The 125,420-nt window shown below is 37.8% G+C and overlaps 3 protein-coding genes across 5 annotated transcripts; 1 reads left to right on the forward strand and 2 right to left on the reverse strand.

The window, feature by feature from the left end:
- The first annotated feature begins 5,117 nt into the window (after nt 1-5,117).
- On the forward strand, nt 5,118-80,636 carry USP53 (ubiquitin specific peptidase 53). Of its 3 annotated transcripts, XM_057547268.1 has the most exons (17): nt 5,118-5,380; nt 23,415-23,536; nt 25,204-25,890; nt 32,116-32,208; nt 35,479-35,613; nt 44,274-44,387; nt 44,468-44,550; nt 47,121-47,226; nt 47,824-47,970; nt 48,769-48,918; nt 55,856-56,018; nt 56,514-56,666; nt 58,010-58,156; nt 59,115-59,853; nt 60,940-61,016; nt 75,618-75,714; nt 76,998-80,636. In XM_057547268.1, exons 3-17 carry the CDS (start codon nt 25,747-25,749, stop codon nt 77,986-77,988), a joined length of 3,339 nt encoding a protein of 1,112 aa, XP_057403251.1. In that variant the 5' UTR covers nt 5,118-5,380; nt 23,415-23,536; nt 25,204-25,746; the 3' UTR covers nt 77,989-80,636. The 3 variants fall into 3 exon arrangements, with proteins under 3 accessions (XP_057403251.1, XP_057403250.1, XP_057403252.1); XM_057547267.1 differs by lacking the exon at nt 23,415-23,536; XM_057547269.1 differs by lacking the exons at nt 5,118-5,380; nt 23,415-23,536; nt 25,204-25,890; ... (1 more) ...; nt 35,479-35,613; nt 44,274-44,387 and having other exon boundaries at nt 44,470-44,550; nt 47,082-47,226.
- Nucleotides 52,510-53,926, reverse strand: LOC103000059 (ornithine decarboxylase-like). The gene is given in 3 exon segments (XM_057547270.1): nt 52,510-52,740; nt 52,743-53,766; nt 53,768-53,926. Coding segments are annotated over 3 exon segments (1,383 nt in total). The 3' UTR covers nt 52,510-52,540.
- Nucleotides 80,637-107,731: 27,095 nt separating the features above from the next.
- Nucleotides 107,732-110,839, reverse strand: FABP2 (fatty acid binding protein 2). Its single transcript, XM_007172414.3, has 4 exons — nt 110,773-110,839; nt 109,618-109,790; nt 108,489-108,596; nt 107,732-107,810 (listed from the first exon to the last, which is right to left on the reverse strand). Exons 1-4 carry the CDS (start codon nt 110,837-110,839, stop codon nt 107,760-107,762), a joined length of 399 nt encoding a protein of 132 aa, XP_007172476.1. The 3' UTR covers nt 107,732-107,759.
- Between the last annotated feature and the right edge of the window lie 14,581 nt (nt 110,840-125,420).

Raw genomic sequence — 125,420 nt, forward strand, 5'->3', positions numbered from 1 at the left:
AATTGAAATAACTGAAATGTATAATAACCAGGCACTTCTAAATACATCTTTGAAAGGGCTTTTTAAAGATGTGCATATATTAAAAAATTAAGTCTTCTAAACTTAGAGATTACTTGATCAAAAATACTATAATTTTACCTCATTTTTGGTTCTATTCTCCCTTATTTTTTTCCTTCCAGATTTTTATCATCTCACAGACATTAGTTAATTTGGCCATAATATGACTCTACTTCTGGTTCTGATTGTGAGAAGCTACTTAGGAAGGAAGGGTATTCATGGAACACATCTGAATACTGACCGCAGACCAGCAGCCTTCCAGAAGACACTCTTAGTGACGACAACTTCTTTCCAGGTGTCTTCACTCTTGGTAACTGTATATTTTAATTTTACAGAAAAAAAGAAAAAGAAGAAAAGAAAGCCTTATTGTTAAGTTTCCATTCAGTGACTTATTGTAGATACAGATTCAGGTGTCGAACAACTCTTTACTGATGCCTACTCTGTGCCACTGTATTAGACTTTACAGAAAGAATGATGATCAAGAGAGAGGTCTTTCATGGCATCTTCTTCCTAGATAGTGAGGAAGACAATAAACAAATAAGCAAATAAATAAGCTAAATAATCACAGGTTGTGAAAAATGGTATGAGATGAATAAACAGAACACTGTGATAGAGATAAGCAGGGAGTTCTAGGTCAAGGATGACTTTTCCAAGAAGATGAAGTTAAAACTAAAGTATAGAGGATGAAAAGGAGTCAGCCACTTGGAGACTTAGGGGAAGGTGCTGTAGGTCAGGGTTTCTCAACCTTGGCACTATTGACATTTTGGACCATACAATTCTGTGTTGTGGAGGACTGTCTTGTCCATTGTGTGATGTTTAGCAGCATCACTGGCCTCAACCAACTGGATACCAGTAGTGGCACCCCTTCCCCATCCTAACTGTGACCGCCAGAAATGTATTGGCCTTTGCCGAATGTCCCCTGGGAGAAAAAAATCATCCCCAGTTGAGAACCACTGTTCTAGGCAAAGGGAATAAAGAATGTAAAATCCTTGAATAGCATGAGATGCTGTTAGGGAAGTAAGGATAGATCATTAGATCATTCAAGGGTCTGCAGGCCTTGGCAAGAATTTGGATTTTATTTTATGTAAATAGTAAGCCAATGAACAATTTTAAGTTGGGGAGTAACACATTGACATTTACAATAGGCTACTTTGGCTCCTGTGTGGGAAACAGATTTAAAACCATGAGGATAAATGAGATCTCAGGACCAGGCACTGTGGAACATTATTTATCTTCATTTAGAAGATAAAAGTAGACTGGAAAGTGTAAGAGAAAAACAGTATGAAAAGGAGCAACCAAACAGGTTGGAGGAAAGCCATGAAAGAGGATGGTGTTCCAAAAACTGGGAGGTGAGTCAAGGACGAAGTGGTCGACTGTAACTAGATTTTTCTGGTTGGCCTCATCATCAAGTCACAGACTGAAGATTTCTCTGGAATTGCACTGGCTTAGCTCATCTTCTTGCCTAACTACAATTTCCTCTACAAATCTTCTGTATCTAATTCCAAACTAAACAATCTGTTCAAGAACTTATAAAAGGCTTCCTATTATAGCCCTGCATTGGCCTTGTCCATTCCTGTTTCTAAAACTTTGCTCTTGAAGTAGTCATGTTTCCTCCTCAGTGCCTTCAAATATGCCTACCTATGAACCTTCCAAGCTGAAGCTCATAGCTCCCACAGAAGCTTTCCCCAACAATTTTCGTCCACATAGATGTCTCTATTCTCTAAAAAATCAACAAAACTTCCAGTTTTTCACTCTATCCGCTGAACACATTTGTTAAGCATCATTGCCTGGAAATACAACAATGAAAAAATATGGTCCCTGCTCTCTAGAAGCTTACTAAGAAAATAACACTTGTCAATATTTCCTTGATGCATTTAGGAAAAAAGGAGTCTGCCTCGTATCCAATCCTGAGGGAGCCATTCAGCTATTTCTCTATACTGTATTTCACTTTACCTCACCCAGCTGATTCATGCTTTGCCACGCCTTTAGATGTTGATTACCTCCTGGAACTACTGGATCACAGCTCCTCAGGATAGAATATTGCTATCTTACCACTTATCAGTGATAGGGTGAATATATCCTCAAGATGGTACATCTCCCAAAGTCTGAGTTATAATCACTCCAGAATAATAGTTAAGAGGCGTGTAAGTATGGTGGTGCTGATGATGTAATCTTTGGGTAGGCCTCATTCAAACAGTGTAAGATGATCTTCGGCATTCCAACTCTACTCCCTTTCATGATCTCAAGCCAGTGTGAGGTGCAGACATCTTTCTTTATTAATTTGGTTCCACCCAATAAATAACTATTGAATCAAACATACACACATATCCCCCAAGGACAAACAGTAATTCTCAGAGGCAATACATTTAAAACCTATGTTGTAACATTTCTAACTACAAAGTCTTCTAGGAGCAACTCCTGCCCTAAAATGCGGAGCACTGTCAATTTTCCTTTTTTCCATCTGTTTGCTTCAGGCTGCCCTCTTAATGCTTAACTTGTGACCTATTATAAGTCTATCATTTAAAACTCAGTCCTTAGAAATGCCAAGAACTGGTAGAAAGTTTGAAATTACACGATTAAAAAAGTGTACAGTCAGGGTTTAGTCAAAAAAATTTTTTAATTAATTAATTTTTGGCTGTGTTGGGTCTTCGTTACTGTGTGCGGGCTTTCTCTAGTTGCGGGGAGCGGGGGCTACTCTTTGTTGCGGTGCACAGGCTTCCCACCGTGGCGGCTTCTCTTGCTGCGGAGCACGGGCTCTAGGTGCGCAGGCTTCAGTAGCTGCAGCACGTGGGCTCAGTAGTTGTGGCTCACGGGCTTAGTTGCTCTGCGGCATGTGGGATCTTCCTGGACCAGGGATCGAACCTGTGTCCCCTGCATTGGCAGGTGGATTTTTAACCACTGTGCCACCAGGGAAGCCTTTAGTCAAATTCTTGAGCAAGGTGAACTGAAGGGCATTCTTCTATAATCTCGAAATGAGGAACGGAGATAGTATGAGTCTTCATTATCCACAGCCCAAATTATTTTTCAAGAGTGCTCTGTCAGTTACATTTGCAAAGAAATACAGTACAATTGTTATAATATGAATAAGTCCAGAAATGGTGAAAGAAGGGCAAGTCTGCCTCAGGAAGTTATGAAAGGTTCCAGGGAAGAAATAAGTACTCAACTGAGACCTAAAGGATCTTGAGAGAACCTAGTAGAATCAAAGAAGTGCAAGGAGTTCAGTATAGCTAGTGTGGAGTAAACGGGCAAGAATGGTAGATGAGATTAACAGTCTGGGGCCAGATCATGAAGAGGATGGGGGCACCTGAAAAAATCTTGGTGAGGAATATCACGATTATATTTTCATGTTAGAAAAACTATTAATAGGCTGGAGGTTGGACTGGAGTGGGAAATAACTAGACGCTATTGCAATAGTCAAGGGAGATGAGTTAGGAGAGATGATTACTTGATGGATTAAGACAGTGAGAATGGAGATTAAAAAGAGAGGTGGATTTGAGAGATCCTTAAGGAGATGAGTCAATAGAATTTGATATTAGGATAGAGGAAATGAAGGAAATGTAATATAGGGGTACCCATGGATTCTTGACTTGGGCAACTGGGTGCTATTATCTGAAATAGGGAATGAAAGCAGGCTGGTTCCAGATGGGTGGGAAGAGATATGGCACTAAGAATAGGGAATGGTAAAGATGCCCACGTCAATCTGGGACATAGTTAAGTACCTATATGAAATCCAAACGAAGATGGTGTTGCTTAAAAGTGTCTAACCTGAAGATATACATTTGGGAGTCCATGGTTCCCAGGATACTTAGTAGGCAAGTCCATCATGGGGAAGAGATTGCTCAAGGAGACAAGAGGACTAACAACAACAGAAAATGGATAGTTTGGAAACACAGAGGGCACACATAAGAAGAAAAATATTTAAAGTGCATCAAAGAGGTAGTTGCAGAACCAGGAGAAAGTGGCACTAAAGAAACCATGGGTAGAATTAATGGTGTTATTTTTTAAATGTAGAGTATTTTTTCCCTCATTCTCCAAACGTTTTAAATTTCCTGAAGGCAAGAACCATGTCTGAAATTTCATTGTATTTTCTTCAGTGCTCAATTCAGTGAAGGGAACATTAAATGTTCAATAAATTCTCATTGATTCAGTCCCAGGTACTCTTTGCTTATACCGACCTAAAACGTTTCTTCGTTCTGTTTCTTCAAATAAACGTTTAGAGTTACCTACGAGTTTAATCAGTATTTATAATCTCTATGTTGTACCTGCAACAGCTTTGAAATGAGTTCCAAAACCTTACTACTTATTGAGGGATCTGTAGACAGTGGGTTTTTCATTTGCTACTGTTCCTAAGAAACAAGTTATTCCAAAACAAAGTTTAGCCCATTTCCCAAGCATTAGCTTGCAACTTAAAACCTGTTGAAAGCACAGTTAAGGAGGCAGCCACATTTTTCTCACCACAATTAACCATTTAACCGGGTCGACGTGTTTATTAAGGCTTTCATTTTATTAATAGTCACGAAACAACCAGCTGGGGGATATACATTCATACCAATGGAAGTCATTTAACTGCAAACAGATGCTAAAGAGAACCGCGTATTCGCAAGGGTTTCGAAGCCAGGCAGTACAGGTTGTTTTCTCTGAGGCAACAACTCCTAACTTAAAGCCCAGTCCTTGGTGGATTCGCGTCCCTGAACTTAGAAAATACTGAATAAACAAACGACCAAGAGTATCAATAACCACCTCCACCTGAGGAACTATCCCTTCCTTCCCTCTACACCACACAGACCAACCTGCAGCCACCTTTCTCCAACAGCTAAGCCACAGCGCTCTGCTCCCGCCTTAAGAAAAATGGTCAAGCTCCTGCTCTCGCGGGATCTTGCGCCTCCGAGTAAGTCAACTGGATCGCGCGCCCCAACGAACCCCCGCGGGAACACAGTTCGGCAGGTCCGGAAAGCCGGGAAATCGCGTGCGGGGGCGGAGCCAGCTCGTTGAGTAAGAAGGCGGGGCCCGCTCCGAGGAGGCGGGGCGGGGGCGAGGCGGGGATTGGGGCGGGGCTGGCTCCCAGGACCTGTTGATCGCAGGTGTCGCTGCCCTGACTGGCGGTGTTGAGGCGTGTGCGCATGCTCCGTGCGCAGGATCGCGCTTTGGGCGGCGGAGACCGGTTGCCTCTGCTCTAGTTCTTGGTGAGCCCCGGTTACGGTGGCAGCTGTTGGTGTGTCAGCCTGTTGTCAGCTTGAGGCGGAGCTGGGCCAGCGGGAGGTAGAAGGCCCGTATTTCTCTACCTGAGCCACACGCTCCCCTCACTAAAAGGGCAGAGCTCAAGGTAAGTCTCCAAAACTAGTCCCTGGATGGAGGTCCAACGACCTGCTACCCCCATGGGCCTGACTCGGAGACCCTCATTCCAGTCCCAGGCCTCGTCTCTCCCCTCGCAGCCCCGCGACCTCCTCCCCCGCCCCACCCTCCTCGGGGCAGACTCAGGGTTCTTTGCCCGGGTTCTAGCGCCCGAGGTCACGCAGCTTCCCCGCCTCCTTCCCGCCGCGTCCGGGATCTGGCGGAGATGCCTTTGGCCAGGCTGGGGGCGCGCGCGGAGGGAGGAGGTGCTGTACTTACTGGGTCGTGGTTGTTAGTTGCTGCTGTGTTTGAGGGCTGGCCAGGGGCAGAACCTGGGATCCTGCTGGGTCACTTAGTGCATTGGGATTATGAATATTACGCTTACCTGGCGCCTGCCCCTCACTTTTCAAGCCACTGCCTCTCCCGAGCAGCAGCTTTTGAAAGGGGTCCAGGTAGTTATGTTTCCCTCTTTGGAGAAGAGATGATTCGTGAGAATCTTTGGGCTGGTGGTTTCTGGGTGGTAGTAGTAATTTAGAAAGTTAATGTTTAGCTTCTAAATGGCGACTTATGGGACGTTAACCAAACTACTTTTAAACATCGTTGGAGAACAGGAAGTACTTGCACAGGTGTAATACGAAGGGTTTCTAAAGCCTGCAATCTGAGCGTGCTCTGAGGTTTTGTTATCCTGCTACAAGGTTTTCTTTATCAATGCGAAGCCTGATTAATGCTTGCAAAGTGTACTGCAAGGCTTTATTTGTTAGATAGAAGAGTTTGCCAAATGTTTTCTCATCTGGAAAAAAATATGTATTTTTTTGCAAGGAGTTTTCAAGGCTGTTTCTGAGGGATGTTTAAATTTAGCAGGGTCTTTGTGATTAAGGTCTGATTCACTTTTAGTTCTGTTCTTTAAAGAAAAGCGTTGCTAATTCTCAATATTTAAAAGGAGGAGAAATTACTAACAAAATTCTGATTGAAATGAACTTTTGGCTAAGTTAGTACTTCTTGTTAGTTTAATTTTCTATGTCTTTTCAGTTCCATGATGATGATCTAGGTATAAATCCTTAATCTTGTAAAGAGAAACTAAAACAAACGAAACTTATTTTGCAAAATCAGAATATATGATTTATCTACCATTGTCATAATTCCAAATAGACAAACTCACTGTAGGTAGGAGTTAATTATGTTCTGAAAAAACAAGGTTTTTTTGTTTTTATTTTACATTTTAGACGTTTTTAAAACGAGCTCTTTGGACAATTTGTTTAGGTTCATGATTACTGGTGATAAATCATGATGGTGATTTATTCAACTCAACTCACTGGTAGTTAGTGTATTTTTTACTAGAGTGTGAAAAATAAGCAACCAAGAACAGATCTTTCCGTTTCCCTATTAACTAAAAAAACCTTTTTATAAATGTATGTAGATTGCATATAGTTCATGGAACTTGACACCAGTAGTCATTCATTAATATTATTTTCTTTAGAAGATACGAAAAAATAGTTTTTACAAAGAAAGCAATTTTAATGGTGGAAGGGCACCATTTTTCACCTAGTTTTCTTTTTCTTAAAAAAAAAGAAAAAAATCACAAAACTTATAGTTTTAGTATGTTCTGTGGTTCCAGATCTTTTCTATTATTTAGTGTCAAATGTTTATTTTAAACTGTGTAGTATCAAATACAATTTTGGGATCATGGTTTAGGAGCTTGTTTTAGCAAGACAGAGTTTAAAGATGAAAATTCTGTTTTAAGGTAGTGTGCACATTCAAAAGTCAAAATCACAGTTATTTTCCCTGCTGGAACTGTTTGGAACTCACCTATCATGCTAGAAAGGACATTTTTTACCCTACAATTTTGCAAAAATATGTTTGAAATCTATAAAGTGGTAGATTGAGCTATCCTACAGGGATGTTTAGTTACTAAAATATTTAGCAGATCTTGGTATTTGACAGCTTTAACTCTAAGGTTTTTCTTAATTATAGTCCCTACAGTAAGGTAACTTAGATATTTCACCTGGAAGTATTTTGAACACAGGGTGTGCTAGATATGTTTGGGCTCAAAAGATTGTCAGTATAGCCTACTCTTGCTCATGAGCTCTTGGATTAAAGGAGGAAGTGTGCTAATTTATGTCATATTTGGAGAGATAGCTACTAATTAGTGATGATACATATGTAACATTAGTGTATTATTAATTTTGTACAGATGTAACGATTTTAGAAAATTTTGCATTACAGTATATGCACACAATAGGAACAAGAAATGTTCTACCACAGATAAAATCGTCAGAGGTTATTTAAACTTTAAATAACTATTTAATATCCTAATCTTGGCTAGTTATTTTCTTTAAATAATAGGAATACTACATATATAGAATATTTAGGCTGAAGTATTTGTTCTTTGCTTTTCCAAGTTAATCCATATCCTCTATCAGCAGTTCTTTTATAAACTAAGGGTACATGATTAGAACTGTGGTCTGTGGTTAGGACTGAATTTTAATGTAATTGTTTTTCTTTGGAATCATATACATTCTTTTTTTTTTCTTCCTTTTTAATTTTAGTCCCATGAATTTTATTTTGTGCTTTACAAACATTATTCTAAGGCGTCCATAGGCTTCATTAGGCCATCAGAGGTGTCCATGACATACCCCAGAGTGCCACAAACCATTGCATATAGTTGAAGAAATTTTGTTTTAGATGAGTCACTTCAGAAAAGTTGCTTCATATATTTGTAATTCATCAGAAAATAAAATGTTATACAACATAAATCATATTTCAATATCTTAGCTGTTTTAATGAATAAAGTCAGTTACCTGTTGTGGTATTTTTGAATTAACTTGGAAATAATTACATTAGTCTTCTATTTTTACAAATATTGACCTGCAAAAAGCAGTTTGAAGAAATACTTTTCCTTTGGAATTTGGAAGGTTTTTTTTTTACTTACTTTTTGTGCTTTTCCAAGCTAGCAAATTTATTCAGTAAATATTTATTCACCTATTGTTGTATGCTAGGCACTAGAGATTGGAAAATTAATAAGATAATGTTGAAGTAGTCAGAAATAAGAGTTCTACCTTTCCTAAGCCTTGTCTCTGGCTATTCCCAATCCTCCCCCAACTGCATTGAGTTTCCAAAGATAAAATAGTCTTTTTCTTACACCCTTGCTTTTGCAAGGTGCTGCTTCCCTTCTCTTCCAGCTTCCCAGTTATCCATACCACACCTGTGAATTATCTTCATTTTTGGTTACCACTGTATTTTTTACATCTCATTGTTAAAGATTTATATTGTGTCGCTATAGAGGGAAGAGGGAAAAACTAAGGGAATGAAGATGATATGTGTATTGCATCTTAAGTGTAAGGAGGATACTGGATGGACAGCACAAGGGTTGGTAATGCAGGTGCGGGGAGCATTCTTACGACCCAGAGACATGATGTGAGCAATGTCAAGGTGCATTTTGGGTGCGCTAGTTATTGTTTATGGCTGGATGGATTGTCCTGTTATTTATGAATTAAAATCGTCATTAAGGAAGTTTTGAATTTTTCTGAAAAATTGTACGTAGGTTGAATTTTTCTAAATTAAGTCTTCTCTGTTGCTTACATTGTTATTTCAGAGTTGCTTTCCCTTTCTTTCTGATGCATTGCCTTCTAATATTGTAACTCATTTCTCTTTCTCTAGCCCAAACAGCTTGTAAATGAATGTTTAAAATAATACTATGGTGAATCCACTTGTAAAGTGAAGCATTCCCAAACATTTTTTTGTAAATTAGAATTTTTCATATTTTTTTTTTTTTTACTTTACTTATTTATTTATTTATTTTTGGCTGTGTTGGGTCTTCGTTTCTGTGCGAGGGCTTTCTCTAGTTGTGGCGAGCGGGGGCCACTCTTCATCACGGTGCGCGGGCCTCTCACTATCGCAGCCTCTCTTGTTGCGGAGCACAGGCTCCAGACGTGCAGGCTCAGTAGTTGTGGCTCAGTCGCTGTGGGCCTAGTCGCTCCGCGGCATGTGGGATCCTCCCAGACCAGGGCTCGAACCCGTGTGCCCTGCATTGGCAGGCAGATTCTCAACCGCTGCGCCACCAGGGAAGCCCCAAATTTTTCATATTTTAAGTTTTCTTAAAGTAGGATAGCTCTATAAATGAAACTGCTTTTTTTCTACTAAGAATGACTTATTAATAGATTTTAAAATTTAGAAATTAATACTTTATTGTACAGTTTATCTGATGCCACTAATCTGGATTAAGGCTTTAGTCAAGATTGATATGTCAGTTTAAGGAAATGGAGAAATAATAAAATGAGGTATAAAATATCATAATACAGCTTTTACTTTTTCTTCAAATGTGTATTTATATTGTTAAAAAATCATTTTATATCGAAGATTGTATTTTTGCTGTCATTATAATTAGCTTGCCTTTACCGAGTGCCTGCTATGTTTTGGGCATTTATTAGGTATTTTATACATGGTTGACGATTCTTATAATAATTCTATGTACTTTTTTATATAGATTATGATTACAGATTATGGACCTCATCTGCTTTTAATGATTGAGTAGTTGAGTAATGTGCTTTGTTGGCGGAAGCTTTACAGAGGTAGAATAATTGGGAATCATGAGGTCCGTATCAAAACATGGATTCCATCCTTGTCAAGAACACATCAGGGCATTCTTTGTTTACCAGGTACTTTGTGCTTTGGCTTCTTCTAAACTTCTCAGCCTGCACAATAAGCTCCTGCCCCTTTAATGACGGCCCTCCCTGTTTTTAGGTGAGCAGGCTGTTTGAACCCTGGAAGATTTTTCCTCCTATAAGGTACTGCTGTATAGGCCTGAGATAATCTTACCTCCTTGTCAGTATAGTACTGACACTAACCTAGCTGCAAGGTGATGGGAAATTGTCCTGTACCCTTAGTGCCTAGGTCATCTTTGTTGATTTCAGAGGGTTTGTTGATTGAGGTTTCACTTTATTTCCTGAGCTTCATTCAATAAGTATTTAATAACTACCTACCATGTACTATGCATTGTTCTAGATGCTTGGAATTCACTTTATATTCTAAGAGGATTGGGAGGAGAAACAATAATAAACAATAATAAAAATAATGAATCAATCGTATACTATATTAGTTGGTGAAGAATGCCAAGGAGAAAAGAAAAAATAGATCAGGGAAAGGGGAATTGGGAACGTGGAGTGGGTTGCAATTTTAAATAAGTACAGGCCTCATATAGAAGGTGATTTTTGAGCACAGCAATCATGCAGTGAGCCAAGGAGAAGCCCTGTGGGTATCAAGGGGAAGTGTATTCCAGGCAGAGGAATAGATAGTGTAAAGGCTTTAGAGCAGGAGTTTTCATGGTGGCCCATGAAGCTGAAAGGGAGAATGTAAAGGGAAAGTAGTTAGAGTTGAAGTTAGAGGTGAGAAGATGGGCGGGTGTTACATAATAAGAAATATATATTTGGTATCTGGCTGTTTCCTGGCACACAACTCCTAAAACTCTTGGAATCTACAAAGTGATAAAAGTTTTCTGTGTGCTAATGAGATGACTGGTGGCTGGAGGTTAGCCTCAGGGTGGGAACTTATTGCCAGGAAACCAACCATGTGATTAGAGGATTGGAACTTTCAGCCCCCCGCCTCCCCCCGCCCCCCCCCCACCCCTTCAGGGAGGCGAGAGGTGGAGATTGAGCTACTCACTAATGGCCAGATATTTAATCAAGCATGCCTACGTAATGAAGCCTCCATAAAAAGTCCTAACTTAAGGGGTTCAGAGAGCTTTTGGGTTGGGGAAGTTGTGGAGGTGCTGGGAGGGTGGCGTTTGTTGAGAGGGCATGGAAGCTCCCCTTCCCACATACTTTGCCCTATGCAGGTCTTCCATCTGGCTGTCCCTGAGTTGTATCCTTTTAAAATAAACTTGAAATCTACTCAAGTAAGCTATTTTCCAGAGCCGTGCTAGCAAGTGAATTGAATCCATGGAAGAGGTCGGTGGGAACCCCTAACTTATTGGTTATTGATCAGAAGTACAGATGACAACTTGGGACTTGTGGTTGGTGTCTGAAGTGGGGGGGTCAGTCTGGTGGGACTGAGCCCTTGACTTGTGGAATCTTACCCTAACTCCGGTAATGTCAAATTGAGTTAAATTATAATTTCTGCTGAGCATTAGAGAATTGCTTGTTGTGTAAAAACCCACACATCTGGGCTCAGAAGTGGTGTGAGAGTATAGAATAAAGTGTTTTTTACTCTTAGCAGGTTGTATGGGCTTTGCAGGCCATTATAGAGACTTTTTGGTTTTTAATCTGAATTAATAAGGACCCATTACAAGGTTTTGAGCAGAGGGATGACTTTATGATTTAATTTTAGAAGGATTTCTTGGTCTAATCTTGGGGATAGACTGTAAGGGGTAAGGGTAGAAGCTAGGAGATAGTTAGGAGTCTGTTCTGGCAATCCTGGGAAGAGCTGATGATGGCTAAGACCAGAATAGTAGAAGTGGAGGTGGTGAGAATTGGTCACATTCTGACTGAGATATGCAAGAAAGAGGAGTCAAAGATGATACCAAGATATTTCTTCTGAGCAACTGGGATGATGAAGTTACCATCAGCTAAGATGGGGAAGAAGATGTAGGTAAAACAAGAGTTCAGTTTGGGACTTTGTCAAGGCAAAGGAATGTTAGGTTATGCCTGCTTTGGCATGCTTTTCTTCTGAAGATGATGTCTTAAAGCAGATTGCCGTAAGCCATTGCCTTTAATGTTCATACTCTGTGTCCTGGATACACATGCACTCTTGTTTTTCTCTAATTAGTTACCAGTGAAAACTTGTGATTAGTAAAAGCCAGAAGAAATAAAGCACAGTTCTTTATTGTATGCAAAGAAACTGAGCAAAAAAAGTACAAAACATTGAAAATTACTTAAAATTTGCTGTTTTTGGTGGTGGTGGTATAGATTGTCCTTATTGCTTTAGTTTTATTTTCTGTGTTTGTTTTATAAATTTTCTAGTATAGTCTTCTCCAGTTCCTCTATTTGTAGAGTGACAGTGGTTTTCTCTATCAAAGGACATCTATTCTTCAATTATCTTTCTTACTGTAATCCTTCAACTTTATAAAAATGAGATAGCTCTATAACGAATGAGTTTTTTTTATTGCTTTAACTTGCTACATATTTATATATAGGTGTATGTATCTGTATACCTATAGATAGCTTGCAATCTAGTTATCTAAAATAAAGCCTTAAATACTTTTACTAGTAAGATGAATAGTTGTAATATATCAGTGAAAAGTCTTAAGTGTGTCCTTGAGTAGCTGTATTGCTTATTTGTGAAAAGATATTAAAATGAAATTTCACTTTACAGTTTGATGGCTGGGCCAGGGTACTATTAAGAATAACTTCAATTGCTTTATTAACAGTGATTCTGTACGACTATACTACTGCTATTCTATCCTACTATACCTAGACTGTAGTTATTTCTAATTTCCTTTATGCAGTATTTATATGTATTTTAGATATCTATATAAAAAACAAATACTATTTTATAATCAAAACCCAATATACTTAAAAGAACAGATAAAGGAGTCTCATGGCTTTATCAGCTATTGTGTTAGTTTCCTAGGGTTGCTGTCACAAAGTACCACAAACCAGATAGCTTAAAACAATAGAAATTTATTCTCTCACAGTTCTGGAGGCTGGAAGTGCAAAATCAAGGTGTTGGCAGGATTGGTTCCTTCTCAGGGCTCTGCATAGAATCCTTCCTTGCTGTTTTCTAGCTTCCAGTGGTGGCTATCAATTCTTGGTTTTCCTTGACTTGTAGCTGTATCATTCTAACCTCTGCCTGTCATCTTCACATGGTATTCTCTCTGTGTGTGTGTGTGTGTGTGTGTGTGTGTGTCTTCTTCTAATGACTTCTGCTAGTCTTTTGGATTAGGCCTCATCCTAATGACCTCTTCATAATCTAATTACATCTGCAAAAACCCTGTTTCCAAATGAGGTCATGTCCAGAGGTTCTAGAGGTTAGGTCTTCAAAATATCTTTTTTTTTTTCTCTTGGTGTTGGGGGGGGGGACACACAATTTAACCATAAAATGAGTCCAATTTAAGCTATTATTACCATTTACCTAGACTGTTCTAGTAGCCTAATCAAATCACTGTTTGTTAGAATTTGAATAAATTCTATGTAGCCTAGTCTTCTCCGTTTTAAAAATAGGGAAAGAAATTTACCCCAACTAAAGACTTTTGTGTGCTGTAGATTTCCTAATTATTTAAGGTACTGGGCTTAAAATTTGGGGGAAGAAAATGGAGTTAGTATCTAGAGTAACGAAGGAAAGAAGCCCTGGAATCTTGCTTTTTGGGGTTAACTTATTACTGGTAAAGCACTGATTCATAAGAAAGCAGCAGTGATTTTCTTTCTCTCCTTTCCCCCCCTCCCCCTTTCAAACTCCTGGCACATTTTCAAGTTCAAATTCAAAATTTTAAATCATAAGTTTGAAATACTTGCGTAAGATAAAATTGTCAATCCTTCTCAGACTTTTCCAATTAATTGAAGAGGAGAGAATACTTCCAAACTCATATACAAGGCCAGCTTTACACTGATTCCAAAGGTAAATAAGGACGCTATAAGAGAAGAAAACAATAGGCCAATATTGCTGATGAATATAGATGCAGAAATTCTCAATAAAACATTAGCAAACCAAATTCAATAGCACATTAAAAGGATCCATCACCATGATCAAGTGGAATTGATCCCTGGGATGCAAGGGTGGCTCAACATTTGCACAATAAGTGTGATATACCACATTAATAGAAGGAAAGTTAAAAATCATGTGAGTATCTCAATAGATGCAGAAACAGCATTTAGCAAAGTTCAACTTACTTTCAATATAAAAGTTCTCAACAAAGCGGGCGTAGAGGGAACATACTTCAACATAATAAAAGCCATATTTTTAAGCCCACAGCTAACATCAGACTCAACTCCAAAGCTTTTCCTCTAAGATCAGGAAGATGAGGGTGCCCACTCTCACCACTCCTATTCCACATAATACTGGAAGTTATAGACAGGGCAGTTAGGCGAGAAAAAGCAATAAAAGGCATCTACATCAGAGAGAAAGAAGTAGAGTTTCTCTGTTTACAGATGGCACGATATTGTATATAGGAAATTCTAAAAGCCACCAAAAATCTTTTGGAACTAAAAAATAAATTCAGTAAAGTTGCAGGATACAAAATCAACATACAGAAATTTGTTACATTTCTATGCACTAACAATGAATTGTCCGAAAAAGAAAGAACTAAAACAGTCCCATTTATAATAGCATTAAAGACAATAAAATACTTAAGAATAAATTTAACCAAGGAAGTAAAAGATCTGTACACTAAAAACTATAAGATGTTGATGAAAGAAATTGAAGCCAAACAAAGAAATGGAGATACCCCACGTTCATGGATTGGCAGAATTAATATTGTTAAAATGTCTATACTACCAAAAGCCATCTATAAATACAGTGCATTTCCTATAAAATTCCCATGATATTTTTCACAGAAAGAGAAAAACCACTTCTAAAATTTGTAGGGAACCACAAAAGACCCAAAGCTATCCTAAGAAAGAAAAACAAAACTAGAGGCATCACACTTCCTGATTTCAAACTGTAGTACAAAGCTATAGTAATCAAAACAGTATGATTGGGGCTTCCCTGGTGGCACAGTGGTTAAGAATCTGCCTGCCAATGCAGGGGACACGGGTTCGAGCCCTGGCCTGGGAAGATCCCACATGCCGCGGAGCGGCTGGGCCCGTGAGCCACAACTGCTGAGCCTGCGCGTCTGGAGCCTGTGCTCCGCAACGAGAGAGGCCGCGACGGTGAGAGGCCCGCGCATCGCGATGAAGAGTGGCCCCCACTTGCCACAACTGGAGAAAGCCCTCGCACAGAAACGAAGACCCAACACAGCCAAAATCAATCAATCAATCAATCAAACATACGCATCTGATTCAAGATCCTCATTAAAAAAAAAAAAAAAAAAAAATCTAAAACAGTATGATACTGGTGGGGTGGCCAAGGGTTGCAGAGTAAGAAGACCTTGAGCTCGCCTCTTCCCATGAATACACCAAAATTACAAATATTTACAGAGAAACTATTAGTGAGTAAAACCAGAAGACTAGCAGAAAATACGTTCTACAACTAAAGATATACACGAGACAGGTAAGAGGGCAGAGATGCAGTATAGTAAAGACCCATAACCCCCAGGTTAGACACCCACAAATGGGAGGATAACTACAACTGCAGAGGTTCTCCCCAAGGAGTGAGTGGTCCATACCCCACATCGAGCTCCACAGCCTGGGAGTCCTGCACTGGGAAGATGAGACCCCAGAACATTTGACTTTGAAGGCCAGTGGTGCTTACTTTCTAGAGAGCCAGAGGGCTGTGGAAAATAGAGCCTCCCTTCCTAAAGGGTACATACAAAATCTTACATGCTCTAGGACCCAGGGTAAGCAGTAATTTAAAAAGGACCCTGGATCAGTCTGAGTTGCTGATCTTGGAGGTGTTCCTGGAGAGACGGAAGGCAGCTGGGGCTCATCCTGGCCATAGACAGTGGTGGCACCATTTTTGGGAGCTCATTCTACCACATGGACATTGGTGCTGGCAAGCATCATTTGGGACTCTTCTCTCTAGCTTATTAGTGCTGGGACCCGGCCAGGCCCACTGGCCTGTCAGCACAAATACTAGGATGCCTCAGGCCAAGAAACTAGCTGGCCTGAGGCTCAGCCCTACCCACCAGCAGGACTGCTGCTGTAAGATCTTATGAGCCCACAGCCACTGTAGGACCCAGCTCCACACACTGGTGTGCTGGCACTAGCACCAGGACCCCACAGCCAGGGACCTTAGAACTCCACCCAAGAGTGGGCCAGCACTAACCCTGGGATCCCCTGGGCCTCAGTCTCACCCACCAGCAGGCCAAAGCACCAGCTCCAGGAACCTGCAGCCAGGCCCCAGGACCTGGCTCCACTCACCAGTGGGGCAGCACTAGCTCCAGGATCTGCCCTTACCTGCTAGTCACTGGGCAGGAACCAGGCCTGGGAACCCCTGGGCCCTGGCCCCACCCATCTGTGGACAGACACCAGCCCCAAGACCAACACAGCCCCTCAGCCAGCCACCTTGGGATCTGGCCCCACCCACCGGTAGGCTAACATTAGCTTTGGGATACACCAGACCCCACAGCCAGCTGTGTCAGAATGGGCTCTGCTCACCAGCATGCCCACACCAGTTCCAAGATCCCCTAGGGCCCTGCAGCCAGAGAACTGGGAACCCAGCTCTGTCCTCCAGTGAGCTTGCACTAGCCTGGGATCTCCTAGGCCTGGCCCCATCCACCAGCAGCTCGCCACCAGATTGGAGACATGTTGGACCCCTCAGCCAGCTGCCCCAGGATCCAGCTCCACTCACCAGTGGGCTAGCAACAGCTTTGGGACACCATGGACCCTGCAGACAGCTGTGTCAGGAATTAGCCCCATCCACCAGCAGGCTGACTCTAGAATGAAGACCCCCACTCCTGCAGCCACCTACTCCAAAACCTGGTTCCACCCACCAGTGGGGTAGCAGTAGTTCCAGGACCGCCTCTACCCCGGGCCCCACAGCCAGCAGCCTTGTGAACTGGCCCCACCCACCAGCAGCTGGCAGTCTCCACGCAAAACAGTGCCTGGCAGTCAACCAGAATGGCAGCCAGCCATGCCTACTAGACTGCCCACAGTAGTCAGCCCACCACAACAGCACACTCCCTTCTGGTTGTTAGAGCTATTTCAAGAGCACACGGAACATTCTCTGGGATAGATCACATGCTAGGCCATAAAACAAGCTGTGGTGGATTTAAGAAAATTGAAATCATATCAACCATCTTTTCTGACCACAACTCTTTGAGACTAGAAATCAACTACAAGAAAAAAACTACAAAAAAACCCACAAACATGTGGAGGCTAAACAACCAATGGATCACTAAAGAAATCAAAGAGGAAATTTAAAAATACCTAGACACAAATGAAAATGAAAACACAACAATCCAAAACCTGTGGGACACAGGAAAAACAGTTCTCAGAAGGGTTTATTGTGATACAAGCTTACCTCAGGGAAGAAGAAAAATCTCAAACAACCTAACCCTACACCTCAAGGAACTAAAGAAAGAAGAACAAACAAAACCCAAAGTTAGTAGAAGGAAACAAGTCATAAAGGTCAGAGCAGAAATAAGTGAAATAGAGACTAAAAAAAAAGCACTAGAAAAGATTAATAAAATTAAGAGCTGGTACTTTGAAAGGATAAACAAAACTAATAAACTAATAGCCAGAATCATCAAGAAAAAAGAGGAGAGGACCCAAATCAATAAAATCAGAAATGAAAAAGGAGAAGTTACGATCGATACCACAGAAATAAAAAGGATCCTAAGAGATTACTATGAACAATTATACACCAATAAAATGGGCAGCCTAAAAGAAATGGACAAATTTCTACAAATGTACACCCTTCCAAGACTGAACCAGGAAAAAATAGAAAATATTAGCAGACCAATTACTGGTAAAGAAATTGGATCAGTAATTAAACAACTCCCAAAAAATGGAAGTCTGGGACCAAATGGCCTCACAGCTGAATTCTACCAAACACTTAAAGAAGAGTTAACACCTATTCTTTTCAAACTATTCAAAATATTGAAGAGAGGGGAACACTTCCAAACTCATTTTACGAGGCCAGGATCACCCTGATAACAAAACCAGGCAAAGATATCACAAAAAAAAGATTACTGACCAATATCACTGATGAACATAGACACAAAAATCCTTAACAAAATATAAGGAAATTGATTTCAACAATACATTAAAAAGGTCATATGTCATTGTCAATTTATCCCAGGGATGCAAGGATGGTTCAATATCTGCAAATCAGTGTGATTTCCCCGTTAGCAAATTGAACAATAAAAATCATATGTTCGTCTCAGTGGATGCAGGTAAAGCTTTTGACAAAATTCAATATCCATTCATTATAAAATTTCTCAACAATTTGGGTATAGAGGAACCTACCTCAACATAATAAATGCTATGTATGAGAAGTCCACAGCAAACATTTCACATAACAGTGAAAAGCTGAAAGCATTTCCTCTAAGATCAGGAACAAGATAAGGATGCCTACTCCCGCCACTTTGATTCAACAAAGTATTGGAAGTCCTAGCCACAGCAATCAGATGAGAAAAAAAATAAAAGGAATGCACATTGGAAAGGAAGAAGTAAAACTGTCACTGTTTGCAGATGAAATGATACTATACATAGAAAATCCTCAAGATGGCACCAAAAACTACTAGAGCACATCAAAGAATTCATTAAAGTTTCAGGATACAAAATTAATATGGAGAAATTTGTTGCATTTCTATACATTAACAATGAACTATCAGAAAGAGAAATTAAGAAAACAGTCCCATTTACAATTGCATCCAAAAGAATAAAATACCTAGGAATAGATCTAACTATGGAGGTAAAAGACCTGTACTTGGAAAATTGTAAGTCACTGATGAAATAAATTGAAGACAATAGAAACAGATGGATGTGTTCATGGATTGGAATAATTAATATTTTTAAAATGATCCTACTATCCAAGGCAGTCTACATATTCAGTGCAATCCCTATCAAAATACCAATGGCATTTTTCACAGAACTAGAACAAATAGTTCTAAAATTTGTATAGAAGCACAAAGACCTTGAATAGCTGAAACATTCTTGAGAAAGAAGAACAAAGCTCGACGTATCACGTTCCCTTACCTCAAACTATACTGCACAGCTACAGTCATCAAAACAGTATGATACTGGCGGAAAAACAGACACATAGATCAGTGGAACAAAATAGCCCATAAGTGAACCCACACTCATATGGGCAATTGATCTACCACAAAGGAAGCAAGAATATACAGGGGAAAAGACAACATCTTCAATAAATGGTCCTGGGAAAACTGGACAGCTACATGCAAAAGAATCAAACTGGATTAATCTGTCACACCATGCACAAGTATAAATGCAAAGTGGATTAAAGATTTAAATATAAGACCTGAAACCATAAATTCTGGAGGGATACATAGGCAATACTCTCTTTGACATCAGTCTTAATAATATTTTTGGGGATATGTCTCCACAGGTAAGGCAAACAAAAGTAAAAATAAACAAATGGGACTACATCAAACTAAAAAGCTTTTGTACAGTGAAGGAAACTATCAACAAAAGGAAAAGGCTACCTCCTGAATGGGAGAAGATATTTGCAAATGATATATCTGATAAAGGGTTAATATCCAAAGTATACAAAGAGCTCATACAACACAACATCCAAAAAACAACCTGATTAAAAAATGAGCAGAGGATCTGGATAGACATTTTTTCAGAGAAGACAGACAGATTGCCAACAGGCACATGAAAAGATGCTTAACATCACTAATCATCAGAGAAATGCAAATCAGAAGCACAATTAGATATCACCTCACACCTGTCAGAATAGCTGTCAATAAAAAAGACAACAGATAACAAGTGTTGGTGAGGGTGTGGAGAGAAGGGAACCCTCATGCACTATTGGTAAGGATGTAAATTGGTCAGCCACTGTGGAAAGTAATATGGAGATTCCTCAAGAAATTAAAAATAGAGCTGCCAAAAAAAAAAAGAAAAAGGAAAAAAGAACTGCCATATGATCCAGCAATTCCACTCCTGAAAAAAACAAAAACACTATTTTGAAAAGATGTATGCACCCCTATGTTTATTGCAGCATTCTTTACAATAGCCAAGATATGGAAGCAACCCAAGTGCCCATTGTAGATGAATGGATAAAGAGGTGTTACATATATATATATGTATACATGTATATATAAATATATACATACAATGGAATATTATTCAGCCATAAAAAATGAAATCTTGTCATTTGTGACAACTTGGATGGACCTAGAGAGAATTATGCTAAGTGAAATAAATCAGACATAGAAAAACAAATACTGTATGATTTCACTTATATGTGGACTCTGAAAAACAAAACAAATGAACATACATAGCAAAACAGAAACAGTTGTGGATATAGAGAACAAACAGGTAGTTGCCAGAGGGCAGAGGGTCGGAGGAAGGAAAGAAGTAAGTGAGGGAGCTTAAGAGGTACCAACTTCCACTTGCAAAATAAATGAGTCATGGGTATGAAATGTACAGTGTCGGAAATATAGTCAATAGCTATGTAATATCTTTGTAAGGTGACATATTGTAACTTTTTTTTTGAAATGTATAGAAATACCAAATAACTTTGTTGTGTAACAGGAACTAACATAATGTTGTAGGTCAGTTATACTTCAAAAATGAACAAACATAAAATAAACTCAATAGACAAAGAGCAGATTTGTGGTTACCAGAGGTAGGGGGTGGGGGGAGTGGGGAAACTGGATGAAGGTTGTCAAAAGGTACAAACTCCTAGTTATAAGATAACTAAGAACTAGCGATGTAATGCACAACACGACAAATAGAATTAACGCTGCTGTTTGTTATATATGAAAGTTGTTAGGAGAGTAAATCCTAAGAGTTCTCATCACAAGGAAAATATTTTTTCCTACTTCTTTAATTGCGTATCTATGTTTGATGATGGATGTTCACTAAACTTATTGTGATAATCATTTCATAATGTATGTAAGTCAAATCTTTATGCTGTACATGTTAAACTTACACAGTGCATGTGACAGTTGTATCTCAATAAAACTGGAAGGAAAAAAAAAGAATCTGAGTACCCTTTACCTATCACTTTCCATGCCGGTCCCCACTCGTTCTCCATAGCCCCCCCTTCTCCAGTCTAAGCAACCACTTATCTACTATCTGTCTCTAGGTTTCTCTCTTTTGGACATTTTGTATGAATGGAATCTTATAGTGTGTGGTCTTTTGTGACTGACTTTCAATTATCAAAATGTTTTCAGTGTTTATGTTGTAGCATGTTTAAGTACTTCGTTTCTTTTTATGGCTGAATAATATTCCATTGTGTGTGTGTATATACACACACACACACACACACAGTATTTTATTCATTCTTTAGTTGAACATTTGGGTTGTTTTTCCACCTTTCAGCTGTTATAAATATTGCTGTGTTAGCTCTTTTCTGCACAGCTTCCCAAATATTTATTGAAAGAATAAATATAGAATCACATTTAAATTCCTAGAATAAACCTTATTATTTTTTTCAATGGTACATTATTCTTTTGACACATTGATAGATTACGTTTGTTAGTGTTTTATTTATAAGTTTTACATCTTTAATCACATGTCACACTGGTCTGAGGTTTATCATGGTTTGATATTAAGGTTATGTTAGCTTCATGACATGATTTGGGGTTCTTTGTATTTTATTTTCATGTGGCCTGCAGTATTTTAACATTAGAATTAACAGTTCTTTAAAGTTTAGGTAAAATTTAACTTTGAATCCATCTGATCCAGATGCCATTTTCAATGGAAGAACTTTTGTCTCCTTTCCATTTTCTTGTAGTCTTTAAAAAAATTTTCTACTTCATTTGAGTTAATTTTGGTAATTTGAATTTTGCTATGAAATTACCTGCTCCTTTAGATATTCAAAGTTATTGTCATAAGATTTAAGTGGTATTCTTTTATATTTCTTTTGGTTGCTCATCTATATGTGGTCATTTCTCCTTTATCAATCCTATTCATATTATATTTCTCTTTTTCTTTTTTCTTTAATCATGCTTGTGAAGATTTTGTTTATTAGCTTTTCAAAAGTTTGGTTTTAGATTTATTTTTTCTTTCTGTTGTTTGCCTATTAATGGGCTTGAAAAATCAGTCTCTCTCTCTCTCTCTCTCTCTCTAAAGGTTTCACAGTTTTCATCCTACTTCCTTTCTTCCTCACATCATGTTTGGATTTTTGTGTTATCTATTGTTTTTCTTTCTGGGTTTTTCAGCCTTTGATTCTGGGAAAATCTTAATCTTTCTAAAAGTGTCTACTCTGTTTACTTTCTCCCCTTTCTTTCTGGGAATCCTTTTAGATAGTTATTGACACTTTTAGATTTCATCTGTGTATCTTAGCTCTTTGAAAATGTTTATATTTTCGACTCTGTTTTTTTAATACTTTTAGGAGAATTTCTAGACCTGAACTTACTGCTCATTAGTATGATGTTTCCTTCTATTCATTTTGCTAGTTAACTCATCCTTTGAGTTTTTTCTTTCAGCAGTTTCAAAAATGTACTCATTCAATTGGTGGATGTTTATTAAGTTTATTTTAAATTTGTGTTCCCTTTGGTCTGTTCATTCTGTTTCCTGTGGTGTAGATTGTTCAGTTTGTTGCCTTTCTCTCATAATGCTCATACTCTGCAAGTATCTGGTTATCTTTTTCCTGGGAGTACCAAGTTATAAGCTAGTAATATTTACATGAGGAGAAGAATGAAAGCATTAGGCTCTGATTTGTGTTTCTTTGGATGATTTCAGAGAGCAGAGGTGGGGACGTAAGGGCTTGATTTGGGGTGATATGGCTTAAGAGTTGATTCCAAAAAGAACTTCCTGTTTACTTGGTTAGAGGCGTGATCTTCTCCAGGTCCTACCATCCTCTGTTCTCTTTGTGGAGTAGGGTGAGGATAGAACACGCAGGGGCCTTGCAGGTGTCTGTACTTGTTACCACTTCCCAAACCAGCTGTTCTCTGATGCCTACCTGATTTTTCTTTTTTAACATTTTTATTGGAGTATAATTGCTTTACAATAGTGTGTTCATTTCTGCTGTATAACAAAGTGAATCAACTATACATATACATATATCCCCATATCTCCTCCCTCTGGCGTCTCCCTCCCATGCTTACCTGATGTTATAATTTCCTTTACTCTCCAGATGGCCCTGGGGTGGTAACAGAGCTTTCCTGTTTCATTGCATTGTGTGGGGTGGGAATTCTCTGCCCAGAGCAATATGAAGAATGGAAAAGGTCACAACTAAGAAGACTTTCCCAGTCTGTAACACTTGGCCCTCTCTATCTCTTGACTGCTGTTTCCCTCCCATTCTGGAAGCCAGTTACTTAATGTTTCTTCTTATACTATCTGTTGCTTTTGTATAATCTCCAGAGTTGGGTTGGAGGAAGAGAACCAGGAGGACATATAGTTTGACATCTTGCACAGGAACAGAAGCTACAATATTTTAAAATTATCTATTTGTGTCTGTGCCCATCACAAAACAACTCATTATGGTAAGGATTGTTTCATGTATCTTATCACAGTTCAGGGTAAGACCTGGTTCCTAGTTAAATGATTGTTGAAAGAGTATCATTTCAAAGGATTCTTCCATTAAAAACACAAGTTAACTACCGATACAGAGCTTTCTTAATGTTGTAAAATAATAACTACATTTATTAAAAATTTGTATGAAAGTTTTTAGGATCATTTAGATCACTTTAGAGGAAGTTACAATCCACAGAGTTAAAACAAAAAGAAGAAAACTAACATAATGTAGTGTTTTATAATTCTTGAAACATTTAACCTATGTTAAGCAGGGCTGTTATTCTTGTCCCCATTTTATAGATGAAATTATGAATCAGAGATGACAAGAACTTATCTGAGACCAAACAGCTAATAAGTGATGAGCTAATATGTGGGGCTGCAAACAAGTCTCCTGACTTGAATTCTGTAAAGACTAATGCTTTTCTTCTTTATTCCTCAGTGCTTTGCTATCTTAGTGGCTATTTGATCAATGGAATTGAACTGACCTATAATGTTCTGTCCTCTCATGTTTTTGTTCTGTGAAGTGAAACTCAATGGCTTTCATGGAGAATTTAAATTTAAAGCCAAAGTCCTTACAAAGGGCTTTTGAGGCCCTTCATGATCTCTCTCTGTTTCCCATCCACCCTTTTCATCTATTCTCCTCTGTGTTCATATTTATTCTGCCACACTGGACTTCTTACTACCTTCCAGTATGCCAGGCATGCTGTTCACTCTGCTAGAAATGCCTTCTCCAGAGTGGCATCTTCACCTCCTTCAAATCTTTGTACAAAGGTAACGTTCTCAATTACACTTTCCAATACTATCCTATTTAAAAGTGCAAACCATCTCCCATTATATACACTTCTCATCCCCTTTGCTTGAATTGTTTTTCCGTTAGCACTCAGAGCATAACTCTTCTAGTACACTCTACAATTTATTATTCACTGAATTATGGTCTGTCTTTCCTCATTAAAATGTCAGTTCTAGTGCCTGGCATAGTACATGGCTCAATAAACATTTGTTGAAAGAATGAATGCAGGAAGGAAATTCAATTGATTAAAGTAAACTTTGCTAGTAATACTTGATTGTTTTTAATTTAGAAGTTGAACATTTTGAAGTCCCTTTAGCCAGGAGTATGTGTTCATGAATAGTGTGGAAATTTACTCTAATTCACTAAGATTTGTTTATCAATTTAATGTTTCTTCTGAGTTTTAATGCATGTCAATTTACATAAAGTCTATTGACTTTCTTGCAGAAATGATATGATTCTCGGTAACATAGGTAACAATATAGAGTCTCTGTAGAGTCTCTGTTTAGTAAACAGCAATATAGTATTGGCAGCAAAGTTAGTATTATTCGAAACACTACTTGAGATCTAAGTTGATTCTGGTTTTCTTTAGAATATGAAACCATCATATGACCATTGAAATCTTGAAGTAGGTAGCGATTGATGTCACCTTGATATGTTTTGAAAATTTAAATGATGAACTGTGTTTTCATTTTCATATTTTAAGAAGAACATTGTTAGTTCCAATCATTTTATGATTATATATATAATATTTTAATTATGTACTCAATATTTGTGTTCATATGGTAAAGTAGGAATTTTCTTTATTAGCCTTTACTTTTATTTCAACATTTCTTTTTTTTCTTATAGGTTTGCTTTGAGGTCACATTGATATGAAATATGGAGTCACCTTTAATAACTTCACCTGGGAAAGAGAAAGACTTCTTTCTTATTGAAGAAACGCGAGGAAAACAAATGACCAAATGAATCGTACCAAATGCTAACTCTACATCTTTTTGTATCATCTGTTTTTAAAACCATCAAGACAAATGACTTGTGCTTTAAAGAATATGATTTGTTCATCGATGTTACTTTAGCAGTTTTAAAAAAATCTTTTTCACCTTAAACTGTACTCTTGTAAAATTTAACACAGAGATTTTTAAATCTTTAAGGCCTTGTTTAAAATAGCTTTCTTTTTTAGTTTTCAGAACTTCAATGCTTATGTATCCTTTTTTTACTTGACAAAGTCCTCAAAACTACAACATCAGGAAAGATATGGACTTGGAAACTTATGTTATGGTAATAGACTGCAGCGAATTTAAGTGGACCATTCAAGAAACCATCCATTTTATCATCAGAAGTATCACATAAGTATATAATTCTTAGCTTTAATGCAAACAAAGTTGCTTGAAAATGGCATGGGTAAAATTCTTACGGAAACCTGGTGGCAATCTTGGAAAAACTTATCAACCTGGGAGTATGCTATCCCTAGCCCCTACCAAAGGCTTGTTGAATGAACCAGGACAAAACAGCTGCTTTCTTAATAGTGCTGTACAGGTGAGACCATAATTTCTTGTTAAATTTTAAAAAGCGCCTTTCAGGAAATTCTTTGCTTAATCCTTCTTTAACTTGTAAATTAAGAATAAAGTTATTGACTAGAATGACTTTTTAATATCACTTTCAATAGTAGCAAAATATTTTGACTGGGCATTTTGGTTTTTATAATAAATGGAAATGTTTTTTTCAACAGAATGATACATTGCTAGGGTATAAAAATATCTTGTGGCTTAAAATGTTTACTTAGTAAATTAAGAATGTTTCTAAAATACATAAAATTATTTTCTTGAATTAGCTAGTCAACCCCTCTCTCCCCCCTTTTTTTTTGTTTAAGAAATCCAGTAGGATCCCCATAGACAGCATAAAAAGAAACAAGCTGCATGGATTGAAATGAGAATGCAGAGTTTTTAATCTCAGTACTCAAATTCCTTTCACCCCCCCACCATGGCCTTAAATCCCCTCTGTAGAATCATAATTTGGACACCACTGTTGTAGTTAAATTAACAGTTAATTCATTTTGCTTCAGTCCTTGTTGAAATTCTTTTAATTAGCAAATATGTATTAATCCAACTTTCTGCCTTGCATAAATATCTTTCTTATGTATGATAGTTTTTATTCAACATTTTCAGATTTTGTAGGGGCCTGTATCCTTCTGACCGTTGATTGTATAGTACTAAGGATGAGGAAGATTTAGAATATTGGAATGTTACTCTATTGACGCTAGAATATACCTTAAAATATTTTATTGAAAATAAATAGCTTTTTACATGTTTTCTTTCTATTGCTTTTTTTTCCTCCTGAAAACTGAGAGTAGAAAGAGAAATATTGCTTAATTAACTCATTTGATAAATGAACACATCTAGAATGTGTCAAGTGCTCAGACATCTGACTCAGACTTGTGTTCTTAATTGTCCTCTGTCCGGGACATATGTCAAACTTGAAAGTTTTATAACTCACTCAGGGAAACAGAAGCAATTGGTATTAGAAAAGCATTAATTCTAATTTATGTTGGGACCTTTAAATGACAGTCACTGTTCTGCCCTGGCTGAAGGATCCCTTTGGCATTAAGTGCTGTGAGAAGGGCAGGAAAATATTTAGTGAATGACACCCAATATAGAGAAATACCAGACTCCAAAAGACATGGAATTATATGCTTTTATTGAATCAGGCTCTGAGAAAGAGCTTCTGTCATTTCAAATCTTCTCCTGTTACCCCTTTTCCAGTTCTTTTTTTACATTTATGTATTTCCCTCTGTGTCTGTCCCTTTTTTTGGCTCCCAAAACACCGTGTATAGTTCAGAGAGATGAAAAGCTTATTATAACAAAAGAAAATTCTGAGCAAGGACACTTACGTGGTAAAGAAAATGGAGAGGTATTCCTATGTTGATATATTTTTTTTTAAAAAAATGAACAGTCCACTGACCTTTGCCATGAAGGTTATTTCTACTTATCTACATAGCTACCAGTTATGGTGCTCATCACTCCTTTGTGTGGATCCAGCTTGCCACCTGGTATCATTTCTTCTGCTTGAAGGATGACTTTTGTTATTGAAAGATATTTTCATTCATTAAAGAAGTTTAAGTTGACAGTTTTTCTTTTAGTATTTTAAAGATTTTGCTCATCTGTCTTCTGGCTTGCATTACTTCTCCTGGAAAACTATTGTCATTCTTATCTTTGTTCTTGTGTTTGTAATGTGCCCCTTTTTTTCTGGCTGCTTTTAAGATTTTCTTTTTTTAACTGGTTTAAAGCAATTTGGTTATGATGTGCCTTGATATAGTTTTCTACATGCTTCTTGTGTTTGGGTCCATTGAGCATCTTAGACCCATGGCTTTATAATTTTAATCAAATGTGGATGGGCTTCCCTGGTGACGCAGTGGTTAAGAATCCGCCTGCTAATGCAGGGGACACGGGTTCAAGCCCTGGTCCGGGAAGATCCCACATGCTGCAGAGCAACTAGGCCCATGCGGCACAACTACTGAGCCTGCGCTCTAGAGCCCATGAGCCACAACTACGGAGCCTGTGTGCCACAAGTACTGAAGCCCGTGCACTTGGAGCCCGTGCTCTGCAACAAGAGAAGCCACCACAACGAGAAGCCCGCGCACTACAACAAAGAGTGGCCCTCACTCGCTGCAACTGGGGAAAGCCCGCGCGCAGCAATGAAGACCCAACACAGCCAAAAATAAAATAAATAAAATAAAAATAAATTTTAAAAAAATGTGGAAACTCTTTGACCATTATTTCTTCAAATTTTTCTATCCCTCCCCTCCTTTGGAGGATTCCAGTTATTGATACATATGCAGTTGGTTGCTTTAAGTCCCACAGTTCACTGATGTGCTCTTCATTTTCTTTCTCATTCTTTTTTTTTTCTCTCTTTCATTTTGTATGGTTTCTTTTTATTTATTTATTTATTTATTTATTTATTTATTTATTTATGGCTGTGTTGGGTCTTCGTTTCTGTGCGAGGGCTTTCTCTAGTTGCGGCAAGCGGGGGCCACTCTTCATCGCGGTGCACGGGCCTCTCACTATCATGGCCTCTCTTGTTGCGGAGCACAGGCTCCAGATGCGCAGGCTCAGTAATTGTGGCTCACGGGCCTAGTTGCTCCACGGTATGTGGTATCTTCCCAGACCAGGGCTCGAACCCGTGTCCTCTGCATTGGCAGACAGATTCTCAACCACTGCGCCACCAGGGAAGCCCTTGTATGGTTTCTATTGCTGTGTCTTCAAGTTCATTAATTTTTTCTTTTGCAGTGTTTATTTAATCTGCTATTAATCTCACCAGTGTATTTTTAAATCTCAGACATTGTAATTTTCACCTTTAGAAGTTTGCTCTGGGTCTTTTAAAAATCACTTGTGTCTATACTTAACATGTCCAATCTTTTCTCTGTCCTCTTGAATATATGAATACAGTTATAATAATTGTTTTAATGTACTTGTCTACTAATTCTGTCTGTGCAAATTCTGTTCTTTTTTTTTTTCTTTCTAGGTTTGGAATATATTTTCTTGTTTCTTGTAATGCCTGGTAATTTTTAAAATTTTATTGATTTATTTATTTTTGGCTGCATTGGGTCTTCGTCACTGCGTGTGGGCTTTCTTTAGTTGAGGTGAGCAGGGGCTCCTCTTCATTGTGATGCACAGGCTTCTCATTGTGGTGGCTTCTCGTTGCGGAGCTGGGCTCTAGGCGCTCGGGCTTCAGTAGTTGTGGCATGCGGGTGTCAGTAGTTGTGCTTATGGGCTCTAGAGTGCAGGCTCAGTAGTTGTGGTGCACGGGCTTAGTTGCTTCGTGGTATGTGGGATCTTCCTGGACCAGGGCTCAAACCCGTGTCCCCTGTGTTGGCAGACAGATTCTTAACCATGGTGCCACCAGGGAAGCCCATGCCTGGTAATTTTTGATTGGATGTCAGACGACATTTTAAGTTTTACTTTGTTGGGTGATGAGTATTTTTATATTCCTAAAAATATTCTTGAATGTTGTTCTGGGATAGGATTAGTTTATTTAGAAACAGTTTGATCATTTTACGTTTAAGCTTTGAAGGCAGTACCAGAACTGCGTTTATTCTGGGGTTAATTTCTCTGCTAGTGGGGAGGGACCCTTCTTTCTTTAACTGATGCTCTGTGAATTATGATGTTTTCCACTTTGGCTGTTGGGAACAGGCACTGCCCTGAACTGATACGTGCTTTGGGCATTCCATCTAATCTTTTGGGATTTTCTTTCCTGGTCTCAGGTAGTTTCCTCACAGTGCTCACCTGAATACTCGAGAGGCCCCCTCACGAGCTCTGGTGTTAACTGTGTGCAGCTCTCCCCACTGCAGCACTCTGTCCCGCCAACTCTAGCTGCTTTGGCTTCCCTGAACTCCCAGCTCCATCCCTTCAACCCAGGGAATCTGTTGGCCCCTGGTGTTAAAATGTCTACTATATAAACTAATTTACAAAGCCAGTCCTCACTGACAAAACAGCTATTCAAGTAGACTTCTGTCAGAAAAAGCCTGACTTCATTTTTAAAAATTCAGAATATAAATGCTAATATGCAGTTTGATGAGTACTTTTTAAAACTGCTGAGAAATAAATTGTGAAATACTTTTTGTAAGAAATTACTAAAAATGGACATTATTAAAATGTTTTGGATGTAATATAAGTAAGAAAAATGAATTTATATGCCATTTCCCCTTAATTTTTATTTTTTTTATATTATTTTGAGGTCAGGAATATGATGAAAGGTTTATATTCCTTTATTAAATGCATATGCATATATGTATTAATCTTTGGGGAATAACTAAGTAAGAAACATGCATAAACATTCAAAATAACTACATTAATTTTGTTAGGTACCATGTTAAAATGAAAAATGCAAATAATGCAAAAGAAAAATGTTTATATTATAAAATTGCTAAAAACTAATTAGTCCAACAACTAGCTTAGGCTTTAACTTAAAACAGGTGGTACAATATAATCAACATTTTTAAATGAAATAGGATGAAGATTAACTATAATGAAGATAATTTTTGGTATGGATTTGTGAAAATCATTTTTATATTGAGTAGTATACAGAGAAGTCACATAAAATATTTTTTCTGTAGTTTAGATCCAGTGTAAGTTAAACATTTTGCTAACCCTAGAAAACATTACATTTGAAAGACTTAATTCGTAAGCCTTATAAGCAGATTATAGAGTTTTCTCTTTTGGCTGAATATTTTGAACTTTTATTTGATGAGAATGTGATACAATTAAGTAGGTATGCCATATTGGTGTGGTTTTGAGTTCTGTAAGTTAAAAGCAAAGTTAAAATATTTAATAGCTAACATTTATTGTGCTCTTGCTGTGCATTGGTACACTGTGTTTTATCTAATCTAGTTCTTACAGTGATCCTAAGAGATAGGTACTACTTTTATCTTCCTTTCAGTGATGAGAAAACTAAGTTTCAGGAAATATTTTGCTCAAGTCAGCCCAAGAGCTGTAAACAGTAAAGCCAGAATTAGAACCCAGGCAGCCTGTCTTCAGAGGGTGTATCACTAACCACAGTGCTGTGCACTTCCCACAACTGTGCTGTCGTGACCTTCATCTTGACGAATGAATTTTAATGTATATTTTATGGTATGATAGAATATGATATGCAAGAAAGTTATTAAACATTTTCAAGTGCTTTGCAAAACACTGAGTTATTTGTGATAACTAAATGAATCCTATTAGTTATGGTTTAAGGAAAAGCAACTATTAAAGAGAAATTCTGAAATGGCTTTTAGTTACTGAGTTATTAAAAAATAGGAAACTTTTAAAATTATTTGTTTTTATTAACTTTTTTTTTTTGGTTGGGAGAAATGTGAGATGGTGAATGGATTTTCTTGGTTTTATTATTTGAGGAAATGACTGAAAGGTATAGAGAAACTTGAAGATCTTAATTGTTTGTTGTAATAGTATTTACAACAACAAATAGCAGGTTGCATTCAATGCATGCCACTTGTGTACTGGGCACTGCTCTAAACACTTCACATATTACATACATATATTTAATCCTTACAAGCAGTCTATGAGGCTGACACAGTTATCCCCATTGTATAAATTTCAGATTTTTCTAGAATGATTTTAAGTATTACACTGATTTATTTAAACAACTACAGTCTTTCTTATTTTGTTTTTGTTTTTTTAGTAGTAAATGATTGGATAATTACAGCAAATATATTCAGGTTATTTTTTAACTGCTGCTTCATATTATTCTGTACCCCCATGACTACACAGATGCCCCGTTTTTCACTCAGTGTACAATGACCACACAGGTCTCTGCCGTTTTTTCTTGCCACTACATACTGACCCTTATTTGGTACACCCTGACTTTTAACTGCAATTATATTTCCTTCCTAAATTTCAGTTCATTCCAAGTATTATAATCACTTCCTCTCTCAAGTCTCTGCCAAGTCCTGCATTCAGTATCCCTTGTTTCCTGTTCATATAAATTCCTTAACTGAGGAGTTATATTTTTCTTGTTCTGTGCCTGTCATGGTTTTTACATGTGAATCCATAGTAATATTTTCTAAATCCATCTTTTATATATGAACTACATGTATATAGCAGTTTTGTACTTATTATTTTTAGTAGTATATATCTGATTATGTACAAGAGATTAAAAGAAGTTACTAGCCTTCCGCAATTTAAAAAATATTTAAATCCGTCTTTCATCCCAGTGAGAAAAATATTACTGTGTTTCTTTCTTTCTTCACATCTCACTATTTTTTAGGTTTTATGGCACTTAGATATATTCCGAAGAAGCTTGCGGGTTCTGAATGGACATGTTTGTCCGAGAGATGCCTGCATATTTTGTGCATTGAAGGTAACCTTTTAATAGTTCTGAAAAATTACTATTGTTTCTCAAAAGTTTTAATTTTATTTGATAGTTTGGTGTGTTTGACATATTTGGTTAGTTTATTTGTAATTAAAGTTATTGTCAAGTGACTTACAGTTTTGAAGAGGAATTCTTAAAGTATGACTTATTCAGGTTTACGGATCCATTTTCCTGTGTTAGGAACATTATATTTTTCATTATTTTGAAATAATCATTTAACAGATGTTTTTTGAGTTACTACTGAATTCTGGGCACTGCTGTAGTTACTAAGGATACAGCAGTGAACGGAACTAATAAAAATCCCTGTTCTCATGTAGCTTATCTTCATGTAAGGGAGAAGAAAATAAATAAACAAAATATAAAGTATGTTAGGTAATAGAAGGAAATATAAATCAGGGGTAGGTACTAGAGAGTGTTGAGTAGCAAGGAAAGCCTCACTGAGAAAATGACATTTAAATCACAACTTGGAAAAGGTGATGGAGTGGACTAGAGCCTTCCAGGCAAGCAGGGACACAGCAGCTGCAAAGGCCCTGAGGTGGGAGTGTGTGTGACATATTCAAGGAAACCTGACTGGTGGCAGAAGCTTTGTGAGCAAGGGGGACAGTGATAGGAGATGAGCTCAAGAGGTAAGGTGAGTTGTGGTGACTTCAAAAATGTCTGCAGATTCTTTTGCACTCTTCTATTGAAAGGTAGAGTCTAATTCCTTGAATATGGGTTGCCCCTAATGTTTCATTTCCATCATATAGAATGTGGCAGAAATGAGATTAGGGTAGATTAGAAAAAGTGATAAAGCTTCCACCTGGCTCTGTCTGTTGGGGTGCCCATTCTTGCAAGTGAGTTGCCATGCTATGAGGAAGCCAAGCTGGTCATAGCTACAGCCAAGTTCCCGGCCAACAGGCAGCACCAACAACCAGCATCAACCTCTAGACACTAGTGAGCGACCTTCAGATGACTCCCAAGTTCCAGCATTCAGACTATTACAGATGACTGCAAGTGGGGCAGAGTTGAGCTGTCCTCACCCAAACTGCAAACTTGTGATCAAAATAAATGTTAGTTTTAGTACCTAAGATTTGGGGTGGTTTTGTTATGCAGCACTAAATAACTGGAACAGGAGTCCAGATTGTGTAGGGCCTTCTAGACCTTTGTGAGGACCTTGACTTTTACTCCTGAGTGATTTAGGAAGTCGTGGGATTGTTTTGAGTGGAGGAGTGATATAACCTGTGTTAAGTAGGTATAATATTTGGACTAGATCTCTTTGGCTCCTTGGATGAGAATATATAGAATAGGGACAAAGGCAGAGATGGGGAGTCCAGTATATATTAGCAAGTCATTTATGTCATTGAAATTTTTGCCCAAGAATTTAAGATTTGATTAATATGTTTTCAGAAATAAGTATTTCAGTCTTTTACATTCTTGAGTATTCTTAGTACACACACATATACATAATACAGGAAAATAAAAGGTAGTTTTCATGCTTTATTTTGACTTACATTCCTAAAAAGGCTGTTTGAATAAGTCACCAAAGGAGGCAATTTTATTTTATTTTATTAAAAAAAAATTTTTAAATTTAATTTTATTTATTTTTTTATACAGCAGGTTCTTATTAGTCATCAATTTTATACACATCAGTGTATACATGTCAATCCCAATCAGGAGGCGATTTTATATTCTCTTTTCTATATGGCAAAAATAGGGTTGATGAATGAACTTACATCAGATTACAGTATCGCATTTTATTTACTCTGCAGTAAATTTTGAATGTTTTGTCCAGGTGTAAAAACTAGTTAAATTTTCTAGCTCAGGTCTTCCCATAGCCTTACACATCACCTGCCTCTTTCCCCTGCTTGTGTCCCCTGCCTCAAAACACCTGTTCGCGTGCGCGCGCACACACACACACACACACATACACTGCACTGTCCTCCTTGCAGTTTCTCAGAGCTGGCTTTCATCTCTGAGTGTTTTCATTATTATTCCTTTTGTCTAGAATGATTTTATTCCAGATGTCCCTGGCTAACCCCCTTATTTCCTTTATGCCTCTCCTTAAATGTTATTTTTCCATCAGTGAGACCTTCCTTGACTACCCTTGGTAATAGGTAAGCTCCCTCCCTTTCTCCTACCCCCAGCATCCCTATCCCTATTACACTACTTTATCTTTCTCTCTTGTATTGTATTTCTTTGTTTTTCTCTATTGTACTTATTACATTCTGACATATAATTACTTATTTGCCCTCTCCTTATTACTACAACTAGAACGTATGCTCCATGAGGGCAGGGTCTTTGTTTTCTGGTGTAGAACAATGCCTCACTTATACTGGACAATCAAAAAAATAGATGTTAAAGGAACATCAGTCTTGTGTAGGATTAATATCTTAAACATTACCTGGAAAAGTTGACTACCTAAATAAGAAATGACTTGTGAAAATATTTTTCATTTTTTATCATTTGTAATTGTAGCTAAAAATTTTGGTTCTGGATATCTAATATCACTTGGCATCTTTCTTTTTAAATTTCTTATTTGTAAATTAAATTTTCTTGTATCAGTGGAACAGATTCTTGAAATATTTTCTAGCCTACCATATGTTGATCTTAAAAGCAATTTTTTTTTGAGATGACATACCCCTTGAGCTAATTAATATAGCACTTAATATGATCAATCCTTATTTGGTGGTTTATCACAGCAAACTTTATTTTTTCCCCACTTGCACTCACCTAAGATGATTGTCATAACACTGGAACTTATTAAAAAGTTTTTCTTGCTTAAATTCAATAAAGAAAATAGAAGACCAGATTAACACCTATAATTTAATGTTCTTGAATGATGTTCCCACTGTTTCAAGTCTAGTGAGTTCCTACTGTTTTATTTGATTATATGTTTATTTTTGTATAACATAATTTTAATTCCTACCGTACACTTTAAGATTTAAAGCAACTCATCTCAAAACTCTTTCTAAACAACTTAGATCATAGTCAGCTAGGGAACAGTTTAAAAATGGGCCTCATCTCAATCAGAATCTCTGAGGATGGGATCTGAGAACTTTACGTGTTTAATTCTTATGCACTAACATTTGATTTAGAGGCTGGGGCAAGCATTTCTACATATTACTCATAGAAATAATTAATTTTTTGTATGGAATTTTAAAGCAAAAGACTGTTAGTTTGAGTATAGAGTTTCGAGTTTTGCTGTTGAAATGAAATTGCTCAAGTGTTTTTTAGTTGTTGGTGTTAAACTTACTGGTTGATGTATTTGTTGATTCCCAGACAATATTTCAACAGTTTCAACACAGTCGAGAAAAAGCACTTCCTTCGGATAACATAAGGCATGCACTTGCAGAAAGTTTCAAAGATGAGCAGCGATTTCAGCTTGGCCTTATGGATGATGCTGCAGAGTGCTTTGTAAGTATTTCTGATAATCCTTAAGTCAGAATGGCAGTTGGCATTCCTTAAATTATGCACCTTTTGAGACAAATGAAACATAAGTTTATAGCAGTGGAAAAGTATTGGAACTGCTCAGTAGATCCTTGTCTTACCTACCCCTTCAAAGCTCAGTTTAAGTCCACATGTGTTTTGTGTACTTTTGCTTTTGATTATTTGTGCTGCTCTAATTTTTCAGAGTTAGGCTACTAGAATACTTTAAAATTTATTTATTGGAGCAAAAAGGCTTATTATGTATAAATCATAGCACTGAGGTCGTTCTGTTCCACGGGGTTTACATATGCAACACACTCTCCCAGTAACATTTCTCATTACATGCAATGTAATGCATTGCATGCTTCTCTTCGGAAGAGCAGAGGATCTTGATGGGCAGCTGTCAGGGGCAGCAATTCTGATATACACCTTACTCCAGGTTGAGAATCATTGACTGAGGTTGATGTTCTGAGACTGTGTTACCACCATATTGATAAGTAGAGCATTCCTTTGATCAGGGATGTACCTATATACCTTCTTAAATATGCATGTTGATGATTAATCGTTTCAATAACATAGATGTCACCTATATTTAAGACAGCTATTTCTCCTCTTAGTCTTATATCTCTTCAGCAAATTATGTAAATTCTTTCATCAGAAACCCTTTTAAGTTTTGCCTCTCCATGTTATTTCCCTGTCACCATTTCTGTTTAGCTCGGGCCTCTACTCTCAGCATTATTTAAGCCTCCTTACTAGTGTCCTTTTAACCTTATCCTAAGAGTCTTTTTTAACAGCCACCGTATTAATATGATTTTTTTCAGATAAATGCTTGCGCTTCAGATATTTCTGTGATTCACATCTGACTCTCTTCTGACATTTAAGGCTCTTTAAATTTAAACTCCAGTTTATCTCTTTGCTTCCTTCCTGAATTTTCCCTTCTGGTGAGATAGTTTCAGTCCATTCCTCACACATGTCTTTTAAATTCCTGTTTTATAGCCTTTGCTCAAGTTCCTGAAATATTCAAAACTTTCCTAATCTATTATTTGTTAAAGTTCAACGTAAGTCACATCTACTAGATAATGCATCATCAAAGCACCCCAATCCGTTCTCCAAATTTTTGAAGAATTTATTACTCTCTATAGAATTCATTTGGCATTTATGTTTTCTTTTTTTTTTTTTTAACATCTTTATTGAAGTATAATTGCTTTACAATGGTGTGTTAGTTTCTGCTTTATAACAAAGTGAATCAGTTATACATATACATATGTTCCCATATCTCTTCCCTCTTGCATCTCCCTCCCTCCCACCCTCCCTATCCCACCCCTCTAGGTGGTCACAAAGCACCGAGCTGATCTCCCTGTGCTATGCGGCTGCTTCCCACTAGCTATCTATTTTACATTTGGTAGTGTATATATATCCATGACACTCTCTCACCCTGTCACATCTCACCCCTCCCCCTCCCCATATCCTCAAGTCCATTCTCTAGTAGGTCTGTGTCTTTATTCCCGTCTTGCCACTAGGTTCTTCATGACCTTTTTCTTTTTTTTCCTTAGATTCCATATATATGTGTTAGCATACTGTATTTGTTTTTCTCTTTCTGACTTACTTCACTCTGTATGACAGACTCTAACTCCATCCACCTCATTACAAATGCCTCCATTTCATTTCTTTTTATGGATGAGTAATATTCCATTGTATATATGTACCACATCTTCTTCATCCATTCATCCGATGATGGACATTTAGGTTGCGTCCATGTCCTGGCTATTGTAAATAGAGCTGCAATGAACATTTTGGTACATGACTCTTTTTGAATTATGGTTTTCTCAGGGTATATGCCCAGTAGTGGGATTGCTGGGTCGTATGGTAGTTCTATTTTTAGTTTTTTAAGGAACCTCGGTACTGTTCTCCATAGTGGCTGTATCAATTTACATTCCCACCAACAGTGCAAGGGGGTTCCCTTTTCTCCACACCCTCTCCAGCATTTATTGTTTGTAGATTTTTTGATGATGGCCATTCTGACCGGTGTGAGATGATACCTCATTGTAGTTTTTTTTTTTTTTTTTAAGGATTTTCTTTTTAATTAATTAATTTATTTATTTTTGTCTGTATTGGGTCTTCGGTTCGTGCGAGGGCTTTCTCCAGTTGCGGCAAGCGGGGGCCACTCCTCATCGCGGTGCGGGGACCGCTCTTCATCGCGGTGCGCGGGCCTTTCTCCATCGCGGCCCCTCCCGTTGCGGGGCACAGGCTCCAGACGCGCAGGCTCAGCAATTGTGGCTCACGGGCCCAGCTGCTCCGTGGCATGTGGGATCTTCCCAGACCAGGGCTCGAACCCGTGTCCCCTGCATTAGCAGGCAGATTCTCAACCACTGCGCCACCAGGGAAGCCCCTCATTGTAGTTTTGATTTCCATTTCTCTAATGATTAATGATGTTGAGCATTCTGTCATGTGTCTGTTGGCAAGCTGTGTATCTTCTTTGGAGAAATGTCTATTTAGGTCTTCTGCCCATTTTTGGATTGGGTTGTTTGTTTTTTTGTTATTGAGCTGCATGAGCTGCTTGTAAATCTTGGAGATTAATCGTTTGTCAGTTGCTTCATTTGCAAATATTTTCTCCCATTCTGAGGGTTGTCTTTTCGTCTTGTTTATGGTTTTCTTTGCTGTGCAAAAGCTTTTAAATTTCATTAGGTCCCATTTGTTTATTTGTGTTTTTATTTCCATTTCTCTAGGAGCTGGGTCAAAAAGGATCTTGCTGTGATTTATGTCATAGAGTGTTCTGCCTATGTTTTCCTCTAAGAGTTTGATAGTGTCTGGCCTTTCACTTAGGTCTTTAATCCATTTTGAGTTTATTTTTGTGTATGGTGTCAGGGAGTGTTCTAATTTCATACTTTTACATGTACCTGTCCAATTTTCCCAGCACCACTTATTGAATAGGCTGTCTTTTCTCCACTGTATATGCTTGCCTCCTTTATCAAAGATAAGGTGACCATCTGTGCGTGGGTTTATCTCTGGGCTTTCTATCCTGTTCCATTGATCTATATTTCTGTTTTTGTGCCAGTACCAAACTGTCTTGATTACTGTAGCTTTGTAGTATAGTCTGAAGTCAGGGAGCCTGATTCCTCCAGCTCCATTTTTCGTTCTCAAGATTGCTTTGGCTATTCAGGGTCTTTTGTGTTTCCATAAAAATTGTGAAACTTTTTGTTCTAGTTCTGTGAAAAATGCCAGTGGTAGTTTGATACGGATTGCATTGAATCTGTAGATTGCTTTGGGTAGTATAGTCATTTTCACAATGTTGATTCTTCCAATCCAAGAACATGGTATATCTCTCCATCTGTTTGTATCATCTTTAATTTCTTTCATCAGTGTCCTATAATTTTCTGCATACAGGTCTTTTGTCTCCTTAGGTAGGCTTATTCCTAGATATTTTATTCTTTTTGTTGCAGTGGTAAACGGGAGTGTTTTCTTAATTTCACTTTCAGATTTTTCATCATTAGTATATAGGAATGCAAGAGATTTCTGTGCGTTAATTTTGTATCCTGCTACTTTACCAAATTCATTGATTAGCTCTAGTAGTTTTCTGGTAGCATCTTTAGCAGTCTCTATGTATAGTATCATGTCATCTGCAAACAGTGACAGCTTTACTTCTTCTTTTCCGATTTGGATTCCTTTTATTTCTTTTTCTTCTCTGATTGCTGTGGCTAACACTTCCAAAACTATGTTGAATAATAGTGGTGAGAGTGGGCAACCTTGTCTCGTTCCTGATCTTAGTGGAAATGGTTTCAGTGTTTCACCATTGAGGACAATGTTGGCTGTGGGTTTGTCATATATGGCCTTCATTATGTTGAGGAAAGTTCCCTGTATGCCTACTTTCTGCAGGGCTTTTATCATAAATGGGTGTTGAATTTTGTTGAAAGCTTTCTCTGCATCTATTGAGATGATCATATGGTTTTTCTCATTCAGTTTGTTAATATGATGTACCACGTTGATTGATTTGCGTATATTGAAGAATCCTTGCATTCCTGGAATAAACCCCACTTGATCATGGTGTATGATCCTTTTAATGTGCTGTTGGATTCTGTTTGCTAGTATTTTGTTGAGGATTTTTGCATCTATGTTCATCAGTGATATTGGCCTGTAGTTTTCTTTCTTTGTGACATCTTTGTCTGGTTTTGGTATCAGGGTGATGGTGGCCTCGTAGAATGAGTTTGGGAGTGTTCCTCCCTCTGCAATATTTTGGAAGAGTTTGAGAAGGATAGGTGTTAGCTCTTCTCTAAATGTTTGATAGAATTCGCCTGTGAAGCCATCTGGTCCTGGGCTTTTGGTTGTTGGAAGATTTTTAATCACAGTTTCAATTTCAGTGCTTGTGATTGGTCTGTTCATATTTTCTATTTCTTCCTGGTTCAGTCTCGGCAGTTTGTGCATTTCTAAGAATCTGTCCATTTCTTCCAGGTTGTCCGTTTTATTGGCATAGAGTTGCTTGTAGTAATCTCTCATGATCTTTTGTATTTCTGCAGTGTCAGTGGTTACTTCTCCTTTTTCATTTCTAATTCTATTGATTTGAGTCCTCTCCCTTTTTCTCTTGATGAGTATGGCTAATGGTTTATCAATTTTGTTTATCTTCTCAAAGAACCAGCTTTTAGTTTCATTGATTTTTGCTATTGTCTCCTTCATTTCTTTTTCATTTATTTCTGGTCTGATCTTTATGATTTCTTTCCTTCTGCTAGCTTTGGGGTTTTTTTGTTCTTCTTTCTCTAATTGCTTCAGGTGCAAGTTTAGGTTGTTTATTCGAGATGTTTCCTGTTTCTTGAGGTAGGCTTGTATTGCTATAAACTTCCCTCTTAGCACTGCTTTTGCTGTGTCCCATAGGTTTCGGGTCGTCGTGTCTCCATTGTCATTTGTTTCTAGGTATTTTTTGATTTCCCCTTTGATTTCTTCAGTGATCACTTCGTTATTAAGTAGTGTATTGTGTAGCTTCCATATGTTTGTATTTTTTACAGATCTTTTCCTGTAATTGATATCTAGTCTCATAGCATTGTGGTTGGAAAAGATACTTGATACGATTTCAATTTTCTTAAATTTACCAAGGCTTGATTTGTGACCCAAAATATGATCTATCCTGGAGAATGTTCCATGAGCACTTGAGAAAAATGTGTATTCTGTTGTTTTTGGGTGGAATGTCCTATAAATATCAATTAAGTCCATCTTGTTTAAAGTATCATTTAAAGCTTGTGTTTCCTTATTTATTTTCATTTTGGATGATCTGTCCATTGGTGAAAGTGGGGTGTTAAAGTCTCCTACTATGATTGTGTTACTGTCGATTTCCCCTTTTATGGCTGTTAGGATTTGCCTTATGTATTGAGGTGCTCCTATGTTGGGTGCATAAATATTTACAATTGCTGTATCTTCTTCTTGGATCGATCCCTTGATCATTATATAGTGTCCTTCTTTGTCTCTTGTAATAGTCTTTATTTTAAAGTCTATTTTGTCTGATATGAGAATTGCTACTCCAGCTTTCTTTTGATTTCCATTTGCATGGAATATCTTTTTCCATCCCCTCACTTTCAGTCTGTATGTGTCTCTAGGTCTAAAGTGTTTGGGGTCTCCTTTTCGCAGGCTGCAGGTTCGTAGTTCCCGTTGTTTTTGGTATCTGTCCCCAGTGGTTAAGGTTGGTTCAGTGGGTTGTGTAGGCTTCCTGGTGGAGGGGACTAGTGCCTATGTTCTGGTGGATGAGGCTGGATCTTGTCTTTCTGGTGGGCACGTCCACGTCTGGTGGTGTGTTTTGGGGTGTCTGTGGCCTTATTATGATTTTAGGCAGCCTCTCTGCTAATGGATGGGGCTGTGTTCCTGTCTTGCTAGTTGTTTGGCATAGGGTGTCCAGTACTGTAGCTTGCTGGTCGTTGAGTGAAGCTGGGTCTTGATGTTGAGATGGAGATCTCTGAGAGATTTTTGCTGTTTGGTATTACGTGGAGCTGGGAGGTGTCTTGTGGACCAGTGTCCTGAAGTTGGCTCTCCCACCTCAGAGGCACAGCCCTGATGCCTGGCTGGAGCACCAAGAGCCTTTCATCCACACGACTCAGAATAAAAGGGAGAAAAAATAGAAAGAAAGAAAGAGGATAAAATAAAATAAAATAAAGCTATTATAATAAAAAAATAAGGAAAAAATTATTAATAAATTTATTAAGAAAAAATCTTTTTAATTTTTAAAAATAGATTTATTAATTTTTTATAATAAAAATAAGAAAAAAATTATTAAGAAAAAAATTTATTAAGAAAAAAAATTTTAATTTTTTAAAATAAAAAATATGAAAAAACTTATTAAAAAATTTTTTTAATTTTTATAAATAGAAAATAAGGAAAAAATTTTTAAGAAAACATTTATTGGGAAAAAAAATTTTTTTAAGTTTAAAAAAAAAAAAAAACCCAAAACGGACGGACCTAATGCTAGGACTAATGGTGTAAGCAAAGCTATACAGACAAAATCTCACCCAGAAGCATACACATATACACTCAGAAAAAAACGAAAAGGGGAAAAATTAATATATCCTGCTCCCAAAGTCCACCTCCTGAATTTGGGATGATTCGTTGTCTATTCAGGTATTCAACAGATGGTAGGCACATCAAGTTGATTGTGGAGCTTTAATCCGCTGCTTCTGAGGCTGCTAGGAGAGGTTTCCCTTTCTCTTCTTTGTTCGTACAGCTCCCGGGGTTCAGCTTTGGATTTGGACCCGCCTCTGCATGTAGGTCACCTGAGGGCGTCTGTTCCCTGCCCAGACAGAACGGGGTTAAAGGAGCAGCTGCTTCGGGGGCTCTGGCTCACTCGGGTGTGGGGGAGGGAGGGGTACGGATGCGGGGCGAGCCTGCAGCGGCAGAGGCCAGCGTGACGTTTCAGCAGCCTGAGGCGCGCAGTGTGTTCTCCCGGGGAAGTTGTCCCCGGATCACGGGAGCCTGGCCGTGGCAGGCTGCACCGGCTCCCGTGAGGGGCGGTGTGGAGAGTGACCTGTGCTCGCGCACAGGCTTCTTGGTGGCGGCAGCAGCAGCCTTAGCATCTCATGCCCGTCTCTGGGGTCCGCGCTGATAACCGTGGCTCGCGCCCGTCTCTCGAGTTCGTTTAGGTGGTGCTGTGAATCCCCTCTCCTCGTGCACTGGGAAACAAAGAGGCAAGAAAAAGTCTCTTGCCTCTTCGGCAGCTGCAGACTTTTTCCCCGGACTCCCTCCCGGGTAGCTGTGGTGCGCTAACCCCTTCAGGCTGTGTTCACGCCGCCAACCCCAGTCCTCTCCCTGGGATCTGACCGAAGCCCGAGCCTGAGCTCCCAGCCCCCACCCGCCCCGGCGGGTGAGCAGACAAGCCTCTCGGGTTGGTGAGTGCTGGTCGGTACCGCTCCTCTGTGCGGGAATCTCTCCGCTTTGCCCTCCGCACCCCTGTGGCTGCGCTCTCCTCCGTGGTTCCGAAGCTTCCCCCCTCTGCCACCCGCAGTCTCCGCCCGCGAAGGGGCTTCCTAGTGTGTGGAAACCTTTCCTCCTTCACCGCTCCCTCCCACTGGTGCAGGTCCCGTCCCTATTCTTTTGTCTCTGTTATTTCTTTTTTCTTTTACCCTACCCAAGTACGTGGGGATTTTCTTGCCTTTTGGGAGGTCTGATGTCTTCTGCCAGCGTTCAGTGGGTGTTCTGTAGGAGTAGTTCCACGTGTAGATGTATTTCTGCTGTATCTGTGGGAAGGAAGGTGATCTCCGCGTCTTACTCTTCCGCCATCTTGCCCAGACCCCTATGTTTTCTTTTTAAATGAACATCTCGAATGCTTAGCACACTTGCCATGTTGACTAAAATATAACAAAAACAACACACACAGTCATGAAATATGCTTTTCATACTTCTCATGTTTATAATTGCTCCATTGCTTAATATATAAATGGATATATTTTGTACAATACTGAACTTTATAGTCTTACTTTCACTTAAGTGAAGTATACTAATCCATGATATGATTATTCATGGGATATCTAGAAATCCAGGCTTAAATAATTGAATAGTTATAAATGTCCTGGGGCAGAGGAGGGAGAAGTTAACTAATTAAAATAATCCATTGGTTAAGCTTTGGTAAAAAGGATAATTTGTTAAAGAAATTAATACCCCTTATTGATCTATATTACAAATCCACACTTTCATAAGAAGTTTGTTGAAGAGCAGATTACTTGCATTTGGGTTGTTAGTGCAGGTATTATAAGCCTTTATCATTGATGTTTTGATTTAAGTTATATAGACTATCGAAATGATCCAAGTAGGATTTTTTTTAATTAATTGCTTTTTCTCAATGTGAGAATGCTGGGAACATAGGAAATCTTGTTTTCTAATATTAAATTCTAGATGTCAGCCACCATGAATTGATTTTTTAAATCTTTATTAAAATCATGTTACATTATAATGCTTTGCTAATTTTTTTTTAAAATCGAATGCTGCAAAAGGTGACTAATTGAGCAGCATTTGAAGGCTTGGTTAAAGAGGGAAGCTGAAAAGCTGACAACGTACATGGCACTTCTGAGGTTAACACTTTGGAAAATACTCAGGTTTTTCAATTTGTAAAGTTAAAAAGAGTTGTGTTTTGAAGTGTCCTATGCAAGATTTGCAACTCATTTGTCTTTTAATGTTTAAATTAGGAAAATATATTGGAGAGGATTCATTTTCACATAGTGCCAAGCAGAGATGCAGACATGTGTACCTCTAAATCTTGTATCACTCACCAGAAGTTTGCTATGACTCTGTATGAACAGGTGAGATGGCTTGACTATTTTATTAGAGACTGTATTTATGTCTTACGATTGATAAATTAGACATGTATTTTTACCTGCAGTGTGTGTGTCGTACCTGTGGAGCATCATCAGATCCTCTACCCTTCACAGAATTTGTGCGGTACATTTCTACAACAGCCCTATGGTAAGAACCTCTTAAAGCATATTTACCAAAGATGTTAGTCACGTATGTGATCACATTGAGCCTTTATTTTATGAAACTGTAACATCTATGAATATCTACTCTCTGAGATTAACAAATGTGCTACCATCAGGGGTACTAAGGGATGTCTATCTCAGTTGTTTCTGACTTACCAAATATAGATGTCACTCAGTGAAATGTACAAAATATTAGTCAAAATGTATATCTATTTATATTTATAGCACGTTTTTGAAACCGTGAAGGAGAGCTTAAAATGACAAGTTCAAGGGTAAATGGAATTGTAGATGATTTCTTCATTTTTGCTAAGGTGTTACCTTTGTAGTGGCCATGTCTCCTGTCGGCTCCACCATGTCCCTGCGTAGTGATGGAAGCTAGGGTAAGCAGACAAGAAAGAAAAAAGTGAAAATAATCCTCTGTTAGGTTTATTGCATTTAAGGCCATAACATTCACCTGAAATAAAAATTTGCCATGCTTGTCTGTCCCCTCCCTCCCTAGCCATGAAACATCAGCTTAGGGATCCAAAAATGATCTCTAGACTTTACATAATAAGAGTTGTTTGAACACGGCAACAGGTATTTGAGAGTGTAAATATTTGATGTATGATAAACATTGAATGAGATCATAAATGTTTGCAGATACTTTAATACAAAAGACGAAACATGGATCAATAATTATCAATCAGAATACATCAGTACAGCAGTTAGTTGCTAAATGCTACCAATATTTTTATCATTGCACAAAGTGAATATTAGGTGCTCATCCATTTCATTGTATTATTAAACTTCCTTGATTTATTTTGGATATAGCACATTGTTTCTTAAAAGTCATTGAATATAGCAAGTTGGTAATTTGGATATATACGAGTTGGGAAACATCGATTTAGAGGAACGTTCTTTAAACTTCAGTCGGTTGTAGTCAGTTTCATTCACTTTGTATGAAAAATAGGGTGGTGTTCAAATAAGGATAGACCACAAATTAAAAGCTGTAAAACTTTAAGTCTACTTTGAAACTCTTGTGTAAAATGACAGTGCTCTGAGACAGTATCTTAGGTAATAAGAATTAGAGTTCCGTCAGTCTCTCCCTGGTCCACACCACGAATTGCGAAAGCCCAGAATTTGAATTCTAATTATAATCTCTCTCTTTTTATTGGTGATAAGTATTGAATACCAGTTGTTCAATGCTTACTATGTTCCAGGCTTTACATAAATTGTTGCTTTTAGTCTTAACAAAAACTTTTGTTGATCAAGAAATAGGCTTAATATGATTAACCTGTTAAATGAATGAATTAAGATTGAAACCCAGGTCTGGGTTCATTTCAGATTCAAAATGTATCTGGTTAACCACTACTCTGATGCTGTCAATTTTGTAAAAAACCATTATGTGCCTTTTGAATGAGCCTGTCAGATTTAGTGCTTTCTAGTCTACTTGTGAAGTGCTTTAGAAGAATTGGTACTTTTAGTTATTGAATATTGTATATTATTTACCATTGAACTGTAAAATATATCCAGCACTAGGACAGTTAAAATTACTATTAAGTAAAACCAGAGCACCACGAATGGAAACTAGTAGGCATATTGAGCTTACATTATATATCTTTTTGGAAATGTTTAAATAGTTGTTTAAAGATACTTAATACCTTGATATGTAAAAATTTGACTCTAGGAGAAGCTGGATACAAAATGGCACTGATACCCTGCCTAGACTCTAACGAAATGGTTAGTAGTCATAATAGGAACAAAAGGCACAAGCCTCGTTTAAGTAGCTTTGGTTGTGACTTCTGCATTAATCAGCAAATGGCCCTTCTCTTAGCTGAAAATAACCTTGTTTATGGGAACTTTAGGCCAGAGAGGGAGCCTTTCCTAAAGTTTCTTGTTCTTGTTAGGCAAAAGTTTAAACTCAAGTCCCTGTTTGTTAAGTAATAATGTAAAAGAAACTGTTAACTTAGAATTACCTTCAGATGGAACATCTTACCTCATTCATCTAATTCCAAACAGTAGTATGATTTCATGTTATTTTATTCTGTTCTTTTTTTTTTTTTTTAATATTTATTTATTTATATTTATTTTTGGCTGTGTTGGGTCTTTGTTTCTGTGCGAGGGCTTTCTCCAGTTGTGGCAAGCAGGGGCCACTCTTCATCGCGGTGCACAGGCCTCTCACTATCGCGACCTCCCCTATTGCGGAGCACAGGCTCCAGACGTGCAGGCTCAGCAGTTGTGGCTCACGGGCCCAGTCGCTCCGCGGCATGCGGGATCTTCCGAGACCAGGGCTCGAACCCGTATCCCCTGCATTGGCAGGCAGATTCTCAACCACTGCACCACCGGGGAAGCCCTTTATTCTGTTCTTGACCTAACTTTTTTCATCATAACCTGCCAAATATCATAATTTTTCATTTCATGGAAATTTACTTCATGGTTAATTTTTCAAACAAAATTGTGTTTTAAGACAGAAAAAATGATCATACCTATATTGATAACTTAGTATTTTTGATGCAAATTTACTGGATATTTTTTAAGTTCATAGGCCAGATTTGGGACTGCTGCTTTCTTTTGTAGCAATGAAGTTGAAAGAATGATGGAAAGGCATGAACGCTCTAAGCCTGAAATGTTTGCAGAATTGCTGCAAGCAGCGAATACAACTGATGACTATAGGAAATGTCCTGTAAGTATAATTTGGAGAACATTAGTGTGCTTCTGTATTTGTAAATTTGAAAATAGACATTCAGAAATTACCATGCAAATATTAATTATATCTGGAATTAATTTGAAGAATTTATTTTTTCAGTGTTTTTTTAGGTAACTCTTTATACCATGTGAGCTCTTATTTCTTTAAAAACTTGTTACACTGTGAAGGATTTAAGGTAGCATATGTTGATTAAGTTCTGAAGTCTATCATTTGACTAAAGAGAGAATTTCTTTTTTGTTTTTCTTTAAATAAACATTACAGATGGTATTAGTCTTCCCTCATGTAACATTATTAATGGCTTCAAGGGCTTTATATCTGCTTTTTTTAAGGTTGAATTCTTGTTTTAACAGATTTATGAAAATACCAAAGAAAAGTACTTTGATTTAAAATAAACTTTATGTTTAATCAATAATTAAGACAAATACTTTGCTAGAAGTCTATTTTAATATGCTGAAGAAATAAATTTCTGATGCATGTTAAGATTGTTATTGCATAATACAAACTGTATAAGGCATTACCTGTGGTATATCTGTTTTGATAATTTCAAAAGTTGTCTTTTGTGTTTTTCTTTAGAGTAACTGTGGCCAAAAAATAAAAATTCGGCGTGTTTTAATGAATTGCCCAGAGATTGTTACAATTGGTTTAGTCTGGGACTCTGAGCATTCTGACTTGACCGAAGATGTTGTTCGGAATCTCGCAACACATCTTTATCTTCCCGGGGTATATCAACTCTTTTCTTTCTCTTCCTTTTTATTTTTAAATTCCTCTAAAACATCTTCATATATTATAAGGCACTTTGTTTTCAGAACTAAATTTTCTTTCTAAAGGAAATAATTTGCATATGTAACTCTGATAAAGTTAATCAAATCAGGCTAACTGGAATGCCTTTCTTGCTTAGACTAGGAATGGCTTTCAGTTACAAACTAAACCATCACGTGCTCTATCCCTGTATCACTAGAGTGATGATGATATGATACTATATGCGTGTGTGTATGTGTTTGTGTGTGTATGATAATGATTATAAATATAAATATTAAGCTAGAAAAATTTAAGATTTAAAATTCATCTACAGCTCTGATCTCTTAATATGCTTTTTACTATCTTAATATATTTTGAATTGGTTTATATTACAATTAAACTTTTAAATAGTTATCTTGAGGTAGTATGTTTGATGTATGTTAAAATATGTGATTCAATCATGAATTATCAGGAAATGTGTAATTTACCTCACATTTTGAGTTTATGTATGTAAAGTGTCAATTCTGTGTTAGAGATACTGTGCTACTAAACTAAGTTGTAGTAAATACATTTTATTGGACTTAATGTTTCTTGTGGACTAATTGAAAGTAGTAATTCTGTTAACAGTGCAATGTGGTGTCTTTAGTACTAATATAATATCAGTTTGGGGCAGTATGCATGAGAAATATTTTTCATAGAGAATCAAATGCATGACTCTTCAAATAATTGTTCCTTATTTTAAAAAAGATACAATATTAAATATACATTATTTTTAAACAGCTTTTTTATAGGGTTACTGATGAAAATGCCAAAAATAGTGAACTTCACCTTGTTGGCATGATTTGCTACACTAGCCGACATTATTGTGCCTTTGCTTTTCATACCAAGAGTTCCAAATGGGTATTTTTTGACGATGCAAATGTGAAAGAGGTAAGTGACGCTTTGCTAACTGGAATATTTATTGTGATTTTTACTTTTTAGGAATAAATGATATAATAATGAAATAATTATATAAAATTATTATATGTAAGTATTTATATAAAATAGTAATAAGTGAATTTAATTATAGTAGCATCATTAAAGCCCTCCAGTATTAAAAATTAGAAAGCCAAATAGATGAAGCAACTACTTTAGACACCGGACGATAGGCAGTTGAACAGAAAAAAGGGAAACCAACAAGATGAACCCTACAATGATCCCTGCCTACTGCCTAGAGGTAGTTTCTGGATTGCAGTGCAGCGAGGGAGAACCCAAACAAAGCCTAGTAGTCTCACTGAGTTGAGGAAACTGAAATTAGAGTTCAAGGAGGCCAAGATGGCTAAAATTTGCTGGACAGATTACCAGAAAGAAAGCTGCACAGAGGGAAAGTTCTGGAGATTGGCAGAGGGATTCCCTTTAATCTTTGGCTGGATAGTGATCCACCATGTGTAGGGTAAACAAGCACAAGGTGGTAGAAGGGACCACTGGAAAACAATTCCCTAAACTCATACAGGGCTAGAATAGTTTGCATCCGTACTAGCAAGAGTGGGTACACAGGACATCAAGTTGAATCCTGTGGTAGAAGGGACCACTGGAAAACAATTCCCTAAACTCATACAGGGCTAGAATAGTTTGCATCCGTACTAGCAAGAGTGGGTACACAGGACATCAAGTTGAATCCTCAGAAAAATATCACCTTAATAGTGGGGCTGAATTATTCCTAGACTGAAGATTGCTCTGCACCTGACATAAAAAGCTTAAAATGATGCCTTCAAAGGACCAAGCTGATACTATATAACATAATATAACACATAACTACATGTCAACAATTTAAAAGGAAAACAAAATAGTTCAATAGCCAAAAATGTAGAATGCAGTGAAATTTCAATATGCCATTTCAAAATAGCATTCAGTAAAAAAATTACCAAATATACAAAGAAGTAGGAAGACATGACCCATGCCCTGAAGGAATATCAGTAACAACAGACCTTCCCTGCCATTTCGTTTCTTCAAATCACATGATATGGGGTGAGCAGGCAGAGTAGGGAAATGGAGCACACGTTCCTTTCTCTCAGAAACTTCATCATCAGCACCTCAAAAACGAGGGTTCATACTAACTGATCTCGGAGGTCAGTTCCAGGCCAGATCTGATATTAAATTGCCTTAGGAAAAAAAAAAGACCAAAAATGACAGAAGTAGAAATATCAGATAAGAAGGTTAAAACTGCTGTTTGGCTATAGAGAGATTTATTAGATAACAGTCAGTAAACATGGACCATAAAACTAGCTGATAAACTGGACTTTATCAAAACTTTTGCTCTTCAGTAAGGTACTGTTAGGAGAATGAAAAGACAAACCATAGACTGGGAGAAAATATTTGTCAAGCATATATCTAATAAAGGCTATATTCAGAATATATAAAGAACTCTTTTTTTCTTTTTTAATTTATGTATTTATTTATTTTTGGCTGCGTTGGGTCTTTGTTACTGCGCGTGGGCTTTCTCTAGTTGTGGTGAGCGGGGGCCACTCCTCGTTGCGGTGCGCAGGTTTCTCATTGTGGTGGCTTCTCTTGTTGCAGAGCACGGGCTCTAGGCACACGGGGTTTAGTAGTTGTGGCACATGGGCTCAGTAGATGTGGCTCACGGGCTCTAGAGTGCAGGCTCAGTATTTGTGGCGCATGGGCTTAGTTGCTCCGCGGCATGTGGGATCTTCCCGGACCTGGGCTTGAACCTGTGTCCCCTGCATTGGCAGGTGGATTCCCAACCACTGCGCCACCAGGGAAGCCCAAGAACTCTTAAACTCAATAATAAAAAGACAAATCAATTAAAAAGTGGGCAAAAGATTTGGACAGTTCACCAAAGAAGATATGTGAATGGCCTTTGAAATGATATTCAGTACATCATTAGGCACAAAGGAAGTACCAATTTGATTCACAATGAGATTGCATTACTCACCTATTAGAATGCCTAAAATTAAAAAGACTGACCATACCAAAAGCTGGCAAGGAGTCTTGTGAGGCTGATGGAAACACAAAATTGAACAATCACTTTAGAAAACAGTTTGTCAGTTTCTTATAAATTTAAACATATACTTACCATACAACCCAGCAATTCCACTCCTGTGAAGGCATGTATCCATACATAATTTGTACTTCAGTGTTCATAGTAGTTTTACTCATAGTAACCAAAACTGGAAACAACTCAAACGTCTATCATCAGGTGAATAGATAAAGAAGTTGTACAACCATACAATGGAATATAATAATCAGCAATAAAAAGGAATGAACTAGTGATAGATGCAACAATGTAGAAAAATATCAAAAGCATTGTGCTAAATGAAAGAAGTGAGACACAAACAGCTAAATAGCATGATTCCGCTTATATGAAATTCTAGAAAAGGAAAAAACAAAGTGACAGAGTAGACCATTGGTTGCCAGGCATTGCAAAGGGGTACAGGGAAAGTTTTGGAAGTGAGGATTACATGATTGTAGACATTTATCAGAACTCACTGACTTGTACAATGTAATTGGATGGTTTTATTTTATTAAATTATACTCAATAAAGCCAGTGAAAAAATTTGGAAATTCGTATTCTAAAGTCCACACTTTTCTTGAATTACTTAGTACTTTGATATGGCAGTTTATTAAGAAGTTCCATCTTGAGTAAGTATGCAGCAACATTTTGGCACTCCTATTTTGCATCCTCATAGTTTAAATTGTCAAAATTTGAAGGAAGAACTGGGTAGTCACTCTCTGAGTTTCAGGTTTGTTTTGTTTTCAAACTACTTTAGTTCTTCAGGTATCTCAGAATCCCAGGTAAAGAGGGTAAACAGCTAAAAATGTGTAATTTGAACAAACTCCTCAGAAATTTTTTTAAAGACCTATTCCTTCTCTAATAAAAAGCTAATATTCTAGAATGCTTTGTTTTTTGTTTCATTGGTTTTGTTTTGTTTTTAAATGAACTTTATAGAGGTATAATTTACAAACATTAAAATACACCCATTCTAAGTGTATAGTTTGGATTTTGACAACTGTATACATGCCTGTGTAACCTCCACAATCATTGTATAGAACATTTTCATCACTCCAGAAAATCCTGTCACGTCCCTTTACTGTCCCCAACCCTGGGTCCCAGGAAATCATTGATCTCATTCTACAGTTTATGTGAATGGTCTCTTACAATAGACATTCTCTGTGTTTGGCTTCCTTTGCTAGGCATCATATCTTTTTTTTTTTTTTATTTCAAGATACTTTATTTATTTTAAAACAGGTCACAACACTAAGCTTCTGGCCCATTCTGCCAATGCACAAGCTACAAATGCTTGCTCAGCAGTTGAGGGGCACACTTTAGTAGCATGTTTGAAAAGTCAGTAAAAATCCATGTAAAACAAATATTCAAATAGTTTCTGTAGGAACACAGATAAGTGTGACCCAGTCACTTAGTCTTACACATCGTTGCATCTGTGCCAACCCTATTCACATAGACATCTCAAAACTGGCAGAAATTAAGTTAAATGGTCCCCCCCAAGCCCTTAAATCAAACTAAACTCACAGTTAACAGCTACAAGAATGGTATCTACACATTAATACAAGCTGAAGCACAGGCTTCTGGGTGCTGTTTCATTCCACTCTCCCAAGCACAGGACACAGGCAGAGTGCCAACATCCTGCTCCTCTACTCCGAGTGGGAAGTTGTGGTTCTGGATTTGCTGCATCAGTTGCCATGTTGGCCCTGACGTCACATAGTAGATGGTCAGTCTCTGGAATCCACTGAAGTAGAAGCAGCAGCGACAGTGTAAGCACCCATGTTTTCAAAGAACATCCAATCACCCACATGCATCTTGGGCAAGTTATAGCGTTCAACAGTGCGATCCAGGCCATCACAGGTTGGTCCCCAGATGCTACATGAATAATACTTCTTATCTGGTTTGGGTCTCTTCTGCAGAAGAGGCTTCACGTGTGCATGATCGAAGAGGATGCAGTTGAATGATCCATATACTCCATCATTCACATAATACATAAATGTCTGTTCACTCAACTCATCTTCATCATCAGAGCCTGTCTGTTCCTTTAATACGAGTTTTTTGGCAATGATATTAATTGTTAGCGTGAAAGCTGATGCAACATAGTATCTTCCTGGCTCAGCTATGATTCTCACTCCAGAGTCTAACGGAAAATACTTGTCCAACGCTGGGTTGATTACACTGGTGATCTCTTCAAATTTAAGCTTTACATCCTCAGATCCAGGAAAGCCACCACCAATGTCAAGCAGATACATGTTGAAACCAACCTCAGCTCGCATGTCAAAGACACAGCGGGCATCAGAGATGGCCTGCATGAAGGTCCCTGGATCAGTAGAACCACTTCCCACGTGGAAGCTGACACCAATGACATCAATATCTAGCTCTTTCGCCCGTTCCAGAAGAAGCCTGCTGGTTTTTAGTGTGGCACCAAATTTGACACTGAGGCTATAGACTGCTTTGGAATCATCCGTGGCAATCTGCAAAACCAACTTGGCCTTTGGATGTGCCCTGGCAACTTTCATCAACTCAACTTCACTATCAAAAGTCATCATCTGGACTCCATTATTGGCAGCGTATTTAATCTGAGACACTTGTTTATAAGGATTTGCATAGAAAATCCTCTCAGGAGGCACCCCGAGACCCTGCGCCAACTGGATTTCAGTGTTGCTGGCACAGTCAAATCCTGTCCCTGTGGCAGCTAGGGTCTTCACTATGGTTCTGCTGTTACTGCATTTGAGTACATAAAAGGGGGTGACCCGAGGAAGAGCTTTAAACCATCTTCAGATGTTTCTTTAGAATGTCTCCCAGGTCCGCAACATAGAAGGCATCCTTATCGTGAGAAGAAGAAACTTCATTAATTTTTTGGTCCAGAATGTCCTTGGCAGTAAAGCCTTCATCCGGGAAATGGCAGTCAAACTCTTCATTACTAAAGTTGTTCATGGTTTCTTGATATCTTTATGGGAAGCTAAGAGATGAAATTTAAAGAAATTATGCCAGCTCTTCACAAAGGCAATTCTCCAGGAATTCCAAGTCCCACTGAAGATGCGTGTGCCCTCGGTGCAGCAGTGGAAATATTCTGACAACGCACAACCTGCTGTCCACCTTAGAGCGCACGGGCGCCGCGGGCAGACCCCATGGAGACGAGATGCCGCTGGCGCCAAGCGAGCAGGACCGCTGGCCGCCCCGCCGCCCCTGTCACCCGCCTCGCTCCCTCCCGCGGAGAACCGCCGGCCTGAGGTGGCGCCGGAGCTCTGGCAGAGGGGCGGAGCGGCGGCGGAGCCTAAAGGGACTGACGGGCATAATATCTTTTAATACTCATTCATGTTGTGTGTATCAGTGCTTCATTTTTATTGTTGTGTTACATTTTATGACTGTGTAACAATTTATCCACTTACCTTTTGAGGTATGAACAGTCTTTGTGTGAACATATTATTTTCTGTTACACTCAGATAATACCCAGAAGTGGAATTTCTGGGTTGTACAGTAAGTGTATGTTAAACTTTACAAGGAACTGGCAAATTGACCTCGAGAGCAATTGTACAATTTACATTCCTGCCAGCAGTGTACTGGGAGTTCCGGTTGCTCCACATTTTTAGCAGCACTCACGCTGGTAGTCATCCTAATGTTAGCCCTTCTAGTGAATGTATAATGTTAGCTCACGGTGGTTTTAATTTGCATTTCCCTTATGATTAATAATGTTTTGAGTATCTTTTCATGTGCTTATTGGCCATTCTTATGTCTTTTTTGGTGAAGTGTCCAGATGTGTTGTACATTTTTCAATTTGGATTATCTTATTAATGAGTTATAGTAATTCTTTATTCTGCTCACCAGTTCTTTATTAGATGTCTGTGGCTTTTTTATTTTTTTCCTCCATTTTCTTAATGGTGTCTTTCAAAGAGCAGAACTTATTAATTCATTTTGATGAAGCCCATTTTATAATTTTTTCTTCTGTGATTTGTTTGATGTCCTATCTAAGAAATTTTTACCTTCCCCAAGTTTGTTAAAATTTTCTCTTTTGTTTTCTTCTATAAACTTTGTAGGTTTTTTTTTTTTTTTAAGAAGATGGGGTAAGTTTTTTTGTTTTTTTTTGTTTTGTTTTGTTTTTTTTTTTAATTAAACCTTTCTTACAACGCTTCTTAATTTTATTTATTTTTGCTGTGTTGGGTCTTCGTTTCTGTGCAAGGGCTTTCTCTAGTTGCGGCAAGCGGAGGCCTCTCTTCATCGCGGTGCGCGGGCCTCTCACTATCGTGGCCTCTCTTGTTGCGGAGCACAGGCTCCAGACGCGCAGGCTCAGTAATTGTGGCTCACGGGCCCAGTTGCTCCGTGGCATGTGGGATCTTCCCAGACCAGGGCTCGAACCCGTGTCCCCTGCATTAGCAGGCAGATTCTCAACCGCTGCGCCACCAGGGAAGCCCCGCTTTGTAGGTTTTTTAAGACTCGTTCTGAGTTAATTTTTGTGCTTTTAGTGGAGTGGTGTCAAAGTTCATTTTTTCATACGGCCATCCAGTTGTTCCAGCACCATTTGTTGAATAGACTCTTATATTTCCCCACTAAATTGCTTGAAGTTTTTGTCAAAAGTCAATCAACATGTATGAACAAAGCCTTTAAAAATTTGATAATCTAGATCTTGATATAGAAAGTGTACAATCTTGCCCATCAGTTTTTCAATGATGTTTATATGATTTTTATCTAGACTAGTTACTAAATAAAATAAAATTAATCATATAGTATAATGAACAGTTGAACTGCTAGTGTCTATGAGTGTCTTTAAAATTTTTTAACATACAAAGTAATTCAGTCTCTGCCTTTTCATGTAACACATTGATTACAAGGTTTTGTTTTGTTTCTATTCATTTGTAATTTTTTAAGGTTGGAACTAGATGGAAAGATGTGGTCTCCAAGTGTATCCGATGCCACTTCCAACCACTGCTTTTGTTTTATGCAAACCCAGATGGCACAGCAGTTTCCACTGAAGATGCGCTCAAGCAGATCATCAACTGGTCACATCATAAATCCGTTGCAGAAAATATAGGTAATTGTTTAAAAGTTCTTTTTAGTGTTTTTCTGTTATCACAATCACACTAGGAATACTAATATACTGAATATGAAATGAATGTTGAGGATAATCTCAAAATTTAGTTTCAGTAAAGTGGAGTTCAGGAAAATTCTAATACTTAGAGTTAGTCTTTATAAAGAAACCTTTCCTCATCTGTGGCCTCAGAAGCACCGTCAGCAGCCACCCACGACTATGGTCACACAAACACAGGAGGGGATACTTGGCTGGTAGCTCTTACTAGCAGTAAATATTGAGATTTAAAGTGAGTTAGTACACTGGAAAAGTCCAAAGCAGCGAGGCCATTTTTGAATGCCTTACAAAGCATGTAGAAGTCCTTAAAAGATGTCAGTCCTCTAAGCTTTTAAGTAATTTTCTCTATATTATTAAAAATGTCTGAAAAGATGATTCAAATTTCTCTTCTGCTGGTGGAGAGGAGGAAGGGGATTATACATTTTTGTTGGTCTTTTTAAGGATGTGAAAAGCCCTCAATTCATAAGTCGGAGAATTCAAAAGAAAATGGATTTGGTGATCAGACAAAACAGAGAGAAAATCAAAAATTTCAAGCAGATAGTATTTCATCATTTAATCGGAGCCACATTCAAACAAGTGGCAGTAGAGGGACAGGTATGTATTTAAATTGTCATTTTTACATTGTCCTTGAATAGTTAAGCTTCCCCCTCTCTTCATAGTTAAGCTTCCCTCTTTCTTCACTTACTGAATCTGTAATTCTTGTTAAGGACCAAGAGGAGAGTCCTTAACTAGCTTTCCTTGGCCATGAAGAGAAAATAAAAAGTAGAAACAAAATTTTGTATTTTGACTTAAGCATTTCTCCGAGACCTATAGTTTTATTTGAACAGTTTGACGCAACTAGTGTTTGAGTTTCTCCATGCACTCAAGGCTGTACATAGTAGGGTGGAGGCAACCTGGACTGTCACCAGAGAAAGCTGTGATATGGCCTTTCTTCAAGGAGTTAATTGTTAACTTGTAGAGGAAAAACATTTAGTTAATAATTTGGCTCATATGCCAAAATTAAATGTAGTGTTAGTGAATGCAACAGAAGTTTGAAGTTACTATAGTTGTAGTTTATTTTTAACCTCATTTTTATTCAACTCTCTCTTGTTATTATCATTCCACAACTTTAATTTTCACAATCCAAGATCTGTGATTAGGGTCCAACATGAAACAGTCACAGCATGATGTACAGTTATGGTTTAGAAATATGCAAAACTCTAATCGGGTGGACGTTGAGGATGATATTGTAAGGAACTTTTAAATATATTAATGAAATAATGTCTAACCCTAAAAGTAACCCATTTAATCAAGGGTGATAAGATTCAGAATTAACAATTACCATTTACGATAAATGCTTTTAGAAGTTCTTAATGGAACTTTTTCCATTTTATGTATTATTGATACTCTTAGATTAAGCCATTATCTATTTTTCAAAGATACCTACTTTTACTAGAAACTGTGTATGTGTTTAAGAACACAAACACTGGAGCCAGGCAATTTGTGTTAATAATCCTGGTTCTACATGTACAAGCTATGTGAACTTGGGCGAGTTCTTAACTTCTCTGTGCCTCTGTTTCCGAATCCAAAATGAAGATAGTAATTGTACCCACCTCAGAGAAGTATTGATAAATGAGTTTAGACACTTAGAATAGTGCCTGACACATACTAACCACTCAGTTACCTTTAGCTCTCATTATTTCAAGAAAAGTTCTCTTGTTTTCCTTTACATTCGCTGTAGAGCTATACATGAAGTTTTAAAACACAGCTTGCATCTCTAGTGTCAGCATAAATCACATTGAGTTTTTAGTTAAGCATAAAAATGATTTCATTGTATAGTTTAATCTGTATTTTGTTAATATATAGCATCTTAAATTTTAATATAGTTCAGTTTGTACTTTTATTGAGCAATTTGAAAAATGATCTGTATCATTATTAAAGAATGGTTTCTTTTACAGTTAAGTCAAGTCACAATGATCAAAGGGAAAAAATAAAAGACATTTCCAGAGAATGTGCTCTAAAAGCCATTGAACAGAAAAACTTACTTTCCTCACAAAGGAAAGATTTGGAAAGGGGACAAAGAAAAGATTTGGGCAGACATAGAGGTAACTTAAGAACTTACAGCATTCATTGGAAAAGGGGCAGCTAAAATCTTATTTTAAAGCTAAGTTTTATAATTTAATACAATTTAATATAATTTCTTTATATATTATATATATTTATTTAGATATTATGTATCTTAGTATGATTTCTTTAATATACCTATTAAACCTATAAATGTAAAGTTTTCCTAGTTCTTATTCAATTCTAGCCTGGAATACTTGTGTTTTTTATGTTTCAACTTTACTTTTAACTATAAATTCAATTCACCCATATGGTACATTCAAATAATAAGGAAGGTTATAAAATTAAGTGAAAAGAACTTCTTTTCCTACAACCCTTGACCTTCACTCTGTTCCACTGTTAATAGTTTCCAGTTCATTATGAGCATGTCTTACTTTTTATGGTTTTATGCTCTTTTCTTTATGGACATAGCATAAGTTAACTGATATTGCTAGACTTTAGAACTTGATTTAAGATTCTTGCTGCAGTGAAATCCTTTCACAGGTACTTTTTGCATACAGCCATTAGCATAAAATTCTTTCAGAATAATTGCTGGGTTTAGGTTATGTTTATTTATTTTCAACTTTGGTAGGTGTGGCACAGTTGTCCTCCTAAAATACTTGACAGTCTGCACTCCCACCAACAGTGATTAGATTCTGTTTCCAGCAGCAATTGGTTTAATAAATTTTAAATCTTTACCAATATAATAGGTGGGAAATATTTTTATTTTTATGGTTTTTATTAATTATGAATGAGATAGAATAGTTTTTTTTAATTGCTTTAATTATCTTATGATCTACTTTAGAGATCATTTTTAAAAATCATTATATAACCATTTATGTTATGATTTACTTATTACTGTTTAGCATTTCTTCTCAAACAAGATATTTGGCTTGTGACTAAAAAGTGGCTCTGAAGAGTAGTTCATTTGTATCTTTATTTGCATATTTATTTTTAAAGATTTGGTTGATGAAGACCTTCCACATTTCAAGTCTGGATCACCTCCTGCCCCAAATGGCTTTAGACAATATGGGAATCCACATCTATATCCTAGTCAAGGAAAAGGACCATGTAAGCATGACCGAATTGCCCATCAGAGTCGAGCTTCTGCACAAACATTAAGTTCAAGTAAATCCCAGATTCTTGCTTCAGGAGAGAAAATAACTGGCAAATTTAAGAGTGACAGTGGTACTGGATATGATACAGACAGTAGCCAAGATTCTAGGGATAAAGGAAGCAGCTGTAATGGCAGCACTAAAAGCCGAAACCGAGGTTGGAAACCTATGAGAGAAACATTAAATGTCGATAGTATTTTTAATGAAAGTGAAAAAAGGCAACATAGTCCAAGACATAAATCAAATATTAGTAACAAATCTAAATATAGCAAAGATCAGAGTTTTAACAGTTGTCCAAAAGAGAATCCAAAGCAAAAATGTTTAATGACTATATATGAAGATGAAATGAAGCAGGAAACAGGAAGCAGGAGTTCCCTTGAATTTAATGGAAAAGGAGCAGAGAAAAATAAAGCCCTCAAAGAAACTAAAGTTCATGGTGACAACTGGCAGATGCAAAGGACAGAGTCTGGATATGAAAGCAGTGATCATATCAGTAATGGCTCTGCTAATTTGGACTCACCTGTTATTGATGGAAATGGTACAGTGATGGATATCAGTGGTGTTAAAGAAACCGCATCCTTCAGGTAATACACAAGTTATATGAATGATTTCCCCCCACCATTCTCTCTTTTTAGTTATTTGAAGTAATTTTCAAAGGTTGGGGTCAGTTAAATGAAAAGGAAAGAGCTTGAGCTCAGAGTAACCTGGGATATTGCAGGTTATTTGATATATCAAGTTTCTATTTTTAATAGTTATTTCTTGATTGCAAAATAACAACTGTTTTTTTGGGGGGAATTTAGAAAGTAAAATACATTATCATTGTTGCCACTAAAAACTATTGATGTATGTGTACTACAGGTTTTAAACCATAGATTTAAATTAGTGTATCTCAGTCATTAAGCTAATTGTTTAATTCTTCAACCTAGTTGAATGTTCAATGTTCATTATCCCATTTCTAACATCTGTAACTCAGAACTGGGGTTATTTTCTTCTGTCACAACCCAGTTCCATGAAAGAGATATTTTTCCTTTAGCAAGTATTAAAGAATACAGCCAAATAACTAAGTTTATGTTCAATTAATTCTTAATTAATTCTGAAATCATTTATTATATTACTGTTAGCAGTCTATTTGCACTTCTCTTTGTAACCTCTAAAACATGTCCACCACTTAGGTCAATTTAGCCACTATTTCTGCTCTTAATCGATCTAAAACATCTTAATTTGATGTTAGCTCGTGTTTTATTACATTCATTATTGAAAAGCCAGATTTGCAAAAAGCGACCGCTCATGTTTTACCGAAATAATCACTGTAATAAAGACTTGGGAAGCTTTTTTACTTCGCAGGGTAATTTCATAATACTTCTTCGAAAGGGGTAGCCTAGGGTATTAGAAAGATCAGAACTTTGTAATCAGATAGGCTTGGATTTTAATTATTGCGCAAATTAATTTGACTTTCACAGCCTTAATCTCCTATTGTGAAATGAGGATAATAACTCCTTTTAAGTATTGTTGTGTGATGTAAATTAATAATGTACATTAATCCCCTAGAACAGCACATGGTATATAATAATTGTTTAACAAATGTTATTTCCTTTCTTTTTCTTAGGGTAAACTAAATAATAATCCATTATAGCTGATGTGTTTGGTGTGTGTTTTATTCTATTTTCTAGCAACCAGATTAAGACAAGCAATCTAAACATAGATCGTATGAACTATACCTCCCAACAGAGCAAAAACTGCTTGGAAGGTAAAAATTTTATTTAAATATATTATCATAGTAGCAGTAAAGAATAAATCATGGTATTATGAGTAAAGAAGCTAAGGACAGTCCTGTTACTGGTAAGTTTATGAGTAATGAGGATGGAAGCTGGGAGAGTTTATGCTTGAAGTCTTAAAAGATGGGAATAGCTACTTCAGGGAATAGGTAAAAGGGGAAGTGTGTCAGTCAGGCTAGGCTAGGTTCTGGGCTGTGCAGTGGTAACAACTTGAAAATCTCCGTGTCTTAGTACAAGATTGTTTCTTGCTCACAGCACGTGTCCTGTGAATGTCAGCATGAAGTCTCTTCCTAAGGAGTAATCACTCAGGGCCTGAGGCTAATGGGACTCCATCTCTACCAGTACTTCTCTGATCATTGCAGGACTGGAGGGAGAGGAGATTGAAGGGGACACAACATAGAGAATCACGTGTAAGCTCTTAAAGCTTTCAACCCAGAAGTGATAAATGTGCTTCCACTCACATCTGACTGGCCAAGGCAAGTCTTAACAGCCAGGCCTTATTTCAAAGAGGGTGGAAAAGGGTAGTTTGCTGGTGCACTGCAATATGTATGAACAGTCCTAATGTCTACCACAGGCGTTAAGGACAGATAGAAAAATTGATAAACAGCCTGCTAGAAAAGTTCACTTTGGAAACAATAAATATGTAATGGTGTGACATTATTATAGGTGATTTTTTAGCAACACATAGCAGCCCAGAAGCAAAGAAAATTAGATGTTTGTATACAGAATTCGGCATTGTTACTCAGAGGTTATACCTGAAGGATTTGGGGAACAGGGAACAAGGAAAATGATGAGCAAGGGGATTATTGAGGTTGGAGTCAAAGTCATTGTCTTCAAATTTTAGAATTCAGAGGATTAGAAGGGCTATAATTTTTCGCGATAAAAAACAGCCATGAAGAACACATTTTAAAGTTTGTTTTTAGTCTTTATCATCCTTAAGGCTTTTGTGGAGATTATTTTTTACGTTGCAGATATTGAATATGATTAAATGTTTAATTATTTTGTTTTCATCAAATGGTATAATATCAGAAGGAAACACTTATATTAAGGAAATAACCTTCCTTTCCCATATAAAATGTCTCGCCTGTTTAAAAAATCTGATAAAAGTCTGGTAACCACGTATTACAGGAAACAGTAAAAGGCTGGCCAGAAATCAACAGCAGAAGTCAGTAAAAACTGAACAATAACTGCAAGTTCAGTGCTCTTTATAAAATGATGCTTGCTTCCTGATATTAATAAAAACACAAGGTCACAGAAATTTCGATGGTTAGGAGTGCATTGCTATAATAGCTTTATTCTGGGTTTCCCCACTTAATATGAAATAGTATGTATGTAGCCAATTAAAACTAATTTTTTTTTATTGTGGTAAAATACAGACCACAGAATTTGTCATTCTAACCATTTTTAAGTTACAATTGTCTGATATTAAGTACATGTGCATTGTTTCGCCACCATCACTACCATCTATCTCCATAATTCTTTCATCTCAAATGAAACTGTACCCTTTAAACAACTCCCCATTTCCCCCTCCCGTGGCCCCTGCAGCCTCCGTTCTACTTTCTGTCTCTTTGAATTTGACTACTCTAGGTACCGCATATAAGTGAAATCATGCAGCATTTGTCTTTTTGAGACTGGCTTATTTCACTTAGCACAACGTCTTCAGTGTTCACCCATGTATCAGAATTTCATTCCTTTTAAGGCTGAATAATATTACATTATATGATGTAACACATTTTGTTTATTCATTCATCTGTTGATGGACATTTGGGTTGTTTCTACCTTTTGGCTATTGTATATAATGCCCCTATGTATATTAGTGTACAAATATCTGAAATCCCTGCTTTCAGTTCTTTTGAGTATATACCCAGAAGCACAATTGCTGGATCCTGTGGCAATTCTTGTTTAGTTTTTTGAGGAACCACCATTCTGTTTTCCACAGCAGCTGCACTATTTTACATTTCCACCAGCAATGCAGAGGTTCCAAGTTCTTCACATCCTCACCAATACTTGTTATTTTCCGGGGTGCTTTTTGGAGAATTGCCATCCTAGTGGGTGTGAAGTGGTATCTTGTGGTTTTATGTACCCCACGTTTTATTTAACTACATAAATTGCATTACATTAAAATTATTTCTTATTTAATAAACTTCAAAACCTACCATAGTTCTTTAAGCTAGTGTTTGCTTAGGGAAACTTTATTAATGTTCATGCCTTATGGTATCTGTATGTGTATTTCCCTCCCCTAGTCTTTGACTGAGAACATGTTAAAGTGGGTATAGGAATTTTTTTTCCAAGCTAAAAACTGGCCCTGCATGGATTTTTCCCTTTTTTTCAGTAAGGCACAGTTTAATTTTTTGTGGCTTGGTATGATTTTCTTGGATTTCTCCTACTTCTTAATTATAAAATGGGGGTACACTTACATTATTGACCTGAAGAATCACTTTCTATCCATAGGTAAAAGACTTTTACAAAGTTAAGAAACCTTAGAATTTTTTTTATTTTCATATTTTGTTTGACATTTAAGTCAGCTTTCAGTATTAGTCTGTACAAGTTTATGTGATGGTAGAGAACTTAAAATCTATAACAATGCCATTGTAATTATCTCACTGATAGTTTTTCATTGATAGAGATATTATATAGCCTGTTATATTTATGGATTCTGCTGCAAACAAACATACCTACACTGCCTAAAGCTAATTATTTGGGAACATTGTCTAAATTCCACAATGCCACTTAGATTATTTTAGCTCCTCTTTTAAAAATGGGTCACTAATGGGGAGAATGTCAAATGCTTTAAATTACATTCAAAACAGAAGAAATGACATGTTCAAAAGCACATGGTCAGGAGAAACTATCACATATTGGAAGAATACAGCTAGTTTGTTATATGCAAGGCTGGAATGCATACATGGAAATTGTGAGATGATGGTTAGAGGATAGAGAGAAGCCAAAGCATGATGAAACTTTTATGCTATTTTTAAATCCTAAAAAGTAAATGGAAAGGCACCTAAGGACAAGGAGAGTAGCGTACTCCAGTTTGCATTTAGAAAGGACTCTGGTGGCAGTGTAGGGGGTGAATTTGGAGCAGTGGGAGAAAAATTATTTAGATGAATACTTTAATAGCCTAGGAGAGAAAAGATGAGGGTATATACTAAGGCAGTATCAATGTCAAGAAAGAAGATTTGAGAGATTATAAGAATGTGTGGACAGTGGAGTCACTTTCTGTGACAGATGTGCACAGTGGGGGAAAAGGAGAAAGCTGGGGGTGGCCGTATTTGGGTCTTACATAAGTGGATTCACCATTTACCAAATGGAGGAATATAGGAAGAAGGGACAAATTTTGGGGGTGAGAGAGGATGGCAAATATATTTTTGGATTTGTTTGGTTTGTCATCTAGGTAAGTAGATTAGTTAGGAACAAATGTCTGGAATGCAGGAAAGATTATGTATTGGTAGCCATCAACGTATATGGAATTGAATGCGGTAGACATGGACAACATCATGCAGGAAAATGGGAGATTTCAGGGAAAAAAAATAGACAAAGGAAGAAACATGGGGTTTGCTGACTAAAAGAGATGAGCTAAGAGTAGAGAGAAGGAGCAACTTTGGAAAAGAGTGAGGAGTAGCTGGAAAGTATGAGAAAATAAAGGAGAGGGAGTTACCACACGGAAACTGGGAAAATGGAGAGCTTCAAAAAGAAAAGTGATCCCAGATAAAGCAGAATAAGGATTAAAAAGTCCAAGTTTGGTTTAGCAATTAGTAAGTCCTTAGTGACCTAGTAAAAGCAGTATTAGAGGAACATTAGAATAGAAGGAACATTAGAATAGAAGCAAGACTGAGGTAGAACTGAAGTGTTTAGAAGTAAAGGGCCATGATGTTTGTAACTTACTCCCAAATGGTTTAGAAAAAGAAGTGGGGTAAAATGTTAATAATAGGTGAATCTGAGTAAAGGATATGCAGGTAGGTATATCTTTCAACTTCTCTGAACTTTTTGAAATTATTAAAAGTTTTTTGAAAAAAGGTTACAGTAGAATAAAAAGTAAATAAGAGAAGTAAATAAATGCACATGTCTGTCAAAACCCTTGCTGTGAATAGTAAAGAAGCCCTACCTAAAGGAGAAAAATGAAACCAAGAGCTTAGTTTTGCATTTATGTTACAGAGGGTAAGGAACTAATGATGTACAGAGGATGAGAAAGGTGTGAAGATAAGAATAGAACAGAACAGTAATTAATGGAATAAGATCTCTGGAGGTAGAGTGAGAATGGAACAAGGAAGGCTTTGAATTAAGGGAGTAGTAGTTTTTCTGTAATGGGAGAGATAAAGGTGAGTGTCGGTACCATTCAGTGTGTATTTTGTTAGATGAGTCAGTTGTGTCAGTTGTGTCAGTTGAAGGAGTTCATACCTAATGGACTCTTTTCTCTATGGAGTAAGGTTATCTACTGAAACAAATACGTGTTAGGATATTTATAGATTGTAAATAACAAATCACAGAGGAATTACTAGGTCTTTCAAAAAACTTTTGCCATTTACTTTGGGGTCTGTAATACTTGGCTTAATCTCAGTTAATCATAGAAGTCAGGATTTTAGTTCAAAATGAGAATCTTGATCTTGCAAATGACAAGGAAGAGTGAAAGAAGTTAATCAGTGGTCAGAAAAATCTGTTAATTCCCTTAATTCTTATTGTAAAAAAATCTGTACCTCCATTATGTTAAGTGAAATATACTACCCTTAATGTTAAATCCTAAAATTAGTAAATGAAAAAAATTTTATTGGAAGAGTTTATTCGTATACGTAAGTTTATTTCATCTAAGATGTTTTTTGCAAACTCCAGAGTATATTCATTTAGAAAGTATATCTGAAGGATCAGGTACTTTTAACAGTTGGTTTTGTTTCTGTGCATACTAAATTTATTTTCTCTAAGAGTTTCATAGACCATTGAGAGGCAGTTGCTGTGGCCCAGCACCACCAAAGGTTTATATGTTTTTTAAAACCATAAACTTTCAGTATTGAAATTTAATTTGTAGCAAAATAGCATTATTTTCTCTTTCTTTAAATTATAATCCCAGTGAGGAAAGAAGTTACTGACTCTTGCCTTTTTATTTTGTATCATCCCCAAATTTAGTATCTGATAGGGTAGATTATTACATATTAAAGTATCTCTCTGTTCCTCTTGGCATGTAGTAAATTTAGCCAGATATATTTATATAGTTAAAGTTTTGTGATTTTTCCCTAAGTATTCAAATTTTGCTTAACTCTCTTTTTATAGTAAATCAGGTCATTGATTAGGTTATTGCTCTTGAGTGTTTAGACTTTGTAATTGCAGTATTATTATCATAGTCTGAAATCTTCCTATACAACAAGAATGAGGATTACAGTGTCTAGACTAGCAGTTTGGTTTTCTTGCTATGTAAGTCTGTTTTAAATCTAGGTCACCTTTTCGGATTAAGTATATATATTTTGATTTCTTGACTATTGGGCTTTAGGTTTTTTGTATACAGTACCAAAATTAGCATTATTAATTAAAGCTTCTTGCCTTGATGTTGAAGTATTTTCTGTGCCAAGTGTTAAAATCTGACTATCTTACATTTGCAAAGAACCTGAAACCAAAATTCCCAGTAAAGACACATGGATGTCTATGTCAGCAGAAGAGAAAAATAACACATCTATTTTTAAGTTAGTTGGAATTCTGAAGTCAAACCACTTGGTTGAATGCCTGCCATAGTGATATTAAAATTTCAAACATATTTATAAAACCTCTGCTGCCTCCTGCTGTCCATTGCGTGGATACTTTAATAAAAGTAAAGAAATCTTTAAGAATTAAGTATTTACTTTTTTTTGTATTTGTGAATATTAAACTTGAAGTTATGGATAAGTTAAAAAGTAAATAAACATTCCAAAGTTAAAATCACAGTGGGTGGGAAATTATAATGTAACTTTAACTTACAAATTTTTCAGACTTTAAAGGTTGAAAAATAATCAAGATTCTTTCTGATATTACTTTTTTTTTTTAGTCATAAAGTAGCTGTCAGAGGCTTAGTTTTTTTTTTTTAACAACCATTTTTAAAATTGAAGTATAATTAATTTATAATGTGTTAGTTTCAGGGGTACAGCAAAGTGATTCAGTTATACATGTATATATATATCTATTCTTTTCCAGCTTCTTTTCCATTATAGGTTATTACAAGATACTGAGTAGAGTTCCCTGTGCTGTACAGCAGGTCCCCGTTGTTTATCTATTTCACGTATAGTAGTGTGTGTATGTTAATCCCAAACTCTTTAATTTACTTCCCTCCCCCACCCTCTGCTTTCCCCTTTGGCAACCATAAGTTTGTTTTCTATGTCTGTGAGTCTGTCTGTTTTGTAAATAAGTTCATTTGTGTCATAGTTTTAGATTCCACATATAAGTGATATCATATGATATTTGTTTTTCTCTGTCTGACGTACTTCACTTAAGAGGGAGGCTTAGTTTTTGAGCCTCAGGCAGTGTGTCAAGGTTACAGGGTCATAAGACTCTCTGTGATATATTATATTGCCTTTTGTTTTTATTTATTTAGTTTTTATTCAAACAGAAAGCCACAAAAATTATAATCATCCTCATCAGTTCACTCAGTCCCATGTAATAAATTTTTTTTCATCTTGATCTTTTGTTAGCACTTTTATGAATTCATCAGTTTTCCATTAGAGTTCTGAAAATGCTTATTCATTCAGTTCAGCAGTATAGTCAGTGACCAGAAACCTGTACTTGTCAGAGTCTTTTCCATGAATTCCTTGAAGATGAAATCCTTTTATAGGAACATTTTTGCAAAAGCATCAGAGTACACCCAGAACTGTCTGTAAATGACAAAAGACTTAAAAATGACCACAGTTAAAGATTTGATGAAAGTTCATAATAATGCAATTGACAAGGAAATTTAGTTATTTCTGAGATATACATTTTAAAGTAATAACTAGAATTATGACTTACAACATTATACCAGAACATTTAAGAATTTTAGAAATTTCATGTAATGTCTGAAACATTTATATTAACATATTTCCATACAAATAACCCAAAGAAAGTGTAGTATTAGTTGTTTTTATTTTGTTTGTTTTATTTTTATACTGCAGGTTCTTATTAGTCAACAGTTTTATGCACATCAGTGTATACATGTCAATCCCAATCGCCCAATTCATGCCTCTTATTTTTGAGACTTTAGTATGGCACTTGGTAGATATAGAAATAGGTTGGCGGAGGGGAAGGTAAGAAGAATTTGTCTCAGTTTATACTTACTTTGTCCTGGATCAGTGAGTTGGGAATATGGTGGACGGTGTGGGGGTGATTTAAAAGAAGAAAAAACAGTGTGTTTTTCATTTTTATTGGGAGCTGCCATTTACTGTGTGAGCAATATGGCATATAGGGTATTAATTTCTCATCTATATTACATTACTCTTCCTTGGAAATTACTTCTAAGATTTAACTCGCAGAGCCATATAATAACCAATATAGATTTTTTAAATAGGGTAATATTTAGATGTTATGATCAACTATAGGTTCCAGTTGAATTTTGAGTGACAGGGTAGTTTTAAAAAATGTACCTAGAACATCAATTTAGAGATAAAAAGGCATCTAAGATAAAGTTATCTGTTATTGTTTAAAAAATAAAAGTTGCTTTTTTAATAACTTGATTTTGTTTTCTTTGCAATCTTCAGTTCACAGATTTGGTGTACAGTAGACTAGAAGCATGAGAATGAGAGGAAACTGAAATAAATCAACATGATGAAAAGGTCAACTAAAAATAAGGGAAAATACAGAAAAATTTACTCGAATTGTACAGAAGTATAGGCAATGAATTGAATATTCAAGCTAATGCCATATATTTTGGTATCTTCTGTGGGCATCAGCACGTTAAAGTATATCCTGTTATTTGATGTTCATACTAATGGCCTAGTTTCATCAGAAGGAGATTCTGTATAATGACCTTGTGTTTTAGGCATACGTGAAAGAGAGCCTGCAGGTAGTAGAAAGAGCACTGGCTTTGCAGTTAATCCTGGGTTTGCTTGAGTGTAGCCACTGAACCACCTATATGGCATTGGTTAGGTCACTTCATTTCCCTAAGTCTCAATTCCTTGGTTATAAAAAGGGAAGTTTTACAGAATAGTTGTGACTCAGATTTTAAAAAGACACCTATTTGCAATCAACTGGAACAGTTGTTTTCAAAAGGTATTGAGGACCTCAAATAGCTTTTGTTGCTATATCTATTAAGATTCGCTGTATTAGGCATTAAAACTGAAAATCTTAAATATTTTATTTATTCATTTAAAGAATGAATAAATCCTTTACTCACGCATGATTTTGAAACATCCATGTATCTTCATTTGGAAAATATTGGTTTGCTAAATTATGCAAGTCTTCCAAATGTTGATACATTTATTTTATTTTTATTTTTTTGATAACTTTATACCTACAATGCTTCTTGTTTCAAACTGATTTTTTTTTAACTTTTGAATTTTATTTTATTTATTTTTTTTATACAGCAGGTTCTTATTAGTCATCAGTTTTATACACATCAGTATATACATGTCAATCCCAATCGCCCAATTCAGCACACCACCATCCCCACCCCCCCACCGGTTTCCCCCCTCGGTGTCCATACATTTGTTCTCTACATCTGTGTCTCCACTTCTGCCCTGCAAACCAGTTCATCTGCACCATTTTTCTAGGTTCCACATACATGTGTTAATATACGATATTTGTTTTTCTCTTTCTGACTTACTTCACTCTGTATGACACTCTCTAGATCCATCCACGTCTCAACAAATGACTCAATTTCGTTCCTTTTTATGGCTGAGTAATATTCCATTGTATATATGTACCACATCTTCTTTATCTATTCGTCTGTCGATGGGCATTTAGGTTGCTTCCATGACCTGGCTATTGTAAATAGTGCTGCAGTGAACATTGGGGTGCATGTGTCTTTTTGAATTATGGTTTTCTCTGGGTATATGCCCAGTAGTGGGGTTGCTGGATCATATGGTAATTCTATTTTTAGTTTTTTAAGGAACCTCCATAGTGGCTGTATCAATTTACATTCCCACCAACAGTGCAAGAGGGTTCCCTTTTCTCCACACCCTCTCCAGCATTTGTTGTTTGTAGATTTTCTGATGATGCCCATTCTAACTGGTGTGAGGTGACACCTCATTGTAGTTTTTGTTTGCATTTCTCTAATAATTAGTGATGTTGTACAGCTTTTCATGTGCTTCTTGGCCATCTGTATGTCTTCTTTGGAGAAATGTCTATTTAGGTCTTCTGCCCATTTTTGGATTGGGTTGTTTGTTTCTTTAATATTGAGCTGCATGAGCTGTTCATATATTTTGGAGATTAATCCTTTGTCCGTTAATTCGTTTGCAAACATTTTCTCCCATTCTGAGGGTTGTCTTTTCATCTTGTTTATGGTTTCCTTTGCTGTGCAAAAGCTTTGAAGTTTCATTGGGTCCCATGCATTTATTTTTGTTTTTATTTCCATTACTCTAGGAGGTGGATCAAAAAAGTTCTTGCTGTGATTCATGTCAAAGAGTGTTCTTCCTATGTTTTCCTCTAAGAGTTTTATAGTGTCTGGTCTTACATTTAGGTCTCTAATACATTTTGAATTTATTTTTGTGTATGGTGTTAGGGAGTGTTCTAATTTCATTCTTTTAGATGTAGCTGTCCAGTTTTCCCAGCACCACTTATTGAAGAGACTGTCTTTTCTCCATTGTATATCCTTGCCTCCTTTGTCATAGATTAGTTGACCATAGGTGCGTGGGTTTATCCCTGGGCTTTCTATCTTGTTCCATTGATCTATGTTTCTGTTTTTGTGCCAGTACCATATTGTCTTGATTACTGTAGCTTTTTAGTATAGTCTGAAGTCAGGGAGTCTGATTCCTCCCACTCCGTTTTTTTTCCCTCAAGACTACTTTGGCTATTCGGGGTCTTTTGTGTCTCCATACAAATTTTAAGATTTTTTGTTCTAGTTCCGTAAAAAATGCCATTGGTAATTTGATAGGGATTGCATTGACTCTGTAGATTGCTTTGGGTAGTATAGTCATTTTCACAATATTGATTCTTCCAGTCCAAGAACATGGTATATCTCTCCATCTGTTGGTATCATCTTTAATTTCTTTCATCAGTGTCTTATAGTTTTCTGCATACAGGTCTTTTGTCTCCCTAGGTAGGTTTATTCCTAGGTATTTTATTCTTTTTGTTGCAATGGTAAATGGGAGTGTTTCCTTAATTTCTCTTTCAGATTTTTCATCATTACTGTATAGGAATGCAAGAGATTTCTGTGCATTAATTTTGTATCCTGCAACTTTACCAAATTCATTGATTAGCTCTAGTAGTTTTCTGGTGGCATCTTTAGGATTCTCTGTGTATATTATCATGTCAAACAGTGACAGTTTTACTTCTTCTTTTCCAATTTGTATTCCTTTTATTTTATTTCTTTTTCTTCTCTGATTGCCGTGGCTAGGACTTCCCAAACTGTGTTGAATAATAGTGGTGAGAGTGGACATCCTTGTCTCATTCCTGATCTTAGAGGAAATGCTTTCAGTTTTTCACCATTGAGAATGATGTTTGCTGTGGGTTTGTCCTATATGGCCTTTATTATGTTGAGGTAGGTTCCCTCTATGCCCACTTTCTGGAGAGTTTTTATCATAAATGGGTGTTGAATTTTGTCAAAAGCTTTTTCTGCATCTATTGAGATGATCATATGGTTTTTATTCTTCAGTTTGTTAATGTGGTGTATCACATTAATTTATTTGCGTATATTGAAGAATCCTTGCATCCTTGGGATAAATCCCACTTGATCGTGGTGTATGATCCTTTTAATGTGTTGTTGGATTCTGTTTGCTAGTATTTTGTTGAGGATTTTTGCATCTATATTCATCAGTGATATTGGTCTGTAATTTTCTTTTTTTGTAGTATCTTTGTCTGGTTTTGGTATCAGGGTGATAGTGGCCTCGTAGAATGAGTTTGGGAGTGTTCCTTCCTCTGCAATTTTTTGGAAGAGTTTGAGAAGGATGGGTGTTAACTCTTCTCTAAATGTTTGATAGAATTCACCTGTGAAGCCATCTGGTCCTGGACTTTTGTTTCTTGGAAGATTTTTGATTACAGTTTCAATTTCATTACTTGTGATCGGTCTGTTCATATTTTCTATTTTTTCCTGGTGCAGTCTTGGAAGGTTATACCTTTCTAAGAATTTGTCCATTTCTTCCAGGTTGTCCATTTTGTTGGCATAGAGTTGCTTGTAGTAGTCTCTTAGGATGCTTTGTATTTCTGCGGTGTCTTTTGTAGCTTCTCCTTTTTCATTTTTAATTTTATTGATTTGAGTCCTCTCCCTCTTTTTTCTTGATGAGTCTTGCTAATGGTGTATCAATTTTGTTTTTTTTTGTTTTGTTTTTTTAAAGATTTATTTATTTATTTTTTTAAATTGATTAATTGATTGATTGATTGCTATGTTGGGTCTTCGTTTCTGTGCTAGGGCTTTCTCCAGTTGTGGCAAGCGGGGGCCACTCTTCATCACGGTGCGCGGGCCTCTCACTGTCACGGCCTCTCTTGTTGCGGAGAACAGGCTCCAGACGCGCAGGCTCAGTAATTGTGGCTCACGGGCCCAGCCGCTCTGCGGCATGTGGGATCTTCCCAGACCAGGGCTCGAACCCGTGTCCTCTGCATTAGCAGGCAGATTCTCAACCACTGCGCCACCAGGGAAGCCCATCAATTTTGTTTTTCTTCTCAAAGAACCAGCTTTTATTTTTATTGATCTTTACTTTTGTTTTCTTTGTTTCTATTTCATTTATTTCTGCTCTGATCTTTATGATTCCTTCTGCTAACTTTGGGTTTTGTTTGTTCTTTTGCTCTAGTTCCTTTAGGTGTAAGGTTAGGTTGTTTATTTGAGATTTTTCTTGTTTCTTGAGGTAGGCTTGCATAGCTATAAACCTCCCTCTTAGAACTGCTTTTGCTGCATCCCATATGTTTTGGATTGTCGTGTTTTCATTGTCATTTGTCTCTAGGTATTTTTGATTTCCTCTTTGATTTCTTCAGTGATCTCTTGGTTATTTAGTAACGTATTGTTTAGCCTCCATGTGTATGTTTTTTTTACATTTTTTTCCCCTGTAATTCATTTCTAATCTCGTAGCGTTGTGGTCAGAAAAGATGCTTGATATGATTTCAATTTTCTTAAATTTACCGAAGCTTGATTTGTGACCCAAGACGTGATCTATCCTGGAGAATGTTCCGTGCGCACTTGAGAAGAAAGTGTAATCTGCTGTTTTTGGATAGAATGTCCTATAAATATTAATTAAATCTATCTGGTCTATTGTGTCATTTAAAGCTTCTGTTTCCTTATTTATTTTCATTTTGGATGATCTGTCCATTGGTGTAAGTGAGGTGTTAACGTCCCCCACTATGATTGTGTTACTGTCAATTTCCTGTTTTATAGCTGTTAGCATTTGCCTTATGTATTGAGGTGCTCCTATGTTGGGTGCATATATATTTATAATTGTTATATCTTCTTCTTGGATTGATCCCTTGATCATTATGTAGTGTTCTTCCTTGTCTCTTGTAACATTCTTTATTTTAAAGTCTATTTTATCTGATACGAGTACTGCTGCTCCAGCTTTCTTTTGATTTCCATTTGCATGGAATATCTTTTTCCATCCCCTCACCTTCAGTCTGTATGTGTCCCTAGGTCTGAAGTGGGTCTCTTGTAGACAGCATATAGATGGATCTTGTTTTTGTATCCATTCAGCAAGCCTGTGTCTTTTGGTTGGAGCATTTAATCCATTCACGTTTAAGATAATTATTGATATATATGTTTTTGTGACCATTTTCTTAATTGTTTTGGGTTTGTTTTCGTAGGTCCTTTTCTTCTCTTGTGTTTCCCACTTAGAGAAGTTCCTTTAGCATTTGTTGTAGAGCTGGTTTGGTGGTGCTGAATTCTCTTAGCTTTTGCTTGTCTGTAAAGCTTTTGATTTCTCCATCGAATCTGAATGAGATCCTTGCCGGGTGGAGTAATCTTGGTTGTAGGTTTTTCCCTTTCATCACTTTAAGTATATCATGCCACTCCCTTCTGGCTTGTAGAGTTTCTGCTGAGAAATCAGCTGTTAACCTTATGGGAGTTCCCTTGTATGTTATTTGTCATTTTTCCCTTGCTGCGTTCAGTAGTTTTTCTTTGTCTTTAATTTTTGCCAATTTGATTACTGTGTGTCTCGGCGTGTTTCTCCTTAGGTTTATCCTGTATGGGACTCTCTGCGCTTCCTGGACTTGGGTGGCTATTTCCTTTCCCATGTTAGGGAAGTTTTCGACTATAATCTCTTCAAATATTTTCTAGGGTCCTTTCTCTCTCTCTTCTCCTTCTGGGACCCCTATAATGCGAATGTTATTGCATTTAATGTTGTCTCAGAGGCCTCTTAGGCTGTCTTCATTTCTTTTCATTCTTTTTTCTTTATTCTGTTCTGTAGCAGTGAATGCCACCATTCTATCTTCCAGGTCCCTTATCCAGATACATTTCTTTATATATCTTTTTTTTTTTTTTTTTTTTTGCTGTGTCATGCCGCACGCGGGATCTTAGTTCCCAAACCAGGGATCAAACCCATGCCCCCTGAAGTGGGAGTGCGGAATCTTAACCACTGGACCGCCAGGCAAATCCCATTTCTCTCTGTATATATATTTTTAAAGAACACATTTTAAAATATCACCACAGATATTATCGGAAGTCTTTATAATTATTGGAAAACTACAAAACTCATGGTGGTAAATACAAGTTTTCCAAAACTCTTACTTTCATCTAAAAGGTTAAATGTTATCATTGGCAATAAATACTGCCAGTTGTTTTATTCGAAGTGGCAGGTTCACTTCTTTTATTTTCAAGAAAATTTCTGCCAAATACCCAAGTCTGAATAACTGAAGTTTGTTCATTGTCTTTTCAAGTAAAAAGGTGTTCAATTGTAAAGATTAAATGAAATAATTATTATCAGCTTCTTACAACTTGAGTAAGCAGTCAATAAATGGAAGCTAGTTAGTGGTGGGATAACATTTTATGTTATCATAATACCCTCCCACCCATTTTGATTCAGTTGATGTTCCTAATATTTGTGAAGTTGGTAAAATAGATATTGGCATCTCATTACGTAAAGGCAGAAACCTAGACTGTAAGGTGGTATAAGTTTGTAAAGTTGGTTTTAGGAATATAAAGTTACCAACCAATAAGCTGTGAATCCAAACTTCAACTCAAGCCATCTGTCTCCAAATGTAGGATTTTCCCACCATTTTGTCCATAAAGAGTAAACGGAAGCACAGCTCCACACGACCCATCTAGAATAACACTTTTCAGGGATTGCTGACATTTTCAAGAGATAATAAATTGAGGAAAGAGCCATTGATTTTGTATAAAGGGTTCAGGAAAGAGGTATTATTTGAGCTGAGGCTTGAAGAATTAGTTTTCATCTGTTAATTTGGAAGAGAATTACCTGATTATAGAAAATCTTTTGTAAATTATGGAGAAGTATAGAGGGAGTAAATTCTAAAAGATCACGTAAATAATTTTTTCTCATTCCCTTCTTCAGGCTTTAGAAAAGAACTCAAGAACCTGGAAGTAGCCTATAAATCTTATGAGTCCCACCCAGAATCACATCTACAAATAAAGAATCCTTTGATAAAAAGGTAATCCTAGCTATTTGTAGTACTAAAATGTTTTAAATTAAATGCATGTATTATAGGAACTCTTTATCAGAAAGGCATACTACCTATCACTACTCTGAAAGCAATGGGTCTAGAGCAGGGGTCCCCAAGCCCTGGGCTGCAGACTGATACTGGAACCGGGCCGCACAGCAGGAGGTGAGTGGCGGCTGAGTGAGCAAAGATTCATCTGCCTCTCCCCATCGCTCGCATTACCGCCTGAACCACACCCCCCCTCCCGAGTCAGTGCAAAAATTGTCTTCCACGAAACTGGTCCCTGGTGCCAAAAATGGTTGGGGACCGCTGGTCTAGAGTATTATGATGCATGTTTTATTGGGGATCATTAAAAGGATGTAAACCTTAATGATAGGGGGCCTACAAAGTACCTTGTACAATATATGATTGTTTGTTTTAATCCTCACAGCATTCTTTTGAGATGTATGGTATTTTACAAAAGAGAAAATTTGGGGCTTAGATTAAGTAATTTGGCCAAAGCAACGGAGTGGAGATTTGAATATAGCTCTTATCTACTTAGCAGAGCCTCAACTCTTTTCATCTTTGTGTTCTAATTGAATTTTATGCAATTCACATGAGAAAAATAATCATATGAAGATAAATAATTTGCAATGTGATATCATTTTTCGTCACCTTAGAAGTTAACTGTTACTTAAATAAAGGTAGTCTTTGATTAACTAAATTATTTTTAATTAGTATACTATCCTTATAGCATTATATATCAAAATTAAAGTACCTCTATTGCTATAAACTGCGTGGGAAGTGTTTTAGAATATTGAATTGTTTGCTAGTAACATTTTTCTTAAGTCTGTGCTACATTTTATCACAATAAATGTAATTTCAGTGTTTTTAAGTTGAATTTTTTTTTTTTTTTTGGCTGCACCGTGTGGCTTGTGGCATCTTAGTTGCCCGACCAGGGATTGAACCTGAGCCTGGGCAGTGAAAGCGCCGAGTCCTAACCACTGGACTGCCAGGGAATTCTCTGAAATTTGCTTTTTAAATTATACTTCTAGTTATAAATCTGATCTTGGTAATGACGGATGTTTCTGATAAACATTTATGTATTCTGGCATAAAGATTTTGGATTCAGAGAGTGTAAATTGTTAATGGTTGCAAATATCTTTCCATTTCTGCTATGTTACACAAATAACATAAGTGCTGTATTGGGAAGTTAAACTACAGGACAGATGTTTGTTTTCCCTCCAATTTTGCATATTTGTGTATGGCATTTTAGCTTTGTTTTTGTTTTTCAGGTCACATATACGTGAAACCAATGGAAACTTATTCCCTTCATCCAGTCCACAAATACTCAAGGACCATACAGCAAGAGAGCATACCCACCAGTCAGATGAACAGAAACTTGAAAAATCAAGTGAATGCAAATTTTCTGACTGGCTTAATATAGAAAATTCTGAGAGAACAGGTTTGCTTTTTCACGTTGATGGTAATTCTGCTTCTGGAAAGAGAGTGAACAGTAACGGAACAGTCTCACCATCTTCATTGTGGTCTTCACACATGAGAACTGTGGGGTTAAAGCCAGGAACTCCTCCCCTCATCCAGCAGCAGAATATGATGGAACAGTGTTACTCTGAGAACTCTCTATCCAGGGAACATCTCATTCAGTCACCTTGCAGATCTGATGGTTGTCAGATGCCAGAACTTGTTTGCCAGAATACCCCACCCCCTCTGCCACCAAAGAAATATGCTATAACCAGTGTGCCACCGTCAGGGAAAAATGATGCTCCACCTGCTGTCAAACCAGCAGAGATGTTTAAAGCTAATTCTTCTAGTCTTCCAAAGCACAGTTTAAGTACAGCTTCAGAACCAGGTTTAGAAGTGAGTACATATATGAATGATGAAAGACTTAAGGAAACATTTCAAGCAAAAGAGTACGTCGGCAACACATCAAACACCCCGTCCAGCTCTTCAGCTAATGATTTTCAGGCAGACTCGGGTACAGCTGTTGGTGCTTCTTGCCAGCCAGAAATAGACTCTAGTTCTACCTGTCCCAATGAGACAATTTCATTAACTACCTATTTTTCAGTTGATAACTGCATGACTGATACATACAGATTGAAATACCATCAGAGGCCCAAGCTCTGTTTTCCAGAGAGCAGTGGCTTTTGTAATGATAATTCACTTTCTCAGAATGAAAGAGGGCTAGAGCCTGTGTTACATAGTAGTCTTGGTTCAAACTGCCCTTCCAAGCAAAGGTATAAACCTGGTATACACTGTAATAGATAAATGATGAAACTGACAGGCTTTTACTTCTGAGGCCATTAACTAGGAATCAACTGACCGAACCTAGGGCTATATGAAATTAAAACCATGGCAATTTTTAAGTCATTAATCACTTTAACTTTCTATACAGATATTTTATTTTGTGAAGATCTACTTATTGGATATTTTGGAATTCCCTCTGAATAGTCTTGGCATGCCTCAAAAAATAGAAAATCCGGGGGTATGCAGAAAGTCATTTATCATATGCTGCAGTTGAGTAAAAATGTAATTTGTCCCTTTTTTTCTGACTGGTAGACCCATAGGTATTAAACTAACCAGTACTCATATGTAGATTGGTAAACTGTGCTAACTGAAAGATAGATGATATGTAGCTTGTGTAGTCAAAGCAATATTTGCTTTGTGAGGAAGCACTTTCTAATGGGGAGCCAAAAGAGGACTTCACCCATTTGCTTTTGACTTCTGTGATAGTCTACTACATATGATCCCTTTAAGTGTCTTAAAATATATCGACCCATGAAATTGATAGCATTTGGGGGAAAAAAGCCTTAATGATAAAGCAATTTTTTAATTAAATTCTCTAGGTCAGAAGAGAAGACACTTAATTTTGCTCCTAGAATTTTTATCTTCAGAATATCCATTGTTGTATGCATTCATAAACATTACTTCAGTCATGTAAGCTAAAAATAGTTAAAATACTTCACTTTAGTATATTTATTTATCTTGTTACATTTTTTCTTACTTTATATGAAATGTGAAAGGTTTTTACTTTGGTTTGGTTTACTTTGGGCTGCTAATAACCAGTGTTAGAAATTAACCTATAGTCCTCTTTTTAAGACTATCACTGTGACTGCCTAAATTTTCCCTGCTATAATACTACCTGTTTGTAGGTTGTCAGCCCATTTTAGTGATTTTCATATTCTTGAATTTGAAAATCTTTCTGGGTTTCCAGATTAAATTTTTGCCTTTCATATAAATTTTTAATGAAATGTATTAATTTGAGCATCCCTCCCTTTTTTCTAAACAAATAATTTAATTTTTACCCCACCTACTTTCATGGAGAAGTCTTTCTTTAAAAAAAAAAAAAAAAAAGGATTTTCCATTATTATGATGACCTTACAAGTGAAAATAAGTACTTTAATTGCCTTATTTCATAGTTGTCATTTAATTTTGTACTAAGCTGGTAAACTAATTGTAGTTTAGAATAGTTTTATATTGTCCACACTAGAGAATTGAGAATTTAGATGAATTTTATATATAAAACATAATAATTCCATAAACTAATTAGTAAATGTAATATCTTGACCAATCCCATAAATTGTTAAAAAGATTCCAAAATGTAAATGAATCTTATTTTCTAGGTAAGTAGAAAATAATTGCTTGTAGAAGTCTAAGCTCACTGAGTTATCAAATCTTGGCCAAATTTTGTCTTCCACCTAGAGAAGTTTTTAATAGCCTTTTCTAGCTATAACAGTAGGTGATTATTACTTTATATTCTCTTAATTTAGAAATACTTGAATATGAACTAAATAAAATTTTATCTTTTAAGAAAGCTTTTTTTTTAACATAGCTTTTAGTATGGGGGGGTTGTAAATATTGTAAAGTTTGTAAAATTGTATTTGAAATGTCACTGTAATTACTGCTTTTATAACGTTGTAAAACACTAGAAAAATGAGCTTCAGGTATTTTTAATAGCTTTCAAAAACTTTGTGTAGTTTTTATGTCCAGTTGAAAATGTATTATTTGAAACATTTAAACTGATTTCTGATACTTATGAACAAGCTCATAGATTTGTATGGGATTCAACTCACAATTGAGTTGCAAATATCAAATAGAAACGTCCAGTTTGGGCTCCTTCTAAAGTACTGTCCAGTTGAAACCTCCTGAATCATGTTATAGTACTAACAGACTAGAAACTGACCATTTGTTTTTGTTGATTCAACACTCCAAATATAGATTGAATATGTATTTACTAATCATTCACATGTGAATTTTTTATTTCTAGGGTGTCTATTTTTATATATGTTTTCTTCTGGTTATTAGCTGCTTGTAACTTTTTAAATAACGCAGCCAACAATTGTAATGTTCAAAATACTTCAGAGTATTTTTGTGTGAAGTCAGTTTCTTCTGATTCAAAATTTGGGGGGGGGGGATAAACTGATTTTTAATTTAATATGGTTGGACTTTTCTTTGCATTCATAAACTCTGGCTTCCTTTAACCCCTGTGAATTATGTATTTTATGGGAAATGTTAAGTCAATTTAAAGTTCAGGGGTGAACTTGGAATATCATTGATCAAAAAATTTATCACAGGAGACTCCTAAGAGTTCAACTCCAGCAAGGCCTAAAGGAGCGTTCCCACAGGAGTTGGCAAACTTTCTTTAAAGAGCCAGATAGTAAATAATTTAGGCGTTGTGGACCATAGGATCTCTGTAACTACTCAACTCTGCCACTGTAGTGTGAATAACGTAACATTTACATAACAGTATGCAAATGAATGGGCATGTCTGTGTTCCAGTAAAACTTTATAAGCATTGAAACTTGGATTTCACATCATGAAATAGTCTTGATTTTTTTCAATCATTTTAAGATGTTAAAAATCATTCTTGGCTCACAGGCCTTTAAAGAGAGGCAAGTGGGGCAGATTTGGCCCATTGGTGTAGTCTGATGACCCTTTTCCTAGAGCATAATAACCTCTACATTAAATGCCCTTACTAAATATCCTGTAGTCTCTGAATGTATTCCCATGCCATTTAGGGACTAGGTATATGGAGCACTTCACATCCTAAAATTTTCAGGTTAACAGAACTCTAAAGACTTCCTCACAATTGCTCATTGGCCAGTTGATTTCAAACGGTCATTAAAACAATCATTTCACTTATATGAAACTATGAAATTTACAAAGGAATTTATCAGACTAAAATCACATTGATGTAAATACTTTTGATGTCTCTATTTTTATCACAGCAAGTTTGCCAATTCTTCTTGGTGTCCCATTTACCCAGTTAAAAGCCTTCAAGTATACTATATTACCCTGAGATGGCAGTTGAGTGGTAGGCAATTTCATCTGTAGGAAAGATTCAAACCTCATACTGCCACCATTTTGGATACCATTTACAGTCATGTCACAACACTAAGATCTTTCTTCTTAGTAGTATCTTCCCTGTACTAGAAATCTTCAGAATATTCAATAGTTGTGGTAGAAGGCTGATTCTAGGCTCAGAAAGGTAGTATGGATTATAAATCTTTGTGTGTGACCTAACACACAAGTAATTTGTTAAAACGAAAGGAGATCAGACCCAATTTACCTGTATAATCAACATTTATTGGACAAAATTATTAGCAAGTAGCACAAAAACAATTCATACAATCTGTTTGGTACCCTCAATGAAATCCCAGTGCTGTTTCTCTAGATGCTTCAACCTTGCCTAAAAAGTTCTCCTCAGGCAGGTTTGTTAGGTTCTCTGAAGGCATAACTGTTAAACTTATAGTCAGCATTAGGCTAAAAGCCTCCAAAATCAATCCCAGATTTCACACTAACCCTAAATGCCATTCTAAAGAATAGAGGATGTAGAGTTTACCAGATCTATGCCCTGTTTCTAAGGGACAGGAAAAATATTTAGGCAATTCCAATATATAAAATGTCACCAACTTCAAGGACAAGAGCCCATTTCTAACATCTGTTATATAATAGGAATAGCTTCTGAAGGGCTTATAGTAGCTGCTTTGGGAATGTGACCTTTTTGATTAAATACTAGCTGATCACTCCTGGGAAATAAATTCTTGTTAACATATTTAGATAAAAAAGAATGTAAGCTCCATAAAGGCAAGGATTTTTGTCTGTTTTGTTCAGTGCTGTACCTGGCCCACAGTAAGTGCTCAAACATTTGCTCAATGAGTAAATATGGTGACTTTGCTGGAGTATTAAAGTAAATTACAGACATTATAATAAACATGTTTTGGCCACAAGCATTACTTAATGCAACCACAATAAAAATTCGGTTTGAAACACACAGTCCGACTTTACAGAGTTCAAGAGCTTAAAAGTGAGGGGAAGCATCCAGGTAAGAGGACATGCACTCTAGCCTTCCATTACTGGATATTATATACTTTCTCTAAGATTGTACCAACCTAGCAACCATAACAGAGGTCCACTTAATCTAAAAATTAAACTGGCACTTACAGAAAATACATTGTGGGCCTGCATTTTCTGTATAGCTTTTAACTCCTTTTTTCAAAATCCTTCCCTTGCTTTTGGATAATTTACTTCTAAATATTTCACCTTATTATTTCACCATATTATTTGCATCATACTAAACCTTGGCCAACCCTTAAAATGTTAAAGGAAAAACATTAATATATTTCCTAATGAGTATAATAAACCTTCATGTATAAATACTTTTTATGTTCAGGCCCTGTAAAGCCACCAGATAATCTGTAAAAAGTTTTAAAACATGAATCAGAGCTGAGTTTTAGGAACTTAGCTAGGAATGGCTGAGATCATTACCCATTTAATATAGTCCCCCCAAAGAATAACAGAATGTGTAAAATGAAATGAAGGTCCCTTAGAGTTTGAAATTCTTCTGGTGCACAATCCTGTCTTCTTCGTTCAAGAAGTTTGTAGCCATTTTCAGGATCCACTCCAGGAGCCAAAATTCTTAATTTAGGTATCAGGCAAACCATTCTGTAAAAACCAAATAATTGTCAACAATGTTACCTTTTTCTTTCCCTTTAAATACTTTATGCCAACTTCTGAAAATGTTGATTGTCTTAGTCATTTGCCTATTCCTAAATGATTTTCACATTGATAAGAGCAAAAAAAGGCCTGACTATTCTTTATAAGTCTTCCATTTTCTATCCAGAGCTGAAAATTCAGATCATTTAAAACAAAGAAACAAAAAACCACTACATTTGAAGTATCACTCTACCAGATATCAGGAGGAGTGGGTGGAAAGATTCTCCTTTACAAATGACTTGACAGAGGATTTTATACAAACATCCATCTTCCATTTGTCCCACTGAACCCTCGGCCACACCATTCAAGAAATCCAAGGAATCAGAGACAATGGGGCCTCACGGACAGTGAGTTTATGCCCAAATTTTTGCCAAAATTGGGGGCTGGGGGTGAGAAAAGAAAACATAATTACCGCAAATTCAATAAGCATGATGACTGAGAGAAATTAACATACAGTGAGTAAACGATTAGCTCCTAAGTCCAAAGGAGCTGTTTAATGACTAAATGAGCTGCACCGCTTTTCCTCCTTCAGCTGACTGCTCCTCTCCTGAACTTGTCCCTTGTTATCTCAGTCCTGTGTCCTCCTTCTTGTTCTGCTCCCCCAACCCCCTTCTCTAAGTTCCCTTCCTTTATCCTCTGCCAAAACTGTCTTCTCAGAGGGGGTGGCAATGAAAATGGAGAGCATGGATTTTCCAAATGGAATCTAGAGTTTTTTGACTTATCAGTTGGTGGTGTGGAGTGGGCAGGTGTGTATATGAAGCAAAGCGGGAAATCAAAAAATGAGACCCAGGCTTCCGGGAGGAGAAGTGAGTGAATAAAGTTAACATTTACTGAAATGGGAACACTGAAAAAGAAGGTCATTTGAGTAAGAAGTCAAGAGTCCAGTTCTGGACCTATCTGAGATAACCGTGCACGGCCTGCTCACGGTCAAACCGTTGTACAGTAACAGTAGCTTTAGCTAAGCGCTGACTGCTGCTAGGCAATATGCAAATAAATCGCTTTTAGATAAGTTAGCGATTGATCTAGAACACCACGCCACAACACCACACCCCTATGACCTAGTTACTATTGGTCCCAAATGGTAAATGTGAATATAAAGCTCCAAAAAGCCAAATAACGTCTCCAGTTTCTTCGTGGTAGTGCAGGAACTCAAACCCAGCCGTTTTCCTCCCAACACTGAACAAAAAAATTATGAAGCCAAGTTTCCTCTACACCTCATCTGAACACCCTCAACTGAGGTGCCAAGGAAGGACATTTTCACTCTGGTCTTCGTTCCACTCCCGCGCCTACCCGATCCTGCCACTCGCCAGCTGGATGATGGTGGACAGGCCGTAACTTTCCCTAATGCAATGTCCTCGCCTCTCCCGCACCCACCTCCCCAAACTGGGGTAGATGGTCTCTAAGCCCCTTACCACTTGAACGCTGCGTTAAGAGTACTCACCAGGGCAAAAAATACACGAAGAAAAACAACACCACGTCTAAGAGGACGAAGAGCCAGAGATCCAACCAGTAGGAATGTTTTGGTAACCGGTCTGCCCCGGACTGAGGCCGCACTTCGTGGTTCTGCTGCGGCCTCTCGGCTTCACCCAAGCCTCGTCGCTCCCGGGGACCATCCCGACCATCTTCGGCCGCCGAGCCCACCTCCATCTTACAGCAGTCGCCGCGCCACAATCTGAGTAGCCAGAAATCCTCAGCTCCCGCTCTTCCGCGCTCACCTCCCCGGAAAAGTGGACGAAGTCCGACCCACCCTCCCTCCCACGCATGCGCTGTTCCCCGCCCCGGAAATGGGCCCTGTACCCTCCCCGGAAATGGGCCCTGTACCCGCCCCCCACCAGCGCGCAGGCGCTGCCCATCGGTCCGCTTCCTCAGTGACTGAGGACAGACAGCGACGTCTCCACCTGGAGGCGGGGGAAGTTGCCCGCCCGCTCCGCCCTGCAGCGTCCAGGTGGGAAGCCGGTTACTCAGGTTTCGCTAGAAGAAATACTCTCTGGCCGGACCGGAAGTCACTTCACGTCCCATGCCTGACAGGTGATGGATTCCACCTTGGAAGTGCCCATGGTCGCCTCTCCTTATCCCTGTATTCCTTTCGGGTCCTTATGCCAAGGTTTTAAAAGAGCCTGCTTTAATGGGTTTTGTACTGTCCTTAGCATGTTACACTTATTTGATTAAATTCTGGAAACAGCCCTAATGAGGTTGACATCATAAGTATGAGCGTAAGTTTCTAAAGGGGCCAGAGAGCAAAACGTGAGAATTTTGTATGTACCTCAAAGGAGTGAATTTAAGAATAATCCAAGGGTTTGGGAGTGTGATCCCCCATGACATTAGAATGTTAGCAGAAAGAAAATGATTTACCATTGTAGGCAAGGGAAAATTCTCCTCTACTCTCTTTGGGTCTCCAGCTGGGCGTAAGAATTAAATTGACATAAGACAGGTTAACAGGAGAAAAGCATAGAAGTGGTTTTTAGGGTTTTTTTGTTTTTTTTTTACATGTACATGGGAACCTTCACAAGAGAATGAAGACCTGAGGAAGTGACCAGGGCAGAAAACTTTTCTACCTTTTAGAAAAAGAAACAAGTAAGACAAAGAGGTTTGGTTAGGGGTAGTAAATTGTGGAGAAATGACTAGGAAGATAAGGGTTAGTTTAACAAGGTTTGTTTGTATGGATTTTTTGGTCCAATTTCCCGTCTCTGGTGATAAAAATATTTTTTTTCCTCCTGATGTAGGGAGGGCATCTTTTACATGGGAATTTTTTTATCTCCTTCAGGAAGAAAAGGGAAGGTCAGAGTGCCCTTCTAGCATCAGCTGTTTCTCAAATGCCTTTAACTGAAAATATCCAATATGCCAAAGTGACATATTTTGGGGTGACATGCTCTGAACTCCTTCATTCCCCTGTCTGAAACTTCCCTAGAAGTTTCACATAAACTCTGAGTTAGTGGCTGTGGAGAGAAGAATTGGGTTAGCAGCTGAGTGGCAAGGGATCTGCAAAGGGAGAGAAGAACATAGATTAGAATGAGGATGAATAAACAGAAAATAACAAATCTAAGCACATTTCCCCATATCCCATTAAATCAGTCTCCCATCCCTGGGAATAGGTCAGTCCAATAGAATGGCTGAGCCTCGTTTATCTGATGGAGAGTGTTTATCTTGTCTTCAAAAGGTGCAGATTAGACACTATTTGTCCCAAGTGATTTACATAGAAGCAGCATGCTTCATCAGTGATGGCACAAGCTCCTCTTTCTTGGGCTGTCAGTGTGTCCAGGGCAAGAAGATTTTCAAGTCCGGCAGAGGCTATTAACTTTTGACTGACAGGCTTCCGACATTTGCATACCAATATTGAACTCTTGTTCTGTTACTATGGAAAGATTTAAAACTGCCTTTTCCAACTCATAAGTTCCAAAGCCTAAGAAAAAGGATCTTAGTACTGAAAAGAACTTAGACTTGTGATATACAAGCCAGTTTTCTATAATATCTGGTCTGGTGTGTTTATGTGGCACTGCTTTACGAACAAAGAAGCCAAAGTTTATCATTGGGCTGGCATTTAAGATGGAGTATCGGGTGACAGAGGGTGTCAGGAATTCGAGTCCACATTGTTCCGACCATCCAGGTAGGAGCCCTTTATATACCTTATCTCACATGAGATAAAACGACTAGTATTGTTCTGGATAAAGTCAGAATGGAACTTGTGACATATTAGGTTGGGGTTTGGTGTATCTTGTCACCTGTCATATTGGCATCTGTACATCTCCATCTTCTGTGTATCCTTCCAGTCAGTAGGAGCAGAATAGGTTGTGAAATATCTGATATAGGAGGCCTACAGTTAGGCCTTAGTAACTGTAAGGCTTGGTTTTGTTACCTGACCAACTTAGTCTGGATTTTTGGTCTGCGTATATGTAATCTTTCGTCTTTGACAGCTAATGAGGGGAGCAACTGAGCTACCCTAGGTTACACGAGGGTGGCTTAGGAGTCAGCCATAACATCTGATGATTTGGCCAGTGTCCCTACCATAAGAGTCAGTGCTAAGACCATTTATGACCTTCAAAAGAGGCTTGAGGATGCATCTGTGGAATCAAACCACAAGGTTTCGTTGCAATATTGCCTTAGTATGTCACCTAGGAAAGGCCCAACACCATGCCTGTTTTCAATGCAAAGGGGAAAATTCCCTTCTAACATCTTTACCTAAGCAAAGGACACTCCCTGAGCTTCTGTAGAGGTTTTTCTATGTGCAGTTAACTCATTGAAAGGAGAAGAGTGACGTTTTCTTGGTCATGGATGCCATTACCTGTTATGCATCCATTTTTCTGAGTTGTCCGCCGGGTGCTCAGATTGGCAAGAACAAAAATTAGTTCAGGTTTTTTTGCATAATCTAGATGTTGATATAACCAGCAATCAGATTGATTAGTTAATGTGGCCAGCGTTTGGAAGACTGATGTAAAGGGGTGTCCGGTCTGTGCCTGACCTGTTGAGAAAACAATGAGTTAATAAGAGCGAAGACAAAGTTTGAAAGAGCCCATAGTGGAGGATCAGAGGGAAAATAGATTGAGACAAGCAATCTCCAGTCAGCCTTTTAATAAATGGCTAAAGAAAGGGAGGGCTTTGTTACAAGGAAGCGCTTTTTTTTCTTTTCATCTGGGACTAGGGAGATGCAATAGGGGAAAAAATAGGTAGAAGGAAGTTTCTTGATCTGTGATCTTGGGAAAAGCTGTCTACTTCATGATTTTGTCTGCTTCTGGGACCTGGAAATCCTGAGTTTAAGGTCACCTTAGGAATGGTCTTCCAGTTGTCCTGGGAGTGCTGCTGATCTGGGTCAAAGCTGGCAGCGCTCGCATGAATCCAGGAGGATTTTTCCTTTATTTTGATGGCAGTGTAAGTGGTTAGCAGTTTGTAAGGGCCTTCCCAGCAAGATGACAATGCATGCTTTCTTTTAAAAACCTTGATGTACACCCAATCTCCTGGTCAAAGGGGATAGCAAGTCAGTGGATTCCACGCCCTTTTTACTGTCGATAGTATCCCCCAAGTATACTAGTTAGTTCCTGTATATGGCTAGTCATAGTATCATATTGTTCACTTAAGTCCCTATAGTGTTCACTCAATCCAGAAATGGGAGGTTTAGAGATGCCAGTAGGCATAGGGTGACCAAACTCTATTTCAAAAGGGGTTAATCCACACCTTCTATTTGGAGTATTCTGGATTTTTATAAGGGCCGGAGGTAGTCTTTCTGGCCATTAAGTCCAGTTTCTTGATAGACTTTTCCTAAAGTCCTTCTGATGTCTAGATTTTTATGTTCTATTTGCCCTGAGGACTGGGGATGGTGCAGGGCATGAAATTTTAATGAGTACCCCAAAGTTTTTGCAAGCACGTGGTTTATTTCTGCTATAAAACGAGTTCCTTGGTGTGACTCAATCCATAAAGGAAAACCAAAATGAGAAATAATCTAGTTATTAATTTATTCACTGCTGTGTGGTGTTGTCATGTCCAGTCAGATAGCATTTAGTCCATCTACTAGTATACAGACAGTAAACCACTGGGATTAGCCTAGAGCTGGAAGTAAAACTGTGAAATCCATTTGGAGCTGCAAGGGACAGTGTGGTAGAGGAGCACATTTCCTTGCCCACAGTTCTGGTATCGAGGATGGGTGTCGCTAACTGGACACTGTTCACTCCAGGGCTGCTGCTGACAGATCCTGGGACTGCTAACATAAGCCAGCAGAAGATGAGAATTCTACCAGTCAGTCTCCCAGATTTCTGCCTGTGGTATCCAATAAACGAGAATGGTAAGAGTCTCTTCTTGTCTTTTTCTCTTTTTGAATTTAGATTAGCAGGAGAAAACATTTGTGTGAACTGTTTGGGGGGGTTATAGTGACTCTGCTGTCTTCTGTTATGAATACTCTTGTTTTCTATTTCTAATGGCTGTAGAGAAAGAAAAGCTTAAAAAACAATCTCCCTAGACCCCAGCACCCTCAGAGGGTATATTTTTACCCCTCTGAGGGACAGTACCCCATCAAATGACAGGGTCAGCTGATCCTCAGTTGCACCCCAGAGCTCACCATTAAACTTACCGTAGAGAATCAGAAACTGGATTTCTTAGTTGACACTGGTGCAACTTTACCGTCAATTCAGAGGATTTATCTCTGTCTGTCACCCCTGATTCTATTCAAGCTGTCGAATTCTCTGGGTAATCTATTTCACTGTCCACATCTCAGGCCACCTCAATATCCTTAGGACTTCCATTTCTCTTATTTCTTTTCCATCATTACTACTTTACTACATACCTATGATAGTTTTCTTTGAGAGTTGTACAGTCATCAAAACTAATTGCTATTTGTTGCAGCTTCTCTTTTATCTTCATCTTGGCCTTTAGCAGCTCCCACTATTAATCTGTCTCCACCCCACTCAGCCAACCTGGTGCCCAGCAAACACCCTTTGCTCCAGCCAGATTGATTTCTTCTTCTTCCTCATGGAAACTCTTCTCCTCTTGGCCTTTGAGCTTTTTTTTTTTTTTGGCCTTTGAGCTTTGGCATATGTTGTCTTCATTAAACTGAAATGCTTCCCCACCTACCCTAATCCTTCCCATCCTTTTTCAGTTCAAATTGCCAACTTCAGAAAGTTTCCCTCGCTACAATTCACATTGATCTCTCCATTCTCAGTGTTTTTAACATACCAATTGCAAAAAAGTTCACATTTAACTCATCTCCAACTACTTCATATGTCATGCTTTCTTCTTAGGGTGAGAGTTATCTTCTGAAAATTAGGCAGTGAGTGTTTGTTCCCATAGTTTTTTGCCTTTCTTCTGCATCAATTACCCTCTACATTCTGTAACAGCCACCTGTTGATGAGGTGTCTACTGGTCATTTTTCAAAACTTCTCTACCTTCAGCTCAAAAAACATTGAAATTTTCTTGACATATTGTTTGGTACATTGGCTTGCTTTGTAGCAAAATTTTATGTAAATTATCTCCCCTATCAGAGTATTAAATATTCTTTAGGATATTTTACCTATCCTATATTTTTACCATCTTTGCAGCCTCTATAGTCTCTCAAACTGTACCTTGAATGTGGAAGAAATTAAATATTTATTCAGTTATATTTTGTTGTATTCTGCAACCACTAATACAATCTTAATTATCTCTTTTGTAACATAGTAGTATAATGATACCACTGAGATCTACCACTACTGATCTACCACTGTCAGTGAGGATACCTTCTGAGATTTTTCTCAAGTACCAGTAATGGATATACACTAATCCATTCTCCCATTTTGGATTTCATGTCTTTTATTTCAGTGAATAATACTGCTTGAATGCCTACTGTGTGTCAGGCACTATCTGAGGAGCCATAGGAGATACAGATGCAATAGTCTTCCAGTTCTTTAGAAGTACTGGCTGAGGACATCTCACAGATATGGGATATTCAAACACTCTGTCCCAGAGCCCCGGTGTTCTGCATCATGGTTGGGGTGTTAGGAAGGCTAAGCAGGATTGGCTGTGAATAAACTGCCTACCCTCTTCCCCCTACCTACTTGCACATGTACAGACTTCAACCTTAAGAGCTCAGTTTTGTTTATTTTATATTTTGGGGTTTAATAAAAGATTTTATTTCAAAATAAAGAGGGCATTCTGCTGTGTTTTGAAGTTTAAAAACAACTTCAATATGGCCAAGCTTAATTGGTAGGCATGGATGACAAAGATGTTAAAACCCACAGCCTTGAAGTCTCATTATGCTAACCAATAAAGCAGTCAACCTTTGTTTTATTGAAAGGTGTTGGAGGAATGGTCATTGAGGGTGCAGATTGAAAGGTTAGTCAACACATGACATGTATTCTCTCATAAAACCGTGTAATAGGCTTCCAAGAGTAGACATGACAATATTGATATAGGTGTGAACTAGAGTAACAGTGTTAAGCAAATGGAGGCCAAGGTGATAACTGCTATATATAAAATATTAACCTGAATTACACTTACTTTATAAGTGTGAGAAATGTCAACATGTTAACAGCAGTTAACTCTGGGAGATGGAATGACAGATCATTTTATTCTTTGTGCTTTTTCACAAAGTTGGGAAGATGGGAAGAAAGTTTTTTGAAATAAGTTAGGAAACAAGCAAGAGATAGTCTAGGTCAAAATGATTACTTAAGTAGTTCTAACATCAGATCACAGGCACATAAGTATCAGGGGATTATAATGATTTATAACAGTGTTTTTCAAACTGTGTTTCATGGAGCTCCGTGTTTCCTCAGGGAGAACTCAGAGACCAACATGAAATGGAGGAATAGATGCAGGGAATGAGGCTTCAAGCCTCTACTGGAGAAACTCAGCTTTTATGTTCATATCTATAAATATGCCCTGTTAGAAAACAGATTTATTTTTTTCTGCTCTGATGAGAGCTCTGTCAAAAAATCACCTTGGGAGACCCATGTCCAGAATGGTAGAGTAGGCAGCTCCACGCCTCTGTCCCTCCACGAAACATTGAAAATAAGCAGAAACAACCTGAAATAAGTTTGCCAGAACTCTGGGAAACAGTCAGAGGTTTACAGAAACCAAGCAAATCCTAGTCAAAATATGTGAAGACATGGATAGAATTGAGGGAGAAATAGATCTACCATAATAATTGAAAATTTCAATACTCCACTTTCAGTAATGGGCAAAACATCTGATCTAGACAGAAGATCAATACGAAAATAGAGGACTTTCAGATAAAGACAAATACTGTATGATATCACTTATATGTGGAATCTGAAAAATAAAACAAACTAGTGAATATAACAAAAAAGAAACAGACTCACAGATATAGAGAACAAACTACTGGTTACCAGTGGGAAAAGGGAAGCAGGGAGGGGCAGTATAGTGGCTGGGGGAGTAAGAGGTACAAACTACTATGTATAAAATAAATAAGCTACAAGGATATATTGCACAGCACAGGGAAATAGCCAATATTTTATAATAACTATAAATGGAGTATACCGTTAAAAATTTTGAATCACTATGTTGTACACCTGAAACTTATATCATATTGTAAATCAGCTATACCTCAATTTAAAAAAAAAGAAAAGAAAATAGAGAACGTGAAGGAAATTATAAAGCAATGAGACGTAACAGACATATATAGAATACTCCACACAAAAACTGCAGAGTACACTATATCAGTTGGTAACCTAGGCAGACTAAAATAGAGAATGTATTGATTTTAGAAACTGGGAAGAGTAAAGTTTATAAAGTGTTTAACATTGCCACCTGACAAAATAATCCTACAAGAATTTCAGCTCAAAATAAATGAAGAAGCTGCTTCTTGTTTCATAACACTCATTCAGTTTCATTACTCTGCTCTTCCTAAACTAGCAACATCAAGCCCTCATAGAATGTGCTGGTTTAGGTATTTGTATTGCAAATCCCAGAAACTCACTAAATGTAACTCCAGGGCCATTTTAGGACTGTCATGAATCCAAGGTTCCAAACCCAGGGCTCTTACTCTGCCTGTTGTCATTTAAAGCATAACTAGAACGGCTCATTTCCTCACCTCTTTCAGGCTGGTTATTGCTCAGACAACACGTATTCAGGTTACTTTCCTGGCCATCCTACTTAAAACTGTACTCATATTCTCATCCCTCTTTAAAACTGTACTCACTCCTCACCCCTCTTCCTGGCCTTGTTTTCTCCGTAGCATTTATACCATCTAATGTACTTTATATTTTACCTTTTCTCTTGTATATTATCTGTGTCCTCCTCCATGGGGACAGGGATTTTTTGTCTGTCTCGTTTACTATTGTATTTCTAACACCTAGATCAGCACCTGCATCTAATAAATGTTCAATAAATATGTGTTGAATAATATTTCAAATGAAAATTTACCTGTATAACCATATTAAATAAAATTGAATCTGGATTCTAGAATATCAGACTCTAGAACCAGACTGCTTGGGTTCAAATCCTGGTTCAGCCACTTACTGCCTGTTTACCTTTGGCCAATTTACGTAACTTCTCTTTGCCTAAGTTACCTACTCTGTAAAATGAGAATAGTAATTTTTTTTTTAAATTAATTTATTTATTTTTGGCTGTGCTGGGTCTTCGTTTCTGTGCAAGAGCTTTCTCTAGTTGCGGCGAGCGGGGGCCACTCTTCATCGCGGTGCGCGGGCATCTCACTATCGCGGCCTCTCTTGTTGCGGAGCACAGGCTCCAGACGCACAGGCTCAGTAGTTGTGGCTCATGGGCCCAGTTGCTCCACAGCATGTGGGATCTTCCCAGGCCAGGGCTCTAACCCGTGTCCCCTGCATTGGCAGGCAGACTCTCAACCACTGCACCACCAGGGAAGCCCACTAGTTCTTATAGTATAGAGTTGTTGTGAGGATTAACATGAGTTGATTTTTTTTTTTCAAGTGAATGATGCTTTATTTTTTTTTGTTTTTATTTTTAATTTTTTGAACATCTTTATTGGAGTATAATTGCTTTACAATGGTGTGTTAGTTTCTGCTTTATAACAAAGTGAATCAGTTATACATATACATATGTCCCCATATCTCTTCCCTCTTGCATCTCCCTCCCTCCCACCCTACCTATCCCACCCCTCTCGGTGGTTACAAAGCACCAATCTGGTCTCCCTTTGCTATGCGACTGCTTCCCACTAGCTATCTATTTTACATCTGGTAGTGTGTATATGTTCATGCCACTCTCTCACTTTGTCCCAGCTTACCCTTCCCCCTCCCCGTATCCTCAAGTCCATTCTCTAGTAGGTCTGTGTCTTTATTCCCATCTTGCCCCTAGGTTTTTCATGACCAAGAAGAAATTTTTTTTTTTTAGAGTCAATATATATGTGTTAGCATTCAGTAATTGTTTTTCTTTTTCTGACTTACTTCACGCTGTATGACAGATTCTAAGTCCATCCACTTCACTACAAATAACTCAATTTCGTTTCTTTTTATGGCTGAGTAATATTCCATTGTGAATATGTGCCACATCTTCTTTATCCATTCATCTGTCGACAGACACTTAGGTTGCTTCCATGTCCTGGCTATTGTAAATAGAGCTGCAATGAATATTTTGGTATATGACTCTTTCTGAATTATGGTTTTCTCAGGGTATATGCCCAGTAGTGGGACTGCTGGGTCATATGGTAGTTCTATTTTTAGTTTTTTAAGGAACCCCCATACTGTTCTCCATAGTGGCTGTATCAATTTACATTCCCACCAACAGTGCAAGAGGGTTCCCTTTTCTCCACACCCTCTCCAGCATTTATTGTTTGTAGATTTTTTGATGATGGCCCTTCTGACCGGTGTGAGATGATATATCATTGTAGTTTTGATTTGCATTTCTCTAATGATTAATGATGTTGAGCATTCTTTCATGTGTTTGTTGGCAATCTGTATATCTTCTTTGGAGAAGTGTCTATTTAGGTCTTCTGCCCATTTTTGGATTGGGTTGTTTGTTTTTTTGATATTGAGCTGCATGAGCTGCTTGTAAATTTTGGAGATTAATCCTTTGTCAGTTGCTTCATTTGCAAATATTTTCTCCCATTCTGAGGGTTGTCTTTTCGTCTTGTCTTTGGTTTTCTTTGCTGTGCAAAAGCTTTGAAGTTTCATTAGGTCCCATTTGTTTATTTGTGTTTTTATTTCCATTTCTCTAGGAGCTGGGTCAAAAAGGATCTTGCTGTGATGTATGTTATAGAGTGTTCTGCCTATGTTTTCCTCTAAGAGTTTGATAGTGTCTGGCCTTACATTTAGGTCTTTAATCCATTTTGAGTTTATTTTTGTGTATGGTGTTAGGGAGTGTTCTAATTTCATTCTTTTACATGTAGCTCTCCAGTTTTCCCAGCTTATTGAAGAGGATGTCTTTTCTTCATTGTATATTCTTGCCTATTTTGTCAAAGATAAGGTGACCATATGTGTGTGGGTTTATCCCTGGGCTTTCTATCCTGTTCCATTGATCTATATTTCTGTTTTTGTGCCAGTACCATACTGTCTTAATTACTGTAGCTTTGTAGTATAGTCTGAAGTCTGGGAGTCTGATTCCTCCAGCTCCGTTTTTCTTTCTCAAGATTGCTTTAGCCATTCGGGGTCTTTTGTGTTTCCATACAAATTGTGAAATTTTTTGTTCTAGTTCTGTGAAAAATGCCAGTGGTAGTTTGATAGGGATTGCATTGAATCTGTAGATTGCTTTGGGTAGTAGAGTCATTTTCACAATGTTGATTCTTCCAATCCAAGAACATGGTATATCTCTCCATCTATTTGTATCATCTTTAATTTCTTTCATCAGTGTCTTATAATTTTCTGCATACAGGTCTTTTGTCTCCTTAGGTAGGTTTACTCCTAGATATTTTATTCTTTTTCTTGCAATGGTAAACGGGAGTGTTTTCTTTATTTCAGTTTCAGATTTTTCATCATTAGTGTATAGGAATGCAAGAGATTTCTGTGCATTAATTTTGTATCCTGCTACTTTACCAAATTCATTGATTAGCTCTAGTAGTTTTCTGGTAGCATCTTTAGCATTCTCTATGTATAGTATCATGTCATCTTCAAACAGTGAGAGCTTTACTTCTTCTTTTCCAATTTGGATTCCTTTTATTTCTTTTTCTTCTCTGATTGCTGTGGCTAAAACTTCCAAAACTATGTTGAATAGTAGTGATGAGAGTGGGCAACCTTGTCTCGTTCCTGATCTTAGTGGAAATGGTTTCAGTGTTTCACCATTGAGGACAATGTTGGCTGTGGGTTTGTCATATATGGCCTTTATTATGTTGAGGAAAGTTCCCTCTATGCCTACTTTCTGCAGGGCTTTTATCATAAATGGGTGTTGAATTTTGTCGAAAGCTTTCGCTGCGTCTACTGAGATGATCATATGGTTTTTCTCCTTCAGTTTGTTAATATAGGGTATCACATTGATTGATTTGCGTATATTGAAGAATTCTTGCATTCCTGGAATAAACCCCACTTGATCATGGTGTATGATCCTTTTAATGTGCTGTTGGATTCTGTTTGCTAGTATTTTGTTGAGGATTTTTGCATCTATGTTCATCAGTGATATTGGCCTGTAGCTTTCTTTCTTTGTGACATCTTTGTCTGGTTTTGGTATCAGGGTGATGGTGGCCTCGTAGAATGAGTTTGGGAGTGTTCCTCCCTCTGCAATATTTTGGAAGAGTTTGAGAAGGATAGGTGTTAGCTCTTCTCTAAATGTTTGATAGAATTCGCCTGTGAATCCATCTGGTCCTGGGCTTTTGGTTGTTGGAAGATTTTTAATCACAGTTTCAATTTCAGTGCTTGTGATTGGTCTGTTCATATTTTCTATTTCTTCCTGGTTCAGTCTCGGAAGATTGTGCATTTGTAAGAATTTGTCCATTTCTTCCAAGTTGTCCATTTTATTGGCATATAGTTGCTTGTAGTAATCTCTCATGATCCTTTGTATTTCTGCAGTGTCAGTTGTTACTTCTCCTTTTTCGTTTCTAATTCTGTTGATTTGAGTCTTCTCCCTTTTTTTCTTGATGAGTCTGGCTAATGGTTTATCAATTTTGTTTATATTCTCAAAGAACCAGCTTTTAGTTTTATTGATCTTTGCTCTTGTTTCCTTCATTTCTTTTTCATTTATTTCTGATCTGATCTTTATGATTTCTTCCCTTCTGCTAATGTTGGGGTTTTTTTGTTCTTTCTGTAATTGCTTTAGGTGTAAGGTTAGGTTGTTTATTTGAGATGTTTCTTGTTTCTTAAGGTAGGATTGTACTGCTATAAACTTCCCTCTTAGAACTGCTTTTGCTGCATCCCATAGGTTTTGGGTCATCGTGTTTTCATTGTCATTTGTTTCTAGGTATTTTTGGATTTCCTCTTTGATTTCTTCAGTGATCTCTTGGTAATTAAGTATTGTATTGTTTAGCCTCCATGTGTTTGTATATTTTACAGCTTTTTTCCTGTAATTGATATCTAGTCTCATAGCGTTGTGGTTGGAAAAGATACTTGATACGATTTCAATTTTCTTAAATTTACCACGGCTTGATTTGTGACCCAAGATATGATCTATCCTGGAGAATGTTCCATGAGCACTTGAGAAGAATGTGTATTCTGTTGTTTTTGGATGGAATGTCCTATAAATATCAGTTAAGACCATCTTGTTTAATGTATCATTTAAAGCTTGTGTTTCCTAACTTATTTTCATTTTGGATGATCTGTCCATTGGTGAAAGTGGGGTATTAAAGTCTCCTACTATGATTCTGTTACTGTCGATTTCCCCTTTTATGGCTGTTAATATTTGCCTTATGTATTGAGGTGCTCCTATGTTGGGTGCATAAATATTTACAATTGTTATATCTTCTTGGATTGATCCCTTGATCATTATGTAGTGTCCTTCTTTGTGTCTTGTAATAGTCTTTGTTTTGAAGTCTATTTTGTCTGATATGAGAATTGCTAGTCCAGCTTTCTTTTGATTTCCATTTGCATGGAATATCTTTTTCCATCCCCTCACTTTCAGTCTGTATGTGTCCCTAGGTCTGAGGTGGGTCTCTTGTAGACAGCATATATACGGGTCTTGTTTTTGTATCCATTCAGCCAGTCTATGTCCTTTGGTTGGAACATTTAATCCATTTACATTTAAGGTAATTATCAACATGTATGTTCCTATTACCATTTTCTTAATTGTTTTGGGTCTGTTATTGTAGGTCTTTTCCTTCTCTTGTGTTTCCTGCCTAGAGAAGTTCCTTTAGCATTTGTTGTAAAGCTGGTTTGGTGGTGCTGAATTCTCTTAGCTTTCGCTTGTCTGTAAAGGTTTTAATTTCTTGGTCAAATCTGAATGAGATCCTTGCTGGGTAGAGTAATCTTGGTTGTAGGTTTTTCTCCTTCATCACTTTAAATATGTCCTGCCACTCCCTTCTGGCTTGCAGAGTTTCTACTGAAAGGTCAGCTGTTAACCTTATGGGGATTCCCTTGTGTGTTATTTGTTGTTTTTCACTTGCTGCTTTTAATATTTTTTCTTTGTATTTAATTTTTGATAGTTTGTTTAATATGTGTCTCGGTGTGTTTCTCCTTGGATTTATCCTGTATGGGACTCTCTGTGCTTCCTGGAGTTGTTTAACTATTTCCTTTCCCATATTAGGGAAGTTTTCAACTATAATCTCTTCAGATATTTTGTCAGTCCCTTTCTTTTTCTCTTCTTCTTCTGGGACCCCTATAATTCGAATGTTGGTGCGTTTAATGTTGTCCCAGAGGTCTCTGAGACTGTCCTCAATTCTTTTCATTGTTTTTTCTTTAGTCTGCTCTGCAGTAGTTATTTCCACTCTTTTATCTTCCAGGTCACTTATCCGTTCTCCTGCCTCACTTATTCTGCTATTGATCCCTTCTAGAGAATTTTTAATTTCATTTATCGTGTTGTTCATCACTGTTTGTTTGCTCTTTAGTTCTTCTAGGTCCTTGTTAAACGTTTCTTGTATTTTCTCCATTCTATTTCCAAGATTTTGGATCATCTTTACTGTCATTATTCTGAATTCTTTTTCAGGTAGACTGCCTATTTCCTCTTCATTTGTTAGGTCTGGTGAGTTTTTGCCTTGCTGCTTCATCTGCTGTGTGTTTTTCTGTCTTCTCATTTTGCTTAACTTACTGTGTTTGGCGTCTCCTTTTCACCGGCTGCAGGTTCGTAGTTCCCGTTGTTTTTTGTGTCTGTCCCCATTGGATAAGGTTGGTTCAGTGGGTTGTGTAGGCTTCCTGGTGGAGGGGACTAGTGCCTGTGTTCTGGTGGATGAGGCTGGATTTTGTCTTCCTGGTGGGCAGGTCCACATCTGGTGGTGTGTTTTGGGTTGTCTGTTGCCTTATTATGATTTTAGGCAGCCTCTCTGCTAATGGATGCGGTTGTGTTCCTGTCTTGCTAGATGTTTGGCATAGGGTGTCCAGCACTGTAGCTTTCTGGTCATTGAGTAGAGCTGGGTCTTGGCAATGAGATGGAGATCTCTGGGAGATTTTCGCCATTTGATATTAGGTGGAGCTGGGAGGTCTCTTGTGGACTAGTGTCCTGAACTTGGCTCTCCCACCTCAGAGGCACAGCCCTGACGCCTGGCTGGAGCACCAAGAGCCTGTCATCCACACGGCTGTGAATAAAAGGGAGAAAAAAAGAAATAAAGAAAGAAGAAGATAAAGTAAAATAAAATGAAGTAAAATAAAATAAAGTTATTAAAATAAAAAATAAAAGATAATTATAAAAAAAAATTTTTAAGTAATAAAAAAAAGAAAGAATAGAGCAAACAAACCAAAAAACAAATCCACAAATGATCACAAGTGCTAAAAACTATACTAGAAAAAAAAAAAAAGAAAAACGGACAGACAGAACCCTAGGACAAATGGTAAAAGCAAAGCTATACAGACAAAATCACACACAGAAGCATACACATACACACTCACAAAAAGAGAAAAAGGGAAAAAATATATATATATCGTTGCTCCCAAAGTCCACCTCCTCAATTTGGGATGATTCATTGTCTATTCAGGTAGTCCACCGATGCAGGGTACATCAAGTTGATTGTGGAGATTTAATTTGCTGCTCCTGAGGCTGCTGGGAGAGATTTCGCTTTCTCTTCTTTGTTCACACAGCTCCCGGGGTTCAGCTTTGGATTTGGACTCGCCTCTGCGTGTAGGTCGCCTGAGGGTGTCTGTTCTTCACTCAGACAGGACGGGGTTAAAGCTGATTCGGGGGCTCTGGCTCACTCAGGCCGGGGGGAGGGAGGGGTATGGATGCGGGGCGAGCCTGCAGCGGCGGAGGCCAGCATGACGTTGCACCAGCCTGAGGCACGCCGTGCGTTCTTCCAGGGAAGTTGTCCCTGGATCACAGGACCCTGGCAGTGGCAGGCTGCACAGGCTCCCGGGAGGGGAGGTGTGGAGAGTGACCTGTGCTCGCATACAGGCTTCTTGGTGGCTGCAGCAGCAGCCTTTGCATCCCATGCCCGTCTCTGGGGTCCGTGCTAATAGCCGCGGCTTGTGCCCGTCTCTGGAGTTCCTTTAAGCGGGGCTCTTAATCCCCTGTCCTCGCGCACCAGGAAACAAAGAGGCAAGAAAAAGTCTCTTGCCTCTTTGGCAGCTCCAAACTTCTTCCTGGACTCCCTCCCAGCTAGCCGTGGCGCACTAGCCCCATTCAGGCTGTGTTCACGCAGCCAACCCCAGTCCTCTCCCTGGGATCTGTCCTCCGAAGCCCGAGCCTCAGCTCCCAGCCCCCGTCCGCCCCGGCGGTTGAGCAGACAAGCCTCTCAGCCTGGTGAGTGCTGGTCGGCACCGATCCTCTGTGCGGGAATCTCTCCGCTTTGCCCTCACCCCTGTTGCTGCGCTCTCCTCCGTGGCTCCGAAGCTTCCCCCCTCCGCCACCTGCAGTCTCCGCCCGCGAAGGGGCTTCCTAGCGTGTGGAAACCTTTCCTCCTTCACAGCTCCCTCCCACTGGTGCAGGTCCCGTCCCTATTCTTTTGTCTCTGTTTTTTCTTTTTTCTTTTGCCCTGCCCAGGTACATGGGGAGTTTCTTGCCTTTTGGGAGGTCTGAGGTCTTCTGCCAGCGTTCAGTAGGTGTTCTGTAGGAGTTGGTCCACATGTAGATGTATTTCTGATGTATTTGTGGGGAGGAAGGTGATCTCCACGTCTTACTCTTCCACCATCTTGAAGCTCCACCCATGAGTTGATTTTTATAAAGCATTTTGAACAATGTCTGGCACATTGTAAACGTGGTACATGTTACCTTGTATTGGTAGTAAGAGTTGCATTGTAGTGTGTTCGAATTAGTGCTATGTTTTGCAGATAAAACATTTACTTACTTAGATTTTACAATTTTCTCTTTGAATTTGGAGCCAATTTGTATTTTGAAGATTTTGTAGATCCTGGGAAGTAGCCTTTTTATGTATGGTTACAAGTGAAAAAAGGATGAAAAGAATGTCAAATGTAAGTTAGGCCTCCTAGAATTCAGGAAAGGCTGTATAATCAGGCAACTTAGCAAAGATAGGCCAATGGAAAATATAATTCAAGATACTATGTGTTTCTGTGAGAGCCTACATTACTTCTTTGTAATGCTTATCACAATTGTTTTTACTTGTTTAATGTCAATCTTCAAACTCTGGATGGTATGTTTCTGAGCTGGATTCAAATATCCATGTGAACCAAATAGATTTGTTTACCTGTAAAAGTCATGTCATATGTGTCACCTGGTAGGAGCTTAATTCATATTTGTTTAAGAAATATGTACTCTTGGCCACTCAGGATCCAAGGAAGCTATAGTGAACAAGTTATATTTTTATTCATCAGAAGCAATAATTCATTATTTCCATTTCTAAGAAGCTATTATTTCACCCTCTTTTCTTCTATCCAGGTTCTGTTTACTAGAACTCAACATGATCAACAGAGGCCTTTTGCCTCATGGCCTCTGTTGTCTGCCTTTCCTTCTGTGCCTTTCTACTTTTGCCCATTGTCTGGGAGGAAGAAATTTTCCTCTACCCATCTAGGTTCTTCTGGCTGGTCCAAGAATTAAATTGACATGAGACAGATTAGCAGGAGAAAATCAAACAAAAATTAAATAACATGTAGACATAGGAGAGACCCAGGAAAATGGAGTAACTTGCCAAAATGGCCCAAAGCACACCATAAATGCCATCTTCAGCTAGAGTTAAAAGAGGATGTTGGGACTTCAAAGGGGAGGAAGGCAATGCTCATGGAGATGAAAAAGCAAATGTTTGATAAACAAATGTTTGCTGGGCCCTGCAGAGAAAATGGCATATTGGGTGGACTCTGGCCCCTAGGCCCCTTGTGGGCGGACTCTGGCCCCTAGGCCCCTTGTGGGCGGACTCTGGCCCCTAGGCCCCTTGTGGGCGGACTCTGGCCCCTAGGCCCCTTTTGGGTGGACTCTGGCCCCTAGGCCCCTTGTGGGCGGACTCTGGTCCCTAGGCCCCTTTTCGGTGGACTCTGGTCCCTAGGCCCCTTTTGGGTGGGCTCTGGTCTCTAGGCCCCTTTTGGGTGAACTCTGGTCCCTAGGCCCCACTGAGTTTTCCCCCACCACATCTAGCCCATATTCTTTGCAGATATTTCTGATGATACCTCTATTCTGGGAATAAGCCCTTTCTTTAAATATTTTAGGCAGCTAAGAGGGAAGTAAAAAGAAAGACCTTCTGAGTCTTCTGCTTCCTAAAGATAATCAGCCTAAATTAATCATAATGCCAAAGAGATACATTTTGGAGTGGCAAATTTTGTTCCCATCATTGTAACCATCGTTACTAGCTGATGACTTTTTCTGTGTATTGAAGTCAAATTCCCAAGAATCAGACCCTAACTGGTTTAGCTAATTAGAATTATTGGTCTTGGATAAAATTCTCATAGGCTGTTCTTAAGTATATAGATTGACTGCCCTTGGAGCAAGTGGCCTAATCTGTTATGGCCAAGATAGTGTTGATCTGGTTCAGAATAAGGTTATCTGTGTATAAAAACAGCTGGGGCTGATTCCTTCAGTAGAGCTTCTGTGTGTAAGTTCTCAGAATATAGGATGGGAAGGCTGGCTTGCTGAGTCTGAGACTGTCCAGCGTGCCCCTTTAATTTACTCCACTGCAATTATTAATGTTTACTATGTGTTAAAGGGATATAGTGGGGGGAGGGGTATAGATATAAGACTGTTCTGCCCTCACGGAGGTCACAGACTAGAGGAGACAGGCAAGCAAACTGAAGGCAGAAAAATGGTATGATATTGGTGAGCACATTGTGCTATGGGAACACAGGATGAGTACTCAGTGGGGTCTAGGAGTGTGAAATAATCCCCATCCTCACTCAGGTTTTTCTGCCCTAAAGATATGTTAAAGAGAGGAAGTTCAGTGTCACATTTATGTCCTTTGATATCCTTGTTATCTTGATGTTTAAAAAATTACCTAAAGCAAAACAAGAAATGGCATTGAGTATATAATCGTTTACCTACAGGACTTTTTCTTGTTTGTTTTTGAGTGGAGGGAGAGAATTATTCTTTGGCTCTCAGATATTTTCTACAGTCAGTGTAGTGAGTATATCAGAATTATTTGAAAAGAACCAGTTACACTACCTGTAATATGAGGGATGTGGCCTTAGAACTGGGCAGAGATCCTGAGAGATCTTCCTCACCCTTCTTTAGATTTCTACTACTCTTCTGCCTTCACAGTGGTCCTAACCACTAGTGACTGGACGAGTATTCAAGTTCCCTCTTTTCTTCCTGGTAATCTAGATATTGTAGAAGAGAGGACTTCTGGTAACCCTTTATTCTGGTGGAATTCTCAGTGGGGATGCTTATGGATGAGAGAATCCCCCTGGAAAACTCTTCTTTATCTGTGACTATTAGTTTGCTCCATGCCCCTAACTTCCTTCATCTTCTATCACAGCCTTGCTTACTCTTCTTTTCCAGTCAATTCTCCAATAATGTCTGTTCAAGCCAGTAGCCTGAACATTGGTCACTGGGCCTGAACATCACCCTGCATATTAGCACACATTGAATGAAAGCGTAACCCTACCCCTAAATGACCATCCAGTTTTGAAGATGATGCTATTCTAGGTATTCTGATTCAGACCCAGGATGAACCTGAGAATTTGAATCTATTTGATGAAGTTCTTAATGACCTAAATATCTCTACCAATGGCGTTCATCATTGAATACTTGATACCTGGCACATAGTACTTTTTAAAAAGTATTTTTTGTTGAACAAATGAAAGCAGCCTTAGGGAACTGTTCAGGAAAACAGAAAAGGAGTCTTTGTATTACCTCTGATTATTTTGGAAGTTGGAACTGAGGAAGCACTTAATAATTATTTCAAACTGTACAATATAGTATGTCAAACCTTTCTGGAACCCTCTAGATACTGAAATGCAAAGACCTTGCATTGGAAATCTTTGAAAGAATTCATATCATTAACCAGTAGATGGCAGTCTTATGCTATAGTTATACATGGATTTTCCTCCATAATACATACTAAGCGATCGGTTGGTTGAATTCGTGGTTGCAGAACTGCAGATACGGAGGGCCAACTGTAAAGTAATACTTGGATTTTCGACTGGGGAGCGGGTGGCGCCTCTAACCCCTACTGTCGTTCAAGGGTCAGCTGTACTTTGACATGTTCATGCATCATCATCCTTCCCTCCTGATCCCCACAAAACCTCCTCCCACTTCAGTTCTATCCCAGACAACTATCTTACCCACCTAGTCACCTCTCTTCAGGTTCCCAGGGATGTCTTACTGCCAGTCTCTAATTAATCACAGGAAAATATCTTTTATACTTACTTATTCACAGTCATCTCCTAGGAACAGGACTGGCTACATAATTTGCAGGTCTTCCTGTTCAAAATTTATTGAGAATTTTGAGACACTAGCAGCAGAGCATTAAATTAAGCGCACAGCCCTTCTGAGCCTGCACAGGTCACACACCCATGAAGCAAGCCAGGCTTAAGAATTTAGAAGATATCTCCTTCTCCCCACCCCACCCTCTGTCATTGCAACACCTCCCTGTGATACATACCCAAGGGGCTACTTAAAGGAGGAGTCACTGACTGTTATTCAGATACAGAATCTCAGCACTGGATCTTAGCACTAGAGATCATCTGGTCCAGTTAACTCATTTTAAAGATGATTGAACTAACTTCCAAAGAGGTGAAGTGACTTGCCCAAAGCTCTACCAGCCAAGGCTCCATCTACCACGCAGGCCCTGTGAGGGGTATTTTAAGAAAAGTTTTCCCCTCTACCTAAGCCAGACTTTGCTCTGTTTTCTCTTCAAGAGTAGGGCACAGGTTCGTATTACTTAGTAACATTTATTGAGTACCAGCTATGTGCTGAGCACTGTGCTAGGTGTTTTATATATAATACCTCAGTTGACAACACTCTCAGAAAATCATTGCTATTTTCCCTATTTTTCAAGTGAGAAAAATTGAGGCTCAGAACTTGAATTTTAGTTAGTAACTGGAAAGATAAGTGTTTAGGTAAGTCTAGGTTATTCTAAAACCCATTCCTTTTTTACAACATCATTCCTGAGTTCTAGGAAGACTGAGTCAGCCTGTATCTCCTGAACATCGGTCTTGTTTTTCATCATCTCTGGATGATCTTGGGGACTCTTACGAGGTAATCCATGTTCCTCAAATTTACCAACCTTGCTCCTGCCTTAGGGCCTTTGCTCCAGGGTATTTCCTCCACCTGAAACATTCTTCCTCCAGATATTCCATGAAAACAGGAACACATGTCAGATAGGTAATAGGGGATCTGATCACATAGGATCTTGCAGGCCATTGTAAGGACATTGGCTTTTTCTCTGAATGAAATGGGAGACATTGCAGTATTTTGTGTAAAGGAGTGACATGATCTAATTTAGATTTTTAAAGGATCGTTCTGACGCTGTGTTGAAAAAGAGACTAAGGGGGCAGAGTAAGGAAGGTAGAAAGAAAGTAGGAGACTTTTTAGGGATTAGTAGAGTAATCAAGGGAAAGATAAATGGTGACTGACCAAGGTGATAGCAATGGAAATGAAATGTGTTAAAATTTTTAACCTTTTGTTGTGGAAAATATCAAATACATACAAAAGTAGGGAGAGAAGTTTAATGAATTACCATGTTCCTACTAGGTACCCCATGAACCTATCACGTGTCAGCATGGGTCGGGCACTTTTCAACAGCTGCAACAGTTCTCAACTTGTGACCAATCTTGTTTCTTCTATACTCCTCCCCACTACCTCCCTGACCCTAGATTGAGGAGGAAGCAATTTGAAGGAGACCCCAGATACCATATTTCATGTGTAAATATTTCAGTGTTTACTACCCCAGCTGCTTCTAACTGCTCCTCTGCTCTGCGATTTACCCTGTGGCTCCTGGTTGTTCATAGCTTTGCATACTCATGGCTTTTACTTACTGCCTGCCCTCTTTGTCCTCTTTAAACCTTTTCAAACATTTTTATTTTATTTTTTTATTTTTGGCTGTGCTGCGTGGCTTGCGGGATCTTAGTTCCCTAACCGGGGATCAAACCCGCACCCTCGGCAGTGAAAGCTTGGAGTCCTGACCACTGGACGCCAGGGAATTCCGTAAACCTTTTTCTACCAATTACTGTGTATTTCTCACATTCAAACTCCCTAAAGGGAGGTTCTTCTAGGTTCAGTTCATTGTGTTGTTCTTTCTGCACAGAGAAGGAACATAAACTGGCCAAACTGTGTTAGATTGGCTGCTCTTGGGTCAGGCACCCTCTCTTGGTCAATCAAATTGGCGTGATATCAAGGTCAGTTTCCCAAAGAGGGGTTATAGCAATGGTAGTCACTTAGCAAACAATAGGCTGCTCTCCAATACTAATAAATAGTGGAGATTTAATGCTAGAAAGGATATAAATTGTAAAAAAAAAAAAAAAAAAAAAAAAAAAGTGAGCCTGCAGTGAGGCTAGAAATAGGTAAGTGCCTAACCACTTAATTGCCATTTTTACAGTCTGACCTGACTCATTTGGAGTGCTATTCTTGGGTGCCACTAAGGAATTAAGGGACTTTTTTTTCCTTAAGATATTTTTGTTTATAATAGGCTGAGTAATAGCATAGATCATAATGTACTGGACTAAAAGTCAAGACCTACATTTAATTCCTGTGTTCCTCATGGACTCTGTACAACATTAGATGAGCTAATAAACTTGTCTGTGCCTTAGTTTCTCCACTTTCAGGTGAGATTAATACCTGCCCTTTTCCTATTTCACATACGTAGATAAGATCAGAGAGGTAGAAGCACTTTGAACCTTTATTTTTAAAAAGTGTGTGAAAAATCTAAATGAGTACTATTTTCAATGTGAAGTTTTTAATGAAGTTATAAAATGAACAGTGGATTTAAGTTCTTGTTTTTGCAAAAGATTACATATTCTCTAATCTATTCATCTTCATCATGTGCGCCAAACATTTTTCTTCCCACGTTGTAATGTATCTGCCATGTTTATATACAACTTAGAATGATACCTGGAACTTGGTAAGAACTATATAAATATTAGCTGTTACCTTCACCAGTGTGAAAAATAATTAGTCAAAACAAAAGTCCATAGAGTTAAATGCTTAAAAAATTGACCACCCTCTGTGCCCTGTAATACACAACCACCTAAAATGCAATTGCTTGAAATACCTAAAATAGTATATCATGTGAGCGTATGAGTGAAAGAAAACTTTTGAGGCCCTGAAAATCTGTCACTGTATGTGTTTATGAGTAAAGGGGAGATGACACTTGAAGGTGACACTTTTGGTATCTGATAGCCCACTTTTTCTCAAAGACTGGTTAGTGTACCTGCTGCATCAGAATCACTTGAGAGTTTTCTAAAATCCCTGGTTCTATTTTCAGAAATTCTGATCTAATAGGATAACAGTGGAGATTAAGCATGCAAACATTTCTTAAGTTTCTCAGATGATCCTGATGCTTACCCAGGTCTAGGAATCACTGACAATGTAGAAAAATATAATACAGTTCTTTACCCTAGTACATCATTTGTTTTCTATCAGATTATTCAAAGTGGTATGTATGGGGAAATATACAAATCCACACTGGGAGAAGAGGACTGGGAGGATATCTATTAAAATCAGAATAGTGATTATCTCTGGATTATGGGTTTATGGAAATATTTATTTTTCATTTGCTTTTTTATCTCTAAATTTTCTGGTTGAATATATATTATTTTCATAATAAATGTTACTAAGGAAGATATTTACCACCAGTACAAGATTTTAAAGACCTCCATGCAATGTATGTTTTTAGTTTACCAAATGTGGGAAAAAACCCAAAACCATCTATCAATGCATATGCTGCATAGCTTTTTTTTTTTTTTTTGAAGGAGAGACGACTTACAAAGCAATGTGGGAACTATATTTATTCATCTGTTTTTAAAAATGTCACAAATTCTTTTAGAACACCAATAAATGTACATCTTAGAGAATGTAAAACAAATTAAATCCTAATTAGCTTTTACGTGTTTTGCTTTAGCAAGACTGGAAATATAAGCCATTGGCTAATGTTTAATAAAAGGACTAATCAGTCAGCAACTTTATACTTGGTGAGGAGAGGAAAATAAGTTCTGGTTCAGTATAGATTTTCCATCTAATATGTGTTCTGGGCTCTGCTCCAGGAACAATGCTCACTCCTTTTTGAAGATCCTCTTGGCTTCCACTCCTTCATATACATAAGTCTGAAATGTGTTAACAAACATAGAAGAATTTGCCATTAAGATTAAAGGCTAAATTAAGAAAAATATTAGTAGTATTATAGCTTTGAAATAAGTTTATAGTTTTTTTTTCTTGTACCTGATAACAACACTTTATACAGATACAGGATACATCCATTTAAAAACACGTTTTGGGGCTTCCCTGGTGGCGCAGTGGTTAGGAATCTGCCTGCCAATGCAGGGGACACGGGTTCGAGCCCTGGTCTGGGAGGATCCCACATGCCACGGAGCAACTAAGCCCGTGAGCCACAACTACTGAGCCTGCGCGTCTGGAGCTTGTGCTCCGCAACGGGAGAGGCCGTGACGGTGAGAGGCCCGCGCACAGCGATGAAGAGTGGCCCCCGCTCGCTGCAACTGGAGAGGGCCCTCGCACAGAAACGAAGACCCAACACAGCCATAAATAAATTAATTAATTAAAAAAAAAAAAAACACGTTTTGGTTTTTAGTCACATTTTTAGTTAAAATAAGCTCAATGTATTGACATATATATGCATCAGAAAATATATGTATTTTAAAAATCAGTAAGATTAATGAGAAAAGGAATAGTCTATTTATTGATGATATAACTCAACAATCCCCAAAATAAAATCATTGCTATGTGATTATTTTTGTCTTTGGAAAATAACTATAATAACCACTCACCTGGACCATTTCACCACCTATAATTTCTCGGACAGCATTTAGTTCATTTCCATTGTCCACCCGTTTGAATTTTCCAACAAGTTTATTTCCCTCTAGGCTCCAAGCCCCCTATGTAAAATTTAAAAAAATAAATAAATAAAATAGCATTTTTTAGGGTCTTACATGTGTCAGGCCCTGTTTTGAGGCCTACAGATCTACTTCTTCAAACTTCACTATGACCCTATGAAGTAAATATTATCTCCATTTCACAGATGAGAAAACTGAAATACAGTAATTTACCTAAAGTCACAAAGCCAGGGTTGAACCTAGGTTATTGGGCTCTAGAGTATGCGCTGGTAACCATCTTGCTGTCCTCACTCAATTGTTTCCAAATGCCAGATTTTAAGGCAGATCATCAGGGCTTCTTTTTTCTAAACCTTTCACATTAAAAAGTGTTCTAAATTTAGTCATAGTTCATATTAGTTTCATGGAGAAGCTAACAAACTTGTGCTTGTTTTAATTTATGTAACTGTTGCAGTAATTAAAACATAACCACAATTGATAAAATATTTGACAGTGTAATTGTCATTGCAAACACGTTTAATTTAACCAGAAAAATTCTAAGGGCAAAAAAGTTTTTCAAAAATCAGTTGAAAAATGTGACTCCATAAAATTTTATATCAAGTATTAAAAGTTGAATTCCCAATGACCTAGATTGTAGCATTAGACCTTTCCATTTGATCACACATTAATTCACTGATTTATTCATTTATTGTATTATTTCAGTTACATTAACTAAATGTCTATTATGTTTAAGTTAGATAACTCTAAAAGCTTTTGTTGCTGTCAGATATGTAAAGTTGAAAACACTGAACTTTAGTTTTCTTTATGAAGAGGTGTATACTCAGTCATTCAAAGATATTTTTCTAATTCTTATTGTTTAATCCTTTACAGATGTGTATGAAAATCAAAAAGTTATGTTTAACTACTCTGCTAACTTGTTTGATATATAATATGGATAAACTCCATTGGCTGCTTCAGTAAATGAAAGAGACCTACATTAATTAAACCATCCAATGACAGAAAGCAGAGATTATTTTAGTATTGTGTAGAAAAATCAGGAATGCCTTGCTTATAAAAAATTTCTTACAGTGAGTTCAGTTCCGTCTGCGAGGCTATAATTAAAAGTGACACCAAGCTCAAACACAATTTCAGTGTTTCGAAAAGTGCTTGATTCTTTGACTGTGAATTTATTTCCTTCTTGTGTAATTATCAGTTTCAAATTGTCATGAGATGCAAGCTTCCTTTTCACCATGTTAATACCTGCAAAGGGAAAGAGATTTAAGGAAATAAAGTAAAAAAATGCCATGGAAAATGCTTACTTTTCCAAGTTCTGTTTTAACTAGTTAATTAATCAATTAATATTTTGAGGGGGGAGGAAAACCTGATAGCATTGCCTTTGCACAAGAGCATTCAAATTGCTTCTGTAGAAAAAGTTCAGGCTCAATCATATCAAACTATTTTTCCAAAACTTAAGAAAAATTAAATGAAGCAAGAATTGTTGAATCTTGGAACTGAGTAATTTTTTTAAAATTATCAATATTTTTGTTTCAGTGTTAAGTAAACCAAATTCCAGGAGTGTCAAGTGAAGGATTTTAAAAGTATATTTATATATTTATAAGGATATACAACTTTAATTCCACATGTATGGTACTCTTTTTTTTTTTTAATGTCCTTTTGCTTTCCATAATGGCTTTAAAATTTTGAACTTCATAATTCTCTGTCTTTTGTGGCATTTCCGACTGTCTCAAAAATGAGAAAATTAGCAAACATTACAGCCAAATTTATTATAAGTCAGAGGAAAAGAGAATTAAGTCTCATTTATTCAGAGCTGTGACTTTTGATAGAACTCTCTTTCATTGCTTTATTTTATGGACTTTGCTTTTCCATTCCCTAGAATTTAATGTTTTAAAGTCTGGAAGTTATCATTACACACTGCCATATTTTACTTCCTAAACAAAAAAACTGTCAATTTTCAATCAGCAGTTAACGTGAATGAAACATATCTGGAAGTTTTTTGTGTTTCAGAGAATAGCACCCAAGAATCTTTTCTTCCAGTGGTGAGGCAGTGTATTCTTTCCAATGTAAGAAGTGGGAATATGGTTTTTGCTACTCTGAACCATCAACCATTCCCGATCCGCACCGCCACAACAGGTGTCATTCTCTAAGCCTTAAGGTTTAGAAGGAGTTAGAAAGATGTCTGTGAGAAACAAAAGAACAAGCCATTAAAGTATTAAGCCCTTACCCATTTTTTCCATGAACTTTTCATAGTTCTCGTTTCGGTCTACCTTCCAAGTACCATCGAACGCCATGGTCTCCAGCTGATCGATCCTCTAGGCAATCAGAGATTCAGGGCTGTCCTTAGGAGAGAATTTATGCCATTTCTTATCTTAGAACCAACTTCATACTGTGATGTGGAAGTTTAAAGTTCAAGAGGTCACTTAACTACATTAATGCCAAACCATCATAGTTTCTCTAGTTTCTATAAATTTCTTAGCTCCTCTCCTGAAATTCAGCTGCATTAAAGCATGATAAGCATAACTACTCTGTCTTAAACTATGATTGTGGGCACGTTTATTTCAAGGATTAGAATGCATATTGTCTGCAGATAGTTTTTCCGCTTATGAGTTCAAAGTGCACACTGTGTTGAATGTTACATAATTTAGATCATATATCAAATAACATCTGGGAAGTGAGACTATTAATGACGTATCCCTTTTTTACAATAGCAATTACCTTGTAAAGTAAGACTTCATGACCAAGTACAGCTGAAAAGTTAAGGTTAGTAGGATATTGATACTGAATATTTATTTATTTTTCTAATATGTCCTTTTGCATTGTGTTTTTGGGTTGCCAGGGCTTTGGGTAAATATCCTGGCACCTGGTACAGTGCGTGACACACAGTAGGGACCCATTATATTTTTGTTTTGGTCTTGAATGGTGATAGGCCACTGAGAAAAATTTCAAGAGGTAGAAATGTGGCTGGATAACATGAAAACTCCCATAAGAGAAACAACATCTTTAAACATCTGCCACATGCAGAAAAATCAAAAGCCAGATGTCAGCTATGCCATTAACTAAAACCATTCCTTTGTTTTACTCTCACTCCCTCTCATCCCCAAACCTGGTGCTGTCCTAAGCCAAAACTCAACATGTGTGTTGGGTGGGTTGCGTGTATAGAGGGTAGCTAGAAAGGTGAAGAGTGAAGAAGGTCACCGTATCTGTCCCTGCCCCCACTGCAGGCTTCCAACCTGGAGCATGCCCTAGCTGGTGAGGGAAAAAACATTAACTTAGTGTGAAGTGTGCAGTTTTGATTATTAATGAGCCCGAACATATTCATTATTAAAAAGAGACTATTATTGTGCATGAATGTGACCAGAGAACCTCTTATTAACTAAAGCTCAGTAGAGAAACTACAGAGCATGCCCAAGATTTCATTCAGGGTCAGGGGAAGGACGTATCTAACAAATTTGAACAGGACATTGGGAAATAGAATAAAGTTTTAAAATGTTTTAAAAAATATTTATTTATTTGTTTATTTGGCTACATCGGGTCTTCGTTGCAGCATGCAGGATCTTTGTTGTGGCATGGGAGATCTTTCATTGTGCTGTGCTGGCTTCTCTCTCTAGCTGTGGCTTCCGGGCTCTAGAGCGTGCGGGCTCAGTAGTTGCGGTGTGCGGGCTCAGTAGTTGTGGCATATGGGCTCTCTAGTTGTGGTGCATGGTCTCCAGAGCATGCGGGATCAGTAGTTGCAGCACGTGGGCTCTAGAGCGCGTGGGTTTAGTTGCCCCACGGCATGTGGGATCTTAGTTTCCCGACGAGGGATCGCACCCACGTCCCCTGCATTGGAAGGCAGATTCTTAACCACTGGACCACCAGGGAAGTCCCACGTTTTTAAAATTTTGATATCTATTGGGCACACTCTTTCAGAGGAGTTGCCCACTTTTTATTTTCTCAAGCACATTAAGCAGTAAACTACCTTCGACTAAATCCGTTATTTCATTTAAAAAGAAAAAGACATCCAAATATACACACAGACATACACACACAGAGAGAGAAAGAGAGGGAGAAAGTGGGTGGGTCAGGGAAGAGAGGTCATAATTTGAGAATAATGGGAAGTCCTTTACATGTGAAAAAAATTGACTACCTTTGTACTTCTCTCTTTTGCCAAAGATAATGAAAACCTCATTATTTGGGAACCATCACCCTAGTGTACTTTCAACTTGCAGAAGGGAAGAAAAGTTTATGGTTACTCTAGAGCCTGGGTTTAAATAGTCTCTCAGGTAATCCACTATTTATGGTGATTTGTGAATTTAGAACGCCATGGATAATGGATCCAATCTTTTTTTTTTCTAGATTAGAAAAAATAGATGTATCTGGTCACTGGAATAGAAATGTAGTGCAGTAAAAAGAACATGTGTTTTAGAAACAAAAAGACTTGGTTTCAATACTGCCTACAACACCCATTATACACTGTACAGGACCTTGATCATATCACTCAATCTCTCTGAGCCTAAATAATTACTAATAATTAATCATTATTATCCTCATTTTATAGATGAGGAACTGAGACTCAGAGAGATTGAGTGATATGATCAAGGTATATGATCAATATAAAAATTATATAAAGCATGAGCCTGAGCAACTGATAGACATCAAATACTCAATAAATCTTTGTTTCTCTTCTTGTTCCCTGAGAAAGAAAATCAATCTCAATAATAAATTTTTGGAAGTATCCCAGGTCTCAAACCACTTTGATATTTGAGAAAGGAAATCCACATCTTTCTATAGTTTATTAGAAAGTCACCTGAAATTTATTTATTTAGGTATTTTTTGATTTGTACTAGTGATTAACTTGGGACTAGGTATGACTTGGATTTGCCTGTTAAGGTTAGCATGATGCTTTAGACCCCTCTGGGAATACAACTTTTCTCTCTATGATCTCACAGCAATGGAAATAAAAGTGCCTGACTCAGGAAGGTGGGGAGGAAGAAACTAAAATGGCTCCTTACCATTGTTCACCTAACAGTGCCCTTTTTCTCGTGGCCACCTTGAGCTTCCCAGGAAGAGCAGAATAGGATCAGATGAAAGCAAATAGCACTTGGTCTCATGCAAACCTGCTAACAGAATGGACATGTTAAACTTTCAGTCTTCCATTTATCAGTGGCAGTAACCTAATTTAAAGTCGGTAAGGAATCCCTGTTACCTCTGCAGCGTGGCATCACTGGAGTTTTTTAAAATGATTAGATCAAATTTTTAACATTACACTTTTCCTTCTTCAGCTTCTGAACTCTGTAACTCCCCAATTCTTATCACTTACCTGGACCCCATCTAGAAAAGGTTGTACAGAACCTATGGACCAGTTTCCCTTACAGACCTCTCGTACTGATGGTACAGTTGGGCCAGTCAGCTGAGGGCAGACCCAGTCCTTTATTTTCTTCTTTGATAATACTCAAGATTTAAGGTCCTGCAGCTTGGGAAAGTGGGTGGATTAGGTGTGTGTTGGGGGGGGTTGCAGACGCTATGGAGGTAGACTTGTACTCTCTGTATGGACTCCGCAGTCTGCATCAGCCACTGAGTGGTATGGAAGAAGTGGAAATCAGCAGAAACTCCTGCTCATCCCTATCCCGTTCCTCCAAGAGAAAGTACCAACCACATTCCTTAACGTGGCTTCTGAAGCCCCTACTTACATCTCCAGTCTCCTGCCATTCCTTACTGTGTACTCTAAAATCTAAATATATCGAACTTCTTGTAGTCCTCAGTCTGTTAAATGTGCTTGCTTTCTGTTGCTTCAGGTCACAGCTTGGTCACTGAGTGCTCTCAGAAGCCTGCCCTGAACCACCAAGAATGGGTCAGGTAAGTCTACTTCTCCCAAGTACAATGACCTTCTAAAGGTCTCAGCATAGCTCATAAGAGGCAAAAGCAGCTGATTCATAATAACCAGGGAAACAGTATCATCATGAAGTCCAGAGATATCATGAGGAGGGGCAGTATGATATTTCAAGCTCATTTCAAAGGAATAGCTTTCTAGAGATCACAGAAATCCTTTTACCCCATTGTAAAGCAGAAGGGAAAGTTTTTATAGAGCATTTTAAAATATATACATATATATCATTTATGGGATATAGCATTTTCAGGCACTTACTAATCACTTCAGAATTTCTGAATCCTGCTTTTCAGTCCCAAGTTATTTAACTTTTACATGTCAGAAAAAAACAGTGGTCTCCATTAGGGCCATGTAAGAGAAGGATTTGAGGGACAGATGGAAAGAGCAACAGAAAATTCTTAAGGTTACTGTCCAATCCCTAGCAGTGAATGGGGAGTGAGGGAGAATTATAAAGTTTGCCTGCAGAGTTTACTTCATTCTGTTTTAACCATAAGCCTCTAAATTTTAGAAATATTAAGACCTGTTAAATTATGTTTTAGGATTTTGTACCTGAGATGGCTGGTTGATTTTCTTCCGAAAAGACTATAGAGTTACAGCAGTGTTCAGGGAGGTATCTACCAAATAATGGTGAGTGCAACTTGCTGATTCTCATTAATAACAAGACAGCCATCGGTGGCAGTTGAATGATGTTGCACGAAGGATTTATGACTTCATCTTCTGTCTTATCTTTTTTAATCTGGGTCTGTTCCCCCAAATAATGAGTCTCCCTCAAGCGATTTGAATGGGAGGTTGCTCATCTCCTATACCCCTCATACCACAGAGGAAGATGAGTGTGCATTATCTCAGCTCCCCACTCCCACATCCATTATGTTTCTGCCTTTTTTTTTTTTTTTTAAAGAAAACCTTTTCCTTTGAGACCATTTCCATTTGGCTGTCACCTTCCAGCCAACTTCATCATCATTATCTACCATCTATCCCATCTGTCGTCGATATCTACCATCTATCACGGAAAATCATGACACCAGGCTCACCATCATCCTCTGTGTCTTGCCATCATCCTGGGTGAGCTCAAAGTCCATGTGGATAAGCTACTTGTCACTCTGGCCTCACGGTACCTTAACCTCCTCATCTCTAATAATCTTTACCTCTGCACTTTATCCACTTACGTCCAGGGCTGTAACCTGTAGTTTGTCACCACTAGAGTTGTTCTTCTGTGAAATTTAACATGCTGCTCCCCGGCCACAACTTTTCATCCTCTCAGCTCCTTCATTTTCTCCCACAGTATCAGCCCTTAGCTGGGAGAGAATTTCAGTCAGTTGTCACCTCCATTTTCCCCCAAGTTGGAATCCCCTCCTGGTTTGTTTACATTCTCTATCCAGTCAATACCTGTTGCAAATAAAATAACTCCTGTGCTGTTCCAGGTGCTATTACACACGCACAGTTTCCAGCTTCAACTGAATCGTCTGCCCTGCCTGGCAAGACTTTTGTGTACCTCAGTCAACTCCCTCCTCATATGTGACAGTGACTGGATCTTTAATCGTTCTCCTATAGTCTTCTTCCCTTGCCTTCAGCAGATGACCTGGGTATTACTCCATAGGGGAAATAAACCAGCAAGCAATAATTCTCCCAATTTATGTGCTCTCCTTTTCAGTGTTATCTGTTACTACTTTGCTTACTTCTGTAAATTCTTTCGTGCACGTATTCATTGAACATATATTAGAATTCCCACTATAACCTAGGAACTATGCTAAATTATAGAGATAGAATGATGAACACATACAGTTTCAGTCAAGAGAAAGCAAGGCTTGAAATTACAATAATTTGATACATATAAAGATTTTTTTTCCTATCTCCATATCTCCCTTTTAATTATTTATTTGGCTGAGGTGGGATCTTTTCTCCTTCACATTAAGATAATCCAGTCTCTCCCATCTTAAGAAATGAAAAAAAGTCTCCCTGGCTTCTATTGACATTTCTAGAACCTACTCAATCTTTCTCCTTCCCCTGATAGCCAGGCTTCTTGAAAAAGTAATCTATACTGTCTCCTCATTCTTATCTTCTGTTAGAGCCTGAGTCTGCTGCAGTGGGGCTTTCATACTCACCCCTCCACTGAAACTACTTACTAAGCTCATTGATGAATTTTTTTGTTGTCAAATCCAATGCACACCCCTTGGCCCTTATTTTATGTCATTATAGCATTCCAGACCATTGACTCCTCCCTTTTTGAAATTTCCCCTTTTCTTTTCTTGACTTTATTCTTTCTTGATATTCCTCTTACTTCTCTGAATGTCCTTTTCAGGCTCTTTCACAAGCAACTGTTTCTCAACCAACACTTTATATTTTGAGGTTGCATCTTAAGATCTCTTTTTATTCCACACAATTTACCTGGGCTATTTTTGCCATTCCCATGGCTTCAATTTCCATCTATGTGACTCTAAAATTTTAAGGTACAACCCAGATCTCTCTCCTACCAGGTACCTATTCCTTACCAAGTTGCTCTATGTGCATGTTCAATTGGCACCTGAAACTCCACAAACTGGAAAGGACGTTAATGTTCCACCCAGCCTTGTTCTCTCTTCTTGTATGTCCTGTATCAGTGAATGATACTGCCATGCTAAGAATCATTCTAAAGTCTTTCCTCTCCTTTATCCTTGGCTTTCCATTTTATCAACAAATCAATATAATTTTTACTCCTTAATATCACTTAAATATATCCCCTCTTCCTTTGTATTCCCAGATAATCACCATTTTTCACCTAGGTGACTGCAATAATCTCCTAAATGATTTTCCCCTCTCTAGTCTCCCAGAATCCAGTTTATCCAGAGAATAGCTTTATAAAATGCTAATTTGACCATATCCTGTCCTTGCCTATTTTTTTCTTTTCTGTCCTTGCCTATTAACATTCACTGATACCCTATTGCTATCAGCATAAAGTTCCAGATTCCTTACCTCTCCTGTTCACCCCCATTTACTCTTCCTTCACCAGATGCTATGATCTCTCACATCTCTCTTTGTACATCCTCTTTCCTCTGCGTGGAAATCCCACCCCTCTCGCCATGCTTTTCCTGCCTAACATCCACTCAGCCTTTAAGAAGCGGCTCAGTGTCATCTCTCCAATAGTCCTGACTTGCCTATGTCCTTCCTCTTTGCCTGGGCTAACTTTCCTTCATATCAGTATCATCATCATAACCCTATTTCTTTACACTTACTGTATTGATTGTAATAGTCTGTTACCCTGTTTGTTTCTTCTATTCTTCTACTTTCAGATTTAAGGGTAGAGATGACGTAAAATGGATACATAGTATGAATGAAATAAGTTCATGTATTCTAATTAAAGCCCTTGTTGCCCCTTTAGAAGTGTCACTTTTTCCTACTCTGGGTACAGGATGTGAATATTGACTAGCTAACAGGTTGTTTGATAATGAGCAGTACACCAGTGCTGTTTTTTTCTTAGATTTTTTTATTGATGTATAGTTGATTTACAATATTGTGTTAGTTTCAGGTGTACAGCATAGTGATTCAGTTTTTTTTTCAGATTATTTTCCATTATAGGTTATTACAAGATTTTGAATGTAATTCCCTGTGCTATACAGTAAATCCTTGTTGTTTATCTATTTTATGTATAGTAGTTTGTATCTGTTAATCCCATACTCCTAATTTGTCCCTCCCACCCTCCCTCTCCCCTTTGGTAACCATAAATTTGTTTTCTGTGTCTGAGTCTGTTTCTGTTTTGTATATAGACTCATTTGTATTATTTTTTAGATTCCACATATGTCATATTATGTAGTATTTGATACATGTCTGACTTACTTCACTAAGTATAATCTTCTGTGTGAGGTGATACCTCATTGCAGTTTTGATTTGCATTTCTCTAATAATTAGCAGTGTTGAGCATCTTTTCATGAACCTGTTGGCGATCTGTATGTCTTCTTTAGAAAAGAAGGTCTCTAGGTCTTGTCCCCATTTTTTGATTGGGTTGTTTGTTTTCTCAGTATTGAGTTGTATGAGCTGTTTGTATATGTTAGATATTAACCCCTTGTTGGTCACATCATTTACAGATATTCTCCCATTCCCTAGATTGTCTTTTCGTTTTGTTTATGGTTTCCTTTGCTATGCAAGAGCTTTTAAATTTGATAATGTCCCATTTGTTTATTTTTGCTTTTATTTCTTTTGACTTGGGAGACTGATCTAAGAAAATATTGCTAAAATATATATCAGAGAATGTTTTGCCTATGTTTCTCCTAGTTTTGTGGTGTCATGTTTTACATTTAGGTCTTTAAACCATTTTGAGTTTATTTTTGTATATAGTGTGAGGCAGTGTTCTAACTTCATTGATTTACATGAGGCTGTCCAGCTTTTCCAACACCAATTGTTGAAGAGACTGTCTTTTCTCCATTTTATATTCTTGCTTCGTTTGTTGTAGAGGTGTGTGGGTTTGTTTCTGGGTTCTCTGTTCTGTTCCATTGATCTATATGTCTGTTTTTGTGCCAATACCATGCTGTTTTGATTACTGTAGCTTTGAGTATAGTCTGAAGTCTGGAACGGTTATACCTCCAGCTTTGTTCTTTTTCTTCAGACTTGCTTTGGCAATTCTGGGTCTTTTGTAGTTCCATATAAATTTTGGGATTATTTGTTCTAGTTCTATGAAAAATGTCATGGGTATTTTGATAAGGATTGCATTAAATCTGTAGATTGCTTTGTGTAGTATGGCCATTTTAACAATATTAATTCTTCCAATCCAAGAGCATAGGATATCTTTCCATTTATTTGAATCTTCAGTTTCCTTTATCAATGTTTTATAGTTCTCAGCATCTAGGTCCTTCACCTCCTTGGTCAAGTTTCCTTAGGTAGTTTTAGTTTTTCCTGTTTTTTTCCTTCTATTCGTAGATATTTTTTTGGCACAATTTTAAATGGGATTGTTTTTTTATTTTCTCTTTCTGATATATCATTATTAGTGTAAAGAAATACAACAGATATCTGTATATTAATCTTGTATCTTGCTATCTTGCTGAATTCATTTATTAGTTCTGATTGTTTTTTATGTGGAGACTTTAGGGTTCTCTGTACAGAGTATCATGTCATCTACAAATAGAGACAGTTTAACCTCTTCCCTTCCAATTTTGATACCTTTTATTTATTTTATTTCCTTTTTGAATTTCTTTTTCTTACCTGATTGCTGTGGCTAGGACTTCTAATACTATGTTGAATAGAGGTGGTGAGAGTAGGCCTCCTTGCTTTATTCCTGAATTTAGTGGGAAGGCTTTCAGCTTTTTACTGTTAAGTATTATGTTGGCTGTGGATTTGTCATAAATGGCTTTTATTATGTTGAGATATGTTCCCTCTATACCCACTTTGGTGAGAGTTTTTATCATGAATGGGTGTTGAATTCTGTCAAATACTTTTTCTGATCTGTTGAGATGATCGTCTTTTGTCTTTCCTTTTGTTAATGTGGTGTATCACATTGATTAATTTGTGTATGTTGAACCATCATTGCAACCCTGGAATGAATCCAACTTGATCATGATATATGATCCTTTTTGTATGTTGTTGGATTTGGTATGCTAATATTTTGTTGCGGATTCTTGCATCTATATTCATTAAAGATATTGGCCTATGATTTTCTTTTTTGGTAGTGTCTTTCTCTGGTTTTGGTATCAGTGTGATGGTGGCCTCATAGAATGAATTTGGGAGTGTTCCCTCCTCTTCAGTTTTTTGGAATAGTTTGAGAAGGATAGGTATAAGTTCTTCTTTGTATGCTTGGTAGAATTCCCCAGTGAAGCTATCCGGTCCTGGACTTTTGTTTGCAGGGAGTTTTTAAAATTCCAGATTCTATTTCATGTCTAGTGATCTGTCTGTTCAGATTATCTATTTCTTCTTGACTCAGTTTTGGCAGGCTGTATGTTTCTAGAAACTTGTCCAAATTAGACCAGGTTGTCTAATTTGTTGGCATATAGCTCTTCATACTATTCTCTTACAATTTTTTGTGTTTCTATGGTATCAGCTGTTATTTCTCCTTATTTTGTTTGAGTCCTCTCTCTTCTTGGTAAGCCTGGCTAGAGGTTTGTTGATTTTGTTAATCTTTTTAAAAAAACAGCTTTTGGTTTTATTGATATTTTCTATTTTTTAATCTCTATTTTATTTATTTCCTCTCTGATCTTTATTCTTTCCTTCTTTCTGCTGACTTTAGGTTTTGTTTGTTCTTCTTTTTCTAATTCTTTTGGGTGGTAGATTAGGTTGTTTATTTGAGTTTTTTCTTATTTCTTGAGGAAGGCCTGTATCTCTATGAACTTCCTTCTTAGAACTGCTTTTGTTGCATTCTGTAAATTTTGTAAGGTTGTGTTTTCATTTGTCTCAAGGTATTTTCTGATTCCTTTGATTTCATCATTGACTCATAGGTTTTTTTAGTAGCATGTTGTTTAGTCTCCATGTGTTCATTCTTTTCCTGTTTTTCTTTCTGTGGTTGATTTCTAGTTTTATGCCGTTGTGGTCAGAAGAGATGCTTGAAATAATTTCTATCCCCTTACATCTGTTGAGGCTTGTTTTGTGACCTAGTGTGTGCTCTATCCTAGAGAATGTTCCATATGTGCTTGAAAAGAATGTGTATTCTGTTTTTGCTTTTGGTTTTTTTTTTTTTGGATGTAGTGTCCTGTAGGTATGAATTAAGTCCAACTAGTCTGTTATGTCATTTAGGACCTCTGTTGCCTTATTGATTTTCTGTCTGGATGATCTGTCCATGGATGTCAGTAAGGTGTTAAAGTCTCCTACTATTATTGTATTATTGTCCATTTCTCCCTTTATGTCTGTTAGTATTGTTTTATATATTTAGGTGCTCCTATATTGGGAGCACGTATGTTAACAAGTAGAATATCCTCTTCTTGTATAGATCCCTTTATCATTATATAATGCCCTTTTTGTCTTTCTTTATGGTCTTTGTTTTAAAGTCTTCTTTGTCTTGTATGAGTATTGCTACCCTCACTTTCTTGTTGTTTACATTTGCATGAAATATCTTTTTCCATCCTCTCACTTTCAGTCTATGTGTGTGTCTTTTGCCCTGAAGTGAGTCTTTTTTAGGCAGTATATTCTAGGTTCTTGTTTTTGTTTATCTAATCTGTCACTCTGTGTCTTTTGATCAGAGCATTTAGTTCATTGACATTTAAAGTAATTATTGATAGGTATGTACTTACTGCCATTTTAATCCTTGTTTTCTGGTTGTTTTTGTAGTTTTTCTTTATTTCTTTCTTCTTTTTGTTTTTCCTTTTGTGGTTTGATGACTTTCTTTTGTAGTATGCTTAAGTTCCTTTCTTTTTTGGCTTTTGTGAATCTATTTTATGTTTTTGATTTGTGGTTACCATGGAGTTCCAGTATGTTGACCTGTAACTAAATCTACTTTCTTTAAATTAACAGTCATGTAAGTTCAAACAAGTCCTAAAAGATCTACATTTTTATTCTCCCCTCCCCCACATTTTGTGACTTTGAAGCCCTATTTTACATCTTCATGCTTATCCTTTTACTATTAATTGCAGTTATAATCGTTTTTACAATTTTTTCATTGTTTTTTTTCTATGCACTGGTTTGTTTAAGTGATCTTCATTCCTTCTATGTATTTCCTTCATTCCTATTTTGATTTTCCCTCTTCTATAGATTTTTGCTTCTCTTCTATTTAGAGAAAACCCTTCAATATTTCTTTTAGGATAGATTTAGTATTGCTGAATTCTTTTAGTTTTTGCTAAAAAACTGAGAAATTCTTTATCTCTCCTTCTATTCTAAATGACAATCTTGCTGAGTAAAGTACTCTAGATTGCAGGTTTTCCTCTTTCAGGACTTTGAATGTATCATGCCACTCCTTTCTGGCCTGCAACGTTTCTGCAGAGAAATCAGCTGATAGCGTTATGGGAATTCCCTTGTAACAGACTCTTTGTTTTGCTCTTGCTGCTGTTAGAATCCTCTCCTTACCTTTAACTTTTGTCATTTTAATTATGATATGTCTTGGTCTGGGTCTGTTTGGGTTCATCTATTTTGGGATCCTCTGCTTCCTGTACCTGGATATCTGTTTTCTTCTTTAGATTTGGGAAGTTTTCAGTCTTACTTTCTTCAAATACATTTTCAATCCTCTTCTCTCTCTCTTCTCCTTCTGGAACCCCTATTATGTGTAGATTGACACATTTTATATTATCCTGTAGATCTCATATGTTGCTTTCATTTCTTTTCATTTGTCTTTCTGTCTGCTGTTCTGGATCACTTATTCATTCTTCTGTGTCATTTAGTCTGCTATTCAGTGCCTCTAGATTGGTTTTCATCTCTGCAATTAAATTGTCTATTTTTGATTGGTTCACGTTTATAGTTTCTAGTTCCTTGTTACAGTGATCTGTGTTTCTGTCAATAATCGTTTTAAATTCTGAGCATTTTTATTACCTCCTTTTTGATCTTGTTGTCTAGTACACTGGTAAGCTCTGTTTCATTTGTTCTCTCAGGGGATTTCTCTGGTTTTTTTAGTTGGAGTAGTTCCTCTCCATTTTCATTTTACTTAAGCTTCTCTGTCTCTATGAATTTAGGAAAAACAGTTATCTACTGTGGTCTTGAAGGGGTGTCTTTATGTGGGAGAGTCCCTGTGTACGCTGTGTGTGTCTAATGTTTTTGGTGTGAGGGCTGGTTTTGGTATGGATGCCAGCCACGCCTTTCCTCAGGGTGTGCTGGCTGTTACCTCTTGATAGGGGGAGTGGCTGGTGTCGTAGTGTCTAGAGCCTGTTGGACGTGAAGCAGGGCTTCCTCTCTGATCTGTAGCTGTTGTCACCCTGTCTGGGCCAGGGTCTGCTCCCCAGATGTTGAAGTAGAAGCCTTGAAGTTTGGGATTGATCAGGCTCTGTTGCCCTTGAGTGTGTGCCCTGCCTCAAAGGAGGTGACTGCAGAAGCAGTGAGGCCTGTGTGATCACAGAGAACCTATGCGCCATGTGTGTAGGCGTCTGCAGTTCTGCTCAGAAGCAGCCCAAGGTCACATCCCTTTCTCTCTTGTGTTTGTCCCAGGTCTAGTTAGTGCAAAGTGTTGTGTGCAGTAGGGTAGGGCTGGGGGTTGGGGTGTTGTGGCTGCAGGAATTGAGGTAGCTGCGCTGCTGTCTGAGATCTGGGCTGCCTCTGTGGCAGTTTTCTCCCAGGACCTGTCTACCCCAGATCTAGTGCTAAGCTGTGGTGTGGAGTGGGCGGTGCCAGGGAGCTTTCCGTGGGAGAGGAGCTGCTGTGTACTCCTGAGCGTGCTGACAGTGGCTTCTGCCACCCCACTCAGACAGTGCCTCAGGCCCCCTGGGCTGTCTCTGTGTAGCTAGACGAGTTCTCTCCCAGCGCTCTCTGCCTGAGATTCAGCAGTTAGCTGCTAAGTGCTCGGTGGTGCTGTCCCTACATGTGTTAACAATGGCTACTGTGGCCCTACCTGCTGCCAGATGTGTGCACTGACAGTGGCCTTCATGGCTCTACCTGGATCATTCCCCAGGCGCCCTGGTCTGTCTCCATGTGACTAGACCGAGTCTTTGCCCAGATCTCGTGCCAGGCTGTAGTGTGGAGTGAGCAGGGCTGGGATGTTTGCCCCTTTGGATTGGGAAGTGCGGTGATGCAGCAGCTGCCAGTACAAGGCTCTCTCCACCCTGACTGTTAGCAAGCCAGCACATGTGCACTTCTTGTGAGTAGAGTCTAGGCTTCTCCAGCCCTATCTGTCTCAGTGGATTTCCCAGGCAAGGGGGCTTGTCTCCTCCGTGTAGGACCCTAGGACTGGGATTCCCAGATTGTGGCTCCACCTGCTCTCTCCCCAGGGCTCTCTCACCCATGTGGACCTTCCGTTCCTTACAGATCCCCCCAGGGGGCACAGGTCCCAGCTTGATGCCTTTTTTTCCCAATCCTACCTGATTACATGGAGATCTTTCTTGCAGCTTTGGTTGTACAGGAGTTCTTCTGCCAGTTTCCAGTTAATTTTCCATGAAAATTGTTTCACATGTGGTATTTTTGATGTGTTTGTGGGGGGAGGTGAACTCCCCGTCCTCCTTCTCTGCTGTCTTAATCCCTGCTGTACCTCACTGCTTTCTATTCTGACACTAAGGTCATGGGTTTACCTTGTGTGATATTTTGACTCCCTGCCTACTTTGCAGCCTAAGTGAAGAGCATGCATTTGCAAGCTTTCCAAAAGAAAGTTAGTTGCAGATAATTGGCTCCAAAGCTATCTAGTTGGTAAAATACTACAAGGGACTTTGGCTCCTTGATGAAATGAAGCAAATTTTCATCTCAGATTGAAAGAATGATGTTGCCAAAGTGCTACTTTTTAGGCTTGGCAGAAGTAATATTGCAGAAATAAAGAACACGTTACCAGTTTTAGGAAAAGCATCAGTGGGCTTTGCTATACCTTTTATATAGCTTTACCTCCCTGCCACAGAGAATCACACTTAGTGGGGAGACTACCATGACTGTATATACTCACTGTAGACAATTTTGAATATATAGCTAAGCACAAAGAAAAGTAAAAATTGCTCAAGGTATTATCTCCCAAGGTAATCAGTGCTAGCACTTACATGTATGTGTTTATAGATATATATATGTATATACACACACCATTCATTTACAGTAAGTCCCCTACATACGAACCTTCAAGCTGTGAACTTTCAAAGATACAAACATGCGTTCACGTGTCCAATCATGTAAGTTAGTGCTATTTGAGGAGGCACTGTTGGTTTTTGAGGCCCAGGACCCAAACATAGAACGGTACACAAAGGTTGCAGCAGCCGTTCAGAATGCAATCCAGTGCTACCGTGTCATCTATGACGAGAAAAAAAGAGCTACTACCCAGACATCACTGGGTCGTTTTTTTCAAGAGGGTAGATAGAATTGAATCCAGCAAGGAACCAGAACCTGTGCCATCAACGTCAGACGTGAGTGAAATTGCAGCTTGCCCTCCATCTCCTACTGCTGACGATCCTTCAGCTCTACCATCTCCCACCTCCTTTCCCTTCACCAGTCAATAACTCTTCTTT

The sequence above is a fragment of the Balaenoptera acutorostrata genome, chromosome 5 (assembly GCF_949987535.1).
Source record: "Balaenoptera acutorostrata chromosome 5, mBalAcu1.1, whole genome shotgun sequence".
Taxonomy (NCBI): domain Eukaryota; kingdom Metazoa; phylum Chordata; class Mammalia; order Artiodactyla; family Balaenopteridae; genus Balaenoptera; species Balaenoptera acutorostrata.

Bases quoted from the DNA above. Each gene is read 5' to 3' on its own strand.
- USP53 (XM_057547268.1), top strand. From the start codon at position 25,747: ATGGCATGGGTAAAATTCTTACGGAAACCTGGTGGCAATCTTGGAAAA. The intron at 47,227-47,823 runs GTAAGTATAATT...GTTTTTCTTTAG, and splicing joins ATGACTATAGGAAATGTCCT to AGTAACTGTGGCCAAAAAAT. The intron at 58,157-59,114 runs GTAACTTAAGAA...TTATTTTTAAAG, and splicing joins AGATTTGGGCAGACATAGAG to ATTTGGTTGATGAAGACCTT.
- FABP2 (XM_007172414.3), bottom strand. From the start codon at position 110,839: ATGGCGTTCGATGGTACTTGGAAGGTAGACCGAAACGAGAACTATGAA. The intron at 109,791-110,772 runs GTAAGGGCTTAA...TTCCCTTTGCAG, and splicing joins AAAGTTCATGGAAAAAATGG to GTATTAACATGGTGAAAAGG. The intron at 108,597-109,617 runs GTAAGAAATTTT...AATTTTACATAG, and splicing joins CAGACGGAACTGAACTCACT to GGGGCTTGGAGCCTAGAGGG.